General features: G+C 46.8%; 3 protein-coding genes across 3 annotated transcripts; 1 reads left to right on the top strand and 2 right to left on the bottom strand.

The window, feature by feature from the left end:
- The first annotated feature begins 33650 nt into the window (after positions 1 to 33650).
- On the top strand, positions 33651 to 48028 carry LOC119432555 (uncharacterized). The gene is made up of 7 exons (XM_037699719.2): positions 33651 to 33819; positions 36001 to 36203; positions 37328 to 37404; positions 40677 to 40764; positions 42481 to 42639; positions 46134 to 46241; positions 47628 to 48028. Exons 1-7 carry the CDS (start codon positions 33651 to 33653, stop codon positions 47862 to 47864), a joined length of 1041 nt encoding a protein of 346 aa, XP_037555647.2. The 3' UTR covers positions 47865 to 48028.
- A 6019-nt stretch (positions 48029 to 54047) lies between these two features.
- Positions 54048 to 66885, bottom strand: LOC119432554 (uncharacterized). The gene is made up of 6 exons (XM_049658294.1): positions 66593 to 66885; positions 65333 to 65535; positions 61438 to 61744; positions 59470 to 59705; positions 57314 to 57865; positions 54048 to 54096 (listed from the first exon to the last, which is right to left on the bottom strand). Exons 3-6 carry the CDS (start codon positions 61636 to 61638, stop codon positions 54048 to 54050), a joined length of 1038 nt encoding a protein of 345 aa, XP_049514251.1. The 5' UTR covers positions 61639 to 61744; positions 65333 to 65535; positions 66593 to 66885.
- Positions 66886 to 69138: 2253 nt separating this feature from the next.
- On the bottom strand, positions 69139 to 100084 carry LOC119432386 (vitellogenin-2-like). Its single transcript, XM_037699552.2, has 27 exons — positions 99942 to 100084; positions 98003 to 98038; positions 97148 to 97311; positions 95654 to 95794; positions 94912 to 95079; positions 94257 to 94520; positions 93179 to 93318; positions 92164 to 92550; positions 91312 to 91480; positions 89994 to 90281; positions 88206 to 88442; positions 86966 to 87183; positions 85786 to 85877; positions 84734 to 84858; positions 83903 to 84073; positions 82844 to 82964; positions 82138 to 82375; positions 80584 to 81082; positions 79180 to 79623; positions 77821 to 77967; positions 76701 to 76754; positions 75432 to 75755; positions 74255 to 74555; positions 73664 to 73821; positions 72416 to 72676; positions 71035 to 71425; positions 69139 to 69522 (listed from the first exon to the last, which is right to left on the bottom strand). The coding sequence occupies exons 1-27, from the start codon at positions 99982 to 99984 to the stop codon at positions 69227 to 69229; spliced, it is 5877 nt and encodes a 1958-aa protein (XP_037555480.2). The 5' UTR covers positions 99985 to 100084; the 3' UTR covers positions 69139 to 69226.
- Between the last annotated feature and the right edge of the window lie 44095 nt (positions 100085 to 144179).

Genomic DNA, 144179 nt, shown 5'->3' with positions numbered 1-144179 from the left:
ACGTCGAGGGAACACTGCGGTATTACCTCCCGATTCTGCGCAAAATGTCTCCCACAGGCAAGAGAAAACTTGAGGCAGCATGGAACAACTGCCTTCGAGTATGTCTTGGCCATCCGAAGGGGTCATCCCGCTCAGGAACTGTAGCAGAAGCTGGATGCCTGCCTCTTGAAGCGCTATCTTCGCAGGAAACACCGGATTCACCTCAAACACGTCATTCATTGGAAGACCCACTTTTTAAAGGATATTTCTAGAACCCGTGCTACATCTAGCTTTGGGCAGGCCGTCGGAAGCATATCTACTTCGATTCCGGCTCAGCCGTCAAATTATGCCACGAAACATTTCACTATTGACACTGTCACCACTGGAAATCGTGCCATATATCCCTGGAATCAGTGCGACAAAGAAAATGCCTCAAGCAGCGACTTATGAGACAGCTTTGGAATATATGCACAAAGAATACCCAGCCGCAACGCACATTTACACTTCGACAGCAGCCGCCGAAAGACATGCGTCATTTTCACGGATTCAAAAGCAGCCCTACAAGGTATGCGGAACAGGCCCAAGCGATGTTATAACCAACCTACAGCATTTGACATTGCTTATCTTCACCACATGGCTAAGAATGCTGGGCATTGCATCAAGTTCCAGTGGATCCCCGGCCAGGCAGGTATTTCGGGAATTGAAAAAGCGCATGAAGCTGCCCGAAATGGACTCCAATACCGAAATTTCAGAATACATTTTTTTTTTACCGAAGCCGACGCTTCAAACATGGCAAAAAATATGCCTGTCAGGAAAAAGACCGCCTCTTGGATCTGCCGCTTCACCAAGACAACTTTCTGCGTTATATTGACCCAAAAGTGAGATCGAAAATTTCACGACCGCTTCCTCGACACTTACTGACATTGTGCCATCGTCTTCGACTGAACGTGGCATACACGAACAATTATCTGTACCTCATATGGCGTACCACTAACCCCTACTGTGATAACTGTAGCAGCTTAGAGACAATGGAGCACATACTGCTATAATGCCCCGCTTACCGCGAGGAGATAATTTTTTCAGCAACAAATCGACATGATTTGCCACTATCCGTTAGCGTTACCCAGCATCTTAGGGCCAATGCCCGGCCCCTCAAAGCAGCGGCGCGTTTTGATTGATTGAGTTATTTTTATTAGAAATACCTTATAGGCTCAAATGAGGCATTGAGTAAGGGAGGTAGTACATAGAAAACAAACAGAAAAGTACATAGCATATATGACATACATAAAACAGTAGCAATTTACATAACACAACCGGACCCACAACCGAGGTACTAACGCGACATAGTGAGATAACGGTTCAAATACCTATCAGAAATTGGTCTAATCGAAAGCTTTAACGATTCGCCATTTCATATAGAAAAGCGTAAATTTACCCGCCGTCTCACTTGTAAATATTAGTATCAGGTCCACTTGCGCATTTCATATTTGTTTTTATTCTCTTTTTTTCCCACTCTCCTCTAGAATCCTTTAATTCCATCCTCATCCCCATAGAGAGTAGCATGCAAGCAGTTGAATACGTGCCAGCAAAAATCTGTTTTTCTAATGAAGAACCTCTCTCTCTCTCTCTCTCTCTCTGGTATATGAAATTAAAACAGATAAATTACAAATACAGGACTCTGCGCCAGAAACAGATATCGCAGTTCTATAAACTGGATCTCTTAGAGCATGTTATGTGGACTAAAAGGTTATACAACTTTACGGCTTACTTGAAACTCTACAGAGGAGATGGTTAGACCAAGACTAAACATTTAGCCAGCAACAAAATGCAAGCAGCCCTAATACTGACACTCACGTGTGCGTTTGAAATTGCTCTCGCAATTATATAGGAACGAAACCCAGACGATTACGCGTAACCGACTTCACGAAGCGAAAGCGGGTTTAAGGTATATCTGTGCTCACTTGCGATGAATGTCAAACGGGCACCGTTAATACAGCGAAAAAATGCCTCTAGAAACCCCTTTTTAAAAAAAATTGCTATCATTTTGTTTTTTCTATTGACCTGTCGGCACTTCTCCTCAATGAAGAAGAGCTCCTTGGGAATTCTAATGTGTCATCTTGGCTTATATGCAGGCAAGACCTTTGCACAAGTCCTGTTACCAGTTCAGTGATATATATTACAGTTTTACAATATACAATTTTAGTTGGCTTTCTTTTTCTCGAAAGATAAAGTTTATAGAAGTGTGATATCGTTTTTATTGCCGAGTTGCAGAGTTGGACACGGGATAGCTCAAATTTCTTAATTTTTTTATTTACAAAAACCTAACTTCAAATGATGCTTACCTAGATTCAAAAACCTAGGTGGCAATGTCATAAATCTTAGTTTTGTTAGCAAATGCAAGAAACCTAATGAAATTCAGTACAATACATGGCGATCAAAATAATTTTTTTGCGTATTTAATGGGAGCGGCTGAACGATGGATTCCTCTTATCAAAAGCATTGCACGAACGGCTGACGAAGTAATAAGATAGTGCAAAGAACGGGTATTCTACTTGGCAACGTGGGAAATCAAAGCACTGGCGGCGCATTAATCTCTAAGTTTGACTGTTAACGAGACCCATTCAAGTTGGAGCACTTACCTGACTGCCCAAAGCCACCATTTGGACGGATTGCGCCACCTGCACAAAGAACAACAATAAAACTCAATGAAAGTTGTTGTCGAGGCTCCTTGTGAAGCGCCTCCTTCGTTAGCGGTCACCTGTCCACCGAAGGCCTTTGCTGCAACGCCTGACCAAAGTTTAAAATTACCAAACTCATTAGCAAACTTCTTAACAAACCGACCGCTTACGTACACAACGTCAAGAAAAGACTATTTGCATACCTTGTATAGAGCTTTATTTCTAGCCTGGTGAAGCCTAATGTTGCTCATTCCGATCTGATAATAAAGCTAAGTGCTAGAGGTCAACCGGGCTAAGCACGCTGTCGTATTCTTTGACTTAGAAATCAGGGTACTTGCCGAGTCTCTCATGACATCTTATATTCAGTTGCAATCATACAAGGAAGTATTCCCCAAGATCTAATACTCTGTTATTCGGGTACAAGCATTCACAAGCATTTCTTTTATAATTAAGCTACACGTTGTACCATCCCTATTGAAAAATCCATATGCCCCATAACTCTCATATCCAATAATCCGATATGAAACATATAGTATCCCATACAAAAACCCGTTTTTCCTATATGCCATATGATGCTACTGGATATAGGAGTTCTGGGGAATACGAGGTTCTTTCAGTAGGGATGTTTCCGTAAAAAATGTAAGCTGTTTAGGTGGTATTCGTGTAGAGAAGCTGTCGTGTAGCACAGGCTTAGCAAGGCTTTGTTCAGCACAGCGGTTGCCTTCGTGATGCTGAATACTTTCGACACCTTAGCTGAAAAATGTACTGCCGGGATAAGTCCCATTGGAAACAAGTCAGAAGCAACTAGGCGTCATTGTTTAGTTTCCAGCTTCCGCTACATTAGTAAAAGGGGCCTAATTCAGAGATGCAAACTTCGCATATAGGACCACACCAAGGCTAAAGACATTCTATACAGAACAATTGCACGTAGCAATTCGTTGTGGTTACAACAGACACTTGTTCCGATAATAATTACCCTGTTCGAGATTCAAATTACGACGATGCTACTCTATTACGCGAATTTCAAAGAGGGCAAACAGTAATTTCTGCGATTTTTATGCCAGAACTTCACCTGTCGTGGTTACTCAGTGGCTGTGGCGTCGTGTTTTCGAGCACCAGGTCAAGGGTTCGAATCCCACCCTCGGCGGCCGCAATTACATGCGGTCGAAATGCACAGAAAAAAAATTTCGTGTACCGTTAAATATGGTGCAGGTTAAAGACACAATGTGGTCGAAATTTGGAGCACTCCCTATACATGACCTCCATCGTTATCCACTGTGCAGTTGTGTGCTGTAAAATCCGCAAAATAAATGTTATGCTAGAATCTCACTTACTACAGTTCACTGCGCAGTTTTAGTGTTGAAAAATCTGTTTCATGGAACGTTCCTTTTTTTCATTCTTTTCGACTCGAGAACGAGAAAAACACGTCCTTGTTTCAAGAGAAATTTGGCATGCCCTTTTACAATGTTTTATAGTGGCGCACCACATGTTTTCGTTTAGAGGTGTTAGGAATGACTATCCTACCCTCACAGTAAGGGCCTGACAGAATCCTTATTTAGGAATCCTTACGTGTAGTGTACAGAAGCAAGGCTCAAATATTTGTTCACCCGCTACACATAGTTAATGGATTAGTATGGCGCGATAAAGAAAACTCACGCATGATGCGGGAGAGGACGGCAAAACCAGCTCGATGGACAGCTTCTTCTTCTTCGTCTGCTACTTTCGTGTGTTATTTTCTTGGCGAACGCTTCTCTTACTTGCAACAGCAGAACTTATCACTGCAGCCAGGTTTCGAAGGTATATTAATTTGAAGGCAAAATCTGATCTGACATTCTTATCAGAATACCAAAGACTTACTGTGCCTTCAGTGTAGAAAATACCGTAAAACTCGACCGATGGAGGTGACGCTCAAGATGCGCTGTCGTGGTTCCACAATTTTTTATGCGTACAGGTCAAGGGCCACATAGCGTGAAACTATTTCATTTTCATTTTATTCCCATCTCCGGACGTCAAACTTACGTAACCGCTGACGAAAGCATCAGGCGGCGATCCGAAGCGTTGTTTGAACAGCCCAACCAAACGCTCCCCTCGTTTATAGGTAGTCAAAAGGATTGGTCAAAAAATATTTGACCAATCGTAAAGAGCTAGTGGCAGAAATAGAATAGAAATAGATTAGAATAGTTTTACGTCATAGCGCCCCTGTTTTGTGCTCTATTACTTGTGTCCGTTTTGTAACGAAAAAGAAACAATTGATCACTTGTTAGAGACTTCTCGGTGCCTTTCTTTCTTGGCGAGAACAGACAGACAATGAACTTTAGTCAGGTCCTGAGGAGCAACTCCGAGACCGCCTCACCGCGGAGGGTCCGCCAAGGGCCACTCCCACGTCAGGACGAGCAGACCGTACCTGACCGCTACGCCACTTTTGCACTTGCTTTGAATGTGTTTTCGTGTCTGCGTTCGGAATAGAAACAACAGGTAACATGTACAGGAATTTATGCAATGTCGTATGAAATCAATTTTTTGTCGGCCGCCGGCTAAATTGTTAACGCTATTGCTTTATTTGCTTTCGCCTCTGTCTCATTTTAGTACATTAGTTTATTCTTTCTTGCACCTTCTAAATACTACACAGAAATTACTGGAGGGCAGTCATATACGCCTTAATTGCTGCTCTTCTTCGATTCATTAATTTACCTTTGAACGTTTGCTCAGATGGTGCATTTTAGCCGGCGAGGCTCGATTCGTGGCCAATCCCTTTTAGTGGGTATGCGCCATGGTTTGAGGTCATCACCATCAAGAAGACGAGTCTTCCAGCTGTTCGAACACATTTGCAGCACTCTTTCAGACGTCGTTTCAGACACAATTTGTCTTGGTGTTCCCAAGAATCAAGGTGACACTTTGTGCTTCATTGCATTAGTGAAGGGTGATTGTTGTAACTTCCGAAAGCATTCCAGCATTTTGGTGCGTACTAACCCGCCGTTGCCATTCACCTTTGGGCACAAGAAAGCGTATCGTACCACGATTTTCAAGGACAGGAAGCAGCATAAATGCTATGTTTTCTTATCATTATTCTTTAATATTTGCGCAATAGACTTTACGTCATCGAAATTGCTGGTGATGTTACCCTGCTTATCATTCCGTGAATACATCTTGCCTTGTCCAATGCCAAGTTTTCTTCGGAGTGATTTCATGCTGCGTGCATATTTTACTGCTTCCTCATTACTTTCCACGTTATAATTTCAAATCCCTTACTTTGTTCTTGTTGATCAGTTTTGACAGTTCAGCGAATCCTATCTGGTGTCTCGAGTTTGGCACTTTGCTGTTTTGTCGTTTCTTTATTAGGTCCTTGTTACTTAGGAGAGCTTACCTACTGTTCCCTTGGTGCCTTACCTCCCACTTCAATTGCTGCTTCTGAGATCAGCCTAGTTACGGCTTCATTCATTACCTCTGTGTTGTCTTCATCTTCTGGTTCTAAAGCTGCATATTTGTTTGAGAGCACCAGCCTGAATTGGTGTGCTTCTACCCGTACTGCGTCTAGGTTGGCCTGTTTCTTCATGACTAATTTTACTCTTTCTCTCTTCAAATTGAGAGAAATACTAGACCTCACTAACCTATGGTCACTGCACTTTAGCCCTACCTAACACTTCTACATCCTGCACTATGCTGAGATCGGCAGAGAGTATGAAATGTATTTCATTTCTTGATTCTTCATTGGGGCTTTTCCAGGTCCACTTCCTGTTATTATTCCTTTCCGCGAATTCTACCATCATCTCACCTCTAGTGTTCCTAGAGTCAATGGCGTAGTTTCCAATTACTTGCTCACCAGCCAGTTTCTTTTTTCGCACTTTTGCATTGAAGTCGCCCATGACAACCGTATACTGAGTTTGCACCTTTCTCATCGCTAATTCAACATCTTCATAAAACTGTTACATTTCTTCATCAACGTGACTGGAGGTTGGGGCGTAGGCTTGTACTACCTTCATTCTATACCTCCTATTCAGCTTGATTACGACGACTGCTACCCTCTCATTAATGCCATAGAATTCATCAATGTTCCCCGCTATGCCCTTATGGATGGGAAATCCTACCCCGTATTCTCTCTTGCAAGCCCAAGTTGAAATCAGCGAGCGCAAGGCAGGAGTAATTGGAGATCGCAGGGAAAGGCCTTCGTCCTGCAGTTGGCATAATTATAGGCTGAATGGTGATGATGATGAATAGACTTTATATGCGTTGATCAGACGTCATGGGGGCGTAGTAACTATGAAAAGCTTGTGCGTGTTGGTGACGAAATAATGTAACGCGTGTCCACCAACTAGCTTCCTGATGACTGCAGTCTTGTTAAACGTTAAGCACTTTTTGTTACAACTTGTTGCTTGATTGGCTACAAGAATATCAATGATCCTGTGATTCCATCTTCCCCTTATAATACATTAAATTTCAGGGCGATACCAGTGTCAGGCAAAATGTCACCGTTTATGCGTGGTCACGTGTATTTGGTGTGATGTAATGTGAAATAGAAGAACCCGACAGGTGGACTTGGAGTCACTAGAAAAAGTTTTTTCTTTCTTCTGTTGACTTACGCTGGACATCCTCGCTCAGTGCCATTTGCTTTTACTCCCTGGAAAAAAATTCAGATAATTCTCAAATAAATTTTGCAAACATTAACATTTCGTTTACTACATAAATTTTGTTTTAAATTTTATCCTAAGTTCACTTGCCACCTATCTGGAAACCCGTGACATAAAGGCACGCCTGCTATTTGCTGGGCTGTCATACTGCTTATGTCCATGACATGAGCACCATGACAGAATGGAGAGAAAAAGGCGCCACAGCACAGCACTAGCCTCCGACACCCCCTTGTCCATGTGCCTGTTTTCGACGCCCCTTTGTCATTCCGGCCACGGAAGCGCACTAGAAGAAAAGTTACTATCCCAATTGAAATCCGACCTCGACACGCTTCCCTTCACTACCAAGGGCATTAAGAAGCTACGCACCGTCACCAACTGTCATTTCTTCGGAAGGAACTGAGTGGCTTCTAAACGCCAGGTTTTATAAATGTAAAATTTTGTAGGAGACCTTGATAGCGTCCTAATTTATTGGGCCAACCAGACAGGTGCTTCTGTCTGTATTTTTTAGCTTCCAATCTATTGCTTTGCTTGCAATTTGATGTCCATGGAAGACGCGGGGCGAATGGTTCCTGCTTATTGCTGCTGATGTCTTCGTGTACTAAGTGAGCTCATGTTAATGCGGCTTACTTTAAGGGCGCTTTCTCACAGGTGGTCCGGGCGGCTTGCAGCGCGGGTCTTGGCGCTGAGTGTACCGCTCACTTTCGAGAGGAAAGAGCACATGCCGAAGGAGAGGAAGAGAGAGTTCGGCGGGAGAGATAGGTGCGTGGAGTAGGGTTGAACATAAGTTTCCTAGAAAAATTACCCGAGTGAACTCTGGTACTTGTGTGAACGGGAGCTGCAGATACTGTTCCAAAAGCTGCAAATATGCCTCTAAAAATTGTTACTGCTCGGGGAGACCTTAACTTCGTCCTTGTGGCTTCAAACTGCTATGGTAATTTGCACATCAGCTATTCTCAAGGAAATACCGTGTTGTAAGCGCAAAAAAAAAAAAATTCGCAGTAGTTATGCGTGTGCGCCGAAACCAATCGTTTTCATAAGTATAAACAAATTTCATGGAAATTTATAAAGATAGAGCGATTCAAGTAACGACACACGAGAGTCTCGCGACACGCACGAAGATAAGACAAATTCGCATTCTATCAAGCGTTCCCATGGTAACCAAACGGTCGCAGAACCACAGTTGCATCTATTAACTTTTGTAGGAGACTCCATGGGCGGCGTCAGGTAGGAGCTTGGCGGTGACTAAGACGTAGAACGGCGCTAAATCTTTAGATAGCGCCCCAACTGTAGGTAGGCCCTCCGGCGGCAGCCTCGCTTCAGCGTCAGCATACCGGCTACAACAGATGCGTATTCGCAAGGGAATGTGGCGCCCAGGCAACCGATGACAACCAGAGAGAATCAGTGCCTCTCTTAATGCACGGAGCACGTCTGGTATGTGGTAACGTGATCGCCTTGCGGTCGTCTTCCGTGACTGCAAAGCTACCTGCAGATCTAGCCTTGAATTGGTTCAAAAGATCAACCGCACTTAATCAGCGCCTCCTAGATAGCATGCCTGTGCACTGCTATATGGAATCATGCCAATTGGACAGATATTTCCATTGCCCAGCCCGGCGTGACGAAAGCGGCGACATCAACATGACCGTGACTTGCTCGGGAGCGTCCCCAGTAACTTGTATGACAGTCGTGCAAGGTAGCATCACGTAATGAATGGAAGTGCAACGGCATTGTGCTATCTAGGAGGCGTTCGCTTAATACGCCACAGGTGTAGCCGATGTCTTTTGTACTGTCGATTTTTACATGGCCTCCGAATCTGTTTCGGCTAATCAAAAGGGATTGCATTTGCTTATACACACTTCCTTCAGACAAATAATAATTACAAGCATGTAATTTTACATGGAAGAAATGCAGCGCGCACTCAACGTGCAGACAGCTTACGGACAAAGCTTGATGACGCGTTGCTGGCATCTTGAACATTGGCATGTTTGATTCAGGCACCACGAGAGACACGGATGTCGTTCCAATCAGTGGTGGCTGTCAGAGTAACAGCGATATGAGAGGAAGTGTTTCGGCCGTTTGTATGCTTCCGATGGGTATAGGGAAGCAGCAATGAATAACAGGCTAATAATATGTAGCTATGCATTATGAAACTGCAGCGCACACACAAGAAACCAGGACACAAGGCAAAAATAACACACATGCGCTGACCGTGTTTCGACTGAGTTGCGAGTGAGCGCCTGTCTGTTACCTTTGCCTTGTGTCCTCGTTCCTTGTGTGTGCGCGGCACTTTCATAATGAAAGGCTACTGATATTCGAAGAAAATAATGGTAGTCTTGTGAGCAGAGGTGCCGCAGATGTGCGCAAGTAATCAAGGGCAGCAATAGTGAATTAGCACTTTATCTCCATTTCTTCCACATGCATATCACCTCGAATATATACTGTCTTTTTTGTATATAAACATTCATGCTCAAGTTTTTCTTAAGCATGAACGAAGTGATGAAGTTAGGAAATTCGCAGGCGCATGTTGGAATCAGCTAGCGCAAGACAGGGGTAATTGGAGATCGCAGGGAGAGGCCTTCCTCCTGCAGTGGACATAAATATAGGCTGGTTATGACTCTGTCTTCAGGAAGCTGTACACTTACACGGCAGTACTAGCAGCATGCTGTGAATAGTTACAGTAAGGGCATCCGTGTGGACTTGTAAAATCCTATTTGAAAAGATTGTCTGACCTTGCATTGATTGATTCATTGACAGCGGCCGTGGTTAACACTATGTCATTATTCTGTATGTGTTTTCACCTCACAGCTCACTCGATCTGGCGTATGTACAAAGCCATGAAATCAACAGCGACAATGTCAGAGGTGCCTATGATACGCTCGGAAATGACGAGGTCCAGTATGGGGTCGGGAATATCCAGGATCGCCATTCAGCAACCACCGTAAGTATTGTGAACAGGACCCCCATAGGGTGACTGAGGGTTACCCTACTTTATCGTGTCGTACCTAGCTTGAACAACTAGTTTCAACATATTTCTACACATAACTACTGCTGTTTGCGTTTATTTATTTTTTTATTTATATACAGTACCTACAGCGCCCTCTAGGGCATTATTGTAAGGGGGAACATCAGAAATAAATAACAAGACATATACTATAAGTTAGGCAAATGATGCAACATATAAAGCATCTAAATACCTATGCACTATTTCAGTAAAAAGCAAAAACAAGAACTAATATACAGTAAATACTACTATACAATACTAATATTCTCTATTTCTCTAAACAAACGATTGTCAAAAGTGGCCTTACTCTCTTTAAGCATGTGCTAAATAAACTAATATAAACTTTCGTGCACTTAAATAGGAGCAAAATGACGCACCAGGCCTAGAATTGTAGTTATAGTCCTTTAAAACATGAATTGGCGGTAATTGCAGAACTGCAAAGTTTTGAAGATTACTACGAGTGTCTAACTATGCAATAAGAGAGAATATTGTAGTTTTATAAACTGTGTCTGACAATGCTGTTAAAATCTACGTAGTGCGCGCATGATCCATTTTACTTTAAATTGTTATAGTTGTCTACGTGAGTTCTCCAAGGACCTGATAAATAAAAGCTGCTCTACGACGTAGCATCATGTATAGCACGTCAGTTCTTTCCGCATCCAACGCATGGCAGATGTACCTGTAGTACTCTAACACTCGTGGTTCTTTAGCCATTCAACCTACACATATATCTAAGTACACGAGCTATTTTACATTTTGTTGCCACCACACGGCTGGCTATCGAACCCGAAACCTCGTTTTCAGCAGAAGAATGTCACTGACACTGAGCAACCGGCTTTGAGCTTTCGGTCGAAGGCAAGTCCCGTCATCGGCACGTGACCTCAGCGCTGACGCTTTGCTTGTTCACTCACCCTTGAATTTCTAATAAAATATTTACCTTCCTGCTATCGGTTTGTCTTGCCTGGACGTGCATACGCGATAATATGCGGCGTAGTAACGATATTTTATTTTTATTTATTTATTCCGGAACCCACATCGCCCATTAGGGCATTATTGTCGGAACGCATCCTACATTTCTCTAATATATTCTTTCAGTGAGCGGTTAATCTCTACATAAATTTTATTAACGCAATTGCATCAATCAGCGCAGGTGGTAGGGTAGGGTGGTGGCATCTACGGATCTGCAAAGGTATTCATTGGGCTACTTTCGATTTGTTTGAACATTTCATTGCTTGAACATTGATTTTCATTGCAGTACATTGAAATATTTGCAACCTTGAATTGAAGTAAGCAGTATTCCCTCATGTTGCCATCTCCTATGGGCGAACTGTCACACACGGGCTAACTCCAACCGTCTTCATTTTGCAACGGCAATGCAACATTTTGCAACAGCGTTTACTTTTCACAACCCTCTTGAAATGTTACCACGGCGGGAGGCTTTCGGGTTGGCGCATGCACGCGGTATTTTGCTGGACCAAGAACGAAGCGTTGCTTTTGATCGGCAAGTGACACTTAACCGCTGCTTTCAGGTCCACCGGAAACATCGCCACGCAATACTGCGTCCTGCTGCTCATCGTCTTCTCCACGATGGTCGTCGTTGGCATCGGAGTCTACATGGCGTTCTTGAAGAAGAGTGAGTGACTCGCGTTTTCACATTTCACACCTACCCACTACTAAGCGAATCCAGAAGGCTATAGGGCCGCGTGTAAGCAAAAATCGTGTTTTGTGAAGAGTGAAAAGTGTGTGCGGATCCCCATATTCGTTTTGTTTTATTTCTTGTTAGTCACAACCACATGAAGCTGAGCGACAACGAAACCAAATAAATGATAGTGGGAGTGAATTGTTGCGTTAAACTGAAATAATAAAAAAAGAAATAAGAAAACGGGAAATGAAACTGAGACCCACATCTTTCGCATCACGTGTTCGGTGCTTTTGCTAATGAAGCCACCGTGGTGGCCGTCCTTCCTGCCACTTTTTTATGAGGATTCATGTATGTGCATAAATTAGACCCGGGAATGATAGCCATGGCGGCGATGGATCCTTATAGCCACCCGCAGGTGTCACGTATATAGCACGTGAATTTAGGACCAGGCCGCGACGTAATAAACGCTTTGTATGCTATCTCATGGAATCACGGCTACCAGCGTGTACCACATGGTGTGGGCATGGCCCTCTAACCCCACTTATCCCCCTTTCGCCTCATCCACCCGAGAGAGCTGGGAGGCGGCCCTGCTCGGCTGCTATACCTTAGAGAGCCAAAGAGCTCTCGTGGTTAGGGCCCGAGCTGCCGCGGAAGCCACAGGGGTCCCGGGCTACGGACCCCTCCTAGAAATTGTAAGGGGCTGGCCCTTAAGGCCAGTTTCCACTCTCTCCTGTAAGTTGCTTTCAATAAATGTTTGACACCACCAGACAAACAAAATGACACAAAGCAACGCATTAACAGCCTAGTATAGCACAGTTTACTCATTTGTTTGGTTTAAAACGTTTTTTTTTCTCATTTATAACTCAGCCTAAATCAAAAACAATAAGTCGAGCGAAGCACTCGCTATGATATAAGCGAGAGTAATAAGGCAAAGCGAGTGCTTGATTTTTTTACTTGGTTACAACTATATGAAGAAAACAGTGATGCGCTCGGACGCATGATGTAGGAAATATATCAATCAATCTGTCAATCAATCTCTATTTATCCAGAAAATCTGGATGGTCTTCAGGACTAAAAGCTCAGGAAATGACTAGCTGCAATGTACCATAGGTGCATAGGTTAAGTAACAATTTCCACTTCGTTTCTATAATGTACGCGAGACAAAACAGTTTTCGAAGCCCATAACTTGTGGAAAAGTGGATTTCCTGAAGGCTTCGGCACTGATCCTAGATTTCGTGCACTGTTTCATTCTGGTGCGGATTGCGTTATGTACGACGAACTAAACTTCTTTTTTTTTTCGTGTATTCCGTGTTTCGAAAGCTTTTGCGGTCAAGTGCCACTAGAAAATATAGCGAATACGCAAACGAGACAAGTAGTTGCTGTCGAACGCTTCTCCGCGTTTTCTTAGCTTTGGCTTCGTTTCTCATCACTTTTTAGCAAAAATGAGGTGTCATGGAAGTGTAGAACGTAACAAAACCTAAGTAACTATGCCTGTTGACGATACGAGTATACGTAGTGATGGACTTCGTAAGTGGAGTAATGCGCAACTAGGAGAGAGGAGGCGTCGTGGCGCCACCTCCTCTCCATTGGCTGCGCCATCACGTGGCCAATGACGCACGCACTAGGCCACACCTTTAGTCAGCCAGATTGACGGAGCCGCCCTGGCGTCGGTGAATCGTGCGCGTGTCGCACCCCGGAGGCCCGGGTTCAGTTCCCACACAGACCCGAATGTAACTAATTTTCTTTTCGAAGCCATTTATTTACTTCGTTTACAGGCACCTCCCTGAGTATTTTTGACGTGTTTTTACTCTTTGCGCCGTCGGCGATTTTCGGTAGCATCGCTTGATCACGCCGGATCTTCTGCCTCATTGGACATACTGGTATAATGCTTTCGCGTTAAAACACCCCGCAAACACCGCGCTTTATTTTATGGCTGACAAATATACAGCTTTATATTTACGAGTTCAGAGGAAGCGACAGCTCATTTCAGCAGTTGCGAGAGATTAACAACAGCGAGAGCATAGCCAGCAACGCTACTTCTTAGCGCACGTAAGCATACGTATGTTAGGCTACCGAAATAAGCGTTAACGTAGCCTATGTGAACCTGCAGGAACATAATACCGCACGGAGCATGCGCAGTGAGGGCAATGGTTTTTCTTTGCATGCGCAGAGCTTTTACGTTTGGTTACAAACGCTATCTTAAAGCTCTCTGTTGGTATCACAATAGCACGTGCTATAGACACTCACCAGTGAAACAAAACTGTTTGTGACATTAAGTGTTGCAGACTATGCTCGGTGATAACTTAGCAGTTCATTACAAGCCCCACCTGCAAAAGCGCAGCGCACCGGCCTTTTACCTCTGAAAGGCTGCCTGGGCAGATGGCGTACGCTCACGGCCAAACTTCTGTTAGCCCTGCTAATGTAAATGTTAGCTTAGTTCGTAAGTACATTCTCGCTGTTTATACGTTGCTGTGAACTATTACCTTTGACTGAGTACTGATATCAGAATCTCCTATAAAATTTCCTATGTAGATTTCATCCTAAAGCCAGCGATACAATCAACCGTATGGGGAAATTAGCCATCTTAAACACGCAAAAACGCAAATGTCATGAAACAAAACACCGACAGCACATGCCTTTTATGTTAAATCTTGTCAGACTGAAATATTCGAACTGCGAAGCAATACCAGAAACCTGAAAATGATGTAATTTTTTGGCGTGGCTGTTCACTACCTCCGGGATCGGCCCACGCAAGATGCCGTGTTTCTACCAGAAAGCTCGCCTTCGTGCATAGCGTTCGCCACCGGCGTTTCCTGTTAAACATTACTGTAACTTAAGCTGCAGTTGCCGGGAAGCGTCAGAAGCAGTCAGGGATATTTGAATGCTCTCGCGTTCCACTCTTAACCCTTTATTGACCAGTGTTGCCTAGAGGCAACATACCAGGAAAAAAATGCTTCTTGGCGAGTTTCAGTATTGAGTGCGAAGTTCCGGCTAAATGTCTTAAGCCCAACATGCAATTACAGGCATCAAGCGTCATTTGTTGGTTGAGAGCAGGAACACGAAGGGGGAAGTAGCAGTTTGGCACGCGACTCACTGTTTTTGGAAGCAACATCAGAGGAGACGGGCCGATGCAAGATATCCAGCTGCAGTGGTGTCAAACGTGTGATGTCAAGCAAATGAAATGTTTACCTATTTGGTTCACGTATGATGAGAGCTGTCTTTACAAATTAAAAACGAAGCCTTAGGTGGCTTGCGGTGAAGCCCACTTCGTTTCCTGCCGGGGTTTCCCCCCCTACTGCTGAAGAAATTTCCGCAAGATATTTTTTCTTTTGTTGATTATGCTTATTCTTGATGTGTTTTGCAGGTTTAGATTGTGCCACTTTCTTGCGGCTAGGATCCCTTTTCCACCGTCCTGTTTGCGCTCTCCGAAGCCTTCACCTCTCGCGAAAACTTTCTCCTCCCTTTTGCAGTTATCACAGTCGAAAACTCTTGCAGCGCCATTTATGTCACGAATTGGCTCTCTTCCCAGCCACCTTATTGCGCGGTCAATGTATAGGTCGGCTTGACGATATTGATTCCGCATACTCTACTCACCTCCCTGACGACATGGTAAGTCTTCTCATCGACAGCATTACTCCTGTTACCCCCGCTACTTCGTCCTCCTTTGAGGCTTTCTTTCCGTCGATTGAATCCAAACTCCCGCCTGCCCAGCGTACCCAACTCATATAGCTGCTCAATCGCTTTCGGATGTCGTTCAATCATAAGCAATCTTCCTTGGGCCGCACATCCACCATCGTTCACCACATTCACACCGGCACCCAAGCAGCCATGCGCCAGCGTCCATACCGAGTTTCTCACGCTGAACGCCGTGTTATTGACGAACAAGTCAACGACATGCTTGATCGTGGCGTAATACAGCCCTCACACAACCCTTTGGCCTCCCCAGTTGTGCTGGTGGCGAAAAAGGATGGTAGCATCAGATTTTGCGTTGATTACAGGCGCCTCAGCAAGATCACACGAAAAGATGTTTATCCGCTGCCCAGAATCGACGACGCTCTCGACTGCTTGCAAGGAGCAGAGTTCTCTCCCTCTTTAGACCTTCGATCTGGGTACTGGCAGGTCCTTATGAGTGAAACTGACCGTCCCAAGACTGTCGTTTGTAACCCCAGACGGGTTATATGAGCTTAACGTGATGCCGTTCGGCCTTTGTAATGCCCCCACCACCTTCGAACGCCTCATGGACAACATTCTCAGAGGCCTCAAACGGCACACCTGTCTTAGCTACCTGGACGACGTCGTAGTCATTTCGACAGGCTTTGACTCCCATCTGAACCGCCTCGCAAGCGTCCTGACTTGCCTTTCAGACGCTGGACTGCAGCTTAATTTGAAGAAGTGCCACATTGCAGCCCACCGGCTTACTATCTTCGCCCGCAAGGTCCATCTAAATAGGTCGCGAAGCTTGGAACAAAAAGCGTACCGAATCGTATCACCAGAGATATCAGTTAGTGGTGCACGATTGAAGCGCGACTAGGTGAGGGGGGATAAACACTGAAACTAGAAAACCTATGCCATGTTGTCAGCAAGGACGGTGTGCTTCCCGACCCTGCTAAGCTTCGCGCCGTCGCCACGTTCCCCAGGCCGTCTACGCTGCAAGTACTCCGTTGCTTTAGTAGGGCTGTGTTCGTACATTCTCCCATTCGTGCGTAATTTAACGTCCATAATCGCCCCCTTCGCGCACCTGCTTGCCAATAGCCAAGGTATCTCTGCATGGTCTACAGCTTGCGAAGACGCGTTCGCCACATTACGCCATCTTTTGATATCCCAGTGCCTCCACCAATTGATGGTACGCGTTTCAGGATAGATGGACTCGGCCATACCTATAACTCGGCATTTACATGTATGCACAGAAACAGGCAACAGCCAAGCGGAGCGAGTGCGAACATCCACAACAACCGTATTCTTCGTCTTCTGCTGGCGCCCGTATTCGTCACTACAATCCATTTTTCTGGGTTTTTAACAGCGAAGCTGTTCTAGCTAACCGTAAAAAATTACACCATCTACCCGTAGGGGAACCCTCAGTAGTATGCGAAGCAGCCATGGAGTCGACTCAAGGTAGTTTTATCAGCTGTATAAACTTGTACATGCAGCAGCCCCAGCAACGCGCAGAACTGTTGTCGACGTCGTCGGCGTTTTGCCCGCGTTCGCACCGAACGCGCGCGGCGTTGGTGACTATGGCCGGTGCCTCTGGGGCGCTTACCGTCGTGCCTCTAACCTAAGCTTCTTCGCATTATCGCGCGCGGAGACGCAGGTGTTGTCATTCGTTGCGCAATCCGGAGAGGAGGAATGCTGAGAGGCGAGGAGATGAGACAAGGAGAGGAGGGGGAGGAGGATGCGCATGCGCAGTAGGGTGCGGACAACGCACGGCGGAGGGAGGGAGGGAGTGAGATAGCCCCGACCATAAGATGCTTCGCATCTAAAGGCCTCCACCATGCTCCTGATGGCAGAGGCCTGCTGCGTCGCCTCCAGTCCCGGCCTTCCTCAAGGATGGGTCAGCTGTGCCGCCTCTACGAGGAGGTGGTTGGCAACCCACCGCCGAATGCGGTACAGCTGCCCCCACCGCAGAGGCCTCCTGTCCCCATCGCCACGGAGCTGCCCGGGATTTCGAAGAGGCGCTCACCCGCTTGCGCCCTGCAGCAGACGGCCGCCTGCCTCCTGGACGAGACCCTCGGAGACCACCTCCTGGTGTACGTCGACGGTTCGGTGGTACCGGACACCGGCTCTGCCACGGCGGCCTGCACGGCACCAGCCCTGCAGAAGAGCAGGCAGTGTCGACTGCCCAGACACGCCAGCTCGACTGCAGCGGAGGTGGCAGGCCTCCACCTGGCCGTCGACCTACTCTCTGAGGAGCTTCCTGGGGTACCAGCGGCCATCCTCTGCGACTCTAGGGCAGCCCTCCTCGGCCTGCAGAGGCCAGAAAGCGCCAGCCTTGGAGTCGCACTGCTGTCTACCCGGCTGACAGCGCTGCAGGACGCAGGCCACCCGGTGTCCCTGCACTGGATCCCCGCCCACGTAGGGATCCCGGGCAACGAGGCAGCCGACACCCTGGCGAAGGACGCCCACCACACCACTGTGCCCCTCAGTCGGGCCGTGACGGAGGGCGACTTCACAGGACTGAGGCTGCGGCGACACCTGGCGACCCACCACCCAGACAAACGGGTGGCACTGGGATGCCCCCCACGACCACTCCCCCAGCGAGGCCTGGCTCGCAGGGAGACCTCGCTCCTTCTCCGGCTCCGCATCGGCTGCAGCTGGACGGCAGCACGCAGCTACCGACTGGGACGAGCGACGTCCCCGGCCTGCAGCTCCTGCGGGGAGCCGGAGACGATCGAACATCTCCTGCTGGCCTGCCCGGCGTACCTCCAGCAGCGGGGCCCACTCCTGCAGGAGTTCCGCCGCCTGGGCCTCCCCTGTGGCAAGGAGGAAGATCTCCTCTTCCCCGGCCGACACCACCTTTCTGCACTTCGAGGCGTCGTGGAGTTCCTTGACTCGTCAGGGCAAGTGCCGCATGCCACAAAATCTCGCCGAGCTATGAAGTGACTGCGTTGCCCAGCAACCATCTCGCGCAGAGGCGTGTGCCTGCCTCCTCTCCGTGCCGTGCACATGTTGCCTTGACATGGGCCGTTAAGGATAAGGAAGGAGCGCCGCGCGCAATGCTGGGGAGAGGAAAAGAGAAAATGAAAGCGAGATAGAAAGAGAAAGAAATTGTAGCAGAACCTACGAGGCAATGCGCAGAGCTGCTGCCGACGCCGCCCGCGTTTCCCAGTTTCCCGTGGAAACGTGGGCGGCGTCGGCAGCATCTCGGCATGTTTTGACCAGCCACGCCCCGGCAAGTGTGAAGGCGCAGCTTGGCCATGACGTCACCGGGGAGATAAAGCTCGGAGCCGCCGCGACGGCGGCACAACTCTCATTGACTCTGTGGCGAGTACATGTAGCCTTGACATGGGATGACCAAAGAAGATCCGGACACCCGAAGAAGAAGCCGCTCATGTTGAAGCGCGCCGCGCGGCCAAGCGAAAATCTGCGCGTCGGCGGCGAGCTGATTCCGAATACCGTGCCTAGAAGCGCTTAGAATTTCCTAGCAAAACTTAGCCAAACCTAATAAAACCTGCAATAACATAGGTCGATCACCAGCTCCGCTGTTTACTCCAGCCTTGCACCACTAGTGCAAGCTGCCCACTTCTTTAACAGCGAAGCTGTTTAAGCCAGCCGTAATTTGTGGTGCATTCCCAGAAACTGCCGCGCCGTAGCCATGGTAACCCGGAAGAGGAGGAGCAGACCGCGTGCATGCATGCGCACGCGGTCCCCTGCTTGCCAGCTCCCTGCCTTCCCGACCCCCGCCTCTCTTCTCTCCGCGGCGCGCTGAGCCTGGAGAAAAAAAATTACTCCATCTCCCGCTAAAGGGAACGATGTGTGGATGCGAAGCAGCGGGGAGATGGTTAGCTTGAGCGGGAGATGGTTTCGCGGCAGCGGCCCGAGCGCTCATCGCGGCGCTGCACAGGAGAGAGAATGAGGCACGCGCGCTCCGTCATTTTCATACCACGGAACTACCGTGGCGCCCCTAGCGGAGTATGCAGCTGTCGCACCACCTGTAGTGCGCGCTGCTCCGGATTCCTAGAGGAGAGAAAGGGGGAGCGTAGGAGAGGAGAGAGGGGGAGGGGACGCGCATGCGCTGTGGGGGTGTGGGACGCCGCGGGACGGAGGGACGGACAAAGCCCCCGCCATAAGCTGCATCGCATCTAAAAAAGCGAAAGCTTGCACTAAGCCGCGCAAAGCTGAAGACACAGCGAAGCCTCCGACGCGTTCGGCATCGGCAAGCAGCAGCGTTCTTGGCACTGTGCCAACCTTGGTTAGCCTGCCTGCGTTTGTGGCATGCCAGGAACGCTGTCGCAAGTAGGCGCCGACGCGTCTAGCACTAGTCACGCGAAATGTCAACAACGCGTTCGGTGTGGGCAAGCGACAGCGTTCTTGGGACTGTACCAAGCTTGGTTAGCCTGCCTGTATTTGTGGCATGCCAGGAGCGCTGTCGCTCGTAGGTGCCGACGCGTCCAGCGCTAGTCACGCGAAATGTCGCGAAAGGGAAGGTACCTCCTGATCGCTCGAGAATGCTTTCCCAGATGCGTAGTTAAGTTAAACCAAGTTAATACCTAGCAGCGACCAAGATAATACCTAGCAGTATCAGCCAGTAAGTTTCGCTGTGCCTCAGCTTTGCGTGACCGAGTGCAAACTTGCCCGTTTTTTTATATGTCTCGTCATTAAAGGGTTAAAGGCGAAGCTTAAGCGTCCTCCGAATTTTCTTAGGTTGCCGCCGACTATCATTGCCAGCTTTATCAGAACAAGAAAACAGAAAAAGGGTTCTTGCTCATATGCAAAGCGGAGACCCGGAAATGGTGTCCCGCGGAACTCCGTCTCAACTGTTCATGTTCCTAATGTCAAGAGGTAAATTTAAGGAATTGTGTTGTACATGAATAACAATATCAAAACTTCAGAACGCGCAGCTTTGTGTGCAAATAAAGCGAATACTTGTTTGAATGTTTTATGAAAAACTTGCGCCATTCATGTGGCCTACTCGAAAAAGGCCCGCGTAGAAGCAGTATTACAAATTGGCGCCAAGACCACTGCGTACGGTGCTGTATTTTGCAAAAAAAATATACTATCTGGAGTGCTAGTCTGACCTGACGCGCGGCGAAAGCCGCAGCGTTCCTGGCTTTACATTGTATTTTCCAAATTCTCTTCGCCTGCTTACTTGATGAACTCGGAGCTAAGCGTTGATATCTTTTAAATGCGAAGCACTTGGCGAACATTGGCCACTTTGAGAATATCTATCTCGCCGCCTACGTCTTGGTGCTCTCGTGGTGGTTTCGTTAACTTTGTATGCACCAAAATTGGCGTAATATGACAAGAGTGTATGACGAACATAAATGATAGGTCATGATATGAATATCATTACATGTGTGTCATGTAGGTCATGAAACAGCCGCCTACGTCTTGGTGCTCTCATGGTCGTTTCGTTAACTTGGTATGCACCAAAATTGGCATAGTATGACAAGAGTGTATGCCGAACATAAATGATAGGTCACGACAACAATGTCATGACATGCGTGTCATGTAGGTCATGAAACAGCGGCCTATGTCTTGGTGTTCTCGTGGTCGTTTCGTTAATTAGGTAGACTCCCCTCACACTGCTTCGCATAACGTTGATTCCCACAGAGCGTGGGATCTGCCGGCTTTTTTTCAGGAGTTGGCACACACGTTTTTGTTTTCGTTACGCGAGCAGAAAAAGATCACACAGAAACTCCTCTGGTAGTTGTCTAAGTGTGCGTATTCATTATGCCACTTGCTCATCTCCACGCAGCCCGCTCTCATTATCAATGTTATTAAACTTAATCCGACCAGTATGAACAGTTTGAACCCTTATCGGACTAGATCCGACCCCTTTCGGTTGTTATCAATCTTATTGTACTCGACCCGAACCTTATCAACCCTTATCGGTCGGTATCAACCTTTTCGCAATCCATCTGATCCTTGTCAAATCTTATCTGTGCTTAACCTTATCGAATTTGATCAAACCTTTATGAACTCTTACCGGTCCCTAACAACACTATTGGACTTGATCCGACCCTTATCAGTACTAATCATTGCTTAATAATCTTATTAGATTTTCTACGACCATTATAATCCGTTATTGCTCTGTAGCACCTTATATTCTGGTTAACCTCCCGGCCTTCTGCTTTTTTCTTTCCTCCTCCTCCTCCTATCCATCCGCGTCCAACCATTATCAACCGGGATGGGACCCATCTAAATCTCCATCACGCCTTATCATCCTTCTGAACTCAGTAACTGCTTATCAATCTCTGTTAAGCAACGTGAGGCCGCATGAGCCCTAGAAATGGGTTGTAGTTCAGTCGGTGAAGGAACGTCCCAACAGAAGGCCCATCCCACGATCACCGAAACGCATCGGGGATGCGGCACGTTTGGCACTACATTTTCGCAAAATCAGAATTTTCATGATGGCTACAATGCTCCAAGTCGGCCTACATGTGGTCCTAGAGGTGGCTTTAATCCCACTAACATCAAAGTTTTCAACAAAGCCTTCATAGAAACTGTTCTCCTTTGACATTTGCTTTGTACTGCCGGTAGAACACATTCATATGGTGCAGATATACATTCACTTTTGCAAGCGTGGATGGTTAATCCTGTCAAAACCACTTCTTTTTAAACTGCATACTAATACGCTAGAAGTAAAGACATATATGGAAGAAAATGGAATGTTCGTGCCTTGGGGCACTCACCGTTTCATATGTAGGAAACCACAGACAATTGAACACGTTTTTCTAGATTGTTCCGGAGGTTACTTCTTTTGGGACATACTTCAAAGAACTTTAAAAAAAGACTTACCTATAGATAGCTACGGCATTAAATTTTTACCGGTCAATAACGACGAAGGCATCCCATTCGACATGATAATGCTCCTGGGCCTATATAGTATTTGGTTGTCAAGAATGGCCTATCGTCATGCAGATATTCACGCGCGGCCAATAAGGAGTTACTTTCGCGAATCTGTTAGCAGAATGGTTCAAGTGTATAAACTTCATGAACCCGAACCCGACTGGCTTCCTAGGTTAGAAGGGCTGATGTACATGCCCGAGTTTTGATTGGTCCCCTTTTCAGCCCTTGATGGGCCGATATGATTGTACGCCGTATTTCTGTGTGAATTGAATAAAGGTAATAAAGAAAGAAAAGAGTGGATGGTTAATCCTGTATGAAAGACACTCGGCTTCTGCGCGTGGAGTCGCAGGTTCGAAACTCACCACCGCCAAAGTTGTTTTTCTTTTTTTTTTTACAGTGAAGCTGTTTCCGCGGATTTTAACGCGGAAGCGTTAAGAGCCCCGTGTCGCAAAAAACCCGGCGTTGGCGCCGACCGTCGCTCGGCGAAAAATCATTCCGAACCACCACCACGCAGGCCCTCCGTAGACACTAAATAATTCATTTACCACTAAACTTGCTCACACATTGTCTTATGTTCTTTACAAAGTTATTCCTCGGAATTTTGAGAATGACAGCCCACCAAAAAATGCGACAAAACACCGACAGCGCATGCATCTTATGTTAGTGTGAAACAATAACAGAAGATCGGCCCCACGCAAGAAGCCGCGTTCGTGCCAGAAAGCGCGCCTTCGTGCATGCGTTCACCGCCAGTGTTTCCCAGTAAACATTACGGTTACATAAGCTGCAGTTGCCGGGCAGCGTCCCGGGCTGAGCGATCATCATCACGAGGAAAAGGCACGAGATCGATTATGTCCTCAATATATGCGGTAGAAGTTTCATTAGGTTCCTGTGCCCGTGTGCGCAGCCCTTGTTCGGCGCGTAACTTCCGCATGGCAGGGCGACCGAAAACGGCAGATATTGCCTCCCTGAAAGCGGACCAGTTCTCAATTTCAGACTCGTGATTCGTATACCACAGCTTCGCCACGCCAGCCAGGTAAAAGTTCGCGGTACTCAACTTAGCAGCGTCATCCCACTTGTTGGGTCCACTAACTTTTTCGTAGGACGACAGCCAGTCCTTGAGGTCCTGGTCTTCAGTACCCGAAAATACCGGGGGGTCTCGCTGGCGAACCGGGCCGGGGCAAACGGTGGCCTGGAGAGGTGGCAGCGGTTGGGTAGCGTCAGCGGGCATGGTCGAGTGCAACGTGTGGGATCGGAGTTCCAGGGTGCCGCACCTCCACCAGATGTAAAGAGGTTTATTGGGCGAGTACAACAACAGGCGGTAGCTCGGAACAGTACGCAGGGAGAACAAGATGGTGGTGTTCGAGCGCCGATCTCGTGCCTTTTCCTCGTGATGATGATCGCTCAACCCGGGATGTCATTCTCTTCATTATAAGTGTAATATCATCAGAAATGTCGATGACATAGTACAAGCAGCGGAAGAATTCTATACATACATGTACAGTCCCCAGAGCAGCCAAGGTATTTTCATTCCAAGTAGTGATGAACAGGATACAGAGGCTCCTTCTATAACTAGCGATAAAGTTGGAAGGGGCTTGCAAAGCATTACCAGGGGGGGAAACTGCTGGAGACGATCAAATAACAGTAGATTTAATCAAAGATGGAGGAGATATCATGCTTGAAAACCTTGCGGGCCTTTATACGCAATGCCTCACGAGTTCAAGTGTACCAGAGAGCTGGAAAAACACCAACATTATACAAATCCATAAGAAGGGAGACATTAAAGAAGTGAAGAATTATACACCCATTAGCTTGCTTTCAGTATTGTATAATATTTTCACCAAGATAATTTCCAATAGAAGCAGAGCAACACGACTTCAGCCAACCAAGAGAACAGGCTGGCTTCAAGAAGAGATATTCTACGATGGATCATATCCATGTCATCAATCAGGTGATCAATAAATCTGCGGAGTACAATCTGCCTCTATATATGGCTTTCGTAGATTATGAAAATGCATTTGATTCAGTAGAGATACCAGCAGTCATAGAGACATCGCGTAATCAAGGAGTACAGAAGGCATACATGAATATCTTTGCAAATATCTACAAGTATTCCACAGCTACCTTGGTTCTCCACAAAAAACAAAGTAGAATGTTACCTATCAAGAAATGGGTCAGGCAAGGAGACACAATCTCTCCAATGCTGTTCACTGCGTGCTTAGAAGAAGTATTCAATCTCTTAGACTGGGCAGGCTTAGGAGTGTGGATCAACGGCGAATATCTCAGGAACCTTCCGTTTGCAGATGACATTGTCCTATTCAGCAACAATGGAGAGGAATTAGAACAAATGATTGAGGACCTTAATCGAGAAAGTGTAAGAATTGGGTTGAAGATGAATATGTCAGAAGACAAAGATAATGTTCAATAGCCTGGCAAGGGAACACGAATTCAGGATCGCCAGTCAGCCTCTAGAGTCTGCAAAGTAGTACGTTTATCTAGGTCAATTACTCACAGGGGACCCTGGTCATCAGAAATAAATTTACAGAAGAATAAAATTGGTTTGGAATATATACGGCACGCATTACCAAATCCTGACTGGGAGCTTACCACTGTCTATGAAAAAAAAAGTGTAAAATCATTGCCTTCTACCGGGGCTAACAAATGGAACAGAAACTTGGAGGCGGACAAAGAAGCTCGAGAACAAGCTAAGGACCGCACAAAGAGCGATGGAACGAAAAATGTTAGGCCTAACGTTAAAGGGCAGAAAGATAGTGGTGTGGATCAGAGAACAAACGGGGATAGCCGATATTGTTGACATTAAGAGGAAGAAATGGAGCTGGGCAGGCCATGTAATGCGTAGGATGGATAACCGGTGGACCATTAGGGTTGCAGAGTGGATACCAAGGGAAGGGAAGCGCAGTCGAGGATGGCTGAAAATTAGGTGGGGATGATGAAGTTAGGAAATTTGCCGGAGCAAATTGGCAATCAGCTAGAGCAAAACAGGGGTAATTGGAGATCTCTTGGAGAGGTCTTCATCCTGCAGTGGACATAAATATAGGCTGATGATGATGATGTTACATGAATTTCTTTATAACTATTCGTCTTATGTGACGGACGAACGGGTTTCGTTGTTGGTTAGACTGCAATATAAATGCCTAGGCGAATAAAAATTGAGGTTTTGACAGTGCCGTATTGGGGAACATTATACAAGCAGCGTTGTTTCCTTGCCGCTTTCCTGCATTTTTTTTTCAGAAATGGGGAAATTTGTTTTATTATGTCTTAGTAAGCTATGCAGCTTGCAGCATACATATGTAGAGCCTTTGGAAGAGGTGCATTTTTCAGTGCTGAATTTGCGTGTGGCGTTTGTATAAGATCTACCGACCCATTCAGTGTGTAAGGTGCATCTAGCAGCGGAGTGTTTTCCTTAAATTATCTTCCTTTTTCTGGTGCAGAAATGTCGGCTACAAAGATCATGTCGTCCCGTAAAGTCTGGCTTTTAAGTCTTTGGATGGGATGTGCAGGGGATAAAGTTGGCAATCTTATCCGAAGGGCCATGCATTCATACCGATAGGAGGTTAAGGGATTCGTGTTTGAACTCCTTGGACGCTTTTCTAGCTATACGTGCGTGCGTCATATTGGCCCGACGGAGCACGGGGGGAATGCAAAGCACCCGGGTCCCGTGCATTGGGTTCATGGTAAGAACCCCTGGCGGTCAAAAATAATCCGGAGTCCCCCACTATACGACGTGTCTCATAATCATATCGTGGTTTTGGCACATAAAACTCCTAAATTTAGTAAAAGGTTGTTGAATCAGTGCTCTTCTTCTTGCTGTTACTGTGTAATTTCATTGACGCAGTTTACTAAACAGGCCGAAGCATGCGAAAATCTGTGGTTCGAATTTCTACAAAAATTACGTACTTCCGGAAGAAGCCGACTATCGTCTGCTCACACTCGGTCTGCTCACGCCCGCCTGCGCAGAATTTGGTCACACTGGTTTTTGTTGTCCTATCTGTCGGGTCTAGCTAATTTCTATTAGTTTTTAACGCTCAACTAGTCTCGAACCACGTGAAACTTAAGGTCATACCACACATACGCTTGCCAACGCGCGCTCAGTACTGGCACCTCCTGTCTAGAGGCGCTGCTTGCTGGGTCGGTTGGCTCGCACTGTAACTTGAGAAAGCCAGCGAAAAAAAAATTGAGACGCAAACACGAAGGAAACAAAACGCTGGTGTCTGGAGACAGCAGCGTTGTGGTGTCTTTTTTCTTTTTCCCTTCGTGTTTGCGTCTCAATTTTTCTTTTTTTTTTTCGCTGGCTTTCTCAAGTTACCGTCTAGACGACTTGGAAGACGTCGCTTCGTATTGAGCTATTGACAGCGCTTCAAATTGCGCAATTTGGATGTGGCTAATAGTAATGTGCAAGGTTCTTCTCCCTCCACTCTCGAGGGTACGGATGCTGCTTCCCCACTTGGGCGTCCGAGACGCACCGCCAGAGACGGTCTACGCAAGTAGAGGATACTGCCGCTAACGATAGCAGTGACGGGTTCGCTGGATGCTTCTGGTAGATTGAAGTAAACACAGATGACGATTGAAAAACACTTTCTATTTACAACTATTTACATGGAATTACACCTACAAATAAACGATGGGACTGGAACGCATAGGGCGACCCTATATCGGCAGAGCCGATGGTGCATGGCTCCACAAGTTGCTTCCGTAAAGCGGTGGAAAGACTCTCCGTCGTCTTTCGACAGCTGCCTGCCATGCGGATGCGATTGCGACCAACCATGCCCCTGAAACGTGCGGCTGGTACTCGCGGTGCCTTCCTCACCACGTGATAGTTTTGGGCTCATACCTGAAACCATCTTGTCGTTGCTCGCGTCGGTGCTCGCCCGGATTGTCGCATCCGCACTCCGGTCTCAAATCACGTACAGGACGCCATCGCAAGACTGTTTCCCCTCCGAGTCCGAAAGGTGAGCTTTGTCTGCCTCTTGCGGCAGTATTGTGCGATCGCCGTCAGCAGGCTGTAAGCACGGAGCTGTACAACGTGACCCGGGTGCGCGACAGACATCGTCATCCTGGTTGCGCGACTTATGTTCAAATGTCGGTCACGATGATGACAAGTGATGCAGGTGCTGATGCGGCTGTCGTCAGCTCAGAGCCGCAACAACCATCACCGGCCGGGTCAGCGTTTGCAACTACCAGCTGGGCCTGTGAATCGTGCTCATCTTTTACTGAAGCACTTTCGCGCTGAAAGCTTTCCTCAGCCTTGCAACCAGCATCCGCCACCTGATAACCCTGAACGGCCTGTGTTGCGTCGAGCGCAACTAGTGCCTCAACCTCCGACACTAACAAAACTGCGCCCTCACGCCCTGTCTCGCACACGCCAACCAACGCCGCTGGTGCCTCCTCCGAAACCATCTCAGCGGAAGCGTGCGAGTCCTGCTGAAGGTTCCTGCTCCGGAACGGCGGCTTACTTCCTATATCATCCTGATCCAGTGCGATCCTGAAACCGGGAAGATTACGGCCCTCAAATGCCTGAGGTCTACCCTTTAGTTCTGACGGCACTTCCTCAATTCCCTGGCCCTGCTGTAAAGCTCTCGCTTGCTTTAATTTAGCTAACTCTAGCTTACGTTCCAGCTGCTGGCTGTACTCCTGCGCCTTTTCCAAAGTGCGCTGCATTTCTAGCTCCGAGAGCTTGCCTGTCCCCACGCAGCTCTGGCTCATCCATTCTGGCCACGCGTACCTCTGAAACGTCCGTGACCTACCTAGCGACATTTCCCCTGGCTCGAACAGGAAAACAGGAACGAGATAAAATGAGACCAAAGCAACTCACCCCATTCGCCCGCCTGTCTCCGTTGTCGGCAGCTCCACCATGTGTGGTGAAAGGTGGTTCCGCTGTCCACTGGTGGTCAGTCGTCGAGGGCTGCCTTAAACCAGCCGCGCCTCGTTGTCTTCAGAGAAGGCACTGAAATCTGCGGCCTCCAGCCACTACAGCATCCTGCTGCAAAGTCCGTCTAGACGGTGTCGACTGGAGATCAAACAACGTCTTCCGTTGTAAATTCCTTCTTCGCCCGAGGTGATGTCTTGCTTGCCTTCAGCACCGCCTTGCTTTACCCCGCGAACCAGTCCTTGCCAACTGCGCCAGTAATGTCCAAGGTTCTTCTCCTTCGCTCTCGAGGGTACGGATGTTGCTTCCCCACTTGGGCGTCCGAGACGCACCGCCAGAGACATTCTACGCAAGTGGGGGATACTGCCGCTAAGGATAGCGGCGACGGTTAAAGTTTCTATTTACAACTATTTACATAGAATTACAAATACACATACAAGTACATGACGGGACTGCAACGCATAGGGTCGCCCTATGCGTTCCAGTCCCGTCTTGTATTTGTATGTGCAATTCCATGTAAGTAAGTTGTAAATACAAAGTGTTTTTCAGTCGTCATCTGTGCTTACTTCAATCTACCAGAAGCACCCAGCGAGCCCGTCGCCGCTATCGTTAGCGGCAGTATCCCCCGCTTGCGTAGACCATCTCTGGCGGTGCGTCTCGGACGCCCAAGTGGGGAAGCAACATCCGTACCCTCGAGAGCGAGGGAGAAGAACCTTGGACATTACTCTAATAGTATCCGTCGGCAAAGCTGGTACAGGACAAAGCCGGTCCACACCACGTAGCACGGTCAGACTGGTGCGCGTGAGCGCAAGCGCGCACTCCAGCCCTGTCGTGCACGTAGTCATTGTTAACCACTACAGTTGCATCTAGCTGGCGTCTGCTACGTAACGTAGATACTGCGGCTGCCTCAGGGGGACGCGACGAGCCCGCTCGCTGAGTTCACTGCGGCTCGGTGAGAACAAGCGCGTGCTCTGAGTGGTCTGTGGGGGCAACGTAGTTACAGCCGCGGGGTGGGCCTGCCCGAGCGCCAGCATCCGACTCGAGGCCATCTGTTTCCCGAGTTGCACACCTTCGAGACGTGTGTGTCGGTATCGTGGTTGAAGCTCGTTACGAGCGAAAATAAAGACGACGTTTCGTTCGAGCCCTCGGAAATAGTGTGATTGCCGTAGAGATAATTGCGAAAGGAAACGCGCGACTTGCGACTCGGTGCGAGAAAGCACAGCATCACATAGCTAGCTAGTACACTGCAGCACAGCAAAGGGACGGGACACCGTGAGCTCAACCGTAAGCTGAAGGACATCCTCCGAGTTTGGCGCGTCGTAGGTGCCAAAATCGAAGGTAGTCGCGTCTACGTGAACATCCTAAATCAAATTTGAACTGCGTGCCACGGTGACGTTCAATAGCTAGGCGGAGTGCTGTGGCCACGCCCCACTCCGCCGTAGCCTTCGCAGTGAAACGCATTGAAGAAGTAGCAGTAATACCACAGAGGAGATCAAAGGCGATCTTCGATTATGAATAACTCCGCTTCTGCTGAACGCATTCAAGTGCTTCTTTCTGCCGAAATGCAGCAACACCCGTGTCCCATTCATTAGGGGCATGTTAAAGATACCTAGGGGTCCAAATTAATCCAGCGTCCCCCACTACGGCGTGCCTCATAATCAGATCGTGATTTTGGCGCGATCTGATTATCCCAGAATTTAATTTTAACTTCTGGCTGCAAAGTATTTCTCAATTCGTCTATTTTAACTTCTAGTGCATTTCTCGACTTAGATAAAAAGTATTTCAGAGCGCCTATAAGCGTATAGGAAAAGCGTGACTAAGTTTTCTTTTGCGAAGACGCCTATCCCGTTGAGTTTTTGAAACTTTCTGCTCAGTCGCCAGTTTGGTTGGACAGCAGTGTAGCCTGCATCGTTTTCGACTTCGGTGCTTTCTTCACGAAGTTGTATTCTTTGCACGGCTTCGTCAGAACTGCATGGAACCAAACTTTAGATGGCTGCTATCCGCTTAGCTGTCTACTTTGACGTCTACTTTGACGTCTACTTTGCTGTCTACACCGAGTATTGGACTGCAGTCTTGCTGCTGTATTTACAAACATGCTCGTGTCACTCACACATGCACAATGGCTAGCCCTACACAAACACATTGTTCCTCTAGTAATGATTGGCAAACCCCAAACGATCATGAATGGGCCAGATATACATGCAAAATGTTTGTCATGTATTATCCATTCCTACAGTGCGTGGGATCTGTGATTTTCTTTGTTTTCTCAATGTTTGGTCCTTTGCGATAAATTTCAGCTTCATGGACGCAGAGGTAAGGATAAACTGACACGGGATGAAAGAAAGACACAGTACGACGGACAATGCGCTCACTTTCAACTCACGGATTTTATTAGGAATACGTTCATATGTGCGTCATGCCAACCCCGCGCTGTCATATTCAGGAAAGGGGGTAAAACGAAAAATATAACTGAGCTCCGTGCAATGCAACTGTCGCGAAGCGAGAAAACTCACGAAAAAAAAAAACGTCTAAATGTGTGTTGATGAAATTATTTTCTGCGTGTGTGTGAATTCGTCTCCTTATTGCTCTCTGGTTTTTTGCACAGATCCCATGGAACAACTTGAAGGTATGCGCTTCAAGTCATTCTTCAGTTTCAGCCGCTCGTGCATTCAGACCGCTTTCAATAATGAAGTCGTGCAACTTACATTTCTTCTGCATTTTTCCTCAGAGCGCATCACGCCACAGAGATGTAAGTACGACAGTCTTTGTCTTTCTTTCTTTCTTCATATTTTTTCTTTTTAGGTCTTTACGGTTTCTTTGACGTCGCGAATTGTTATGAAGATACCAGAATAAAGAAGTGATACTTTCTTGCTCGTCAACATTTGTAGCAATGTTGCAGGCCCCCGTAATTTGTGGAATAACCAACAAATATGCCACCTGTTTTCTTGTGCTTATTTATTTCAACATATTACAAAAAAAGAACGTCTGACAGAGAGAACTCTTCCACCTTGTACACGTGGATTATTTCTTTTTTGCTTATTTATTTAAACATATTAAAAAAGAACATCTTACAGAGAGAACTCTTCTACCTTGTACACGTGGTTTATTTAGGAGACGATAATTACCCGTGTGAGAAATCACCGTGTCCGGATAGCTGGATGAAACATTCACTAATTGACTTGGGGATTATTTTCCAATTAGCACAATGGAAGTCAAGAAGTCACGAGGTGCTGTCCTGTTTTGCACAAACAGTGTGACTAGCACAATTTTAGAAATGTCCGTTTCCGGAATCGTTTTTTTTTAATTATCGGGTTTTACGTGCCAGAACCACCGTCTCAATATGAAGCACGCCATAGTGGGGGACTCCGGATTAATGTGGACCACCTGGGGTTCCCCTGAACCACCCCTCGGGCTTTGTGAAATAACAGAGTCCGCGGGTAGCATACGCTGCTGTGAACATCTCAGCCAAGTTTTGCTGTCGTACGCGGTGCGTGGAACCCGCAAGCGGAGCGCGAAGTCACCTTTCCCTCAAATGCTCTCGTTTCAACAGGATCCATGATCCTCAATCTCTTCCCATACGTGGCTGCTAATGGCCGCTGCGGTCGGTTACGCCGCGGCCTCCGCGGGGTGCCGCCACTTAGTCCACTGGCTAAGCGCACTGCGGCTCTCTGAGGACAGCCGCGTTTGGCTTACGTTTAGTGCGGCGTAGGCACCAAAATCGGAATTCGTGGCGTCTGCGTTAGCATGCTGGTTTTTTAATCAGAACTGGTTTTGGCACGTAAAACCCCAGAAAAAAGAAGATAGGTTCACATCCAAAATGAGATTTGAACTGCGCGCCACGGTGATGTTTCGAAGGCGGAGCGTTGTGGCCCCGCCCCACTGCGCCGTAGCCTTCGCAGTGCAAGGCATTGACGAAGGAAGGGGAGCACAGCGGAGGCAGTGTTTGATTGCCAATAACTCCGCTTCTGCGGAACGCATTGAAGTACTTTTTGCCGCAAAGTATTTCTGAAATAGCCCATTTTTACCTCGAATGTCTTTCTCCACTTCGATAAAAAGTGGGTCAGGGCCCAATTTAACGTGCATCTAAACCTAAGTACACGGGTGTTTTTCTGCATTTCAGCCCCATCGAAATGCGGCCACCGTGGCTGGGATTTGATCCCGCGACGTCGTGCTTAGCAGCCCAACACCATAACCACTAAGCAACCACGGCGGGTCGAAATCGGCTGACTAAGCAGCTTGGTGTACCAGTGGAGGACGTGACGAACTTGTATAAACATGAAGTGCTTTTTAGAGTGCTAACTCGAAAAGCAATGAATTTGGCAGCCCATTTTAACCATGTAATGCCCACACGTCGTTCTACGTCGGGGAAGATTTTAACATATTCTTGGCATTTATTTCTGGCCGTCCAGTGTACACAAGTCGAAAACAAAATTAAGAAATGTTTTTCAGTTATAACCTAATTACTGTACTTATAATTCATTATGTGTGTTAAACTATCAGCAGCTGAAACTTCACTCTAGTATATTAAAAATAGAACTATGGGCTTTGCACTATGTTTCCAGCGCTTCAATCAGCATTTTGAGGCATCAAACTAAGCGTAGTATATATGATACATTGCGCATTACAGGGGCAAAGGATGGATATCTCGCAAGTGCACGGTGCATATCTCGGTGGTAATTTTTTAACGACGTTGCTCTCAATCAATTATTCGTGGCAGTGCGGAATCGCTCATCGCCTTCAGTTAGCACTGTCCCTGGCATCGGATGGCTTGCCGGGAAAACAACCTACAAATAAAAAAAAAAGAACAGAGAGAGATAAGAAATCTGTGTAATTATATTTCCATAACATCCACAGCGTAACGAGCGGGCGACTGAATAGCACTGCAATAATTGTATCCGCTGGAAAAGAAGCTGAGTTAAGTTTTAATTTCTGAATATTTTCGCAGGCAACGAAGTTACCTTCACGCGTAAGTATTTTATTTTGCCAGTCTTCCGGCTTTTAACTTTTACTTATACCGTTCCCTGTGCAGTCAGTGTTGTCTGATTGGCTTTCGGTGCAATATCAAAGCAGAATTTCGAAAGTACCGACCCCAAATTTTTATTCGCCCTGCTCATCGATTGAATTTCGCTCTGCGTTCTGGTTTATCTTTACTTTATAGCAGTAGAATAGTCATTGTAATAAAGCATAGTCCAGCTAATTTTAACCTTAACTCCTGTTATCTAACGATTCGTCATATCAGTATTCATTATAGTGATGTTTGAGTGAAATGTCGCGACAGTTAAGGACGTGTCCGATATTATGAAAAAGCATCATCGAAAGGAGAATTTCGTAGTGACGGATGACGCCATTCTTTCTTTCCTCATCAGCCAACAAGGAGTACCCTCCCTTGTTGTGTTCCGTGAACGGCAAGGTTGAGTTGCAGTACCTGAAGCTCCTGTGCACACACTTCATCTTCCTCTCAGCCACCGTGGACACAATCAAGCTAGTGGCGCAGCCGATCGCAGGCAGTAAGCATCTGTGTGTGCGAATGTCCGACTATTGGTACAGCGCGAGGAAGACAAGAGGGGGGGGGGAGTAGACGCACTTAGGGCTACTCCCGTATGGCTTGTATTGCTCGCGATATAGCTGTACCGTGTGTCCCAGATAACGTTAGCCGAGCTGTTCGACGAAAAACAAAAAAGAAAACATCTAAAACACGGTCCAAGATACAATAACAAGACCTGCAATGTTCAGTCGTCCGACCTCTGATGACCGACATGTCTTAAAGTCGTATTACAACATTTGTTTATAAATATTTTTATTGATCAGCTTGGCTAAAGTTTGCTGGGACACCTTATATAGTCATGACCCACCGATGTCCAACATTCTGCCCTGGTGTATGATCGCGTCGTACAATTAAGTGGCTGGTAATATCTGCATCAATTAATGTCTAGTGTATCGTACCCGGCCATGTAATGTTTCAAGAAACTTTATCACAATTTATGAATAATGGGCAAACAAAGAAAGCCCTCAGCCTTTGAGGCTCCCTGCAACGACCTCCAGGGTCCAACGTAGTAAGCAAGTGACGCCGAACGATAGTTTTTGTAGATGGACCTCCTACTTTACAGACGATAAGAAGTAACGCTGCGCGTGCTATGTGAAAAACATGTAAAAGGGATCGTAAACTGGCTCAGCAAGTCCGTAAGGTAACGGCGACAGGAACCTTGAAATCATTCCTCCATGCTTGACATCGGGTGCTTCGTCGGGTATCGCCTGCGACTTATGTTCAGTGGGCATGCTAGCTTTAGGCTTGTTTGGATCGGGCCAACCTATGCATCAGACTTCCCATCAGAACGTTTGCCACAGTGGGCGCACACATAAACGCATAATCAGCGATCTATTTCTTTACCAAGAAAAGAAGGTGTTTTTTTTGACGACTTTAGTTATAATTTTTCTACTGTATTAGCGTGGCTTTATTAAAATGTTTTATATCAAACCAAACCTAAAAAAGTGCCTTCCAAATATATAAAACATGTCACGTCATAATATATCCTATAATTTGTGAAGTATGAGATTTACTGAAACTTACAGGAAATGCTTACGATGTTACACTGATGACAGAGAAACAAAAGAGAAAAAAAGTCACTTTGAAATATACAAAATATCTTCATTTGGATTGCCTACAGCACATTAAATTTTTAGTGTTCTAGCTCGTTTAGGACATGCGCGACAAGAAAACATTTTTTTTTTTTTGTCTGTGGAAGCTGCTTTTCGTTGGTAGCTTCCAGAAACAGTGGGCAAAATAAAACGCTCTCCTGCACTTGCGGTACTAAATCTTCACCATACGCTGTAGATACATTGTAACTAAAACCTCTCATTGTGACAACATCACTACGACATCACAGTAGGTTCGAGAAATTAGTCACTCTTCGACAGCCAGAAAAGGAATCTTCCCCGCCAGCAACTCACGACATTACGGGATGGTTTTTGTGGGACTTCGTCGTCCAAAACAACCTTCCATGATCTGACATCAACCTCAGTCTCATGGCTACTACATGCGAACAATCATTTAATGACGCTGCAGAATCGCGAGGCCAACGTCCTTCTTGAGAGACCTCAGCGATCAGCTACCGGAGTGACTGCTGTATTAGCCATAACCACGGAGGCCATAACCAAGAGCACGCTCCGGCGCGCTGACTAAAACTCGCCTCCCATATGGGGAGGCAAATGAATATAAAAAAGAAGGGACTACTCAGAAAACGAAACCCCTTACACTGCATTGTAAACGCCGCGGCAAATTTCTTGCCTTAGGAAACCTTGAAACCAATCGCTGCACTCGTGGGTTCCTCAAGGCCCCTGCTCAATGGCCTTGGTAAGGAAAGTAAAGTTAACACAGTGCAAACAGGGACACGAACAGAAATGAACGAAGCAACGAGACGTGTGCTGGAGTTCACCGTCGTGGCAATTTTGTCCCGTTAGTATGCCATAGTAAAAGTTTTACTTTACGCGCATCCTATCTGTGTGTGTGTGTGCGCTGTGTACAGTGCTCATCGACCCAAACGAGCTGATTATCGTGTTTCAATCGCTGAGCACTGCGGAGACTGGCCCCTTTGAGAGACAATTCTTCACCTGACAATGACTACCGCAGTTCTTGGAGTTCTGAGCATTTAGGATGGTCACTAAACGTAACGAGTGAACTTTCTCCTTAGGCGAGGAGGCCTTCGCAGAGTTCAAGAAGATGAAGAGAGAGTTTGGAAACATCACTAAGCTCGTGTCCTTCCCGGTGCACGAGATCGGCGCGATAGACATGGCGGACATCGACAAGGCGTTCGCGTCGATCCGAGGCGGTTTGCTGGACGGCATCGACATCCGCTACATACAGGGCACGGAAAGGTCGATCCACAAACTGAAGGTATGCCAGTCGGGGTCGCCAGTTCCACGTAATAAAGGATATCGCGTAATCCAGCTTTCTTATCATGTCATGTCCCTCAGTGTCATGGCCGCGCTGCCCGTCTCGAAGACCGTGCTCATGCACTTGTTTTCTTATAGCTGCCATCAGGTGGCGCGAGGAGTTGAAAGTCCGCCTCTTGCTTTGATTTGTCTCCTTCCTACTCTAAGCACGAAAATGCCTGGAGTTCACCGACGCCCTATGGACACGTGTTCTTATTTAGCCTTTTTCGGGGAACTGCATTTCACCCGCTAACGAATTAAAGTTATCGATCAGCGCAAGACGTGCGTGCATGACTTGGAACTGACCCGAACGTTATCGTTGTATCTATCTGTTGTGTATGTTCTCGCCAGGCTTAATTTTTATAATCAGATTGTATGCGCGACGCCAATAGTGTTCTATTTTCTGGAAGGTATGCGATCACCAATGATTACGCTGGCACCTGCCGCACGACACATGTATAGAAGACGACTCGCTTGACCCGCAAATGAGATTTCGACAATCGCCGACAGTGTTCGCAGCTATCGCTGTGCTTCAAGTGGCACTTGCTTTCGTGGGCACAGGTTCACCCAATAAAAAGCTGTTTCGTAATTCAGAGTTATCCTACTTTGTTGTTCACCGTCATTACAACGAGACAATATACGGTAGTGCGCTAATACTCTTCCCTCTCGTTAGAAGAAAAGGGAGAAGTGCAGCCACTTGGAATTTCGATGGCTTCAGCGAGATTAGAAATGCTGGAAGCGTGGAAACGTGTACTAGACTAGAGTAGTAAAGCAGAGGACAGCATAACAGGCGTCGAGGACAACCGCTTGTCCTCGTAGTTGTCCTTGTCACTTGTTAGCTTGCCTTGCATTCTGCTGTCGCGCTGTTACCCTGGTAGGATGAAACAGTACGACTGGGAAAACCTGTATCGACAGAGAGCATGATAAAAGCTGCTTACGTATTGCTTTATAATAGCTGCGGGTGCGGTATCGTCCTCACTACATTTTTAGTGGTGAATATCGAAGCTTTTTGAAGGTGGTCAACGAGTTGCCTCTCTCGCATAGATCTCACAATTTTACACGACTTTTCTTTATGCTTTCCTCCAGGAGCTGCGAAGTCTGGCCGACCAGAAAAAGTACCTTATCCACGGGGTTTTCGAGAAGGTTAACATAAACGTGATGAGGTAAGAAGCCATTTCTGTTCGGCAAGAATGTATCGCCATCCAGTAAACGACCTCCCATAACAAACACTACAATAGTGAACTTACCATTCCAAGCATTATGTCTCCACTTCCTGCGCCTTTAGCTAGAATAAATGTTATTTTTAAGAACCTTTCGAGTGGCGCCGTGTTTTGCGGTTTGATCAAGACGCTATGTAGGATAGTACCGTGAAAGTAGTTTCTGAAATGCCACCGTGATATTTTTACTGGCATAACGGATAAGACTTTTTCATACTTTCCTTAAATCTTCATGACGTGGCTCGCCCGGGAAACAAATCCACCATAGGTTTCCTTGGTGTCCCTTGATGTCCGACTAATTTCAAACTCGAGAAAAAAATGCAAACGTTGTGATTTATTTGGCTTTTGCCGTTACATTAAAAAGAAAACTGCACCAGAACACTTCATTGCACTGCTGTATTCTTCAAATTTGGCATGACGCGAATTCGCGACGCTGGGCGTTTGGTCCATCTTAGACCATTGGTGAAAATTTATAGAGGTAGGTTTTATTTGCCTAGTTTTTGTCTTTTGGGGTGCTTTTTATATTAAGGAAACATAAATTCGGTCTTGGTGACTCAAGTGGGGAGGAACACTGAATAAAGAGTTCTCACCTTAACTGACGAAGAGAAGGGCATTGCAATTGGAACACTTGAAAACCATCTGTTCTGTAGAGTTAGGTTACTTGCGCCTTTGCCGTGTGTCTCTTATGAGTGGCCCGTGCCCCGCGCTCTTGTCCTGACGCTCGAAGTTGGAACTGGCTCCACGAGACCCTTCCTCGTAACGACTGAGAATGATGTTTTCATGAATGATGACACTCTGCCGCTACGCTTTTGGGATAGCGTTGTCTTCCTGTTACACAGCATGGTCCTTCGTAGGAAAATTCTCAAAACTTCAACCGGCGTCTTCATTCTCTCACTCTCAGGTGCATCCTTGCCACTGTGGTATATCACATTTCTCGGGGCAGAATATCTTCGTCCACGACATAATTGTTTTTATTCATTTGCTAATTGCGTTTGGAGCGACTATACAGTTTTCGTCTTCCTCCTCTTCGCTGGTCGTGTCGATAATTGGAGACGTCCTGTCTTGAAGTATGCATGCATGGTCTTCGTCATCTTTGTCGCTGAAACTCCTGTCAAGACTGTCGCCTTCTGGTGGAAGACGTGTTTTTCATGCGGACTTGATTCATCGTAAGAATGCACAAGCATTAAATAAACCGAGTACACTACCCTTTTAATTATTTCCATCCGTTATCCAAGCCATGTGCCCGCGCCCAAAAAATAAACAAACCACGCGATCATCGTACGCAGCTACACAATGAGTATTGCATTGCGGCAGATACCCGCGAAAATGAGGATTCGAAGCGCCACCAGTGTAACGACAACACGTCTTAACGGTCTGCCTGCTCACGTCATTTCACTAGTGCTGCTATATCAGGTTCTTATTCGATTCGGTTGTTGATCGCGCGCTGCATTCCCACCTAACCGCGGGAGTACGAAACAAAAAGGCGCAAATGTCTGGTGTCGACATAGAGAAAATCCAGTCATTGCGCGGCTAAATTTGCATTCTGGAGGGTTTATAGCGGTAATAATAAATGTCGAGGTGCATAAAAATAAAAACAAACTTTACTTTCCGACCAGTCTCACATCGTATATGAGTAGAACAACGTTGAAAAACGCTTCAAATTACACGTGCTCGACTACAACATAGTTGTCTCGGTGCGCTCTTGCTTCTCATTCAGATTATTGCCCGGAAATGGCGATCGAAAATTTTTACCGTAGAAGCCGTCAATAGAGAACACACGGGGACCAATACTAACCCGTAATTTGTGTCCGTTAATGCGGAGTCGATGGTTATTTCGTATGTATCAAATTCGCGACAATCGGCAGTAAGGGGTTCAAAAGAAAAAGTAGGGGTTCAGTCCTGTGCGTACCTTGCTGAACAGGGATGGCAATAGTATAACGACCCTTACGCTTTGATGCTCATCCACTGAGGGAACTGTCAGTCAGCTTCTCACAAATCACTTGATTGGTCCCCCCAGGCTCATTATATATAGCGCACGTACATAAGGGACTGTGTGCTTACATCCACTCGTCTTTTAATGAACATAGCTTTTTATCTGCATTCTCAGCTTTGTATTAGCATCTTAACATGAGAATTTTGACTTGTTAGCAGACAAATTTCACGATGAGTTTTAAAGTGAGGCCGCTTGCACAAAGCGGGCATGTAATATATACTACTCCTAAGCGGGCTAACGAGAACTGTGCTAGGAACCGTGTTGTGTTTGTACCGTGGCTATCCCCCTTACCACTCGAGATCAAAAATCTGGAAGGTGAGAACAAAAATATTCTACAGTAGTGGGTGCGTTTGATTTAATAGCGCGAGCAAGACGGCCACTTAAGAAAAACTGACAACACAAGGGCTAACCTCAAACTAAAGTTTATTCCCGACGAAAAGTTTTTTTCAACTGCCGTCACACAAAAAAACACAGGAGTAAAAACAAATCATCGAGCGTGCGCCCTCAAAACATAATAAGATCGTCCAACCTGGGCTATTCAATAAAATATGCATGGTCATGAAGGCGCGCAAATCCCAGTTATTGTGAAACAGGAGTGACGTTAAGGGGATACATGCCCCAACTTCCCTCATTTACTGGAAAGAATTCACTAACGTAAGACCCTCGGCACCACCCCATAATGTTGCCTTCCACCCAAGTATAGCTGGACATCCTGCGGTAGATTAGTGGCTTGTCATTGCGCTGCTGACCTCGATGTCGCCTGTTCGGTCCCGGCTGCGGCAGCCACATTTCGATGGGGGCGAAATGCAAAATCGATCGTGTATTTAGGTTTACATGGATGTTAAATACCTCCAGGGGGTCAGCATTATTCCGGAGTTCACCACTACGGCATGCCTAATAATCTGATTCCGGTTTAAGCACGTAAAACTCGCAGATATTTTTTTAGGTACTGCGGGTAAGTGCCGTGGACTACTACTGTCTTTACGGTGCCAACAAGTTCGCTGCGCATGCGCTTTGAATGTGGCAAAATCTGTTTGTTGATTCTCTTTAAATTCGAACGCCTAACTGAACCACCATAGATGAAAAAGATTCACTCATTGGCATGTACGTATTTCCAAGAAATTCACTGCTTAAGATTTTGTAAGCACTGGCAACACTGTGTAGGATTTTGCAAGCAGGTTAACATATCTGGATGACCTTACGCGTATTTTTCTTTCGCAAACAGGCACTTCCACCTGGCGTCCCTTCGCGCGTACGCTGCACTGTCGCAGGGTCCTTACAAGGCTGCACCCGTTCAGCCCTCGATGAATGTTGTAAGTGCTCCCCCATATGTGCATGCAGATACAATCGCTATTTACTTCGCGTTCTGTGCAACTTAAGTTGGCCCTTGACAGTTCTTCCTTCATTGCGCGCAAATTCAAACTGTAAAGTAAATAAACGCTCTGTGATCAGTATGAATGATACACTTCGTTGAACGGACAGAATTGAGAAGGTGCCTTCTCGCGGCAGCTTATTATTATTCTTTTACTGTTGCAGCTGTTATGGACTCGAGTGCACTGTGCAGTTTCGAGACGCTGAACCCAATAGTTTAATTTATCGACTTAGTGCGGCATACGAAAATCTCATCTCATGAAGACAATATGAGAGCACAAAACCTGGAATTGGAACCTATATTTGCTGTGTTATAGCTGCCCGAATGCGCCAACATTGAAGTCAAGGTGGTTCTTCTTCCCGTTTCCACAGAGTAACAGTGCATAAACGCGTATTGATTGCGTGAGTTAATTGACGACAACGTTATCAATGTTTTGACTGAATACAGGTCAAAATATTGGCTGCTCTATAACTGTTCCTATTTTGGAACTAATTTAAACCAGTCACCGTTGAGTGTTCATGCTCTCGAAAATCGTCACGCATTAACGCCTAAAGAGTCGACCTTTGCCATATGCTATGCATGCCCAGAAGCGCAGCCACTTGATAAGGCACAACCATCCTCATTATCGCACAAGACTGGGTCTTTCAAATTACTCCGTGTTAAACTCTTTTTTACCTCTATCGTTTGCTATGAGGCCACACCACTCGAACGCATTCGGTATAGTGTTCAGATCAAAATTGTTTTACGTTCGTTTCATCATCCAGCACAGCCGCCGCCTACTCGGGTGGTTCGACCTGGTATTTTATAGACTTCTCTGGAATAAATCAGGTGTTTCATTAAAATTAGGAATATTATCACTAAAATAGTGAACAGAACAAGCCAGCGCTTAAGTTTAGAGAAATTCCCGTAAGGGTTCATCGTCGTTGTCGTCCTTGGGTCAGTTAACTCTTTTCTGAGCTGAACATTGTAGGTACAGGGCCAGAGATTGCCCACAGAAAATGTATGGATGTAAGAACATCTTGGGGCTCTATACTGTAGGATATCTATTGATTTTATGCGCAAATACATGTTGGTTTGTATAAAGCTGTGCCCTTTATAAATGACAGACCACAGAAAACATATACTACCCAAGACGCGTTGCTTGACGTTCCGGGCCTTGCACTTAGAGCAACACGTCTAAGGCTCATTCACACTGGCGATTGACAGAGGTCGTGCGACCAAGTTGGTCGCTACGCGAGAAGTCTCAAATGGTCACTTCTCTCGAAAAGTGACCATTTTAGTTCATTCGCTTGCCACTCGATTTTTCATTTCCGCCGCCGCAGTCGCAAAACTGCTGAACCAAACAGATGCGCAGAAATAGGACGTCTGTGTCTGCTGATACTTACTTACGTGAGCAGATAGTGACTGGCAGGTCGCATTTGCCAGTGTGAGCATCGGTCGCCTTCAGTCGCTTTTCGACCGCCAATCGTGAATGGTCGGGTGACCTCCATAAGTTGCCGTTGTGAATGAGGCATAAGGTATACAGTGTTTTCATGCGTCGGCATGGTGTGCTTGCGCGAAGAGTTCTAAAAAGCACAGTTTGCTAGAATCAGCATGTTCTAGCGGATGGCCATGTCTTCAAGAGATCTCTCGTAACACACATGGGAACTTCTTGCAGCAGACCACCGTCACCGCCTACGCAGCGGCAGTGATTGATGCCAAACTCGAGAGTTACGGCAACCACTGCATAGCGTTCACTCTGGCCCCGGTGGGGTTTCTGGGTGCTCGCCAACTCGACGATCACGCGTATGGTGTGAAGAAGTACGAGTACTGCACGGTGCGTACGTTCCCCATCGTTTTCTCCCAAATCTACGATCAAGTAGTCGCCTAATGTGCAACTCCGAGCGAGTTCTTTCAACCGTAGTTTCTTACAGAAATTACTAGATGGAACTATGGCGCTATAGTGCATACGGAAGCCGCAAGTACGGTTGTTCAGCCAACATGCAAATAAAGGTTATAGTACATGGACTTGCCTAAACTTTGTCCTTCTGGCTTCAAACGGCTTTCAGATTCGCCAGTTAGTCGTTTGCAACAATATATTGCGTTATAAATGTAGCGATTCGCTGTGATTGTGCGTGTGTGCAGTTTAATTCACTTATGTGTTCAGAAAAAAAACATTTATTTGAAATTGAGGTAATACAGACAGAAAAGAAAGGTAGCCACCAAAGCCACGAGAAGGCCTGAAGTCACAAGCATGAAGATCACAGAGATACATGCACTAACTATCATCCCCAGGACCTGAATGTGATTTCAGCGCCCGAATTTCTACTAGAATTTCTGGGAAAACGTCGTCTATGCTGTAAACGCCTCTTAAATAACTGCAAGCCTTCGCTGTTACTTCTAGTACCCTAATTTTATTTAAACTTTTCATGATCTAATGTTGACTTCCTGGCCACTTTTTCCTGACTTAGTATTCTGAAGCCTACGCTTCGTCAAGGTGGGAAATTTTTTTGTTTGTTTTTCTAGAATTAGACATGCTTTATTTGGTCGCGCCACTCTAGTACCTATATTTAAGGATTCACTTGAAGTGGCCCACGGAGGGCCTTTAGAAGCAACGCTTTGTAAAACAATGGGGTCACATCACAATAAGCATGACCGCAATCCCAAGCCGTGGCCTCCGATATCCCGACGACGTGCCTTTGCGTGACATTGTGACCTCAGAAGCCATGGTTAGGTTGTTTGGCCACAGTTATCGCGATGTGACACCTTTGTTTTACAAAGGTTGATTCTAACACTCTTGCTGCCCGGGAGCGTGACGTCACTTCTCAAAACGTTGGTAATCATTGAAGCACTGTTTGATGTGGCATGAATGAGGCTATAGTCAGATTTGCTTGTTAAGCTGATTTCAAAAAGTCCGCATTCTTATTTGAAGCGACCACCAGCTTACAGAGATCGTTAAATCTGCACAGACAGCAACTCTGAAAGAAAAGTGTGTAAGCGTTCAGGTGTTTTCATTATCTGGCTTCAAGATAGCTCTTCTTGAGGCGATCACAGACATACAATAGCCAGACCTCACAAGTGCTAAATCTGTGACCACATTATGTAATGAAGGGTTTTGTGTCATTTATGATTTTGGCCTGGGTGTATTAGTAAGGCCACAGTGTAAAAACGAAGATGACGTCTTTGATAGGTAGGACGAAAATGACATTACATAACGGGGGCTCGGGTCCCTTAATCTCACATAATGGTACACATATAGTAGCACCAATGTTTATATTTCTTTGTCACGTGTTGTGCCGTTGTACCGCATTCCTCGTGTTGTTGGGCGCCTGGCACGTAAATAACTGCTCATTGCCCTAGTCTACCAAGAGTGCGTCAAGCTTTTTTAGAGAACGAGTCTCGTGCTCTTCCCTGTGCATGATTTTGACGAACATTTAATATTTTCAGGAGCTAATGTTCACTTCTTACTAATGTTGACTTCTTGCATCTGGTAGATGCAAGGACTCACTTCAATTTCCGCAAACAGCTCTCTTCTGTTCGTTTGGACTATATTAAGCTATATCCCTGTTGAGAACTTATGGCTTCAGCAAAATTTGTCTAAAGCTTACCATTGCCTGTCATGTTGACTTCATAAAAATGTTCACTCTGAGCATTTTACACAAGTTTTACTGATAGTCCCACATGATGAGCCAATCTTCCCACCCTATCACATTTTACAACAGTTATATGGCATTCATAACGCTAAAGTTACAGATTTCTAAGCTAAAACCTTCTCCCAGTCATACTTAAAGCGCGCAGCAGTAGAGTCTATCTTCCCGCGCAAATCGCTGCTTTTCAAAACCTTAATAACGTTTTGTAATCAGCCCCTCTTGTCATTCAGTTTTTATTACATGCCCTGTGGCTGGTAGCAACACTCTCTTCTGTAGCGTTTGTCAGATTCTAGAAATTTTGTCACTCACCAAGGGGGCAATCGCAATTTAAAGGATTGTGTTTTTTGGGTAAGTTCAGTGTGGCGAAAACAATATTGACTTTTTCTTTCTTTCGTTTTGTTAACCGAAAATATGGAACGTCCTTCCAAATAAATGACGAGGGTTGTCGATTTTATACTCATATACAATGTTAAAAGTGGCATATTTTTTTGGTTAGGGGACGCATAATAAAAAAAACTGTCAGCCCTTCCACTGGGGTGGAGATGGAAGACCAGCGAAGCTGTACTATGGTGGGAATTGTGTATTTCCAATTATAACTATTAAGATGTGATGGTGTAATTAGTTATTTGAACTATTAAAGAATGAGAAATATATATGATACTGTGGTTTTCATTTATTTAGAGACCACAGTGACCATGGCCTTATGGTCGCTACGGTACACCGCCATAGAGTGTACGGCCAAAGGTTGGCACGTTCTTCATAAACACGTCCCCAGCGCCGCGCACTTTCGGTGCGAACGCGGGCAAAACGTCGCCGCCGTCGACAACAGTTCTGCGCGTTGTTTGTGTGACCGCACACAACCGCTGTCAAAACGCTGGCGTGAGCAAGCGCGCCTGCAGCAGCTAGCGAAGGTTCATGCGGTCTATCGCTTCAACGGAAACTGAGCGGCGAAAGCACAGCGCATACAAAGGTAGGAGCCGTGTTGCAGATCGCTTTCAAGAGACGGTGCCCGCGACTGCACGGCGGCGCGCAAAGTACAAGTTGCTCGCAGAGCAGAAGCCGCAACCCCTCCCTCCCGCACTGCCTTCCCGCTGTCCTCCTTTCGCGTGGGACATTGAGTCGCCAGTTGGCTTCCCCTTGCGCCCGGTCGCAAGATACGCATTTGGTGCCGCAGCTAAACGTCGCCTCCCCTCCCTCCTGTCCCTCCACGGCCTTTGGCGCGACGGAAGAAGTGGCGTTTGCTCTCCGCTGTGCGTTCACTGCCCGTGAAAGCACGCGTCCCTCGCGCGCTTTCACTCGCACATACAGTATACGGCCAATGAGTTTTTTTTTTCTACATCCGTACGCGACCATCGAAGACTGAGCCCTTAACAGCTTCGCTGTAAAAAACATCAGTTGTTTTTATAAGTGCAGTATAGCATAGATTGTAAGATAAAATAAAGGTTCAAAGGGGAAGCCGTCTGGTATCGCAAGATGATAGTAATATGAACAGTGCTGACCAAGGTAAACAGACAGACATTTCCGCTCCCCCGCAGGAACAGCGTTCACCATCACAGTACTTCTTTTAATAAATCTCACCGTGGTCGGTGCTGTGTCTATGAAGTACTCGACTGTAAATATGTGGACAGACGCCGAATGCGCGGCACGAATTTTCCAGAGCCGCGTATTTTCGTTCTTTCAGGATTACAACCAAGCGGATGCTAAGAGGGACGCTGTGGACCTGTCGTATCATGTTCGCACCAACACAGCGTTGGTTGTGTTCGATAAAGCAGAAGATTTTGCAAACAAGGTGGGTTGCTCAGTGTGCCGGTGTTTCACAAGCTCGGGAAATGATGCCTGTTATAGAGTACATGTTTACCAGCCCTGTTCTAAACCACACTAGATCTAGCTAACGAAAAGGAATCCTCAGTATCAATGAGCATTTTCAAGTACTCTATTCTCACTGCTTCCTCGGCAATTCACGTAAACGTAGCCAGCTGATATCTAGACTGGAAATACCCTATTCCTCGCCTGCTTGTCCTCACAAGGCTGTTTACAGGAGTAATTAGATTACGCTTTTTGCTCGCCTCCTCATTTAATCTTGCGCTTTCGAAGGTACTTCGAGGTATGTCAGTGTCGATGTTAGTATATTAACAGCGCAAGGGGGCAGCACGAACAGAAGGAAACGAACTAAGCGCGGATTATCTCATTTATTGCACGCGCAGCAATATATGAACGTGCGGAAGACGAAGAGGACCGGAGACGGTCAGACAACCAAGTAGACTTCGAAACAATAAAGATAGCATGAAAGTATAAATAAAAACCAAAATCATAAATTGGAAGCCGTCAGTGACGTTAAACGAACGAGATTACTCTAGAGGAAAGCGACACCGACAGCGCAATCACGCACGTTTTCGCCTTTTCTGGCTTTGCAGAAACCCTCAAACCCCACGTGCGCCCCGGACCAGATAACGCCTTAGTATTTTTCACTGGTTAACTAAGACTTGATAACCGATCGGGAGTTTCAGCCACTGCCATGTGGCGGCCTACACTTCGTTTCATTAAATTGACATGTTCGCGAAGCGGCCGTTGACACGCCAGCCAGTTTGCCGGCCAAATGGTTTTAACTACAGCATGTACCAATCAGCCCAAGTTTACATTTCATGGCGGTGTTGCAAGACAGTTTTCGCGTTCGTAGTCGAACTCGGAAGCACCGGAGATGCTTATGCACTAAGAGCAGTTCTGTATAGCATGTAATTCGGCATAGCAAACTGGCTTATAACGAACATTTCTGATGCATTCGTTAGATATGTATTTGTTATTTCCAATGGGGAATAGAAGCCGGGAAGGAATCTGAAACTGCCGGCAGCTTTCGCAAGGCTGGGCCAGCCTGCAGGAAGCAACGCTACACCTTCTCCTCTTCCTAACTAATCATCTTGTTTTCTATGAGCATCAGGTCGAAAAGTGAGGGGGAAGGTAAAAGAGTGAAAGGGGGGGGGGGGATGGCGGGGATGTTTCCTTACACATTGATACGAGTTGTGTCTTGTTCAACTAGGTGGTTTCCCAGCCGTTACGATTAAGCGCAGTCTGGAGCTTCCTCCTATTTATTTTGGCCCTCAATGTGCCAGAATATCATTTGCGGGAGGCCGCCATTCACTTAGCTGTGGGTACCTGTTTTTTGGCATCGCCTTCTCAGGTCGAGAAGATAGGCGCTCTTCCCAATGCTTGTGTTCTGCTGGACGACGTCAACTACGACAACCACAATTGCAGCTGCGACAACAAGAACTTCAAGCTACTACGCGCCGCACGCCGTGTCCTGTGGCAGACCCTCAGGGATAAACCAGCCGCGCTGGAGTCAGCCTCCCTGTATAGGCGAGAGCCATCATTTGGGACTACCTCGATGATTCCCACGATGCCTCCAAACTTAGACTGATAGCCTACTGATTATCCCTCCGCAAATGACTCCCTCGCGTATTCCTGTAAAGGTGCTTAATCATTGCATGCTTGCATCAGAAGTCCCCAATGGGAATGATCCAGCAATGCCTTACGACTTACTTGAGTGATGGGCTACTTATTATGCCTGTATAACCTGTATATTCGCTCATGACAATTGTCTCTCTGTATAGGTGTTTAAGCATTCAAGATATCTGTGAAATGTTCATAAATGTTCCCACCGGTAGTGAATACAAGGCAACGTTTTCTTTTTCTTGATCTCTATTTATTCATGGACATGCTGGCATGCCTTCGTCGATATTGCGTGAGCTTACAGGTTCGAAACAACATATGCGCGTTGTGCCGCATGTTGATCGTCATTTCTGGTTGAATAAGAATGTCCAATGGGGTCAAAGTTTTGGCATTCACAGCCCTGAGGATGTGGCTATGGCGCTAATCAAGAGCAAAGTGGTGAACCTTTGAACACTCCGAAGGGCACCACGCCGAATAGTGTTGCTTCTATTACCTTCCTCACTCTTCGCGTATGTTTTCTGTAGAGCCAGAAAGGCACCGCACATCACGCATGGCCTTTTGCAAAGGACGAGTCAGGCGAACAACTTCATCCAATTTTTTTTTTTTTTTTTGAGGCGCACACCTATAAACCCATATAAGATGGTTAGTCGGGCTGATCACAAACCCTGTTGGCGGCGGCACTTACGCGTCACTCAAGTAGATTACTCACGCTGCGTTTCGTAGTTGCACTGCGTAGTAGGAAAGTAACTTTAAATAAAGTTCCGTAAGGAAGACCTTAAATTTACTCTGCAAAAATTAAATTTGGCGGAACCAATCTCCCGATGACTGTCGACGGAAGACGGGATTTGAACCTCCGGCTCCCCAGCAGATCATCCCATGCTTTAACCCATTGCTTAGATCTTCGTGGACTTAGAGCATCGTGGACAACAAGCCATTTCAGATCTCCGCGTGCTGATTATGATGATTGCCATACTATGGCACATACCCAAAATGGGCGATTGGGCAAGGAGCGGCCGCCACATTTAAAATAAATAAGAAGAAATGGGAAAATGCACAAAACAAAGAGGCGGGCAAATTTGCACTCGGTCGTGCAAAGCTTAGGAACAGCTAAATTGTCAAACGTCGTCTTACGGGCTGCTTCTGCTAGGTATTAACTTGGTTGCTGCTTGGTCTTAACTACCGTTGGACGCGTCGGCGCCTACGAGCGACATTGTTTCTGGCATGCCACAAACGTAGGCAGGCAGGCAGGCAGGAGCCGTGTCTGTGTCGGGCGAACCGAGCACGCCCCTGCGCCAGCGGTTACTAGGCAGCGCGAGGTGACGTCATCGATACTGCTTCGGCGCATGCGGGGCTCGGCAACGCGGGCGGCGTCGGCAGCAGCTCTGCGCGTTGCCTCGTTGGGGCTGCTACAATTTGTTTCTCTCTCTATCTCGCTCTCATTTTCTCTTTCCCTCCCCTTGAGCATTGAGCATTGCGCGCGCCGTGCGCAATGCTCTCCTTCCCTCTCCTTAACGTCCCATGTCAATGCAACATGTGCACGGCACGGAGAGGAGGCGAAACACACGCCGCTCCTCGAGGTGGTTGCTAGGCAACGCAGTGACGTCATAGCTGGGCGAGGTGTTGCGTCAGCAGGCGCCACTTTTTACGGTTAGCGAGAGCAGCTTCGCTGTTAAAAAGGACACATTGAATTCTGGTGTCTCACGTGCCACAACCACTATTTCATTATGAGGCACGCGATAGTGGGGCGCTCCGGGTTAATTCTGACCACCCGGGGTTCTTTAAACTGTACGCGATGCATGGCAGGAGCGTCCCTTCTGCATTTCACCCCCATCGAAATGAGGTCGCCGTGGCCCGGATTCGATCCCGCGCCCTCGGATTTAGTACCACAGAACCATAGCCACTACGCCGCCACCGCAGGTCGGAGAAATGCAAACCATTATAAGAGTTTTCATCGCGGGATCGAATCCCGGCCACGGCGACCTCATTTCGATGGAGGTGAAATGCGAAAACACCCGCGTGCTTATATTTAGGCACGCGTTAACGAACCCCAGGTGGTGCAAAATTATTCCGGAGTGCTCCAACTACGGCGTGCCTCATAATCAGATCGTGGTTTTGGCGCGTAAAACCCGATAATTAAATTTTTTTATGTTTTTGAGAGTTTTCACTTTGTGCAGCACGGGTGTGCGCGTACACATGCGCGCGCGCCAGTTTCTTTTACGCCACAAACCAATTCTTCATAATACTAATTATGCTCGCATAATGTTTTTCGGTAATACTTAGATATTTATCATTCATATCCGTAACAATAGACACTTTGATAACCATTTACAAGATACTTATTTCGTTTCACCTTACTTTTCTCAAAAAGAAAGAATAACAGTGTTGTTTTTTTCACCACCCGATTCATCCGATCCCCCAGAATGGGTTGCGCCGTTTCACTATAGCTAGGAAACAAGAAAAAGAACAAGAATTTTAGCATTTCATCAACCACTTCACGAAAGTTTCGCTTCACGTGTATTCCAAAATTTGCGTTCGATATGCATTTTTTTTTTCATCTCTTATAAAAATTGAACACACGCATGATCTTGCGCTCGGCGGACTCGGCCCAGGGTGATTGGTAGGTTTAAATATGAACGCCCCAAGCATGAACGCCCCATCATGAATTACGTTAAAAGTGTAATACATGAACGCCAACATGACTTCAGCCATGAGTAATACATGACTTCAGTCAACCAAGAGAACAGGCTGGCTTCAGGAAAGGATATTCTACGATGGATTATATCCATGTCATCACTCAGGTAATAGAGAAATCTGCGGAGTACAATCAAACTCTCTATATGGCTTTCATAGATTATGGAAAAGCATTTGATTCAGTAGAGATGCCAGCAGTCACAGAGGCATTGCGTAATCAAGAAGTACAGGGAAAAAATTAAATTGTGGGGTTTTACGTGCCAAAACCAGTTCTGATTATGAGGCACGCCGTAGTAGGGGACTCCGGAAATTTGGACCACCTGGGGTTCTTTAAGGTGCCCCTAAATCTAAATACACGGGTGTTTTCGCATTTCGCCCCCATCGAAATGCGGCCGCCGTGGCCGGGATTCGATCCCGTGACCTCGTGCTCAGCAGTCCAACACAATAGCCACTGAGCAACCACGGCGGGTGTGAAGTACGGAAGGCATTCGTGAATATCTTGGCAAATATCTACAAGGATTGCACAGCAACCTTGGTTCTCCACAAGAAAAGTAGAAAGATACCTATCAAGAAAGGGGGTCAGGCAAGAAATCGTCACAATCTCAGCAGTGTTATTCACGGCATGCTTAGAAGAAATAGTATTCAAGCTCTTAGACTCGGAAGGCTTAGGAGTGAGGATCAACGGCGAATATTTCGAGAATCTTTGGTTTGCAGATGACATTGTCCTATTCAGCAACAATGGGGATGAATTACAGCAAATGATTGAGGACATTAACCGAGAAAGTGTAAGCGTGAGGTTGAAGGTTAATGTGCAGAAGACAAACAGTGTTCAATAGCCTGCCAAGGGAACAAGAATTCGGGATCGCCAGTCAGCCTCTAGAGTCTGTAAAGGAGTACGTTTATCTTGGTCAATTACTCACAGGGGACCCTGATCATTAGAAAGAAATTTACAGAAGAATAAAATTCCGTTGTAGTGCATGCGGCAGGCATTGCCAAATCCTGACTTGGAGTTTACCACTGTTGTTGAAAAAAATGTGGTTGATCCCTCTTATATAGGAATCGGTATAGAACACGAAAGTGAAACGTGTCTTCACAGAAGTAGTGTAATGTTTATTGCACATTGATATATAATGTCTATTGGTGTTTTGTGGCTAAAGCGCCCTTAGGCGTTGATGCACCCACGCTGACGCCTGGTGGCACGTCTCCTCCATCACGACTACCAACGTCGATGACCATGAGCAACCGTCGTGCATATGGAAGCTGCACTACGCTGCACACGCTAGCACAACGCGAAAGACGAAGCACGTAACTGACACACTAATACAACGCGCAAGACAAAGCACGTAACTGAATCGTCACCGAGTCAAATCAGCGCGTACAGCGCGTCGTAATTGCAGCCTCCGCGATCAACTTCAGAAACATTTTCAGAGCTAATTGCGGAGGCCGCGCTCCGCTGTGCTGAGTACGGTGAACGCCACTACCAACGCCACCTAGGTGGCGTTGGTAGTGCTTCTTGATGCCAGCGTCCCTTCGAATGCTGGCATCGAGGCGTCGTAGAGCTGAGACCACCGAAGCGTTCACTGTCGGTGCGCGTTAGTGTCATAATGCAGTACTTCTCTTTTCTGCTCGTAGGCGGCGGCACCGCCCCGAGCAAGAGCGCGGGTACACGGAGGAGAGTTAGATATATAAGGCGCGTCTGTGTAGCTCTCTGCAAATGCGTTTGTGGCGCAATGGGTTAAACGCTCGGCGATCTATCGTCGCGGACCGAGAGGTCGTGGGTTCGATTCCCAAATTTTGCATGTTTGTGGAACTTTTTCTTCTGGTTTCTTTCTTTGTATTATGTTCTATGACGTATTTCCGTGACGGAAATACGTCAGTGAAGTCTTGGTGGACCCCGGCATAAAACACTTTCGTGTTAAAAAAAGTGTATAATCATTGTATTCTACCGGTGCTAACATACTGGGCACAAATTGGAGGTTAACAAAGAAGCTCGGGAACAAGTTAAGGACCGCACAAAGAGCGATGGACTGAAACATGTTAGGCCTAACGTTAAGAGACAGGAAGAGAGCGGTGGGGATCAGAGAACAAACGGGGATAGCCGATATTCTAGTCGACATTAAGCGGAAAAAAGGAGCTGGGCAGGCTATGCAATGCGTAGGATCGATAACCGATGGACCACTAGAGTTACAGAATGGATACCAACAGTAGGGAAGCGCAGTCGAGGACGGCAGAAAACTAGGTGGGGTGATGAAGTCAGGAAATTTGCAGGCGCAAGTTGGAATCAGCTAGCGCAAGATAGGGGTAATTGGAGATCACAGGGAAAAGCCTTCGCCCTGCAGTGGACATAAATATAGGCTTATGATTATGATGATGATGATAACATGATCGCTACTTTAAAACCTATGGAATTTGATCCCTTACACTTCAGTAAGCTTGGCAACCGGGAAACTGCAGCCACTTTTACGTCCGACGTCAGCACCTTCGGAGCACACTCAGTCGACTGGACGGTCGACCCTTTACAGAGACAAAGATTCCGTGTGCTTGCCATCGTTACTTCACCAACCCAGTAGGCTACGCAGGATTTCATCGCATTTTTTAATCAACGGACTTGAAAAGTCGCTAGTAGACAACCTACGCCTACTACGGTGCAAGCATACTAACCCTCTTCGCCTTCTCATTTCTTCTTTTATTCCTTTATCTCCTCTCCCCTGGGCAGGGTAGCAAACCGGACGTTCGTCTCTTTAACCTACCAGCCTTTTTTTGTTTCTCTTTCTCTCTATTGGCGACCGTGTGTTAAATCTTAAGCACAACTATTTTCGCACACGCGAATCGCTGAAGCACTCCTTGGCGCCTAGATTTCGATCAGGAAAAAGGCACTCCTTAATGCAAAAGAATGAAATGGGTTCATACCCAGTTACATTTTCATTTCGGACGATGTACTAAAAGCGCTAAAGAAAGCAATAAATTGCAAGCAAACTGCTGTGTTAAATGACGCATCTATAAAATAAGAATAAAACAGATACAAAGCTGAGATGCCGCTCCAATCATGACACACTTCCAGGTATTCACAATACACGGAAATCGCACTGCACGAGTATGGGCTGTTTCACATGCTGCGACTGGAGCGACAAAAATTGGTGTAGTCGCGTGCGTCGCAATGCGATTGTTTAGAGGGCTCATTTCACACGATTGCGATTTCAACAATGCGGCTGGTGTGACGCCCAGGGTTGCTTGCCACCAAATTTTGTGGCATCCGCCGCATAATTTTTTTTTATTTAATAGAAAACCCTGTGTGTTACAAAATCATTGACCAGTCTTTAGCAGGAGCAACTAATAAGCGTGTTTTCTGACCTAAAAACGCTTGAAAGCTTAATTTGTTTTGGAGTGTGCAACAGCGGTTTCTGATGTTCAGTCCGAGGAGACATGGCGCGGACGTGAACAGCTGTTCGCAGCTGGCCGTTCAGCGCTGTGTGCTGTCTCGCGTGTCTTCAATGTCCGTGTCGTTCTGCCTGCGCTACAACAAATTACAACAGAACCTGTCAACAAGCCCATTTGGCTGCCCTCATCGCATATGCAGTATTCGGTATTCGACTACAGCGAAGTCGTCATGTCAACGCAGAGAGACCCTCGCGCCACCCGTGCTTAACGTCAGCTTCTGAAGAAAGGATGTGTGTATATTAATGGTGGTTCCTGCTGCAAGCCCTACACTTGCACCAAACTTAGCAGCAAGCACCAACCCGAAAGCTCAAGCCTGCCCTGAAGGAAGCCGCAAATTATCTTTGTGTAATTACTGAACGTGCAATGGAACTTGTGTTGTGCACTTTAATCTTAGCGCCAGCCTGCTTCGTCCATCGCGGCGTGTTTGCTGTAATTATGTATACAAGTCCTCTCTGAATATTTCGAAAGCTGTAAAAGCCGACACCGGAATTTTTTAGGAGCTGCAGTCACTTGTCTACGTAGCATCATAGCATTCTAGCTAGTAATGTGCTTAACGTGTATTAGAGAAATCTTAGAGCATGGTAATAGGAGCCAGTTTAAACTAGATTATTAGACCAAAATAAGAACGTACAAGAAAAGCGTCCAGGTACAATTTAATCTGGTATTCCCGAGCGGATTGTATTATCAAAACTTTATGCCTCCCTGAATTGCCTGCATTAACCCAATGCTGAAAGCAGGGGAAGATGATTCCCTTTCTTGCTGTTGAAAAGCGGCGTGAATGTCAATAGCATCCTACATATGTTCTGGGGGAAAGTGAGGGGCATTGACAATATCTCTACGTTTTTATATGACCTTTCTCCATGAACAAGTTTGGAATAAAACTGTTTAGTTTTGCAAGTCTCAGAATCCAAGCATAGTGAAATTTTTGAGGAGAGCACATTAAATTTTTGAAATATAGACAATAAAAAGTGCGCCTAAGTACAAGTGCAGACTGAACACATTTGAGTGGTTCAGTGGCCGGCTCTGGAATACAACACCGTCCATAGCTGCTACCACGAGGTAACTACTAGGTTCCACGTGTTTCTCCTACAGCCCATGTACACCTGGCAAGGGGCATGATTATGCGTGGTTTCATTGCAGTGTTGGCCTGTGCTTTTTTTTTTTTTTTTTTTTTGCAATAGATAGCGGCCACCTGATTCCGTCTGTACATATACTTAGCATTCGTGTGCATCTTATATTCCGAATGTGTTTGTATCATGTTCTGATTGTTGTACTTGCAGTGATGCAAGCATCTTTTAATAGCGGAGCTGTTTAATTAAGCCGACTGTTAGTCGTGCAGAGGGAACAGAAAATGTGGGCCGATCCTGGCGGTTGTGCGGAAAAGGTTCAAGCGCAATGGCACATACCCCTGTGAACTAGCGAAGGTGTTTAAGCCTATAGCTCCAATACGTGGCCAATACCTTGCGATAGCCAATCGATAGCCAAGCAATAGCTAATCGATAATCGATCAATAAACAATAAATTCCAGAAAATGCTGAGATGTCTTGGTAGTGCTTAGCCTAGCCCAAATGCGTGGCCAATACCTTGCGATGGCCAATAGATAGCCAATCAATAGGTAATCAATAATCGATCAATAATAATTAAATTCCAGGAAAATGCTCGGTATTACTTGGTTGTGCTAGGTACCGTCCCGCTGTTTCTTTAGCCTTGCCGCCACTAGTGCAAGCTACGCAAATTTTTCCTAATATATTGCACTACAGTCATTTATTCAACTTTGTGTTGAAATGTACAATATGTGGCCGCCGAGTAATGGCCAAGATAGCCAACAGCATCGGCAGAAACTATGATGCAGATTCAATGCACTTGTTGGGATTCACATAATGTGAAGCTTTCATGCAAAGGTCGATTAGATTCTATAAAACAAACTGCAATGTGTACAGTTGTCTTTATTTCATCCGATGCAACATGGACTCGTATGCAATGTTTGCTAATGCCCCGCACAGGTCACAACTTTAATGTATACATAGCTCGATGAACTCACTCAAACGTCAGCTCACTAAGACTAACGGTGAGGCTGAGTTCCTGTTAGCCTGGCGGAGCAGAATTTTGGCGAATGAGTCGGAGCAAGCTCGGCTGAGTATAACATTAGTGAATATGAGTCCGAGCAAGCTCAGCTGAGTATAATTTTGGTGAATATAATTCAGAGCAAGCTCGGTAGAGTATAATGTTGGTGAATATGAGTCAGAGTAAGCTCAGCTGAGTATAATTTTGGTGAATATGAGTCAGAGCAAGCTCGGCTGAGTAATGATGGTATATGGTTATACGAGTTTATGCAGTAATCCATGTAACTGCAAACTCATTGCCAACATTGCCTCCTTCTTGTTGGGCACGGCCTATGCCTCGTGATGCGTTTGCACACTTTATGAGCTGTGGACGTGCAAGAACCATCCCCACTTGAAAAGATGCCATCATTCACAGGAAGAGATGCAACCGGCTGACTTCACTGCACAATTGTGATCTAATTTTCTTTAATGTGGTATCTACTGCTTATAAAAACAAGGTGTTTGCCTGCTTTTCACATTGTTGCATATGTTTTACAGGAAGTATAGACAGAGAAGCAAGAAAAGGCAAGGATGTTTAGTTTCTTAAATGCTGCGATATGTTACGACCAGCATAAACAAAAGAAATTCAACGCACCGGAGTAAGTGCAATATGCAATTACATTTTAACGTGAGTGTTAATACAGTTGCAGTAAGGATACAAAGTCTGCAACGCATTTAAGGTTTATCGGTTTATGCGCAGGAGAAAAATGATACATCAGAAAAATTAGATAAATATTTAAATAATGCTTATCGCGCAATAATGCTTCGAAACCAAATTGACGATGCCGTTAAATCCCAGTCAAAGCGGTTAAATATGCTTTTCTAGAAAATTAATTACGAATATAGTTTGCACGTTCGCTTTGCGAGCTGCGACTGCGATTTCCCTCGCATGAGGCGGAAATCTCACTTTTGGCGCGTTGTAAGTCGAATCACGTGAAACAGGCTTATCACATTGAAAACTGAGTTTATGCATCACTTGCCGGTCGCTTACGCTGAAAATTAAGCATTCCGGTTGTCTTGTGAATTCCAGAGCACAACTGCTTTATCGCACGCAAATCCGCCGCTCGTGCTTCGGAAAGGCAGAAGGACACCGTTGATACCAAGCAAAGCAACCAAATAGTACCTTTAAACATTTATTTCTTCGCGTTGTACTAAAAGCGAAATACGAAAACAAGACATCGAAGACCGCGATAATAAATTACGAAAAAAATACAATGAAAAATCGCTCGTCTCCCTGGGGACGGGGCACCCGAAACGCTCGGTTCGTGAGACAGTTTGCTTGCTGTATGTTTTCTTCCCCGTCCAATCAGCTTGCGCCAGAGGTCGTGGGCGAGCGCGACCGCGAAGCAGAGCATCACTTGAACCAGCGGGCGCTACCGCGTCGTCGTCCTCGCGCAGGCCTCGGCGCAGTCGGCGAGCGAGGCGAACCGGTTGTCGCCGGCCAAGCACCTGTGGCCGACGTCCAGGACGGCCGAAGTGCGCAGACACCGCATCCGACCCTCGGCCACCGAGAAGTGAGCGAAGAACGGGAACCGCAGCTGGTTCCGGCCGCAGGCCGTCGGCCGCGGGACGCCGCACGGGGGGAACCCGTGGCGCGAGCCGCCCGCGCAGCGGCTGGCGCACTTCGGCGGCCGTCGAGAAGACGGCGCTGTCGTTGGAGGGGCAGGCGCCCGCGGGGAAGCCCCACAGGTGGCAGCGGCCGCCCTCGAAGTACCACGCGGTCTCGCTCACGTCTTGCCTGCACCAACGAAGACGCGGCAACGACGTGCTACAGTCGAGAACAAGAAGCCTATAGACCACGGCATCAACAACAAAAAAAAAAAACGAACATTGATTTCGTCTAGAACAGCCGTTCAAGGTGAAATTGTCTTGACGGTGGTCAAACAGGGGCACGAGGCAGTACCACTTGATTTCAGCCTGTATGCCTAGGATGCGAAGAAGAAAAAAAAAATTACCGGTACTTCTGCTCCCCGGACTTTTGCTCTTGATCGTGCGTTTGTGTAGAAAGAATTGGGCGCAGCGTAAGTCGAAACCAAGAAAAAAAAAGCCAAGACGAGACAAGAACAGCGATTGCATTCGCGCGTTTTTTTTTTTTTTCTTGCTGCCTAGACGTTCTCTCGTCAATTGATTATTATCTATTGCTCGTTTTCTTTTTCCTTCCTTCCTCCCAGCAAATACTAAATTTATTTATTTATTTATTTATTTATTTATTTATTTATTTATTTATTTATTTATTTATTTACAAATACTGCTATTTCGCACAGAAAGACATAGGAAGAGTGAACGCAGATTGTAGGCAAACATAAAAGCAGGGAAAACAGTTGGGGGGCAATCTTTGTGACAAATAGGCAGAGAAATAAGCAATCATACAATAACATTTGTTAAACGCTCTACGAAATCACCAAGAAAGTCACGCACAAGGCCTTCTTAATTATGTCACTGCTCAACAGTGTTCAGGATGAAGGAGAATTCAGAAGAGTGTAAGCATGACCTAGGAGTGAAAATAGTGGAGTGGGTGCGTCGATTGCGTGGTGCAGAATGATTCACAAAATAAAAGGGAGCTTTTAGAGATGTATTTCCATGAATGTTCTAATCAGGCGGAAATATTCATTCAGATTTACGTCTGCTCTGCACTGGCAGAGGCTAACAGGTTGAATCGCTCGATAGCGCCAACGGCGTACAAAATATCGTCGTAATGTCGTTTACTTGACCAGGGAACTTTACTTGACCAGGGAATTGTATAAATTCAGGTACACATTTTTGCAAAGACTACACCAGGGGAGGTATTCTGTAAGAGTCCACCTAGTGGACATGTCCATTTCGTCTGCTGTTGAAGTTCAAATTGGCTGGGCTGGGGTGCGCTTTAGCAGGAGCCACGCGCCACAGCCAATCAGCACTTCAGTCGCAGACGAAATGGACATGTCCACTAGGTGGACTCTCACGAATACCTCCCCAGGTAACCACAAGTCCTATATTTCCTACATTCCTATCAATATGGCGGTTTCAGAAGTCACGAAAGTGGACTGCGGCTTTCGACCATATACTTTATACGATAGTTTGGCTATTCCGAATCAGTTACAAGGCCCTCCCTATCTGAACTTAGTTTACCCCTTTTGAAAAACCTTGCAAGTAGCACTCAGTCGCCCCGGGAACAGCTCAGGCTTAGTTGTATGGTCTAATGCGTTGTCGTGTTGTAAGTACCTGTTCTTCTTCTTCCTGTGGTTTTACGTGCCAAAACCAGTTCTGATTATGAGGCACGCCGTAGTGGAGGGCTCCGGATTAATTTTGACCACCTGGGGTTCTTTAACGTGCACTACAACGCAAGCACACGGGCGTTTTTACCTGTCGCAGCCAGAAAACAGCGGCGTGTCGAAGCAGGCGTCCTTGGGCCTGTAGCCAAAGACGCAGCTGTGCTCGCAGTTGGCAGCGCGAGGTGAACCTGTTGAACCCGCGAGCACACAGCTGCACCACGGGGTCAAGCGCGGTGGCCAGCAGGCGTTCACCGACGCCCGGTAGTGGAATTCACGTCGGGCCACCGGGCAGTACGTGTACACGACGGCCTGGCAGTCGGGCTTGTTCTGCGACGCGACAAACGAAAAACGATACATGAGTCGCATCATGCAGACTAGACAGATATCCTGAGGCTAGGTAATACCGCGGAATCTTCCGTGCGGACCAAGTAGGCTTTCGGTTTTATTTTAAAACTTGCTTGGTACGGACACAAGGACCAGCGCAGATGACGTACGTGGCAATAAAAGCCATGGCACGACCGCTGTCTTGCGACCAGACAGAAGCTTGGCGTGCCAACAGATGCGCCGTAATCGACAGCCTAGTGGGCGGGGGATTACAGTTTTTAGTCGCACATGCTTTAAGTTTACGTCACCAAACTCGCTGTTTTTGTTCTAGGTACAAGTGTCCAGCATCTGGTCTCACTGGGCACTGACGTGCTAGAAAGATAGAAGGAGCGCGTGTGCTCTTAGGAATGCGCATGCCCAGAGACTGGGCACGTCAGGCTTAAGGAAAGAGAGAATAAAATTGCAAAAATAACTTCTCCAGGTTTTCTGCTTCTTCAGTCAGCCAGGTTGAGCTTTCTGATGAGCTCGATCAAGAGTTATTATTTTAGGCGAGTAGGTTCGATTCGTAGATTCGAAAAACACAATGGGTGGTCCACAAAATGGTTCAGAATTTCACCTAGTAACAATCCGTGCAACTACTAACGGAAACTTGTTACTACAAAAATTTCCGGCACATGTTAGATTTGGCTTTTTTTCAATGGCTTTGTCTCCAAGGAGGCGACTGGTAAAAACGACACTAATTTGCCGTCCACCCTGAGGCCCGTTCAGGCTGTCATTGGCCAGAACTCCCCAACACAAAGAATGGTAAATCCTCAGCTACTCAAATATGCTCAAATATGTTCAAAGTTTGTCAAACGCCAACACGGAGATGCTTGGTGTGTTTGACACAGTCCTCATTTGATCGGAAGTGAAGTACTCGATAGGAAACCAGGACATGGTGCGAAAACCGCGGTGTGGCACTGCGCTTTACGCCTTGCTTTGAAGTGTATCACACAGAAAGCCTCTTAGAGCGGTAGAAGACAAGTTATACGGGCATTCATAAAAGGGACAGTATCGCTGTATTTTAGTGCAAAGAACACGCATTCTCAGCTAACCTTATAATTTTGAAGCTCGGCAGTGAAACCTTTATTAGTGCTGGAGTTAAGCAAACTTTCAATGTTTTTAAGTATTTTCTTAACTTTCTTCGAAGCCTTCCTCTGAAATAACTAACTTCACTAGTATGTTTATTTGCTCTTTCCTTGCGTATATGTTTGTTTGGGCGAATAAAAACAAGCTGTACGTTTGGTTCGTTTTTGCATGGGGTGCGCTAGCGAGACGTTTAAACTTGTTAAAACGAAAACGTTGGTCCGAGTATGTAGATACATTTAAGGAAAATTATTTGAATTCAGGGCTCCCGTAGAGTTTCCTTGACCGATTAGTAGTGCTCTTCTGGCGAATTTGTAAATTTCAATATGTGCCATAAGGTAACCAGTTAAACACTTAGTGCATTTTTGTTTATTTGTCGATTATGCATTTCAATTCTTTGTGCAAGTATTGTCCGCCTCTTCGAGTACACCAACTCACGGACTAGAATTTTGCTGTCCGCCACGGGCAATATCTTTAACTTACTGAAAGTGTGTGCCGAAGAACCCTGTATGTACCATCTACCCACTACGGCCGTGGTAGTACAACGATCGCAGAACCAGAGCTCCATCTAATAATTTTCCCGGCAAACGCTACGGACTCTCTCTCTCACCGTCCTCCGGTACGATCGGCCCGGTGTTTCCTCGGCCGTCCGCCCCACGTCGCCACTGTCGCCCAAATCGAAGGTACTGGCGTCCGGAATTCTCGAGCGGGTGATGCCTGGTGCGCCCGTGCCTTCACCAGCAGCAGTGTAGGCATCTGCGTTCGACTGCTCCGGGTCGCTAGCGATCACAGTGGGGACCTGCGTCGTCATCTCGTGGCTCGCCCGGCCGCACGACGTCACCGTGTGCCGAACCCGGCAGTAGACTGACTGGAAGCCCGGGCTCAGTGGCCGAAGGCTTCCGGTTAACAAGTTTCGCCTGTGGTTGAACAAGAGTGCCGTACGAGTTATGAGCCCGACCATGTTTTCAACGTTAAAGTAGTCGGCAAGCACGCATAGCCTCACCCTTGAAAGCCGCCCAGGAGGTAGCTGACCAAGGACATCGCTGAAGTGCAATGCACTATCGTTTATTATTACGGTAGAAGCAGTGGCGTAGCCAGTAATTTTGTTCGGGGGGGGGGGGGGGGGGGGGGGGGCTCACGTTGCAGCGTGGCCTCCTCGTTATACAATTTGTCGAGGGATCAAATACATGAATAATAACTGCATTGCGATTGTCAATGCCATTGTATATTAGACACTGCAAACGAATTGTGGAACGCGACGCACTGTCCAGTAAAATATGTATTTTTTCATAAAAGAATATATTCGCATGTCCCAGAAATTGTGGCAGAAATAAGTCGATATCAATGCTTCCTGCGTTTTTTTTTCTTTGTTTGTGCATTTAATATGTAAAGAAAATATCACACGAACTTTATAACTATGTCAGTTCGAAACCAGCAAAGCAGTGCATGCAGCCGTTATGAAAAACGTAAAGGGATGAAATCAACAAGTTGAGGACAAACATTTTGATGAATCTTTGTCATTCAATACCTTGTTTACATTTTTGTACCTATCCGATGGCCAGGGATAAAACTCACTGACGCTGTCCTTCGCTGCAATAGATTGCGCAGGAGCAGCTGTTACTGATCGTGTATTGTAATTATACCGATATTATAGTCGCAATAGTGAGTACACATAAAAAGCAGCAGATCTGCAAGATATAAATTAGAAATGTAAAGATAGAAGGGAATATCCAAATGCGAAGATACAACTTGATAAAGGGCAAGAAAGGGTCGCTGGAAACAAAGTTCATTGCTTGTATACACAAAACCTCGCAACAAGATATTTAAATATGCGTATAAGTCTCCAATAAATTTACGTATTTAAGCAAACGTCAGTGTATGTAATGCGTCAAACAAGACAAATAAACATGTTGTGCAGTCACAGATAGTAAACTTTACGCATAGAAAGACAGACGATCTAGGCAAGAACAAAACTATGATCGCCGAAATCGTGATATGTACTTGGGCCATGCGGTGGTCGCGACAGCACCATATGGGTAGAATAATAGAGGAATAATGCAGAAATCAGTACGAAAATGTGTAATTTAACTGCCTACAGAGCGGAAACAAATATTCTGCACCCAAAATTAAAGAAGGGTATTGCTTCGGTTCAAAACAGAAGGAAGAGCAGGTAGCTAAAAAGCCACAGATGATGTGGCAAGTTGAACTACCCAATATCCGAGTGTGTTTGTTCGGAAACGCCACGTGGGCCGGGCTTTGAATCAGCAAGGTTGGCCAAAATTGGTTATTGATGTCCTCGTAATCTTCGTATTCGCATGATAATTTTGATCATGATCTTAACTGTTAGAATAAACGGCGAAAATTTCTGCGGTTTTAAAACTAATGAACAGCCATGCGTTTTCATAATTACGCGTTTATGGACCTGAAGGAACAGAGTTTTTTTCATTTGCATTGATGTTTGCTGCTTCACTATCTAGAGGTCCAACTTCAATTGGCGGGGAAGTTTAGCGAAGCGGTCAATGATTTTGCTCACATTGATGCCGACGACTCTGTGGGCGTATAGAATGGCCAGCCTAACCATGCGTTCCTCAGACATTGTAGAGCGCAAGCAGTTTTTTAGTAATCTCATGTTAAAGATAATCTCTCTGCGCTGGCAGTGGTCATTGGAAGGGTGACTAGAATCTGCAGCAGTTTGTACACATTTACATGGAACCTACAGTCGCAATGAGAGAAGGTACCGATCCCGGTGCTAAAACCTAAAAACACTCCTTCGATATCGTTGGCATCCTTGTTTAGGTAGCTTGCACAAACAGTATAAGCTGTTCGATTCCAGCAATATCCGTCACTTCGTCAGCAAGTATGGAGAAGCAGCCTCCAGCGTTTAATTTTGCATCTGGGATTTCTTTGATAATTTCACCACAAATTTCTATAATTTGGTTTTTTACTTCTTGGCTTAAATACGAGGCATTACTGGGACAACTTTCCAAATGGTTCTTCAGATACGTACCTCCACAATCAGCTCACATGCGAAAGAGCGCTCTGAAAATACCAGTATTTTTAGCGGATCCATTGCTTAAATTCATAGGACCACTGTCCCTATGGCCACGGAGAGCCGAACCCTGTCGCCCGCAAAAAATAACTGCCTCAAAATAGGCCGTCAACTTTCTTATGTTTTTTCTTATTTTACTTTGCCTGCCCTGGTCCAGCTGATCGAACACATTGGGTGGGCTTTCTGAAAGTGTTTGGAGAAAATTATCAGCTGTCAGCTGACAGTCACGGTGATATTTAGTATTTTTCGCGTGTGTGGAAGATTGCGAGCGCGTGCTTCCATTTCTGGAACGGCTTGGAAAATGAGGGCTCCAGTGCGCGCATGTTGGCCCAAGTTTATAAGAACATTACACCCATAAAGTTCCAGAATTGAAAATCTAAAGCGCGCCTTTGGAAATATCAGTGCACGTTTCTCGTCAAAAGTTTCCGAGAACGTTATACCCATAAAGTTTCGGAATTGAAATTCATGCGCTCCGTAGATTCCGCGGCCGCTGCGAAATGCAGCAGCGCGCCCGCTCGCTATCGAAAAGCCCTTGAAAATTTGTGCTCGGATTGAGCTCGATCCTTGCGTCATGTGACTCCAGGTGCAAGGGCGTTGCCACGAAATCCAGCCCGAGTTCGCAATGTTCGTGCCGAAATGTATTTTCGAGCGGGAAAAAGACATTGTACACAAAATTCACAATGATTCCCGACGCCGGTGGTTATGGTCGGCGGTGAATGCCAGCACGAAAAAATTTCGGTAGGGGCTGAAGCCCCATCAGCCGACCCCCCCTGGCTACGCCCCCGGGCAGAACCCGTCTCAAGTTGACTGTCGGAGGTAAATACGGTTAGCATTCAAGCAGTGTAGCAACACACCGCATTGCTGAAGTCAAGTTTATTAAAATTGCGTTGGCCATTCTCAGGCTTCCACAGCATGACTATATTCAATGTTCACTTTGGCATGGCAATCGCTTACCGAGGTCGCCCATGACCAGAAGGAATGGCGTCGATGGAACGACAAAGGTGGTACAACTACGGCGGCATGATGACATTGAGATTAAAATGGGATAACCACGACAGAGTGACCACGACGCAACGAGGACAATGGGACAGCGACGAGTGTATATGACGACAACCAAGTGACCAAGCTGGAATGACAATTACGTCACGTGCGCGACGGCATCGCGCCATGGCGGCGGATGCTTGACAGCGACTGTCTGACGATTATGAAATGACGGTGACGGCAGATTCCCCTATAATACCTATATTAGGACATTAGATACGACAGATAGAGGGGCCTGCGGGCGCTTCTAAATAGCACAGTCACTAATTTAGAGAGCGCAATTAGGTGGAGTCTGAATGAACGAACGCGTAAAACATGAAGGGATTCCGTGCTTCACACCCCCACGCCCCTGCGCGTGTTCGGCGTTTGTTAAAGCCACCCCAATTACACGGCGGCCAATAGGGGGTATACATACCTGTCGCGTTTCGTCGGGCGACTCCGTGTCCAGAGAAGCGAGGACGATGCGGTTGACCTTCGCGTTTGTGGCCACCACGGCGCACACGAGCAGAGCCGCCAGTGCCGTCAGTGCCACGAGCCGGAGGTTCGAGGGCGCGCCAGCCGGGCTCGGCGCCCTGCCCTCCGCGGAGAATGTGTGGGTGTCGAAGGACGGCGTTGAATCTATAGACGGGGATGCGCGCAGTTTGGAATGCAGTGATTGCTCACCGAGTCGCGAGCAACTTCGTAAGCAATTCGCGTCTTCGTTCGCTCCATATTTATTTTTCAGAACAGTAGGGAACTGGATGTACACCTGTCGAGAAAGCTGTCGTTTCAGTTTCACAATGGCCCAGGCTCCATTAGCAGCAGTGCTTGTAATATATGACACACGGTAGCGACTTGTAGAGTGAATAGGTGTAACAAAGAGAAAACAAACAAGTGACTTCTATCTAAACAAGAAAAGTAATCAGTTACAACCAACTCCATTTTATAAATTACGCTTATCATTATTGGAAATAACACACACCTTGTTATTTAATAAACGAGGTGATTATTTTTAGGTTTTCATTAATTATTAGAATTCGCCTGTTGCAGATAACAATATTGTAGTCCTTGAAGTGGATTTTAAGATAGGCGGATGTTAATTGCCGGAGAATGTAAAACACATATTGAACTAATTAAAAATCACAAATTGACTTAATTACATTATGTCACATATTGCAATTACGAATTGTAGCCGGTGAGCTTGCAAGGCGTATTAACTTGGAATGATTTTTTTTAGAATTACATCAGTTTGGAGATGTCTGCCATCAGACTTTCCGTAAAAATTCGCTGTTCTTCCACTTACTTTTTTTTAGGATAGCGCTCTTGTATACATTGAAGCACAAGAGTTCACTGGAACGCCCATGTATTTTGTCCCACACTTTGCAAAATATTATCAGTTACCACACCTGCGGCGTCGCACGTGAGAATTTGCAATCGAAATCGCCAAGGTTATGTGATGTTAACTTGGCCGGTATAGTGTAGCGATTCCTTTCGCTATATTCTATTCCTTTTTTTATCGTCCGCCGCTCAGGACCGGCTGATCCTGGCGATAAGTGGATGGTCGCTAGGATCACTGGAAAAACGGCTAAAGGAGAAAAATTATTCAAGGAGAAAATATTCATTGCATTATCCCCGCCCTTGCAGTGGCACGATCAGTCGCTGACTGCAAAGAACAAAGGACCGGGCGGATACTCACCGGAGTCAGCGTCGTGCCTCGAGTAGTGGCGGCAGGCGGACGCCGAGCTGCCCGAGGATGCAGTGTCCTCCTCCGCAGTCGGACCGTCGCTCGATAGCCACGTTTCCCACACGGGGGCGACGTGAGGCGCTCGACCGCGGCCTGAGAACACTTCGGAGTCCCAGGAAGGCACTTGGACTTGCTCATGGAATGGCGCAGCGCCTTCCCGCGCAGCTGCTGCGTCCGACCACCGGTGCTGACTCCGCCAGCGAGATCGAGCGTCCTCCGTCGCGCTCGTCATGGCGAACGGTTCCGTCTCCTGTAGGATCGCGGATCCATTCCTCGCACCGGGCTTCCAATGCGCGTCGGTTCAGCTGCCGGCTAGGCGTCGCGCTACGAGCTGTATACTTTGTGCAACAAAGGGCGACCGCCTCTTTCGCCGACCGCCGATTTCGAACCTTCTCACTAAAACAAAAATGGGTGCGTGAAGGCGCCACGCGACAAGTAACGCTTCTTTTTCTTCAGCGAAGCCTAAGCGAAACTGCTGAAGGAAACACACTATTTCTAGACAACGTACAATCAAGGATAAGGTCGCCCATCCAGTCTAGGTAACTGCATGAAAACGATAGCGACAGGTGACAAAATTACGCCTGTGCGTAATTTCCATTCATTCACTATTTTATTGCGAACGAATGAAAATAAGTGCGGAGGCGTAAAGCAAGCGTATATCAGAGCGAACTTAATTGCCACGTGGCTACGACTATGGCTTCTTTTCTCGCTGGAATCTGCTTTGATAGGGCATGAAATACGGATGTCCAAGACTAGTCTGATGCAATTTTGCGCAGAAAGAGGGAGATGAAATTTGCTTCAGCAAAAGGCGTAAAGATCCATGCTCTAAGAAACATGCAGCGCTATACACGCGTTGCACTTGAAATCTTGTCTATATGAAATCCCCTAATCTGCAAACCTCTATATAATTGAGCAGACGGGGGCGTTGTTACAATGACAGGGGTGAGAGTACAACTGGACCGTAAATAACAATGCAGGAGGTCATTTGGCCGCACATTGTAAACGTCGCAAATGCCGTCCGAACCTTTATCACACCAAGTTTCTGGCACAATCCGGAGATAGACAAGAAAGGGAGATACTTGAAGCTTTTTACATTGCGAGGGTCGAGGGCATGTGCATTAGCTGCACGTCAGTATCACTTGCCGACAGAGAGATTGCCTTTCTGATGCGATAGAGAGTCAATGACGTCACGGTGATGCAATAATTATTCATGTATATAAACCTTGCTTCTTCAAATAAAATTTAGTTGGAAGTTAAGCGCCCGTCCGTTGTACCAGTCTTCTTTTCGTCCTCGTCTCTTTTGCGCTGTTTTTTTTCTTCAATCTCAAAGATTAGTTTGGCATGGCGCGCTCTAGCCGGCTACAGTCCACGGGGATTTGGGGAAGGGGGATAAGAGAGGGATGCACAGCTCTAGATCGAGGCCTCACAAATTCAGAAATTCTAAAAAATGGCACCCGAAAATATCGCCTAAAAACTCGCCGTGTTTCGTGTTTTGGTTGAAGCGACTGACACACTCTAGAAGGGTGTCATGAAGACAACAGCTAGGAGACAAGTACGGATATGGCCAGCCGCAATAAACGAAACTCATCCGTTCTCCCTGATGAAACAAATGCATTCTTTAATAAGTGCGACTCGCATCGTTTGCGTCCTAACGGATAGAACGTGACACAAGCTTTTATCGGAGCATGTCATTATCCTTGTTACATAACCTTGTTGACTAATAGATATTTCTTGACGTGCTTATGATTTGGTGCCTATTTTCGGATACTGTGGGCACCGCAATTTAGAGACAGAGGCATTTCCTACCGCTGACGCCTGTTCACCAATGGATGTGGTTGTAGAGTGGCGGCTTTGAATTGTTCGGTCCGCGCTCGACTCTTTACCATACAGCAGCATGCGCGTCTTTATGCCGTGTGTTATACTGCCGTTTAGGTGAGGTAAATTCCATCACATTTCTTTTTTTTTTTTTTGCCACGCGGATCCGCGGCTGGACCTGCCCATTGCTACAAGAACGGCGACGAAGTGTTTGTTGTTGTTTTTGTTGTCGTTTTCGTTGTTGTTGTCGTTGTCATCACTATTGTTGTTGTTGAGCGTGAGGTCCTGGGCTTTTTAATATTTTGCTCGGTTTAGCTATAGACCAGAATGTTCAGTGCTCGTACGTGGCAGCCATCTTTTACTGCAGATTGCTGGAACAGGCCAACCAACGGCCGCGATAGCTCTCAGCCTGTTCTGGTCGCATGCTTGCAGCCTGTATTCGCTCGCCATAAGCTGTCACGTCATCAATCCCGCAGGCTGTGCGCGAGGCGCGCCGAGAGATGGTGGCTATAGGGCCAAGTTTTCGTACCCGCAAATCGACTGTAGTAATGTACATTAATGTACAGTAAGATCGAAAACAGCAGCGTTAACAGCCCAAGATGGCGGCACCTAAACGCTTCCGTAAAATAGTCTATAGCGGGACACTGGAAGTGAATCCCGCGTGCTGAAGACAACAATGAGGCGAAGGTACTTCAAGAAAAACAAAAATTATCGTTTATTTTCTACAACGCGAGAAATCAGGCGGTCGCGCGGCGGGCCTGGCGACTTCCTCTACTTGGTGACGCAGTCGACGGGCACGTCGACGGTCTTGGTGATGGTCGGGATGTCGGTCAGCGACATGGGCAGCTCGCGCTTGCTCTGGATGTCCTTGAGCATCTTCTTCAGCTTCGAGTTCTCCTTGTCCAGGCAGGTGAACTCGAGCTCTCGCGGCTCAGTCTTGCTGGGCTTGCATCCGCGCTTGCAGGCGGTCACCTTGTTCAGACTTATGCAGACCTTGCCCCCCTCGTAGACGACCTTGCGACGCTCCGTCATACACTCGGGGTTGGTCACCTGGGCGACAACTTCGTCTACGCGGACCGAAGAAGGCGGGAAAAAAGAAAAAATCGTGTAAGATTAGAGCGGCAAGTTGAGCGACAAGACGCTGGAAATATGTAATGGATCGAATGAAATAATTCCACACGAGGTATTTATTATTTTCCTCATGCTTAAGGAGATGTCTTATGGTATTATCTATCAGTAATCTTTGTTTTTGCGTAGTTGCATGTTGATCCCTTAGCACATTTTTTTTCCTTTCTACTCAATATGAGAGTTACCATTACAGTGATTTCACTTGGAGCCTCTTTCTGTACATAGTTTGTAAGATGTATTGCTTTACGACATATAACTCACAGGTATCACTTCACTGTAATATTCTATTTACATATGCTCGTTAGGGCGCTTGTAGTCGGTGACAATCTAAGAATTACAAACATGTTCCCCGCACAAAAATGCATTGCACCTACTCTTAATTGCTGAAAGAAAGCCGAGCCTGCTGGAGTCTGCTCACGGCTTAAGGACTTCGCTGTGCTAATGAAAATGCTAGGTTAATTGAAAAGTAGAACTAGTTATCTTAACCTAAATTGTTAGCTGGGGCTGAGCAGTGACCTCAAGGTCACGCATAAAATTTGCCCTAGACGTTCAGATTTCATCCTGAAACCACTGACACAAAGACAGATTTGTACGGGGAAAACAGTCGTTTTAACACGCGAAACCGCTTGACGTCAGGTGGATAAGCGAACCTGATTGGCTGGCGCATCTGTGGGAATTAGTGTTCGAGTTAGACATCGTACATATAATCTTGTAATTCTTAGGTTCGAACGTTTTCCTACATCGCAGGTGCGCTTCTCCGCATTGCACACTTGCCTAATTATCGGCGACACCAACCATGCTTTCATTGAAATGGACTGCCAGTTGCACATGCCAAAGCATACCTCTCGCGCACGGTTCTATCACGAGATCCATGTCTACCTTGTCATAACGCAAGCAAGTCATGTCAAGTATGTCATGTATGTCGCAAGTATGTCATAACGCAAGCAAGCTGCGCGCTTTACACGGCCATTGCAAAAATGGGCCCTTGCGAAAATGAGGCGGTTTGCCATTAGTTTGGCAAATTGCCTGAGGGAAAATAGCTTTACAATTACGAAATGGTTCTATTGCATTTAAGTCCTGATTGCAGCACAGCAGGCGCTCGCAAAGCTTTCGTTGGCACAATAGTAAAGGTGCTTATTCTTCAACCTCCCTGCATTATTACGACAATTATTTGCTGCCCCAAGTAATGCGCAGCGATATTGAGCACATGCGTCAAGCCCGACAAGTGCTTGTTTTCAATGCCCTCAATGTGCTACTTGCAAGGTACGCAAACAACCATTCGAGTCCTTTGTTATAGTGAAAGACCACTGATTTCTAGAATTCTACGAATCTTCGAGGCTTATGTTTCAGCTGTATGCGCACTAACGACGCAATTCTCAACCTTGCCCGTGTACTGGTGCCTCAGAACCGCACTCCAACCCGACCGATGCATCTCGAGGTGGCCCACGTACCGTAGACATCGTCGTCCTTGTACACCTTTTGTCCGCGGATCTTGCTGATCTTGCTGATTTTGCTGATCTTCGTGCTGTTGTACCTGGTGTTGTTGTACCTGGTGCTGTTGTACCTGGTGTGGTTGTACCGGGTGCTGTTGTACCAGGTGCTGTTGTAGCTGGTGCTGTTGTACCTGCCGCCGTACACGGGAGTGCCGAACTTGGGGGTGACGCCGGCCGGGCAGAAGATGTGACCCTTGAGCACGGTCTCGGGCTCCAGGGAATAGGAGTTCAGGAAGTCTTCCACCTCGGTAACAACGCACTTCTCGGGGGTGACGTACTCGTACTGGGACTCCTTGTTGTTGTCGCCGCAGAGACCAACCAGGGTACCCGTGTACTTAGGTTTCTTCACCTGAATTGGAGAAATAAAGTGACCCAGAAAGTGTGAGACAAAGCAGCGAAGTGCACTGAAATATCCAGCGTACGCGGTAATCGAAATGGAGGAACTGGACGCGCGTCGCTCAGTTGTTCACGAAATCGGAAGAGTGCACAGATAGAGACGCGTTACAGCATTTTAGGCAATCCAGAGCTTTGTTGACGTTTACGCTAATATTGCTTGTTAAACTGGCAAACAACACTGTCGTGGTCACGTTTATTTATGCGGAGCCTGAGCGGTAGTGCTGGCTAAAGCTCCCAGGAACCGATCTCGTGCACACGCCCACACACAAATGGCACCGTTGCTCATCAGGTGTAGCATCGCACGCGTACGACGCGAGATGCGGATTCGGCAGCCGCCAGCGGCAGATTGTTTTTTCGTTCACTCTCATTTACCTTTTTCTTTAATATTTATGCATTAAATTGAAAATCCAAGTTTATTTCCCCCATTCCACCCGTGGCTTCATTGTCTGTTGGAGTCGTGAATATGGTGGTGAAAAACAAAGATCAAGCCCCTCGGTTCCCCTTATGCCTGCTCACTGAAAGTCTTCTCGTCCCACAAGCCGTAGTATCTACCCAATTACTGCCAAATTTTTCTGAGACTCTAGACTGAGGCTCGGCATCGTCTCCGCCCCCCCCCCCCCCCCCGATCACCTCACTTACACACCTCGAATAATAACAACAAATATGAGTCAAATAAAGAGTAAGACAGCTACAGTTACACGCACCAGGCGCAAACCCGACTGTGCCAAGCGTGTCATTATCAGAGCGTTCGTGCAATGTCAGAGCGTTTGTGTAAAAGGCCCTGCAACAGTAACTCTCCAGTTTTCAATAAAGAGCCCGGAAGCTGTTTCACGAGGCAGAGAGCACGCTTTGAATGTTCAGGTAAAGCCCGGATGACTTAACGATTTAATGTACTTAAACCCAATTGAGATCGCCCTTTTTTTTTTTTCATTGGTGCACTCACCGAGACGATAACGCTGCTTCCGTTGTAAGCCAGGAGGAGGCCAGAGTCGCGGACCTTGAGCCACAGGGTCGGGGCCACCTCGTGGTGGACGGTGACGTAGAGAAGCACCTGCGAGCTGTAGTTGTGGTAGTACTGCAGCACGTGCGACTGGAGTGGGTCCACGGTGAGCAGAGTGCCGTTGACCTCGACCTCGTACGTGGTCTGGTCCTTGGGCGGCGTCAGCTTCACCAGGGTCTGGTTCTTCAGCACGACCTGCAGGGCCTGCAAGTCGGCGGTGCCATTCGTGAGACAGGGCAGTCAGTCACTGATGACGCGGCGCTGGGCAAACACCGCATGTGTGCCGTTTCTCGCGTGATCGTATTTCGACTGTTAGCCCTGCACTTTATTTGTGTGCCTTAGCTGTTCGAGGGAAATCCCGTGGTTCTTAGCAAAAACGTGTCGTCGTACCGCCCAATACGTGTGTTGAGCTCTACGGGGATAGTGCCGAGCTATATTCGTACGTGTGGAAGCCCCGTTCTGTCGGGGTACAGAAGCCATGTCTAATCTTAGTTTCTGTACACTTAGTCAGGAAAACTCGCGGAGGACGAGCGCAAAGATAACAAGCATAATTGAATTTCTTGAATTTCAGCATATTGTCGTCTTAGGCTTTCACCTTTACGCAGACTTTCTGCATTGTCCATCCGAAGCGATAAGCAACGTTTTTATGGTGCTCCGACCTTAATGCTTGTGACGCTTAATCACCCCTTAGTGAGCATTTGCTTAACTCATTAAAGCTACACTAAAGAGACAAATTATTTCAGCTGAGTTAGTATTTACCCTTCTATAACGACACTAAAGCCACTCTTGCCATGAGAATAGGAGGGGTAAGCCATAAAAGATGCACAAGCGAAATACGAGTCACGGCACTACGAGATTGATTACACCGACTTCTAAAATATAGAAAGACTGAGCGTAGCGAGCTTAAAGAGCATTTAGTCGCCCACAAAGGCTCAAATACGAGAAGGTGCTTTGAAATCCATGATGTCACAGTGACGTAGCGGTGCTTGGCTTTTGGAGTGAAATTCAAGATACGAAACTTGTCGCCTACATTTTCTCTTCTATAGCAATCAACGTAATAACGCCAATTTAACCCAATTATCGTTTTGAAAAAAAAATAGAGCGCTTTATCAGTATAACCGGATTTAGTGTCGATCTTTAGTGTCCCTTTAAGCACCACGATGGCTGACTCGTTTGCTCTTGGCTCCTCACCGTAGCATCCTCGCTCTTCTGTTCCAGGACGACGTAGAACTCGGGGTCATCGACAGCGTGGCGAAGCAGCACGTGAGGAACCTGCTTCTTCAGGGTCTCCAGGGGCAGGGTGACGTTGTCGAAGGTCTTCAGGTAGTAGGGGCTGACCATACAAGTCGCTGGACGAAAGGAAACAAGCCATGTTGAATTTCAATGCTCACTTTGACTCTTTTGGCTACAGGTGTTCGTACACTTGGAAAGCTAAGATATACAAACACGTATGCTTAAATACCTTAAGGAACTACGTGGAAGCGACCCATGGATACAGCTGGTAGGCGTCTGCAATTGCATTTCATTTTTTTGAATAGTTTCTTCAAATCCGAGTGCTTCACCCAGCACTACCCGGCAAGGCGCTTCCAATGTGACTTATTTACAAGCACTCTATATAAGGTACGGTACACTTTAGTCACAGGTGAAATTTACTACGCTCCTCTGCTTCGAGTGATGGTATGCCCCTTCGACCGTGCTTGTTGCTATAGCAACCGGATCGAGCACAAGAAGGATCAGCGCGCCGCAACGAAGGCGTTGTTGATTGTCTTGCGAGGCACTCACGGAACGGGTATCCCTTCCTGGCGACGGCCAGCAGCTGCGTGGTCAAGTCGTAAGCGACGGTGGGCCTGAGGAGCTTGAGCCAAGGCATGCGCGTGAAGGTGACCTTCTCGAAGTGGGGCGTGTGCACGGTCACGTTGGCCGTGGTCACTCCGGTGTACAGGTCCTCGAGCACAGCTTCCACGAGGAACTGGCCCTCGGTCACGGCGGGACTCTCAACGTACTCGGTCGTGGACTTGTCGTAGAAGAGAACCTTGGCCGTCTGGAACAGCTTGTGGGTGACGTTCAGCGCCAGGCTCGGGTACTGCGACGGCAGACAAGCAGAACGACCGCTTGTCAAGGCGTGTGCGAGAGGTGCAGTGGCAGCGGAAGGGGCTCTTGGCACCCAAATGCGACAACAAATTGCGTTCGTCAAAACTCAACAAAACACCTTCCTTTTGAGCCTGCCTTGGCTGATTCAAAGTAAGGTCTTCTTTCAACCATGAATTGTCACAAGCCCGGTTTAGTTCCATTAGCGTTCAAGCAACTGTGACAGGGATCACGGCCTTGAAATATTTTCTGCCGTGTAACTTGAAGTTCTACTGTTATTCTACTTGTGATATCACGACTTCTAGTTTTGTGTATGTTTATTTTTTTCTGTGCGCTTTTTACTTCCGCGCAAATTTGGCTCTCTAAGAGACGCACTGTTTCTTAAAACTTTTAATAAGTGAAACGCTTAAACAGTGCGAAAATAAAAACGAAGTTGCCTTTTCTCATTCACAAGTTACCTTACTTTCCACACACTTCTGGCAGACTGAGCCTGCTATTAGCCGCTTTCGCAGTGAGAGAGGTATGTCGCTGCAAAACATCTCATTATGGTAACCAATCACTGAATACCGATGATACGCGGAACAAGAAGCCTTTTGTAACAAAAATTGTCATTAGGCAATGTTCATTGATTGATTGTTGATTGATTGATTAATTGATTGATCACTGTTTTAACACGATCCACCAGCGTTGAAATGAATTTACCCAAAGGTGCTTCTGCCTTGAGATCTACCCTGGCAGGCGCATGAAGGTGATCCGCTTTTGTAGCGTATCTTACTCGTTTGCATAAACGCAGTGCGGTAGAAATATGACGCGACGCGCTACTTTTGAATCCACGCAAAGGTTGCCGGTGATTGAACGAACGAGTCCTCACCTGGGTGGGCAGGGTGACCTTAAGGACGAACTTGTCGAGGCGGTGCTCGTGCAAGTGGACCTTCTTGCATGCGTAGCTGACGAGTTCCTTGCCGAGCTCGATGTCCTCCTGGCACTTGGTGTAGTACCAAGGCAGCTCGCTGACGGGTACGCTGTACGCGCCGATGTTCTCCATCACCCCCGCGTAAGGCTTGGACTCTTCGTACTCTTCGTACCTGGGGTTTTTGCGTCTGTAGCTGTAGTCAACATCTTCGGGCTCCCTCTCCCAGAGGCTGCTCTGAATCATTCTGGGACGCTTGGTTTGGAGCTTCTTCATGACGCCATCCTGTGTCGAATAATTATAACGAGTTGCGTTACGCCCGCGTTTCCAGTTCTTAGTTCGAAAAGCTCAAAAGTGTTCTTCCACCAACAGCATGTCTCGAAGTTTTGTGCCCTTCACAAGACATGCTTTTTTTACATTATTGTTGTGATGAAATACATTTACGATAAATCAGTTCTTATTTCTGTTGCTACTGCATATGGTCATCCTGTTAGTTACTGTACGTGACTACGGTATCTCGTGCAATAGTGATAACTTCACGCTTTGCACCCTGCCATTTGTGAACCATGTCTGAAGTAAGGGAGTAATTTTGATTTGATTGATGGCGCTTAACGGCCCATTAGCACAAGAGCGTTTTTTTTTTTTTATTTGGCTCTCGTCGAAATGCAACCGCGACGGGAATCGAACCCACGACATCGTGCTAAGCAGCGAATGTCATAGCCATTAGACTACCGCGGCGCGTGTGATACTTTCGCGCCACCCCTTAAGCGTTAAATCGAAAATTTCCTTCGCCGCTGCGGGATCTCTACCAAAGTGTACACTCCTCTTACCTGAATGTTAACTATTTACCGTATACAAACATCGATATTACCAGTAAGAGTAAACGTGCCAACCGTAGCCGTTCGATAAGGCTGGCCAACGGGCGCACACTTCCTTACTATAACTGATTGCTTGGCACTTTTATAAACACGTACGTTCTGGCATTGTGACCCGTGTGCAGCGGGTATGGAAGGGAACAGAACGCAATTAGGTCACTCTGGCAGACTGGCGCGTCACGTAACACGTCACGTGGTGAGAATGAGGAGGCATATCGGGCTTCGAAATTCGAAACACGGTGCTTTCGAACAGCCTTATTCCCGTCGCGTGCTATGTCCATAGCACACTCTTGTTTGCCACCTAGCGCACCAACCCCAAAAACAGCATGGGTGTACTTAAGCATGCTATACTTACAACAATCATAAGCGGATACGTCTCGAGCTGCTCGGCACTCGGGGTGGCTTCCAGCTGCAAGATGATGAGGAACATAGTTTAGGGCACTATTCATTTCGTGTCGTGAATAAATTGATATTTATTCATACTGCATCAGCTCAGCCTCTGAGCTGTACTCAGTAGGTAAGCCTAAGAGCTGTAACCCCGAAATTGTGGCGTAATTCTAGGCTTGTTACAATGCTGGCCTAGAATCAGGCTGTCCTAGAAGAGAACTTGAGGGTACTTCATTTCTGACAATCTAAATTTAGAATCGGGTCGGATTCTTTATGTATCTCAAGTTTTGCCTTCGCTTTTAAGCGTTATGCATTCTATTGCCTATCAGGCGACGCCGCCCTGGTGCATGCTAATATTTGTTTAATACAATGGCAACACCTTCTGAAAAATATCTAGTGCCTATAGTAGCTCATTGTGACGAAAGGAAACTAAGAAACTGCAATTTTCATTGCGAATTGTCATGTCCAGAATTTTCGGGGTGTTTCTTAGCTTTTGAAAAGAGTTCTGCAATTTCATGAACGAGTTGAAGCTGTAAAAGCTCGCGCGTTAGATTTCACTTACGTAGTTCTTACGGGAGTGTAAATATTCGAAACTTTCTAATAACAAATCTATAGTTTCCTATTCGATTCGGTTTTTTAATCGAATAGTCAGTATTTTTACCCGAATATATTTCGAAGGCCTGCATTTGTGAATTTAGTAAGCAGCGCACCATAACGCGCCATGTAATAACAGAATCTTACTAACACTTACTAACGTTTCATGTTAACTCGTGAAAATGGCTGTCCATCACTCGAAAACTATTCGAAAAGTATTCTGTATTCGATTCCCTTCTGGCAGTGCTGGATTCGTATTCGATTACGTCTCAAAACATCCTATGCGCACTCCCCTAGTAGTTCGCAACCAATAAAACCTAGGTGCCCGTTCTCAATCGTTAAGATTTCCAGACGCCTGGGCAGCTGAGTAAGTGGGCACCAGCACATTACGACATGCAGAATATTTTCCCAGTGAAATCACTTGAGCCGCTGCATCCCCGCCGGTGCTCAGTGAGACAAGCCGTTCTCGGCGGATCGGCCACTTGCTGCCGTACCTCAACGCTGTACTTGAGGGGTCCGTAGCGTGTGGAGAAGAGTTCAGCGGTGCTGGTACCGTACAGGTACTGGGCCTCCTTCTTCGTGGCGAAAGTCGTGAATGGGCTGGGCCTGGGCGACTTCAGAAGGACCGAGTTCACCACAGCCTGCGCGTGAAAAAAACGTACATGCAGAGTGAACATCGCTATTGCGTGGCTTCGTTCAATTTCTACGTAAATGGAAAGACCTGACACTTGACCGTTTTTGCCGTAGACACGCTTCGTTGTCTAGTGTAACACCCTTGAAGACCTGCAACACGTATTGTTCTGTCCTGCTGCTGCCGCTACGCGTCAGAGAGACTGTCTTTGAAGGTGGCACTACACCTGCAACGATACTCGAGCTTGGAACTGCGGCACATTCTCGGCCCATGGCAAAGCACCACCTGCGCGTTACGCGCCACGAGAGCGCTGCTGACGGTCTTGCGGGATAAGAGCTTTATCGAAAGTGTAAATGTATCTATAGGGTATATAGGGGGTGTGTGTGTGTGACTGTACGTGTTGTGAAGTGTTCATCACTCTATATATCATAATCATCACCCTGCAGCTAGAGTAGCTTGCCAGGCGAATATTCAGGCTAACATATCCAGCATATCATTAAGCTTGTATATATATATATATATATATATACTTAAAACCTATGCTGGCTGAATTTCTAGGAAAACTCACAAAATAGGGTTTGTCTACTTAGTCAGCTGTTGTTAGGAGTTGTTAACTGTTGTTGCGAGGCCCCAAAACAAGTTACCCATCATTTTAGAAAGAACGTTTGCCGCAGTATTATAGCGCTGTTATCGTATAAATATATCTGACTCTCGTTTCCACTCTGTATAATACCTTACTACTAGAATCTGTGCTTCCTCTCACATGGGATCAGCTGCCCTGGCACTTTTTTTTTTATGCCGTCATTATGTATAGTGCACTGAAGCTCCTTCTTCAGTTTAGTAAGCCCAGTTTAGTAAGCCAACGAGGTCACACTGAGCAACAGTACATCGCGAAATATATTATGCAGCAGTGATGCAATATAGTGCACTTGAAAGTAATTTAGGCTAGCACGGTGGACTCTCAAAGCAATTTGTGATCAAAAGCTGTTTGCAAGAACCAGCCAGGAGAATCGTGAGTGTTAGCGCGATGTTAGAGAAAGCATTAGTCACACATAGCGACGGTCTTTGCGAGTGAAAAGACCTGCGAACCGAACTCCTGGATCCGATGGTGGATTGAACTCTTGCATAGTCATTTACCATTTGTTCCCTCGCATTCGTAGGGCTGTTACTTTTCGAACTGGGCAAACAGTGAGCGATTACTTCACTAGGAAGGCAGCCATACCTCGTAGTCGCTCTCGACCTTGTTGGCGTACAGCTGGTACAGCTTGAGGGTCTTGTCGAAGCTGGTTCCGTACACGAAGTGACCGTACACGGCCTTGGGCACCATGGGTCCGAGGGCAGAGACGACGAACTCGACTCCATAAGCGTAGGTGGTGTTGGTCACGTTCTGGAGCAGGGGCTTGACGTTGTCGGCCTTGGGGTACGACGCGACCTTCGAGGCTTCCACGACCTTGTGCAGGACCTCGTAGTGGTCGAGATCGGGCGGCAGGAATCCGGTGGCCTTCACGAAGAGCTCCTCGTAGACGGGCGTCTTCAGGTCCTCGGGGTAGGTGTGGCGAACGGACGGGTAGTGCGCCTGGGTGCGGTACAGGGGCTTGACTTCCTTGACGTAGTCGGCGGGGTCGGTGCCGTTCAGCGTGGTGCTCAGGCGAAGGACGACCTTGTACTGCGGGCGTGTGGGAAAAGAAGGTTTTTAGCTAGGTCCTCGTACTGTTCTATTAAAAACAGTGCTTGTTTTATTGGTAGCTCTTGGACGCGAGCGATACCCACGTAATCTAGTGTCACGCGTTAATACGCCTACAAAATGAATCAATCTGAAGTGCGTTAATCTATACGTTTACACTGTCGAAAACCGCCCTGAATATATATTGTAAAAATAGCACAGAGAGCGAAGAAGGCGAACCAGGAAGATCACTTTTTGTTAACAATCTTATAAAGCCAACAGACAAAGAAGCTTTTCCTTAGCTTCATCGTGCTGGCTTTATATGATCATTATTAAAAGAAATCAAGTTATTCAGTGCCGCAAGACGGCATCAAGTTCTTTTGCTTAAGTATTCTCGGAAAAAAATTGCATCGTGCCATTTTTCTCGATAAACAGAAATATTTTTTTGCGAACCATAGTACCGCTCACCCATTGGTGCTGATGGAATTAGGTTCTCAATATTTATTTTACACTGCTTTTTTACCGCTGCTCTTGCCCAAGAGAAGTATCATTAACTATATTACAGTCAATTTTTTTTACCTCTGCGTTATAACTCATCAAAGGACTGTTCGTTGTAATCACTTGATTTTTTCCACCCTAATACTACTACGCCTTATTCTCGGCAATACCTCCTTTAGTCTGGAGCAAGAAAAGTAAAACGCTGCAGAACTGCGCTTAACGTGAACCGAACGGCTTCATTGCAACTCACGATGGACTAAAAGCTTAGTCACGAGGACGTTCCCTTTCCTACACGTAGAAGTGCGGTTTTTATTAAGCAAAAAAACCTAGCATGCCTGAGTTGCAACAGCATTCACGGGAGAAACACTGCCACAACGCGAACAGTTTCATTGTTAAAACAGCCCGCTTTGAAAGAGCGACTAGAACCAACAAACCGCAATCGTATTTTGCTTTTCGGGTCCTTACCTCGTCAACGGGGGTCTGAGGGTTGCGGACGAGGCGGGCCTCCCACTTCCTGGAGACGGCCCACGGGTTGAGGACGACCTCGAGCAGGGACTTCACGAGCTCCTTGCGCTTGGCGAGCAGGAGCAGCGGGGTCTTCGTGGGCTCGGCGGTGAGACCGGTGACCTCGAGGCCGACGCCGACGTACTTGTGGCCGAGGACCTTCTTGTACTCGAACGGCTTGGACTGGGTGGCCAGCACGGACATGGTGGCCAGCACCGATCGCTGCGGGGCGGTGAAGAAGAACGCCGGGGTCGTGTAGGTCATGGTCTTGGTCTCGTGGGTGAACAGCTTGGTGAAACGCGGTCTGAAGGTGAACGCCAGGGTGTGGTTTACGCCGGAGAACTGCAGGGCGAGGTCATGCGGCTGCGTGAAGCGGGTCTTCTCGATGACGCGGACAGCGGCCACCAGCTTGGTGAAGGGAGTCACGGTCACGGTGGACGTCACGGCGGTTGAGTACACGCTGCGGAAAGCAGGAGGTGGTAATTACGTGGGCGCAGGCAAAGTTAATACGGCACAGAAAAGAAAGTGAACAAGACCTAGATCGAATACACGCACCGCCCATGCTCGAAAAGAGCTAAAGCCTGTATTGGTCACATTCCCTTTTTTATGTTTGCAAGCAGCGGGAGCAGACGGCTTCCTTGGCCAGTGTTTACAACGTTGCCTCTTCAGAGATTACATCAACCTGTACAGGATGATACAGGTTTATGTGGTCTCTGTGGCGTTACTCGGTTGGCTTGTAATACGTGGACACGAATCACGCAAATATTAGCTGCTCTGGTTTCATCCTCTTTCACCAGCACAGTGTGAATGACCATGGCCAATTGACTCATGTCAGCCTTTCTGAATTTAGTTTGTGTACCCATGAGTCCCTATCTTATTGCTTGAACAAGTCCACATACGTTTTTTACCTTCGGTTCTCAAGTATTTCTATCAACGAAAGGAAATGTTAGAGCATGACTCATACAGGGCGCGAACGCCCCCTAAGCTCGTTAACTTGTCATTTTCTTGGTAGCCGTCTTAGGGCAACTCCTTTTCTACCTTGAACAGCTACTACGAATATTTTAACCGCCTTCGTCAAAATTTACTTTCGGTTCCAATTGTGACCATAGGAGGTTCTGGGCTGTCTCTGGCTACTTTTCTGACACTTCTGGGCAGCCCTAAATGCTAAAGTTAAAAGCTATTTCACTTCTGGAACACTTTTAGCTACTGTAAAGCAATACCGGCCCCGCTATACGTTTCAGAGCTAGCTACTGTCAAAGCAGACGTGGCCTTCATATAAATGGCATAGAAGGTAAAGTGTACAAATATTCATATAGCACGCTCTTTTTCCGCCGTTGTATAGTAACGGCTTCCTGGAAGGCTTCATTCAACAGGGACCCTGATTTAATCCGAATCATGGATTCGCTTTCCACGGAATACATGTGCGAAAATATGACAGGGCGCTTTTCTTGACACCGTAGTGCGCGCTACTGAGGGGCGACTGACGAAGACCTGCCTAATTTGCAGGACACTCACGTGGGCTGCACCAAAGCAGACACGGCGAAGATGGAAGGCACGAGGGTCTTGGGGTTCGGCTGGTAGCGGACCTTCAAGTCCTTGAGTGACAGGGACACGATGGTCGGGTAGCGGGTGGTCATGGCGACCGGGTATCCCACCACGGTGGGGACAACCTTGCGGTAAGTGTAGGGCACGCGCAGCTGCACGTAGCGGAAGTTCACCGGGTGCACCCACTTCTCCTTGACGTACTCGGCGCCTGCACAATGCATGTAGTCGGTTACCTAACTGGTGAGTTTCTTCTGTTGCTTCCGAACAAAGCAATCTTTGGAGAGAATGTTCAAAACAGATTGTTTTGCACACGGCCAATTACAGTTGGACCACCAGAATACTTGTGTCGTGCACAGTTAAGCGATGCACTATTCCTTTATATTTTTCCACTGCATTTTTTCTGATGTTGAGGCAGTTGTAAAGCATTGTTAGTGATACGAAAGTTACTCTGACGGCCATGGCTTATTCAGATTGAAGCTGCAGCAAGTGGTTTGCTGGTGGCTTGAAGATTCCTTATTTTGAAGAAATACGCTTAACGGATTGCTCCGGAATGCCCCAAAATTGCAGCATAGATTTCTTTCTTGCTCGAGGTGAGCCCCAGGAGGCTCAACAAAAGTTCCTTACTGCGAAATATCGAGAAGGAAACTTGCTTGCGAGTAAACCTCGTGAGCCTTACCCTTCGTGAGAAGCTCCTTGACGAAGTACTTGTCGAGGGGCAGGAACAGGTCGGTTCCCAGGAACTTGGTGTCCAACACCAGCTTGGGCTCCTCGACAACGGTCTCGGTGTCGAAGTTGAACTGTGGGAATAGCAGACGGGGGCCGAGAATAAATCTTGAGACGGTACTTGTGGAACTCTTTTAGGCCCGTTCGATTTGCCCCCCTACACATCTCATTTAGATGCTTCTATAGTTTCGCTGCAATCTATGTGAAAATGTGTATTACGGGTTCGTAAATATAGGCGTATCCGTGAACACGACGTTTATGCTCAGTATAAGCTTGCTGAGAAGCGTATTCGTACTTGTCCTGCTGGACAGTTAGCTTGTGCTTGCTTGTTTACGACGTCTCTCTCGTCTTAGCGCTAATTTCTCTCGGTCGAAGTGACATTCGTTCAGTAGGTAAGGTCAATACTATAGTTGTTGTTGCTGTTGTTCTTTATTTGGCCTAATAGGTAACCTCCCTGCGTTTTCCTTCCTCCATTTTCGTTCTCTCTTTCATTTGACGGTGCATGTTGGCCAATCTTTCTGTCACCCCGTTTCCTTTCCAATGGCCTTTTCATGATTTTAGGGTTGTTAATTCCTGTATTGCAGAACGACGTTGCCTTTCTGCGTGACAGGGCTTGACGATTCATTTCGTTTTCGTTGTTGTTGTTTTTATAGAACCGAAGCGAGTAGTTTGTTCGGTTGCCAGCTGTACTGCACCTCTTTGTGTTTTCGTTCTTTCTCCGTACTTGATATCCTGCTATATCGAGACACATTCTTTGTTCCGCTCCATCCTTACTTCATCGCTAATCTTCACCTACCTGCCGAAATGCAACTACAGTTGGCCGAACGCGTCAACTTACGATACATTTCGTTTATTCGTGATAGTGTGAGGTTGAATGCTAAGAGTTACTTTGATTTTAGTGACAGATCGTTTATATTTCCAGCCATGATAATTCACAATCTGCTCACTTCATTTGTCCAAATCGTTTTCGCGTAGCTGTGTTGCCAGCTCAGAATGTTCAGTCACTACTTACGTGCTGGTCGAGGACGTCGAGAAGCACAGTCAGAGGCGTGTAGGTGTCGGCAAGGTTCATGCGGAGGCCACGGCGGACCCTCTGGAAGGCGCTGGCAAGCAGAGACAGTGGGCCATCCTCACCGAGCAGCAGCTTGTGCACGTTCTGGAGACCCTTGCTCACAACCGTGACCTGTTGAATGACGCAAGAAAAGCAGAGATTATTGCAAAGCGAGTTGCGGCTGTTCACGTTAAAACTTGTGGGCCATAACCAATGGGTAAATACTCCTGTCTATGCCGTGAAATTACATCATGAGGCAGCTACTTAGAAATGATAACAACCGCAATGTCACCGTTCTCACTTTCGACGTATTCGCCGCAGAATCCAAGTTTAGAGGCAGTGCACCAGCGCAATTACCGGCAACTTGACAAACGATGCATTAAGTCATGAGTGCGCGCAGATAATTTGTGGTGTACTTAAAGTAAATGTTTAATGGATGCCTATTTGGATGCCTGCAGTGAGTGCCAAGCGCTTCCCCGTCGCCAGCTTCAGTGGCAATTTTCATCCTTTGGTACGATTAGGTTTGGCATTCTTTTTGAGTAGCTGTCGTCTACTCTTCCAGTGTTTTATCTTCATCATTGACTATGTGTGTTTTGTCTCCCTTAGAACCTACTAATTGAAAACGTCCGTCGATCAGTAACTGTAGCCTTGTCTTCTGTAGACACTTTCATACCGGCAAAGGGCATGGACATTCACTTTAGCGTTGATATCCCCCGCGAAGCACTTCCAATAGTGCTACAGTCTCTGCAGTGCGATCAATACCCGCGTTAGCGTAAAATCTATCACACGTACGTCCAAGAGAGGAGAGCTGTACGGGCCCTTGGTGAAGTCAAGGCCATAGAAGACGCTACGAGGCAAGAAGGAGTTGTTGCCCTTGACGACTCCGAGGTAGCCCTGAAGACCAACGCCGGATTCAACTGCAAAACATAAAAGACACTGATATTCAGATTCCACAACTTACAAACAATGTAAATGGACACGTACATGCAAGTGACGTCACGAGACAGATTTCCGGGCGTCTCGACCTAAGTACCAACGCAATAGAAGCGGGATCGTTGAAGCACTTCAATGCCCAAGGCAATGACGAGTATTTACAAGGTTTTGTTTTGTAATAAAATATACATCACACGAAGTTAAACTACGCAGCAGGCATGAAGCAAACTTCTATGAAACAAGCAAATGTGTAGAAAGTCGGGCTAGTACCTTACTCCTCTGCAAATGCAGCAAGTAGATTACGGCAATCATCACTTCCTTGACAAAGGGATACTTAATAGTTTTACTCTGTGTGATAGATACCCGTAATTACTCAAATCGCACAAAAAATATTCCCGTTTTACAGATTTGCCCGTAATTGCTCAAATCGCACAGAAACTATTCTGTTTTATAAATTTGCTCATAAGGAGTCCAGCAAGCACATTACTGAACATATTACGCCGCACTTATCTTTAGAAAGACACTGGCTCTACGTAATTTTTCATTACGTTTAATCGCCGCCTTGACGCATGGGATGTTCAGCTTGAGATCTGACACCCCAGTGTTAGTTCGACAGATCAATATAGCGAACAAAAAATTGTTTCGTTTAATGTCTCGTGCATATTTTGTAGCGTTATTTTTTTACATGTCTGAGGGTACAAGACAGTCGGAACTGAACACCAACGCAGAGCACCAAGTTGATACCGCCAACCTTTTTCTACAACAACTGTGTCGTCACAGAAGTCATCGACAAATTTTATCGTACTACCTTCCAGCTTTGCAGGCTCAGTTACACTTCCGGAAACCATTGTCAAGTACTACACCCGCGCAATAAGTCACTGATTTTGGGACTTCATTCTCGGAAAACTTACCGGTGTAGCCGGTGACGTAGTTAAACGTAGAGTACTGGAAGCCATACTTGTGGTGGGTAAGAGCGGGAAGAAGCTTCTTGAGGTGGTGCACACTGCAAGAAGAATTCACACATCGTAAGACGGAACGAACGCATAAAAGCAAATTTAACGTGGTTTCACACCCACAGTCGTGCCTCAAAACAATCACGCGGCCAACGCGACGTCAGGTCCTGTTCGAAACCGTGGCACTCCTTATGCAAGACGTCCCGCTATATATCAATCGGGTCTTCTTTAGCAGTCTCATTATATATCATACAGCCGCTTTCCTAACAATCGTAATGCCGCGAATTTTGTGTGTGTGTGTGTGTGTGTGTGTGTGTGTGTGTGTGTGTGTGTGTGTGTGTGTGTGTGTGTGTGTGTGTGTGTGTGTGTGTGTGTGTGTGTGTGTGTGTGTGTGTGTGTGTGTGTGTGTGTGTGTGTGTGTGTGTGTGTGTGTGTGTGTGTGTGTGTGTGAACGCGCGCGCGCTTAGGTTAATCTTTACCTTGGGGAATATTTCTGTATTGTCCGCTCCAATTGATCCTCCCGAACATGGGAGTTGCGAATTATATCGGAAAAGCTCGTTATAGCACATTTCATCTTTTGCTTTGAATTCTCTCCCACCTCTGACACTACGCCATTACTGGGCACCTCGAGCATATGTGTAAATACGCCTGGGTAGGTAATTAGCTCTGCCTGTATTGTTTATGATATTATACCAGCCGTCCTTTAGAAGTCGTATACAGCAAAAGTAGCAAGCGTAAGCATTTAGCATCAGGAGCTTTTGAGACGGTAGATGTTGCCTAGCCTTAGATGTAAACGTAGTTCAAACACGCACAATCGTGCAACTTCATCTCGCAGAGCTTCGTCGTGATGTCTTTAGCGCGTAATCATTTGGTCGCGTCCAATGTAAAGCGTGGCGGGTGCATGGAGAGAAACGCGATGGACGGGACGGGCTAGTTTGTTGAACACTGGGGAGGGCGTAAAAAAAAATATCTGACAAATGCAAAGTCGTGCGATCTTACGGCGGGAGGTTAAATGCAGAAAGCTGAAGTTGTGTGTTAATTTTTTTTCAGAACCAATTCTTTCATTTTATAACTGAAGTTCTCGTTATCGACGAGTTCAGTGTTTTGGCGCGTTCGTTCGCACACTGTGCGTACTCACGTGGGCTTGTAGCACGGCAGGGTGTGGTTGGAGAAGGCCAGAAGGGCGTGGTAGGTGTAGGAGGCGACCTGCAGGCTCTTCTCGCGGGGCAGCTCGAGCACGACGCGGGCCAGCACGGGCTCCGGAGGGTGCGTGAGCAGCAGCAGCGACAGCGCCACGGCACGAAGCTCGTAGTCCTCGTCCTTGTCGAAGTAGACGGTCTGAAGCACGGGCTGCACCTGTCGACAAGAGAAGGCAGGTCGTCGGCGAGCGTTGAAGGCATGTCCACTGTCGTCCGAAACGACGCCCGTTCCCGGACACCCCAGCACTTCGCGTACACCATATGTGCAAAGGGTGTTCCGGTGTTGTCCAGGCGTTCTCGGTCCGTTTTGGTTGCGCGCCTTTACAATGAATTTGCACCAACTAGTCCAGCTCTCTACTCTCTTGGGGTTCTGGCGACCTTAGTATCCGTAGGGTGACTTCAATTCCGAGTACTTTCTCCTGCCCCCTTTAGAATACTTTCTGTGTTCTCGGGCACGAGCAGAGCGTTTTATTCGGTGAGTGTACTCAGGTCCCTCGGAACGGCCCTAATATTGACAATTTTTTTTTTCTTTTTCTATCTCAAGCGATATTTCATCTCATGCGTCTAAACCACAGCAGCAAATGTGCGGTTCAGCATGGGCAGTACAATAACCGTATCGCTGAGTGACCCTTCGCTGTGGCAACCGCAACGTGATGTGGTTGCGATGCCGGCTGCAATTGTGCATGATAGCATGTTCTTTCTTTCATAAAGACTAGTTCAGTTTGTTAGGCCAATCCGCATGCGCTGAGCGCGATATCGTATAATCGATATAATCCTTGTGAGCCAAGTTTGCAAAACGCAAGAAACGTACCGCCAACAGAAAACCCACATCGCTGTTCTGTTTTCTCTTCCTTCTTGGCCCCCTTGTGTTCGTCTTTTGTGCTGATACACGACAACGAAACTAGAATCACGTTTGCGTACTTTGTTATTTCCCATAGATCGTTGGTACTTTAATTTTCGTCCGAGCATTCAAGTGAGCTATCTACAACAACATGAAATTGTTTTAGCTATCCCCTGAACGTACTTTCCAAGACAGCACAGGGAAATGAGACAAATGACGATCAAGGACAGAAAGACCGGCATAGTGTCCTTCTGTCTTTAAAAACGTGCTTTTCGCTCCAGTTCTCCATGTGCTACAACTACGTACAACACGATCAAGAGTGCAACCGAAGGACTCACGAGGGCGGCCTGGGTGACGGCGCTGTGCTTGAGCGCGTGGAGAGTGACCAGACGCAGGTACTGGCAGGCCTCGGACTCGTCCTCGGTGCCGAGGGTGACCTTGCAGAGCGGGTGCTTGCCGAGCACGAACGGAACGACAGCCTTCAGGGCGAGCGGGTGCTCCAACTTGGCGAGCGTGTGCAGCAGGACGGCGACGACGTGGAACTCCTTGGACTGCTCCAGCTTGCTGACGACGGCCTGCGGTAAAGCGGAACGAGGCAGTGTGAGAATGCGTAGGGAGCGCCACGGCAGCGGTGCAAAGTATGCTGAGGGTTCTTGCAACATCCCTACGCCGTGAAGCTGCGTTGTGAACAAAACGTTTATTTTTGATAGCCCTCTTCGGGAATGTTGAGAATGGGCAGAGGGGAACCACGAGAGGAAAAGAGTGGAAAAGTAGTAGTGGCACTGGAGTACAGTGCAAGTGGTGGAAATTGCTTCACAGGAGTTACAACTTAGGTATTTGCTGGTCCGTGGCAAAAACAATTAAAGTTTTACTTTACTGCCCTTCGAGTAAAAGGCTTTTCGACCGTCCTAGTTCTCTGGAAAAGCGACAATAACCAAAAGGCCGAGGGCGACATACAGCTGCAAGCGTGATCCTGCAGACGTAAACAAAAACTGAGCAAAAGGCAGCTACGTTTGGTCAAAATTTCTGTGCGTAATGCCATATACCGAAGACCTTTCCTCGGTACTCTTTCTTCTTAGGGTACAGCGAAAACATTTATGCCCGAATGTGAGCACACCCTTTGCTCTTAGTGAGCCATCGGCATTCAAGACGACATTAAGAAGTCCAGCATCAGAGACATGCTTATTAACATAAAGGGACGTTGGTATGAGTACGAAAGTCGCCACGTCATGTGAAAGCGGGACTGTGTTTCCACCTATTAGAGCGTGTTTGTGGCTAGCATGACTTTATATTAACTTCCAAAAGTTCTGTTATTTAACATTGAACGTTAAGACGTCAAGTTATTCGACCTAAATACTTATTTTATTTATCGTCCCAACTTCCTGCGCACTGCATTTCATTCTCATTTTGTGCAACATGTGCCTCGAGCCAAAGATGGTCATATTTGAGTAAATCGGTAATTATTTATTTCTTTTGTGTCATTACCATGAGCTGGACCTTTTTTCTTTCATTTGCGAGCGTTTTGTATTTGATTTCAATAACTCAATGCCCACTGCTTAGTTTCCTAGGGCTACTAACAAAAGTTTTCGAGCGAAGTAAAATCATTCTACAAAAATGTACATTCTGTAACTGAAAACAGCTCTTAAGCAAGATAAACGTGGGAAGTTTCTTAAGGCTTATCTCCAAGGTGAGATGAATAAAGTAAAACAACAGTAGCTTGCATCCTAATATTTGTTTTACACGTCTAACATTTTACGCATTATGACCATTTAAACCAAAATTCAGAGAGGTGAAATATCGCGAGGAAAAGCAGGTGGATGCTTGTTTTAATTCTTAAGCAGCAAAAGGTGCATGAAAAAATTAGACAAGAAGGCGTTGGTATCTTAGCGCCTTTCACGGGAAATCGCTTTTCAAACGATAGTTGCGGACACCCTTACACACTGGTTCACAATGCCGTTCCTCCGCAAAGAGCAGCAGCCAGTGAAGAACTGCCAGTCAACTGTGTCCTAGCCAAAGCACTGGCCAACGCCATGCATTCACCACAGATTAAAAGCTCTGTGAGTCAGTGCCCTGCAGAACATGGCCTGGACTCGGCCGTAAATCAAAAGACGAAGCGACATTCTTACCTGGACGTACTTCTCGTAGTCTTGCAGAGAGCACGACACACTGGTGTCGTACTGGGGCAGCTCCTTGTACTCGGGGGTCACCTCATCGTCGAACTCCTCCGAGGAACTGTGGTGCTTGGAGCGGATCTTCATGATGTTCCTCATCATGGCCTTCTGCTTGAGGTTGGTGTAGGTCGACACCGGGTAGTCGTGGTGAGTGCAGTGCTTCCTCACGGCCTTGGCGAGGGCCAGGCAAGAGGTCGAGAACAGCAGGCGTTCCTCGGTGAACTTGTCGCTGACACACAGGTCCTGCGAAAAATCCGTGCGTGTTGATGCGTGTGAGTTCGAAGATATGTAAGATCGCAGATGGAGACAAAATATGCCAGATAAGATATGCTCGACAAAAGACCTTAAGCTCGGGGTACGCCCTGTGCTTCCTAGCGTGTCACGGTATGATCTCTTTTGTGTGTACGTTTGCTCCAGCGAAGCACTTATTCATGGGGGCCGCCACAAGTAAAAAGCATCAAATTTATCAGGAACTCGAGGGCTATTAGAGTGCACCAAAATTTATCTCTGTATGTCCTTTTGCATTTCGCTCTCTTCATCTCACAGGGATGGGTGCAGGTTCGGAGTGGAGGTCGCTGATTACCTCTCAGGAAAAAAAAACAGCACGTTCAATACATGCAAAAGAAAAGTCACGCGCGGTGACGCGATCTTTCGCATTACAGATGTTCGTGTTTGCATAATGAACGTTTATCTGCGAACAGTGTGTTATCTCCTTAACATTTTTTCCGTGTACTCGGAGTGAGATAGCACCACAACTTTTTCATTGCGCTCAAAACCCAAACCAATCATAACCCGCTCCCGGCTAATAACTCATCCAACGTAAAACTATTTCTCAGATTATGCGGTCTATGCCTATACTTTGCTGTGAAGCAAATTTTCACTTCGTCCCATGGCCACAGTGCGATAGCATCTAGTCTTATTCAGGCAAGTATGATATCAATAAAACTAAGGCCAATTTTTTTCTTCTGTTCGAACATGTGCACTTGAGCAGAATTCACAGGGTAGTGTGCGGATAGTATATGGTCAGCTTTTAAAACTTTTACTTTCGAAATTAACATCCAAGGAAATGCAACTCAACTCTTGGGACCTTTTCGCTTTCACACTTAACGTGCACGAAAGCTTCTTGTGTTGAATAAGCAACTCTATACGAATAGCGTCTGCTATAATGTTCATCAATATGCGAAATCGTCTTCTACTGTCCTGAAAAGTAGGCTTTCCATTTTCTTGCAACTCACAACGCTACAAAGCAATCTGGTAAACAACGTTCACTCACGAGAAGCTCGTCAAGGACTTCGGTAGAGGGCTTGGCCAGGGAGGTCTGCAGAGCGGTCAGCACGTGCACGGACTCCACGAGGGTCAGCTTTTCTTCCTTGAGCAGCGTGAGGACAGTCTTGGCCGTAGCGTCGGTGCCACCAAGGCTCAGGGCGTCGAGAAGAAGTTTCCTGAAGACATAAGAAAGAGTTAGTAGGGTGTCTGACTGGACTAGCTTATGGTTATACATCGGGGATCTGGATCCCTTATGTACTATGGAGTAGCGCTCTCGGTTCATGACTGTTCCTTAGCTTGCGATCTACTAAGGGACACTTTAGCTTTTTCGGGATGCATAGTATTAACTGGTAAACCTCAAGTTAAACGACAAATTTCGACGGATCTTGAATTTTGTTTACAGTCTGCATGCACATACAAATTCCGCTCCGATATTTCAAGGATGAACGAGTCCTCGCCTTCGTTCACGCCAGTCATCCAAAGAAAATGTTTTATTGGTATGGCTATTAGGTACGTCTCTATCAAAGTTATATTTGCACTTTTTCCTAGACGCAATATTTTTACATTTTCTAACACAATAACGTGCTTTGATTAAAGAAGAATCAAATAGAAGACATGGTTCTTTAAACTCTGCGAGCAGAACGTGGCCGCTTTAGAACAAAACTACCATGTGGAATACGCTTGAAATGAAACACTCGTAGTATGCTCAACATGACGCGAGCGATGCTAGTTCCTCCCGTCACTATGATGCAACCGCCTTCCAGGATATAAGTCGATGTGTCTAGACAGTTAAACACTGCGTTAGCTCTCGCTAGCGGTGGACCCCCCTCCATCTCCTAACAACAGGCCTGCAACTTACCTTTCGATGTATTCCTTCTCGCTGACTTCGTTAACCTTCTCGATGGATACAACGGTCTTCAGGAGGAGCTCAAGGTCTTCCTGGGGCAGGGCGTTGACCACGGTCAGCAGCTGCACGATCAGATCGGCGTAGTCGTCCTTGACCTCGAGGTCGTCGAGAGCGACCAGCTCGGCCAGCCTGGAGACGAGGGCGCGGACAGCCACCATGGCCTCCTTGCGGTCGATCGGTCCCCACAGGCTGAGGTGCTCCAGCTCGAGGGCGGGTCCATGGGACACGTAGTGCTGCTCGGGGTAGGCGTAGGTCAGGTTGCTGTAGGTCCTAGCGTGCACCGTGGTCTCATCAAAGACGCTGATGGCAGACTTCTTGTACAAGAGCTCAAGGGCCAGGCTGTTCGCGTGGGAAAAGAGAGCAGAGAACGCGCACATTCAGCGTGCCTTAATCGGCGAGGTCAAACGCACGGCGATACAGTTGAGTGAGTGCGCCTCATTTTGTATTAAAAACCGCGTGTGGCGGAGACTCCGATAAATATCAATGTTGGGCCTTTATATTCATAGTTTGAAAAGGCCGAATTAGTGTCCTTACCAACATGCTCTGCTATCTGTCGAACCAAGTTTCAAGTCCTTGTATGTTGCCCGTGATGCAAGAGGCCCTTTAATTTCATGTCATCGCGCGTACTCTGTTTAACAGCTGCATTCCCTTTATTCCTTGTTTTTTTTTTTTTTTTTTTTTTTTTTTTTTTGCTCGAAGTGCTAGTATGTGATAGGTAGTTTGCACGGTTTCACTTAAACATTGCGCCAGTGTCCTTGTATAGTTTGAGAGTAAATTCTCGTCAGCTCCGGTACGCTGTTTCAAACATCAAATGCTTTTCCTTATTTGCTTCACATGACTGTGGCCAGTGAATCGTTCGTTTAGAAAATTGCTTGTTCAAACTGTACAAACCAAGGAAGGAGTGACTAACTAACACGCGCGATTTATAGGGTAAAAAAATGGCGTAGTTAAATGCTGTTGCACTCACACGGAGGTGGCAACGAGCTGCTGCTTTCCGCTGACGAGAACCTTCTTGTCGACGGCCTTGACAGTCTCCAGGAGACCGTACTCTCCCAGAACGCTGACGTTGTACTTGACGGTCAGGAAAGAATCACCAAGGTCGTTCTTCTGCAGTACACAAGAGTGAGAGAACGCGTTGTGAGCTCGCAGGCTGAGCTATAATCTGCCATAACTCCTATGGTGCGCTGCAAACACTGCATTTTCGCATTGTTCTTGCATTTTTTGCCTTGGCACGATACATCTTGTTTTCTAACGCAACTTTCACATAATTTGATTATTAAGTGGAACGTGCTCTGATGTTTTATTCTCGATGTTCACTTGTTTATTTATTTAGAAAAAATGAGAAGTAAGCGTCCATATAAAGAAATTACGTGAAGTGGGCTAAACAGAATTCCACGAACTTCACACAGCCCTTCATTCCCCGTAAACAACGAACTCCTAAATCTTTTACGAAGCGGTGCCTCCAGAGGCCTTTGTGCCTCAAATGTCGTTTCGCGACGTGACGTTATGTGCACGATTCTTTGATCAAGTGCTTCGGTAAATCCGATTGAGATCGTGGCCGTTGTGCTCGGCGAATGCTCGATATACGGCAAACCTCTCTGTTGTTTCCTGGGCACTCACTCAAAAAGAGCGTGGTTGTGTGAGCTATTGCGCAGTACGCCAAGGTCACTAATGTATGTTTCTAACTGTTTTTTTTATTTGCACCATCATCACAAAGCTGTTAGGAGTGGAATAATTGAAGGTTTACCTGTTTTGTACGCTAGGCGCTACAGTGACGCATCGAGCAGTAACGAATGACATGCAAGATTTATTGGCCGAAACTTTCAGTCTTGACTAACGGAAAGTCATGATTTTTTCCGCAAGTGCGATTAATCAGGTAAATATTGGGGTCTGCTCTAGCGCCCAACATAGATTTACCTCACAATGCCAATGCTAAGAAACAGCTAGGAGCGAGCCGAGCGCTTTGGTTCAAGCATTTTGCCATCACGCTTCACTCAGTATCGTGATCTGTCGCGATCCCTTGCTATCCATCCATTGAAACTCACATCGTAGAACTCCTTGACGCATCCGGCTCCATAGGGGTCGTTGTACTGAGTGAATTCAGGCTCGACGCCCTCGAAGACAGTCACGGGCTTGTGCACCTGGCACGTCTGCGGGCATCCCTGGTACTCGTAGTCGGCGTGGTGGAACACAGACGTGTGGCCCAAGCACTTGTGGTAGTTCTTGCTCTTGGTGAGGTTCAGCACACTGAAGTCGTGCACGTCGGACAGGACGTGGTAGGTCGTCTCGCAGTTACCCACAAGGTCGTGCTGTGAATGAATAAACGAACGACACTGAGGCAACTGTCGAGTAGTTTGCGGTTTTTTTTTCATTCGGACGTACATTGATCTTCCCCTTTTTTCGGCGTTGTTTATGAAGAGCAATTCATAAAAGAAACTCAGCAGTGACCCTCATTCGCGATGGACTGCTTTACGGATGCCCTAAATTAGCCAGCATATCGAATCGTTCCCAACAAATATTAGACGGGCCTATCACTTCTGCTTTTACGACATGGCCAGGAACATTGTATTGCAGTAACCTGCATAAATAAACGCTTTCGTCAACTTAATCTGACGTCAGCCTATCTGACTTTTCTATCCAGAAGCCCCTTCCATTGTATCATGTAATGTTACAACAGATGTGACATTACACGTGACTCACCTCGAAGACCTTGTACACGACCACCTCGTCGTCAGGGCTGACGGGCGTCACCTTGCTGAAGGGAACAGCGTGGGTGAGCGGCTCGCTGAAGGTCAGCACAGAGGCGAGGCCACGGTACAGGTTCACCACAGGCTCGGGCAGATCCTCGGGAGCCTCAATGGCGGTTACCTACGGCAATGGTTCAAATTGTTACATTGTATATTTCTCTTCATTTGGAAAATGTTTCTCTGCAACCGCTGGCAGCCTTGTCCGCCTATGCAGTTGGCACTATACAACTTACGAAAGCAGCCTATTGTGTCCACAACGTCTCCTTGAATCGTACCTTGTTAATCTAACGTTATTCATTAGACTTCGAGCAGGATACAAGTGCAACCCTTCGGGAGACGCACGTCAAGCATATTTAACACATATTTGTAACGTTTTCTCTGTAAGCTTTACCAAGGTGAAGCTTTCTACAGGAGCGCATTGCGCTTGCTTGCCGATTGCGAGTTTTATTTACAGGCTCAAAGTTTAACCTACGTTCCTTGGGAGGTGTTATACAGTGGTAAAGTCCAACTTATGTATAATAGTCTAATGTTTCTACAAAACAGTGACTGCGTATGCGCTCGTCATACAACCGCACTCTCATACTTCTTTTTGCGTTTGTTTTAAAGCCTGGACACTTTTTATTAATTACCGCAGCTTATATCCCATTATTTGCGGCACAATCAGCGAGAAAACGGCAACTATAGGCTTCGCTTACCTTGAGCTGCTCGACCGTGAAGACGACCGGCTTCTCAAAGAGATGCAGGTACTGCTCCAGGGGCGTGTGGTACAGGCCCGGCACTGCCTCAGTGTGGTCGTGCACTTCCTTGTCGAACACCGAAGTGGTGACGTTGAGGAGCTGCACGCAAGCAAGATGCAGTCAGAGGTGTAGTTCAACTAGTGCACCATTCGAAGACGCAATACTTGGGGCAACGTCGGGCTGTCTAAAATATTCGGAGCTTGCACCAGGTCACACTCCAAAGTCTTGAATATTCAATGTGTGTCTCGTTTATCAAAGTAATCCTCAAATATAGTCTAACTCAATCTAAGTGCAACAGCTATCGGGTTCTCTCGTCTTGGCTGCTTCGTCGGCTCAAATTGCAGACCTTGGAAGATGGAGTCTCAAAGCCGAAAATGAAATGAGAATGGAAAAACGTGTTTGATTCCTGGTTACAAAATCGTTACTGCGCATTAAGCAATAGATAAGAGTCAGTGACAAGGTTCTGACAAAATTTGCTTTCGTTGCGTTTGTTTATTAGTTGTTAGAGTATTTGCTTAAATAAGTGGCGAGTTTTTTTTTTTTTTTCTGCAGCCTTCGCTTTCTTTCTGCCGCTATTTCTTCAGTTCTGTCGTCCGCGATGACGTGGTGCGCTGTTTTTCTCCGAAGAGGTTTTTTTAGGTACCGTCACTCAACGTTTTCTCATCCTCCTCAGCTTTTTTTCCAACTTGACCTTTTTAGGCAAATCATAGTAGATTTTTCCTAGCTACTTCTTCCCAAATAGCTCCCATTTGTAGCCTTCTTTTACCTTTATGAACGCATTGCGTTCTCGTAGTAAAATGCATCCTATAAATGTTGTTTTAGTAAGGCAAATTACATTCAGCATGCACGATAACCAACAGGGCCCTACGAGTCTACACTTTCGAAGCTGCAAGAAATATAAAGATAGGCGATTTGCGTTTCTTTCATCTGAAGACAGCGCCGCTTATGGACACCTGATCTGTACAGCTACGTTTTACGAAAAGAAAGTTAACCTGGATTTTGCTTCAGAAACAATATTATTAGGGGAAGAATTGCGGATTTGTACCTTGAGCTGACATGGCTCATAAAAATTAACCTACGCACTCGGGGCCATAGCCGTAATTTAAACAAGAATATCTCTCGGATTACGTTTCAGCTTCTGCGAAACGTGCGCTCTCAAAGCACTTATTTAGGTGCCCAAGGAAGTTTTCTTAAAATTTTGCGCCTGACATTGTGTCTATATTATATTCAGTATTCTCCAGTACTGATCACAATGTGCAGTGCAATTGCTGGAGATTAATACTGAAAACTTCACCGTATACAGTATAGGCGCTGAAAACGTCCATCTTTGTAGCTTTAATGTGTCGTCGAGTAACTGCACGATCTTTTGGATGACTATGATCGAAAGGTATTTTTTAACTTATCAGCGCGCCTTGTTCGCACGTGTGAGAGAGTTCACGCGAGCCGCCTCACCTGCACGAACAGCCTGGCCGTCTTGGCGACGGGGTCGGCGGCGGTGACGCTGATCTTCAAGTATCCATAGACTTCCTCGCCAGTAGCGTGCGACGCCTTCTGAGGGACACTCAGGGCGACGGTCGTACGGTACTTGTACAGGTACTCCTGCCTGGGCTCGAACACTGCAATGAGATGACCGTGGGTACTGTCTAAGCAAGCACTCTTCTTCTGCAAGTGCGTTTAGATCTTACTACAGTCATGTCACTTTCCGTACTGTACTAAAATAAACGGTTCTAAACGAAAACATTTGGAAATTATACGCTGTGTTGCCTGCGGTACGAGTAAGCATGTGCAGACCCCGGTGCTTCGGTTAGTTTACAGCATGGTCCACTGTTTAAAAAAAGCACGCACTGAGTATTCTGCCCACGATTATCCCCGAGGTATAGTACAAAGGCCCACAGACCTATTATGTATGCCCAAATGCGTGTCCTATTGGGTGTATCGGCCGTTTATTTCGAATTATTTTCGCCTGCTCCTGTCCTAGTCGCTTTATAACTGGTAATGTGTTTCCTTTAACAGTGGCCCATACTCCACTTGCACCTGATAATTACTTCTTTATTGGCCGCTTGCTTCTACGGGCGAACATAATTTTATTCGCTGCCTTATTTCACTTTTACCTCAGTTGATCGAGTTGTCGATCGAATGTCGATCGAGTTGCGACTCATCTTTCTTAGCAAAAATTTAAATACTTCCTCCTAGCCTCTTTTGCTTTTCATGGAAGTTAGTATGCACATTTATCGTTTGGTGAATTGCAGAATTTAGTTGCTTTAACTTCATCGCTTGCGATCATAGACAACGAGAAAAAGTACTCACCGAGCTTCGGCACGGAGTAGGGGACCTCCAAGGCAGCTGCAACAAGAGACAACGTACAGCATTAGAATCAATGTTGAAATATCTGCTAGTATCAAATGGCCAAATCTTTAAAATACGCCAGGTCAATCGCAATTTTACAGTTAAGAAACGTCACACCTCTTCGTCTATATTTTTTTCTTCAGTCATTCAAATAATTTCTCATTGCAGAATAACTATATATATATACTTGTCATGCCAACTAGAGACCTAATCCGCATCAATTTCACACCCTCTGCTTCTGGGTAATTTTTTTTTCGCTTGTATCCGGCCCTTCACCTTTACCGTGAGTAACTGAGGAACTCCGGAAATAGAAAACAAAGCACTAAAATTTAATCGCACAATTCTCTAGCGTACCTGAACGCATCTGATGTATTTTCAAGTAGACAGTAAACATACACAATTATTTAAATAACCTCCGTCAATGAGCCGAGCCATGTTGTCTTGAGAGACAAAAGCCTCAAAACATACATCCCGTGAATTCTTCTCTTCCAGCATCGCCATCATTTTGTTTAAGTATACAAGGACGAAGGCCTCTCCTTCTCAATGACCTACAGTTACCCCGGACTCTTATCAGTGGGCTCTATCCCGAGAATGCAAATCGCCTAATCGCGTCATTCGATGTCTGCAACCCTCCCCTGCATTTTCCTTCTCTTGGCACCCAATTTGATAATCTAACAGACCACTGGATATCTATTTCTGCAGGTTACAAAACTTGTCTACCTACACCTCCTAATGTCATCACCTACCCCGCCGCGGTTTCCTGACTCATCAGCCACCTTTTTATCTATCGGTGCTACGTAGTAATCACCGACCATGGAGCCAACTTTATGGAACATGCAGGTTATAGGGCGGCTTACTTCATTATTGCCCTGAAAAATGTGCGTGTCGAATGTGACAAGCTGACTGGGGGCCCGATCTGATGCAAACCAAACACTTAAACACGCTGCATTTTTGACAGCACAATATGAAGTTGTTCACGTGGCTAGTACTCGGTGCTGGCTTTCTAACCTCTTCATCTTGTATCCGCTGACGACTATCGCAGCTGACTTAGCGTTTTTCGCCGCATCGTCTTAAATAGGTGACAGGTTCTTTGCTGCTGTCGTGCCGCTAGAGCACTTCACTCCTTGTGAACATTTTGGATTCTCTTTGTGGAAATAGTTTTGGCTAGGAACACTCCGTTATCATTTTATCGGCACGATAAAGTGGTCGTTCAGTCACTGCTTTGGAAACCTGAGAAGCCTAATTGAATGTTCGGTGCCTAGACACGATGTTTATCGCCAAGTTAAGAGATATGTGTTTATTTACTAACCCGGTCTGGCAACCAATAAGCAGCCTAAATAACCTGGTTAACTTCCCCGCCGTAACTTCGAGTTCATACGCTTAGTTCAGACAGCGATACTGCTCCATTTCTGCGCAGTGGTATTGTGAGCCAGTAGGTTTTCGCTTTCTCAAATTATCGCTCAACAATTATTTACACGCGCACCATACTCAGGCGTCAACAAAGGCATCGCGTTTCTGCACGGTAATTGTACTCGCAGTATTCGGTACCAATTGCAGATCTGTAACTGACTTTGCTATACTCTGGGCCTACTCACGACCTTCTCATTCCGCCAAACTCAGTCGCTTCTCAGATAGTCTCAAGGTTCTTGATGCGCCTAACCTACGTCTTTTTCTCGGCTAACCGATTTTGCCTTCTCCTTCGGCGCTGCCTCTACGCTCCCATACTCGCGAGGAGATCCGTGCAGGCTTGGTACCCCCGTGGGCGCTTCGAGCATCGCTCTCGGCCCTGCGACTAAGCTACCATCCACACTCGGCTGAGGCAATATGCAATCCCGGTTCCGTCGGTAAGTCCTGGGCGACGTGCCCGCGCCTCGGAGTCCTGATCCCGGCCAGCACTCACCGACAGCTGCGACGAGCAAAGCGAGGGCAGCGAGGACCCTCATGGTGGCGAGTCCGGTGGCGCACAGACTTCCTGTGGTCGGTGCGTGTGTGTGGGGCCTGCCGAAGAACGGAGCCCGACTGTCCTGTCGTAGCAGCGGGTCCCTGGCCCTTATATTGGGTTCGCCCCGGGAGTGCCCAGCCAGCGCTGGCTAAGCATCGCGCGTCGCTGGCCCTTGCAGAAACTCTAGGTGTGGGAGGAGAGGGGAAGAGGGGCGAGTGAACAAAAAAAAAAAAAGACAGATCGCACCGACCTCGGGGGCAGGTCGCGGTGCGAAAAAAGGAGAGAGCGCTCGAAGCAGCGGCAGCAGCACAGGCCAGCAGTCTTGGCCAGTGGATAATCATCGCCAACGCGAGCGACCGCTTGAGAAGTTGCCTTACTGCTGCGAGCCGGAACGATAAGCAGGTTTGCGGCCGGCGTGCACTAAGCGTTCGGTTGCGGACGAAGCTCAGGGCAGCCTACCTGAAAACAAGCAACCCGACCACGGTCCTCGCTCATGTCCACAAGTCTTGAAGAAGGCGTTGGTCTCAACTGCATTTTTGTTCGAGTCATGTCGGCCGCCCATGAACCGTATTGTCTTTGGCGTTCAACTGCCATCATCGAAGATGCCATCAAGGGTTCGATTTCGAGTCGCTAAACCTGCGTGTTGACGTGGCCCACACGCAGGGCCCTTTGTGCAACAGGAAGGTTATGCGTGTTCCAATTTGCCGACTCCGCCGAAGTACAGTATTGAGTTGTCCGGGTTTAAGGCATCGCTTAGGCCTTGCTACTGTCTAGATCGTGGCACGAAGCTTTCTCTAACTGGCGAAAGTAAACACTTCAGTGAGCCTACATTCTACTGGAACATTCTTTTTGACACTAGAAGTCAATGTAACGTTGAAAAAGAAGAAGTTGTGACGTTGACAAGTCAAGTATCGCTGAAAAACTTTGGCATATTTGTTAGCAGAAACCAAGGTGGGGGAGTGCAAATATTCTTCTTTCTATGGAAACAGGCTAGCTTTTCCAAATATATGTCGTTAACTACCAAGCCAAGTGTGTCATGGCCATAGATCCTAGCTAAATAAACGAAATTCACCCAAACTCGGTGGCAAAACATGTCCGCGTCGTACATATGTGTCTCGTCCCTTTTCGTGCGCTAAAAAGTATAAGGCAAAACATATTTTAACGCGTGAGCGTTAAGGCCCCGTGTCGCAGAAAATCCGGCTACGGCGTAGGCGCCGCGTCGTTGGCGGAAATAATCATGCCAAACCACATCATCCCGAACCACACCGACCGGGCAGGCCCTTCGCGTGGCGCAATGCGTTAGTGAACAAAATTTGAATTTCTCAAAGTAAAATCCGTCAGAAAAATCGTAAAGTACGCCTTAACCACAACGTGCAGACGTGAAAGCGTCGGATTGTAATTTGAATATACGAGAAAAAAGCCTGACAAGCAGCCGGGGTTCTTTGAATGCTATCGCGTTCCACTCTTAAAGGCGAAGCTTAAGCGTCCTCCAATTTTTCTTTTTTTTTTTTTTTTGCTTAGGACTTACTAGGACTCAGACTCGTCAAAATTTTACTCAGCTAGGTTCACTCAGGCTCACACTCACGGGTCAGTCCGTAAGTGAATCTGCTCATGAGTGAGTCCGTATCCCACATGCGACTTCATGGCTCGCGATACTAGATGTCAAGCTGAATCTCGGTGAACACAATCAATCTGGGTACGTCTGTTTACGAGCGGGCTCCGTTCAATCTAGGTAAGCTTGAGTGAAGACGTGTGAACAAAGGCCGTACGCAATTTGTATCAAAGTTTGAAGACGTAAGCTTTAAGGCGGTCAGTTGTGTAGCCGAGTTCATGCGAAACGGATTTGAGTCACTGAACTGATGTATACTGCGCGCGCTCCCTGTTCCTACGATGTGCAAGTCTTTATAAGCACACTTCTCCAGCACGCGCCACTCACGCTCTTTCACTTGCGCATGCTTTGCGCCGATGTGTTCTTTGTTTGAAAAGGTAAAGTAAAAGAGAAAAAAAAACGAAAGGAAGCACTCACGGCCAACGCGATTGCCAACAGTCTCCTTCCCTCTTAAACACCCACCAACAAGAATCTATACCCAAACATCCCCAATATACTACAGAAAGTCTGAGAACTCTCTAATAATGCGTAAGCATTCCTTAGCTCGGCTGTTAGTTCGGTTTTGCTACTTATGTTGTTGGCTTATGCATGTCTACCCATCGCTTTTTCGGGAGCCAAAGAATGATTACACATTAGTAGACAATTCTCAGAATTTCAGTACCACTTTTTTTATCGAGCGTCGCCCTATAACGTCTCCGATCCGCTTCTGAGCACCTCCTTTCCTCTTGCTGTTGATTATCTCCTAGTTCCTGTCGCTGTTCTCGTTGTTACTTCTGCCGACTACGATATTTCGTTGTCGTTCAGCGTTCCTACGCCGCTCCTTCGTTTCACCAAGTTTCTCTTTGTGGCCATTGCGAGAACTCATCTCGGCACATTCAACACCTTCAAGGTGATCGCATAAACTGAGATTAACCGCTACCACAACGGGTTGGTTTTTTGCCAAACCAGATCTATACCAATCAGTTATTATCATTTTATACTTTTTATTGCATCCAATGACTATATTGAGGCGACGGCGATGCGACCAGTGTTTTTATCGATTCCAAAGCTAGCAATCATCTACAGTTACACTGCTATAACGACTAGATGTATGTACTTGAGCATTTAGGCACTTATTTCCCAGTTACAAGTAATTGTAAACCTTTCTTTCTCTAGTGTAAAAATTCTTTCTCTAGTACCCCGGTTTCTCCGGGGTACTAGAGAAAGAATGATTAAGCATTGATGTGTCACGCTTAGCGTATATTATACTTTCTAATTGGTTACATTTGCTGTTTTCTCTCTCGCGAGCCTCCTGCTGTCATTTAAAGGGTGTCGAACCGAAAAAAGTACCTGTTCAGTTCTGCTTCAACGTACTTTAGCTTTGTTCCGGTTCAGTCTCAGTTTGAAGCAGTGCGGTTTGCCCTCAGTCTCCCACACTGCTGGATTAGGTCGGCAAAACAAACGGGGCTCACTTAGACTCACTCAGCAAATATATTTTTGCTTAGGGCTCACCCGGACTCCGACTCACAAAATTTTACTCAGTTGGTTTCACTGTGACTTGGATTCACCAGAATTCTATTCAGCCGGGCTCACTGAGACTGACACTCACGGTCGATCTGAGGCTGAGTCAGTCCGAGTCAGTAGACTCGGAGTTCACCAAGTGAAAGTGTGTTTGCTGACCTTGTTAGTGAGTTTGCTGACCTATGGTCATGGCTAACGGAATCACTCTAAGCAGGTTACCACTTTCCTCTGGACATCGATATTTCAGGCTGCACTAAACCTGCCCAGTGACGTTCAGGGGCAGACCGGGTTCAGCAGCGTCTATGAGAATGAGCTCATTAGCTCAGCTTGAACCTTGCCCATGTATTCCCAATCACTAGTAATTTCCCGCTCTGGGAAACCAAATTCAATGCTCGCTGATCCTACGAGCTTTGCGAAACGAAGGTAATATGCTATTTCAAGAAAGAAAGATGCCTGCATTCCTGCTCGAATATCGAAACTGTATGGTAGGCAGATTTTGCTAGCAGCACCTAGATACCACAATGCTAACGATGAAATCTTCAAGCGTGGCGAAGAAAGCACGACGGCTCTGAAAACACATAGGTGTGCTCAAGCAGTTGTCTACGAGGAAGATCAAGTTTTGCTTGCATTATTCTCAAGTAGGTTGTCCATGTCATCGCCATTTTTCTTCAGTGATAGCATTTGTGAATACCAAACTGAGTATTGTCAGTTTCCGAGATTGGTGTGCAACATGTCAAGAGCCATCGATAATGTATTTGGAATGTTCCTCTTTACATACTTATGCGCATCTGGTGGGGGCAATCACGATATGTTGTAGGCACGTTATCTGGTTGTAAAGGACACTCACGATCGTTGACACAGCACATATGGCACGAAAAGATGTGGTAGTCATTACGATTGGAGCCTGCTTTACGACAAAAAAAGATATTAATACAACCCTGGGCATATTGGAAAAGTCCGATGCCAGATACAACCGGCATACATCAACTGTTGAAGCATAAAATTGTTTCGCAGTTTAGTAAATATTGTTGGGCACCAGCCATCGTCTAGTAAACGATATGGTAGCACGGGCGCCGGACATATGAAACACACTTCATAAAACGTGTCTGAATCATGCCCTCAAACACAACAGTTTTTCCAGCAGCCAAGACGTAACATTACATAACGATTCTTCAGATGGCTGAATCTCAGTCTTCGACTGCCACTGCCTCCTTCCCCGTGATGGTGATTGAGGGCGCATTCACCGTAAAGTGAATACTAAAAGAATGTGTCATTTCAAGAATAATTTGAATACTCAAGTTTGCAGGGTATGTTGTTATGCTGTTAAAAACATGTGTGCGTGTTTTTGTGTGCGTGCGTGCGTATGTTATTATGTGTGCAAGTGTGCGCGTGTGTATTTACATTGGGACTACACAACACACCGTGAACATTGTCAGGGACCTGAACGCGTGTGCACAGACATTTTTTTTTTTTTATTTTTGTGCCCTTTCTACATGTCTCTTACTCCGTCTCCCTCAGTACAAGATCCTCAACATAACATCTATTCTGGTAAATTATTCATTGTTCTCCCATTTTACTTGCACATTGGAGTTGAGTAACATGCGAGTTTTCAATATGGTTTTCTTGGAAGAACATCCGCTCTCAATAAAGATAAACAAATAAAGATAAAGATAAAATAAAGATAAAGAGCCGGAAAATTAAACAGCAAGCAATAGGATTGCTGTTTGTACGAATAAGCAGAGTGAATGATGTTAAAGGCAGTGTGAAATATCAACGGGAACAATTACTGACCGGCCCGATGGCGATAAAGTAGGCTGGGCAACATCAACGCAAAGTAAAGAGCAATTCAGTGTATATTTTTTCACACAATTTGAAGCAGGTGAGTACGAGTAACACAGTGTATAAAATCTCACCTTTTCTATGAGCAAGTGAAATTAACCATCAAGAAGTGTTGCCGTTAGGGTGAACTTGAAGGCATTGCGGGCTTTATTTAGACGTTCGACTCGGCTACAGTGGTTGAAGGTCATCTGTTTCTTTCTCCTTTAGTAACCATACCGGTGGGAGTTCACTACGGCTGACACTTTATCAGTGTTGCAAATAAATTCTGTATCAATTAATAGAACATATTGCTGTAAATAAATAGCTATTCAATAACCAATTTTGGGCATACTACAATTTAATTTAAAAAATAATTCTGGGGTTTTACGTGCCGAAATCACCCTGCGGATTAATTTTGACCCCTGGGGTTCTTTAACGTGTACCCCGTGCATGGTACACGGGCGTTTCTGCATTTCACTTCCATCCAAATGTGGCCGCCGCTGCCGGGATTCGATCCCTCGCCCTCGGGATTAGCAGCGCAACGCAAAAGCAAAAGCGCTCCACCAGGGTGGGTTGCAACGCCTTTAGAGCTTAACTGTCTAACACAGCTTCAGTTGTACTACGCTATGTGAACTTAGTGACTGCGAAACAATTTCAAAGTATTGTGTTTCAGAGTCTCTCACTCCTCTGTATATTATTGCTCGTCAAGGTCGAAATTTCAGTGATGCAACCACGAAACCTTTGTGAACGCTTTTTAAACAGATTTTAACGCGGTCTGGACAGTTTATTTGGGCGTTTCCGGTGGGACCAAGGCTGGCCAGGCCATTTGGCATGATCGACGATGGGCTGCTGTGAGCTACTCTCCCAGCATTTATATCGATCACAAACACCTGAAGCACATTTAAAAACACATGAAGGATGTGCCACCCACGGGTTTACTAAAATGAAGGCTCTCACAAGTTCATTTACCTTCATGAAACATTACAGCGGGCAATGACCGAGGGAGATACCAAGTAGAAAAAAAATGAGAACAAGACATCCTATCTCAAATCAGTCCTGATCTAGTGACACGGGAATCGCCCTAGTGCTGTTTGAATGTTCGTCGCACCGGCAACTCGTCGGATCTTGAAGTGAGAAGTTATCTGGCTGTCAACACGCAGTGCGCAAGATAGTTAATCTCATCGAAGTTGCGCTGAAATCGTCTTCAATGGCTCCAGAAGGGCGAATAAAGCGGCAACGTGTGTCATCTTAGGAGGCAGCCTCACCGTGAGCTGAACCCTGCCTCGATAAGAAACCGCAATGCACGGGGCTGGACCACTCGGAGAGATATCTGCGCCGGTCTTCGTTGCACGCCTTTGTAACAAACACACGCCGCTGATACGCAAGACGTGGGGAAAAAATGGTATCGACAGCGCTTCCGCGGCAGGAACTCTCCATCTTTATGGGCGCTTTTTTGGGGGGTCATCTGAATGGGAAGCACAATCGCAGATTTTTATGATTTCATTCATTCATTCATTCATTCATTCATTCATTCATTCATTCATTCATTCCTTCATTCATTCATTTTTCTTCATTGAAAAGGAAGAGACGGTACTAAAAGCCACAGAAGCTACTTGACGAAGGTTCATTCTCATTTCTCTCTATTACAGAGCAGTTCAGCAATTGTGGAGTATAAACACCCACTCATAGACAAAAAAAATACTTGGAGCTCTTATCACGTTAAATACCCATACAACCATGTAGTTTTACACTGCATAGACAAAAATAAAGCGCAGGAACAATGAGCATGCGAATAACACAGTGAAAAAAATGCACTTCAATTTGGGGCAGTCTGGATTCACAAAGAACACGTAACGAATTTAGTAGAAGCAGAGAGAAGATCGAAATCATCTTCTAATTGTTTATTTGATACTACAGTCATTTTGTAGCGTAATCAATGACGTAATATCGTAATGAGTTTGCGCAATTCGATTTTATTTCCCATCTTATGACCATATCCCTTTCACGCACTGCGTGCGCAATTCTGCACGCGAAGATGGCGCCTCAAAAGCAAGAGCCCTAATAAAAATAATTATGCTTATAACGTGCCTCACACATCTTCGAACACTGATAATTGATGTCGAGGCTCGTGTCTTTGTCTTCAAAGCCGCCAACGGCGGTTTCGTTCGCCCCCACTTTCCAATCACGATGCTTTTCTTGAGAAGCACCACATCCTGACCTTGGATGGAGCTTCTAGGGCCAAGAAACCCTAAAAGCTTCTTGTCTCACAATCAAGTCCGAAAAAAAAAAGATTCAAATCCGCAGACATCACCGGTTCCTCCACCTCTATGCTCGGTTACTACGACAGCATAGCAAGCACTCACTGCGCCACTGCGGACACCACCCCCTCTTGAAGAACCAACTTCTTTGCGATGCACACTGCGTCGAGTTTTGGTCGTTGCAGTATCGTCTTCTGTAGCTCCTAATGAATACGAACAGACGTCACCACTCGTAGAGTTCTGTGTGGCGCGAGCCACGTCGCGCAAATTACTGAGCGGCAAAGCTGGACGAAAGGAAATAGTTATTGCTGTTTGTGTTCTTTAAGGGAGGTTTCAAAAATGTTAGTTATTTAGCTCAAGTCGCAAGGCGTTGATCAGGGCTACTATTGGTGCATGGCAGAATATACCGAATTCCAAGTGGAACCCGTCAATGGACTAGACTGGACGAACTTTATTTGGGTCCTGCAGGACGCGCTTAGGGCGTAGCGGGCGTCTCCCACGTATAGGGGCCGACAGGGAATACCTGGCGGCCGCTTCGTGGGCCTGCTGGACTGTATGGTGTTATGGGGCGTGCTTAGACCATGTGTCTCCATAATTTCTTTAGGTTTCATTCTCAAGGCTGAGGGATTCTTTGTTCCCTAAAGCACACACCCAAAAACCAAGGCCGGAGTCTATGGATCATTGCTTGAGTGATGCTGGAAGGCAGCACATATTTTAGTATTCTAGAGCGGTCGTTGTCCGACCTGCGATTTAAAACGCGATTGGTTTGAAAAGGCAGTCGCTTCGATGAATGACAAGATGACCGTCATTTCTTTAAGCATTGCAGCTGTGCTGTTTTCATTAAAGCATCGCGCCGTCTGACTGACGTACATTTTACCACAACTCAGTTGGATCTGATAGATCGCGGCTTTCTTGCATTGAACGTACTTGAATTTCTGTTTCGCTATGCATTCTGAAGGCAACTTATACGGATCTGTCATCTTGGAAAGACGAGCAAGCTTCATACGTGCTTAAAAGACCGCTTACGCTCTTGAACGCTGCCCGACCTTTGAATTGTGTGATATACCCAATGAATATAAGGTTACGCTACCACCCTTTGCCTTTCTGTGTTTATTGGAGGTATTTTGTTATGGTTGCAGGTTTTGCTTTCACTGATGTCACAGTAGGAAAAAAGCACGTGCTGTTTGCCAAGAAGCAAAACATTTAGTGCCGCTTCACCCGTTTTTTAAGTCTAGCTATATGTGCGACAAACTCTGTTCGCAGAAGTTCACTTATACCTCGATCATAACTATTTGGATGTTGTTCGACGCTATAGCAGCGGGGGGAAACGACGCTGACACGTGTTGAAATACTCGAAACGCGCCTATGCGAGCCTAGTGTGCAGGGCCAACTACCGGAGTTGTCGTCCTGTGTGAAACTTGCCTGCGCCGGCGTGCTAAGTTACCCCTGTTGACGGCTGAAAACGCAGTTTTGTGATGCGCTTGCGGTGGTGCATCGATAAGGCCTCCCGACTGCTCTGCCAAGGCCCTTCCGAGTTCGCTGTCCGCGGAGACAACTTCAAGCGGAAGAAAAATATTCGGTGGTCGCCTTCCGACGCGACACACTCGGGGATTTGTCATTCAGCGATCAGCGTGCCGACGTTGTCGTTATGGTGATTCCTGCCGTGTTGTCTTCGTGCGTTTCGCCATGCATATATCACGTTGTCCTCGCTTCAAGGTGTACTCGCGCGACATTATCGACAAGTGTAACAGTGCCCTAAATGAGTTACTCTAACACTCGTTCCTGCGAACCAGGGCCCGTGTTGACAAACTACATCGTTTGGAAGTTCTTCGTCATAAGTTATCCACCTTGGCTAATGATATGTCGGACGTCAGGATTGGCGATGCAATTTTCTCTTTACGAGTAATTCTAGCGTAAGAGATTTTTGGGAATACGGGTCCAGATCTTGTTTCGTCACCCAAGAAGTCGTTGCGTCATGACGTCATGTTATATTAGCTCGCTGCGTATCTGCGATTGCTGCAACTGTTACAGACGAGCGCAGACCAACTAAACAGACGCAACACTCTTGTTTATTTCTTATAAGCAACATCATCATACCTAGCCTCATTAGTACACGACGTCAAAAGATTAGCTCTGTATAATGATGTCATGATAGCGTCAATGACGCTGACTGTGGCATACGCCAACATTAGCATCAAATTAAAATATGTGTTTATCAACTTGCATGTTTGCCATTTGCCATCTTTTTCATATAAACGAGAAGAGTGTAGTGGAGTTCCTTCAACTTCAGAAATATGTTCCAATACTGTATTAATATCCTTTTTGCCCGCTTTGAATCCCTTGAGCAATACTCACCACGCCTTCTATTTTGTCCGGTACTGCATTACAGTCTAGAACGTTCAATGGTAAACTGGATGCTGAAGACCTACACTAAATCAGCTGTACTAGTGAAGTATTGTGTCAGAACTCCGTCGGTCATTGATTTCGCTGGCAAGCGTTGATTATTATAATAGAAAATGAAGTCCAAACTTAGAATTTTTAAGGTTTGCGCTGAAACCTGGGTGGCCAGTGCATCAAAAAGACTTCACGGATTTCAATGTACCTACACTTTGTTAGAAATGCACCCAGACTTATTTTTCGTTGTTTTTCCATGATGTTCAAAGTCAACGGGTGTTAATTAGTCACTTTGCATGTGCTTAGAGGTGGCGTAGCATTTGAAGGGTTTCCATGTAAACTCACTAGGCGGGAGAGCTGTGTTTAACAGCTCCTTCGCAAGTTTAATTGGACGTTACAAGAGGGACGGGACGGACACAAAATTTAAGCAGATAGTTAACATTAATGTCGGAGTTATACTTCGGAATACACCTAGTGTGAAATGCAAAATGATTCACCAAGTACATGGTAACGAAGTATTTCGACAAGTCATGTCCTTGAAAGGCGAAAGATTTCGGGAGGGCAGAGATTCAGCGTAAGAGGAACTCCAGCGTCGACTACCCGTCAACGTCACATACCACTGCAAATGTAGAATGTTTCAACCATTCGTTGCATATTACTCGCCGCGTTATTGTCCTCATTATATCAGAAGATGTGAAATTGAACAGGGATACGTCACTAGATATTGTGCGGCGATTTAAGGAAATGGAAACCGAATGCAAAGGCTGTCCCGCACGCATTGATCTACGAACAGAAAGAAACACGGACAATTACTGCTGAACCTGCGGACAGAAGTGGTTCCACATTTGAGTTTAGCATCATTGCCAATGGTGAACTTGCTGCTCCCAGCAAGACCCTCAAGTAATGCGGCAAAGCAACAAGCGCTGAGGTGTCGACTCACTTTTTCTTAGAAAACTGAAGCCTTAACCATCAAAAATAAACGCAAAGTTAATTAGAATGTTTTGGTGCTACAGGCTTGGTGCACCACGAAATCCTGTCTGAAGGACAAACAATAAACGAAAACTTCGACGTTGAGGCGCACAAATGTTTGGGCCAAACGATCCGGCGGCACCATCCTGATATGCCGTCCTCTGAACAGTGGTTTTGGTGGCTGGTCAACGCGAGGCCCACACTTCTGTATCAGTCCTGGTGGAAACAGCCATATACCTGCTCAATGGCATTCCCTTTATTCACCCGACCTGTTGCCACGTGGCTTCTTTTTGTGTCCCGGTGTGAAATGTGCCGCTTAAAGGGAGCGTCATGAAGCACAGCAACATAAACTGCTGTGACTAATGTGTTGAATAGAAATCGCAATTGAAGCTTTCTTCTGCTTGCGTCCATGACCTCCAGAAAATGTCGCAGCTGTGCGTAGAAATCCGAATGGTGTACTTTATCACGTCCTGGAGTCAATAGTTTGTAAGTTGAGTAAATGCGTTTTTGCAAACTCAACTTTGTAACTTTTTTGGCGATGGTTGCGTATGGTACAATTAGTCACTGCTGCATGGAAGCAAACGCAAAAGTTTCTTTGTTAGGTATATTATATATAGAGCCATAAGGGCTTCATGACTGTTTAATCAGTCATTTTAAAGCGAACTTTTATTTGCCGCTTACCCTCACTTTTTTCGTGCTAGCTGCTAGCTGCTGTCTGCTGTCTTGCTTGATTGGTCGGTACTGGATCTTCTGCAAACAAGCACCGGACATAGTTCCAACCGAGGCGGCCCAGGGTGGCAGGTGATGCGTGTATACGCGGACGTGAGCTCCAACACGAACATGCCACCGTCGCCATGCAATCGTCCCCATCTCATCGCCTTTATTACATTGCAATCATTCTTTTGTTGTGATGCCGTCGCCATCGTTCCGCCTTCTTCCCCGCGTCGTCATCACAGCGTTGTCATTTTATTCGTCATCATGACACAGTTGTCGCGCCGTCACCGTCATTCCGTCATCTCAATTTTCGTCGCAATCTTTCACTCGTCGTCACTCCACTGTTAATACGCCGTCGCCGTCACGCTGTTGACATCTCCCGCTGAAAGCGTGTCCAACTTGATTGTGTGCTCTAAATTGCCGATGACCGCTAAAAAATAAATACCCCCCCCCCCCCACCTCTCACACCCCCAGCATTTTCAAAAAAAGAACCGTACAGAGCTTCTCTTCAAACGAGTCCCACAGCGCGTGGAATCCGCATATTATTTTTATTGGCCATTTATGCATTTAGATTCCTAGTACATATAATGTCCGTCACTACGAGTCCTCCAGCTCAAGAAACAGGATTTGTACTAGCTGCCAAAGACGCATCTCTTTAAAAGAACTGTTAATTTTACAAAGACTTAAATAACACAAGCACATGGTGTTAAGGACTGAGTATTATTCACTTCTGAACGTTCCCCACAGTAAGCCCACCCTTCTGGAAGCGCTAGCCGCGCCTTCAGGCTGCGTCCGCGTGGCCCTTGCGCGCCCCGGCTTTCTTGGTCGGCCCGTGCTATCTCGGGAGCATCCAATAGTGCTGAGCCAGGGGAAAGCTCGCTGCATCGGCTTACCGATTTGGCTTATCGCCCGCTGCCCCGGCCGAGTCACTCACCCCTCGCAAGGCTGTCGCACTCGCCACGGTAGCTGCTTTTCCTTTCCTTCACTTTTGAACCTTTAACTGGTAAGATGAGGAAAACAAATGTGCGAATAACTTTTCTTCACTGGCTCCGCTTTAAATTGTTTGTAGGAGCGGCGAAGCTAGTTTAATACCAATCGAAAGCCATATAATTTAAATATAGAACACCCAGAGCTAATCTCTAAAGAGCGGGATATTGAGAAATTCACGCTCTCTGCACCTTTGAACAGTAAAGAGCAGAGGCATCTTACATTGAAAATTCGATAAACACGTGACAGTGAGAAAACGGATAGTTTCTGGAGAATATTGTCATGAAGTATTTTCCCTGTCTTGCCTACAGATTTGGCGAACGCTGGAAAAAAAGGTACGCCTGCGCGTGTCCAGCGTGTGCCCGTCATTATGCGCTGACTGTGAAGCGTTCAAGCCACTTAAATGTAAAGCACACGTTCAAGAGAAACTAAATCATGAGGTACGGCCGGCTTTTTTTTTTTCGTGGACGTGTTTTTTGTGGACATCCTCAAATGAAAGGTTTACTTAAGCTAAAGACCTCCTTTTGAAAAAAAAAACTAATCGAATGATATAGGCAGCAGCCATTACAATTTATCAGTGTGGGTCTTCTTCTCGGTGCAAATTTTTGCGAGAAACACTGACAACACTAGCCGAAGAAGCAAGCCGATTGCCTCCCGATTGTGTGGCCAAATTTGATGTAGAGGTCTATTTCGGAAAACGTCGACATTAACCCTCATCATGATGCGGGCGACGTATTTTTTATATCTGTTACTTTCTTAATAATCCGGCAGTAAGATAAAGTGTTTGACATGGTTTAGCATACCATTAGTTAGGGGCACTGATATCATTAGTTATTCAAGGTAGGAAATTCGGAAAAGAGCGATAATCTGAGCTCTAAAATTCCCGGTAGTCGCGGACTAAGCGAATGGGATAGTCGCCACTTAGCGATTTATTTGAATGTCATACCAAACCGAACCGGAACTGAACCAATAACTAGAGCTTAAATGTTACTTTCAGCTGAACTGGATCCGAACCGATATTCTAAGGCAATTAGCATTCTTAGGGTATGTGACGTAGTGATGACGTTGTGCACAGTCACACACAAGCATAGCGTTGTACGCCCCCTTGCACGGTGGATATATAACCTTGGGCCTCCTGGAATAAAGCGTCCTTTTCCACACCCGCACCCGTCTCGTGCATGTTACATGGTGGTAGCGGCAGGCATGACCGACAGCAGCTTCGACGAACTTTCGGCATGCCGGGCACGGACCCAGCGCCTCCCCGTCAGCAAGGTGCCCCGGTCACCACGCTACTGCCGCATCCGAGGGCTCTGGACACCAGAGGGGACGTTTGGCAGAGCTGGAGAACATGGAGGCAAAAATTCGACATGTACGCCATGGCTACCTACCTCAGTCAACAGCCAAAAGAGGTACAAGCCGCAACTTTTGGTTATTGGAGAGGATGCGCGCAGGACTTCCAACACCTTCGTCTTCGATGAAGGGGAAGAAAAGCAGGATATGTCAGTCCGATATGGCAAGTCTGATATGGCAAAGTATGATATGGCAGAAGTTCGAAACCTTCTACAAACCGTCGTTGAACCAAGCGTACCATGAGTTCCGTTTTGACTCACGTAACCAGAACGAAGGGGAAAGCTTTAACGAATGGTTAACCGAACTGCGAATATTGGCGAACAGCTGCGAGTTTGGTGAATGGAAGAGCGCATGCTGAGGAGCAGACTTATCCTCGGCACAAAGGATAAAAAGCTTCCAGAAAGGCTTATTTCGCTTCTTTCGCCGAAACAGTAGAACTGTACCACGCTCGAGAGCACGGAAAAGAACAGTGTGAAGAAATCCAAGCGGGCAAGAAAAACGAAGCTGACATCTGCACAGGAGATTTTGGCGCTGTGAAAAGTGCCATCAGGCTAGTAAATGCCCAGCTAAGGACGCACATGTAAAAAGTGCGGCAAAAGAAATCATTTTGCTGTAGCATGCCGAACGAAGAGTGAAACGCCGCACAAAGCCAAACAAAGCGTCGCAACGGTAGACGCCCACGATGAAAACTTCTGGATCGAAGCTCTATCTCAGAACAGCAAGAAAGAGCAGCGCTGATGAGCAGCTATAAGGATAGAAGGGACGCCCGGTCTTTGTAAGCTTGACACAGGCGCAAATTGCTTGGTGATAGCACGAAGCAAACTGCGTGAGATAACAATAAAAGAAGACAAAATCTGTGACGTGTCTTGAACAGCTTTCTTGGTCATCAGAGAGGAGTTACAGGCCGCATCCGTCTTCGGGTTGATGGAACTGATCCTTCCTTTGAAACAGATTTTTTTGGTGTCCATAGATGACATCCCACTGACTGAGTGGATCAGTCGCTGAACAACTGGGTTTACTGCGCAGAATTTCCTAGAGAGCTCTATGAGAGTAGAGAGCTCTATGAATAGAGAGCTCTATGAAGCCGCGAAACCTTATGAAGATGTTTTCGACGGCCTGGGTAGGCTGAAAGGTATAGTCTACCATATGAAGCTTAAGCCACTTTCCCAGGGAGTGACTAGGCTGGCAAGAAGCATTCCACTAGCACTTAAAGAAAAGGTTCAAGAACTGTTATGGTTATGGAACTGTTATGGTTATGGAAGCCGAGCAGGTGTTTCAGAAATTGACGGAGCCAGCAGAATGGGCCAGCTACGTGGTCGTCATGACAAAGAATGGGAAAGTATGCATCTATCTTGACTCCATGGAGTTGAATGAAGCGCTACTAAGGGAATACTTCCCTATGCCAACCTTAGAAGACGTTGCACCCTATCTAGCGGGAGCCCAGTACTTCTCAACGCTAGATGCTGCAGATGACATTGTCCTATTCGGCAACAATGGGGACGAATAACAGCAAATGATTGAGGATCTTAACCGACAAAGTGTAAGAGTGGGGTTGAAGATCAATATGGCAGAAGATAACGATAATGTTCAATAGCCTGGCAAGGTAACAAGGATTCAGGATCGCCAGTCAGCCTCTAGAGTCCGTAAAGGAGTACGTTTATCTAGGTCAATTACTGACAGGGGACCTGATCATGAAAAGAAATTTATAGAAGAATAAAATTGGGCTGGAGTGCATACGGCAGGCATTACAAAATCCTGACTGGGAGATTACCACTGTCGTTGAAAAGAAAAGTGTACAATCATTGCATTCCATCGGTGCTAACCTATGGGGCAGAAACTTGGAGGTTAGCAAAGAAGCTCGAGAACAAGTGGAGGACTTAATGAGAGCACCATTCCGGGCAAGTTGGTAGTCCATTACTAAAGTATTATTGCGCAACAAAAGGACATGGACGGCAGAGAAGAATACACACACCAAGCGCGAACTTTCAACTAAATTTATTGTGCCACTGAATCAGATTATATGTGTGAAGCAGTATAGACTGCGCATGCGCTTACATGAACTAAAAGGATTGCGTATTCGTGTAACATAGTTACGAGTCAAGTGATGCCGCCTCCAAAAAACTTAGTTCTTTTTCTGAGAGCCAGTGAAGGTAAACTAACACACTTATCACCCAATTTTGCAATCATCTGCGCTTCAGTTATTTCACGGATAAGCTACGTCCTACCACGGGACACAATCGTGCACTCGTCCTCGATAGGTTTGCAGCCGTGATCGCGACAATGAATCGCCAAGAACCCATCGGTGCCATTTTTTACATTATTGCAGTGTTCGCGGAGCCGATCATTGAGGCAACGCCCAGTTTTCCCGATGTATTGCTTCCCACATGAAAGTGGGAGATTGTACACCACGCGGTGAACACACTCGACGAACTTTTTTCGGTGATGCTTAGTGCACTTATCGGGGGGGACGGCATTTGGATCCGTCAACTTGCAAAGCTTGCCGAGCTTGTTGGGAGCAGAAAAAACCACTCTTACATTCGCCCTTTGGGCCATCTTTTTCAAGTTATGGGATATCCCGTGCATGTAGGGTACAACACATACTTTGGGCCGTTTGCCGGGCGAGACATCGGCAGCAGGTTTCGGCGTGCTGGGTCGCGCTTCTCATAAAATTCGTTCCGCGACAGACACCTGCATCAGCTTGGGATATCCAGCCAAGGACAAACGTCGAGTTTGCTTCTCAAAACTTGCGTCCACTACATGGCAGCAAGATTTGCTAAGGGCATTCTTGAAGCACAAACTGATAATAGCCCGCTTAACAAGCTTAGAATGTGCGGACGTATATGGCAGAAGTGGCTTGTTTGCTCGCGGCTCATACGACCAACACGTGTGGCTATCCTGAAGCTCAGGCGAAGATCAAGAAAGCGAATAGACCTCTCCACGGGCAACTCATGAGTAGTTTGAAGGGGAACTAAGTACTTTTGAAACGTTTCTAACGCTTTCTTTGTTTCCAGAATGAAGGCATCAGAAGAGCAGTCAATAAAAATAAGAAAGTCATCAACATATCTAAATATCTTAAAAACTACAGTGCCTTGCACTTGTAATGAAATGTCACGGTCTAAAAAGGATAAAAACAGGTCACTAAGAATGGGAGCAATGCAGGAGCCGATACAAACTCCGCTCTTCTGCAAAAAACATTCGTTATCCCAAGTGATGAAAGTGGAATTAAGATAAAGCTGTAAAAGTTCTAAAAACTGACTACACGAAATACCGGCCTCGTTCTGGAAGGACACAACACCATACTCATCAATACATTGCTGAACACAGGACAGTACACTACTATGCGGCAAAGAATAATAGAGGTCCTTCACATCAATAGAGAACGCCTGAAGGCCACGGTCAGAATTTAACTTCAAAAAATCACTCACAATGTCTGAGCTCTTAACAAGGAAAGGGTCGCTGACAGGAAGGAGGCCCAATTTATCTTGTAAAAACACGGCCAAAGGCTTTCGCCAAGTATCAATTTTTGATACAATCACCCGTAACGGGACATCCAGTGAAGGACCACACAAATAGCGATGGAACGAAAAAATGTTAGGCCTAACGTTAAGAGGCAGGAAGAGAGTGGTGTGGATAAGAGAGCAAACGGGGATAGCCGATATTCTAGTTGACATTAAGCGAAAAAAATGGAGCTGGGCCGGCCATGTAATGCGTACGATGGATAACCGGTGGACCATTAGAGTTACAGAATGGATACCAAGAAAAGGGAAGCGCAGTCGAGGACGGCAGAAAACTAGGTGGGGTGATGATGTTAGGAATTTTGCAGGCGCAAGTTGGAATCAGCTAGTGCAAGACAGGGGTAATTGGAGATCACAGGGAGAGGCCTTCGTCGTGCAGTGGACATAAATATAGGCTGATGATGATATTCACGCACACATGCAGACACACACCCACACACTCGTATAGGAGGGTGCTACATGACATGTTCATGGACTCTAACCAAGATATATCGGTGAGCTGGAGCTTCGGGCGCTATCATGACATTTTCCCAAACTCCGCGCCCCGGAGACGACATCCTCTGTCGTTGAAATGATGAACAGCTCAGGCACGGCTCTTGCCGTGTATTTTAAATGCGAAGCATTTCTTGGCGAATATTTGGCACTTTGACAGTATCTATCTAGCCGCCTACGCCTTGGTGCTCTCATGTTCCTGTCGTTAACTTGGTATTTTCCTAAATTGGCATACTATGAAAAGAGTGCATGACGAACATAAATGATAGGTCATGACACGACTATCATGACATGTGTGTCATGTAGGTCATGAAACAGCTCCATACGTCTTGGTGCTCTCATGGTCGTTTCGTTAACTTGGTATGTACCAAAATTGGCGTAGTATGACAACAGTGTATGACGAACATAAATGATAGGAGATGACATGAATATCATGACATGCGTATCATGTAGGTCATAAAACAGCCGCCTAAAATGACATTGACCCAGCGAAAAAACATTAATACTCTAAAACCACTGAAATGGGTTCGGACGTGGGTACTAAGTGAAGGCAACACTAAAGTATGGTGGTAGAAGTCATAGTCATGAGCATGACTCAGCAAAAATGAAAATGACTCAGCGAAAAAAGATTACCACTCAAGAAACACTCAAATGGGTTCTGACGTGGTTAGTAAGTGAAGGAAACATTAAAGGATGGTGGTAGAAGTCATAGTCATGAACATGACTCAGCAAAAATGACAATGACTCAGCGAAAAAAGATTAACACTCAACAACCAATGGAATGGGTTCGGATGTGGCACTAAGTGAAGGAAAAGGCTAAAGGTCAGTGGTTGAAGTCATAGTCATGAGCATGGCTAAGGATTTCGCCGTAAGTTCTCCTAGACGCTCATAAAGGCACTCTGAGGACTCATGACGTGAACGTCATGACATGCGTGTCAATGTAGATCATGAAAAAGGAGCCTACGTCTGGGTGCTCTCATGGTCGTTTCGTTAACTTGGTAGGCTCCCCGCACACTGCTTCGCATAACATCGATTCCCACAGGGCGTGGGATCTGCCGGCTTTTTTTACTAGAAGCGAGAGCTGTTCGCATGTAACCATGCCTCTCACATTCCACCTGCCCGTGGCTACGTTGGCACCCCGAGGACACGCTTCAGGGAAGCTGCGGTCAGGTCACATTATCGCCTAGGGGCCGGGACAGTGTCATCGAAGTGATGGATATTCTACCTCTGGCAGTCCAGCCGACAAGAGATGCTGATTGGGGGAAATCGACTGCATTTTTAAAGGGGCCTGATGCGGAGTCGCGTATTAAAATAAATAACCTTGTATACCCTTCATAGAGACCGCATTCCGACACACTATTTCGAAAGCAGATTGATGGCAGATACAGCGAGATTTCGAACTTGTCAGAACACAGCGAATCGCAGTTACAATGCGAGAGGCGAAATCACAGGCAAACACCTCTGGCGTCTATAGGAAACATTCGCTGGAAGCCCGGAACAGCAGTGCTCGGTCTGTTCACCGCCCGTCTAGCGACGGAAACGGTGGTCTCCGCCGCACGGGCTGTAAGAAAGCGGCGTCATGGCGCTAAGGATTCAGGCACACTGATATGTCTTCGACGGAGACTGCGAAGCTGTTGTGACGCAACAGTGGCATTTGCTTACGCCCCAAAAGCTGTTATTGAATCTTTTCGGAAGTTGAAGGCAAGATAATTGCTTTTTGTTCCTGGAATGCCTGACATTAGGTCGTGAGTTATGTTGCATCTTGAAACTGCAGCGCGCACTCAAGAAACGAGGACAATGAGGCAAAGGTAAAAGGCAGGTGCTTACCTTTGCCTTATTGTCCTCGTTTCTAGTGTGCGCGCTGCAGTTTCAAGATGAATAGCTACCAACTCGCCCATCTTTCAGTACTTTTACAGTTATGTTGCAGTTCAAGCGGACCCATAAGGCCTAACTGCAGTTGAGCTTGTGGGGACCAGGCATACTTCAGACGAGCAGTTTCGTCGGCAGTAAACCCGTGGAAACAGTCCCGTCAGCCTTCTTCCTCGAAATTTTTGTCGAACATGCCCAACTGCGCTGTAAAAGAACTCGTAACCGACCCAGGGCAGCGTCACTTGATCGTGCGGTTACATTTTAAAAATGTATTTTAACACGAAAGTGTTTTATGCCGGGGTCCACCAAGACTTCACTGACGTATTTCCGTCACGGAAATACGTCACACGAACATACACGAACATAATACAAAGAAAGAAACCAGAAGAAAAAGTTCCACAAACATGCAAAATTTGGAAATCGAACCCACGACCTCTCGGTCCGCGACGATAGATCGCCGAGCGTTTAACCCATTGCGCCACAAACGCATTTGCAGAGAGCTACACAGACGCACCTTATATATCTAACACTCCTCCGTGTACCCGCGCTCTTGCTCGGGGCGGTGCCGCCGCCCACGAGCAGAAAAGAGAAGTACTGCATTATGACACTAACGCGCACCGACAGTGAACGCTTCGGTGGTCTCAGCACTACGACGCCTCGATGCCAGCATTCGAAGGGACGCTGGCATCAAGAAGCACTACCAACGCTACCTAGGTGGCGTTCACCGTACTCAGCACAGCGGAGCGTGGCCTCCGCTTTTTCTTTTAATTAGTTATTCCACTGCTCAATAAATCAGAACGCTCAGGTAATAAAAAAAACGGAACGCTTTTTAAGGAGGATTGGAGATCACGTCCTTATACCTTTATTAACCAGAGTTATTTTAAAAGAATGGCCTTTAAAAGTATTTTAAAATATTTGCATTTATGGCGCATGAATTACACATGGTTCAGCGAACTTCTCAAATTATAAAAATTTCCGGGGTTTTACTTGCCAAAACTACAATATGATTAAGAGGCACGCCGCAGTGGCGGACTCCGGATTAACTTTGAGCACCTGGGGTCCTAGCATTCGTCCCCCATCGAAATGGGGGCCGAAATGGGGGTCGTGGCCGGGGATCGATCCCGTGTCCACGAGCCTAGCAGTGCTACTTTTCATATGTAATGGCGCTTGGCAAACCTCAAGGATAATCTCAAAAGATAGCACAAGCAAAAAAGCCAATAGCCAGCGGATTTTATTACGCTCAATTTAACGTGTCCACTGGTGTAAATTCTAGGATTACAGGTGTTCTGGGCTGTTCACCATGTTTGTGATACTTCCCCCCAAAACTGCTTTGGTAGCAAAGTGAAATAAAATGTCCAAAATGTCCCAATTGACTAGTTTCTTCAGGGCTGGGAAAACAAAGCACCAGAGAGATATCTCCTCATCCTAAACTCATCGCGGCCCCGCTTCCTCTCGTCACTTGACACTCGCACTCCCAGTTTCGGCGCTTGCTCGGGAGGAGTGAAGCCGCTTACCATAGAGTTACGCGAGTTGAGACATTAAATAAGCTCTGCGGTTTGCGCATGGGTTTTCGCCGTGGATAAGGTTGCATACGTCCACTCGTTGGTTTCCGAGGACCTTTCAGGTCTCTGTTATGATTTTGGCGTTGATTATATTTTATATTGTGTAATACTTTACAAACAATGCGAGAGCGCTGTTGACTTGCGTGAAGCAGGTGAGTTTAGTGCATTTCAGCAGAATATCTGCGCGTTTTTTCATCTTTTTTTTTTTTCTTGTCGCAATGTGCTTGCTGTCTGCTGCAACTCGGGAGTGTTTTGTAAGTCAGGTCGCTTCAAAACAGCCCTGTCAAATTTGCGCGTACTACATTGCTGTAGTTTATAGCTCTGTCGTGTTCTCGGCATTTATTGTGCGAATGGCTTTTCCGCAGAATCCTTCTCGTTGTTAGGCGGGACAAGGGTGGGAAAATATTTTCTCTCCTGCTAGCGACAACAGCGCGGTTGATATGCGCTCAAGCAGGCGAACAGAAGTCGCGTAGCGTTTGTTCTTTATTTTATGAATACTGCCGACCTCGAGATCGTTGCAGGGAGGCCATACATATAAATACAAAAGAAGCACAATCAAGTAATTTACACATGGAAAGCACTAAAACACTAGCAGAATTAATACACGAAATTATTGGTAGCAATAAGCGTGGCATGATGAAAAAAATATATATAAATCACGAAAATGACAGGATGCGCAATGATGCGATCAGATTATTCAACAAAAAATCCCGATACAGGTTTAAAATAAGATTGTTCACTGAAACTGCTCAGCATCTCCATTCATTTCCACCATAGCTAATGTTACACTGCGCTTCTGTGGCAACCGTTAGCGCGAGCGAAAAAGCGCGGACGTCAAAATCAGGCATCCGAACACGTTTGCAGACTGCGCCAAAAAGGCCGTGATGCGAACTTGCGAAGGCTCGTCGGCTTTTAGGGAGGCGCCGACGACCCGGCGAGACACGACCGTTGGAAGTTGTGTGTGCGCGTGCGTGCGTGCGTTGTACCAACTAGAGAGACTAGTACCAACCGGCGCCTACTCTTCCTTCGGCCGCTCACCCCTCCTCCCCCTCTGCGGGCTCGACAAGTTGGCGCCGGGTGCTTGCAGGAGCGCGTATGAGACTCCGTACAGTCGAGTCTATGGTCGAGTTGGCGAATGCTCTGGCGTCATCTGCCGCAGCGACGCGAGAGTATTGGGAAGGTGGCTCCGCAGCTCGGCCGGCACGATGTCTATTCTTTCCCGCGCGCTACACTTCGTCTCGGCCACGGTTGAAGCCGTTTTGCTTTGTTCGCCGGCCTCCCTCACTGTTTTGGATACGTCTTGCGACGGTGCAATGGAATGCGCTTCATCTGCAAGCGTCGAAAGTGACGAAGGTGAAAAAAAGGCAAGTGGAACTGGCGATACTGCTGTCTAAAGGACTGTCACAACCACGAAGGCCAGCCCGGGATAAAGTTGTACAGGTTTCTTCCTGGCAAGTCGTACGAAGTGAACGGCGAAAGAAATGGATCGCAGCTGTGAGGAGAGTAAAGTAAGTCAGCTTCTTTCATATTTGTGAGAAGGGTTTGTTTTGTAAACCGTGCTACTCATGCGCGTTTCACAGCTCGTTGTGCGATGAATCTTGATGAATTTTTTCATGGTTCATTATCACTTATAAAGCTGCCAATTATTTAATTTACAATATTATAATGATTAAATATCTTCGCAAATTACGCATTTCTGCTGAGCTACTCGCCAAAGAATGTTTACGCATTAAAAAGACCGGATAAATAAGGGCTCGTTTGTCTCACTTGCCGCGCAAAGCGACTCGTAGTTGCGCGGATTACGTCGGCATGTAAGTCCCGGTTCTGTGTTCAGCAGTGAGCCATATGACAGACCGCTTACAACTGCTTTAAAACCGCAAAAAGTTTTTGTTTGGCGGCGTGCCAGACGACGACGAAGTACACAACTTAGAGCACCGCGGAGTCACACAGTCAATGTCAATCAAGATCGCGCCCGATCCGGATCACATTTCTCAATTTCGATCAAGCATGGTCACTGCCACACGGTCCAACAATCCGAATCGAGTTAATTTAGCTCACTCGATATGACTGTGCTGACGACAGCCTACGAGAGAGCGTGTAGCTACACGCGGTCCAGATCGAGCTGTATGGCAATCTAAAGTAACAATGTGACAGGTGCATCAAACGATAGGCCGCGGCGTACAACGCGCCGGAGCGAAATGAGGCATGCGTTGCCAACAGTGAGGCAGTCGATCAAAAATCGGTCAACTACAACGTTTTCAGAGTGCCAGTTTAGTGACTTCAATTTTAGTGTAACAGTAGGCTTTACTCACGTGAAGAATGATTTCGTGTAGTAGTTGCTTTCCCAGCTGCGAACGGCACTTCGCGTGAACGTCCACGCCGCCCGCTTCTTTCACAGAGGTAACATGCGAAGCAGTGTAGAGCTTGTCTCCGCTGGTTAACGCTGCACCATGAAAGTACTCGTCTATTCCTTTAATAGGCCTGAACCCCGCAAAAACTATTTGTGACATCACAGAGGCCACGCTTGCACTTTCACGTACACACACGCACAAAAAAAAAAAAAGAGACGGCGGATCGCGTATGCATAGCTTGCACGTGACGTCACATCCGCGGGCTCGCTGCCGCGGCCGCCATGCTTGCGAACCGCTTGTCGCTAGTCTGCAGCGCGCGCGCTGCGAGAATCCGTCGAGCAGTTGTTTTCTCTGTGTCGTGACAGGCTTCTATTCGTCTTTTCCTTGGACATGCCAGCATTTCCAACTGCACAGCCCTTTTGCGAGGACTACTTCGCACAGTTGATTGGATCTGCGCGTGTACGGTACAAAGAAAAGATTCAACTGTGCGAGACGTCGATCCCTACACACTGCGCCTGGGAATGGACACAAGTGCCGAATGGACATAAGCGCAGAGTTTTTTTTTTTTTCGCTTTCAAGGTTACTCTACTGGTGGTACATAGTTTAAGTTACGGCCCGTACAGGCGGGCGATACTGTATAGAAATGGCGGCGCACGTGGTTGTTTACGTCGTCATGGCACCGGAAACAGAAGCCGCGCGGCGCCTCCTCTCTATAGCACTCTCTTTTTTTTCTGTATGTGTTTATTGCACCGACTTGACCGCTACCCGCTCCGCCCCTCCTCCTGTCGCGCGCACAGGTTAGAACACTGCACGGGCCTGATTTTTTGGCCCGAGCCCGGCCCGGGCCCGGGTGTACATGACCGAGACCAGCCCGGGCCCGGGTGTACATGACCGAGACCAGCCCGGGCCCGACCCAGGTCCGTTTTACAGAGCCCGGGCCCAGCCCCGGCGTTCATTACTAAGCTTAGCTAGGACCCGCGTGTGCATGACCAGGCCCGGCCTGTAAGAAAATAATTCTTTTTTTACTTACAGATTGTACCGTATCTGTCAGCCTCACCTTCTCGAGGTTTAATCAGCTGCACTATATAAGCAATTAAAGGCCGAAATCCTTGTTTCTCCCACGGGAACTTCAGTAATCGGGCCCATTGCCTGGGCTGCTATTTTTCCGCTGGTGCGCATGTACTTACCTCGATTTGTACGATATGGTTCTATGATGTCATTTAGCATGCAAATATACAGGGTGTTTGATTTTAGCTGAACCAATTTTTTAAAGATTGCCTGTGGCAGATAGCACAATTATAATCCTTGATCCAAACTACACGATGAGGCGGCCATTACTTCCACGAGAAATCAAAACGCCTAATTGAATGAACATAATTACGCTAATTAAGTTTCTAATTAATTATTTTACGGCACATCTTTCAATCTGCGAATTATAGCCGCCGAGTTCGCAAGGCGTATCCACTTGGAACGAATTCTCAGGACTAAACCAGTTTCGAGATAATAATTTTCAAAGTGTCCGACGAAATCAATCAAATCAATTTATTGTCCAGTTTACATGCTGGACGGTCATTTTGGACTAAAAGCTACATATGTAGCTTGACGTGACCCAAAAGACCAGGCAAGGCAATAGTACAGTAAACAGTGTGCGCACATGCACAATAATTCACATATATTTCCAGCTGTCGCTGGAATTCCTCATAGACGAAATAGCTATGAACGGAAAGACAAAGAATATTTCCGTCACGGTGAGTTCACAGAATTGTAAAAAGTTGTCACAGAATGCATTTTAAACAACGCAACACCAGCTATACAACATAGCATGAGACTGAAGTTAACAAGATATAACATTTTCTAAGAAAACGAAACAGGATTTACATTATATACTCAGAACCATACACAAAGGCAGAATAATAATCACATCAGATACATTACAAGCGACCAAAGTGTCAGCTGAGTTCTTTCTTACTGAAATTACCGACATTTTTGTATTTGTTCAAAGTGAATAGTAGGTTATGTATTAACGACTGATGCTTATAGACTGTTCTGAAGTATGGAATTGACCATATCTCAGGATTTCTTGTGTTCGCATTAATGCGACGACGCTCTAAGGAGGCTAATTGTTTTATGTAGTTCCAAGCTAATTCTGACATGGATGGCCTAATGGATGGTGAAAACGCCTAATTGAATATTTAACATAATTACGCGAATTAACTTTTTAATTAATTATTTTACGGCACATCTTTCAATCTACGAATTATAGCCGCTGAGTTCGCAAGGCGTATTCACTTGGAACGAATTCTCAGGACTGAACCAGTTTCGAGATATTAGTTTTCAAAGTGTCCGATGAAATGCATGGGCGTTTCAGTTAACTTTTTGATGAAACGCTGTTTATGCATTGAAGCACAAAAGTAACTGGCCTTAGCGCTAAAATAATGCAACAGTATCGACACTGGTAATAGTGCAATCGCAAAAGCGGTAACATGGAAATGGTTTGAGGAGTGGTTCTTTGTATAATTTATTTTTCCTTACGCGGAAACAATGTTCGTTTTTACGGAAAAAAAAAAAAATTTGCATAGCTTGCACTGGCGGCGCAATGCTAAAAAGAGACAGCGGAGCTGGTGGGAACTTAGCTAGTCCTGGCTTTTCGGCTAAGCTAAGCACTACCAAGTCATCTCCAGCATTTCCCGGAATGTATTTATTATTGATTGATTATCGATTAGCTATTGTCTATTGATTGTCTATCGCAAGATATTGGCCACGTATTTGGGCTAGGCTAAGCAGTGCCAAAATCCTACTAAGTATCATGTTAAGCACTGCCAAGTTATCCGAATTTATTGATTACTGATCGATTAGCTATTGATTGGCTGTCGATTGGCTATCGTAAGGTATTGGCCTCGTATTTGGGCTAGGCTAAGCACTAGCAAGTCATATCCCCAGCATTTTCGGGAATTTATTAATTATTGATCGATTATCGATTAGCTATTGATTGACTATCAATTGCCTATCGATTACTATGTTTAAGTAGTCCCCACCATTCTTAGCTAGACTTATCCAGGCTCAGCTTCGCTAGTTCACAGGTGTATGTGCCATTGCGCTTGGACCCTTTCTGCACTGCTGCCAGGATCGGCCCACAGTTTTGGATGCAGCAGACACATTACGCCCGGCTGAAACAGCTCCGCTGTTAAAAATGAGAACTTAATCTGTTTTACTATTTTCTTTGATAAGATATACAGTCATCTGATAGGATATACAGTCAAGAGAGCGGTGTGGATCAGAGAACAAACGGGGATAACCGATATTCTAGTTGACATTAAGCGGGAAAAAATGGATCTGGGCAGGCTATGTAATGCGTAGGATGGATAACCGATGGACCATTAGAGCTACAGAATGGATACCAAGAGAAGGGAAGTGCAGTCGAGGAGGGCAGAAAACTAGGTGGGGTGATGAAGTTAGGAAATTCGCAGGCGCAAATTGGAATCAGATACCGCAAGACAGGGTTAATTGGAGATCGCAGGGAGAGTTCTTTGTCCTGCAGTGGACAAAGGCCTCTCTGTAGCACTGAGCTGAGCCGTTCCGAGCCGCTTTGCCCATCTATACAACACAGGGTCCATCACAGGTTCCACTCATAAAGGCGAAGCATAAGCATCCTCCAATTTTTGTCTTTCTTTCTTTTTTTTCTATTGAGATTTTCGCTGTTCCTTACAAGATTGTCTTCAGCGCGTATACCTGTTTCCTTCCCATCATGAAAGTAGATAATGTGAACAATTTATTTGCGCATGCTCACCAGTTCGCGCATGTAAATAGACCTGTTTGCAAATTAAAGTTACAGGAGACCATTTACTACAACGTGTTACGTCACATTTTCGTGTTTTACCGTCACCATAAAGGTAATAGCTGTACTGATATCTGTTCTTGATTGACAGATGGAAATGAAGTGTTTTGAATTGCTGGTATTACACGAGATCTGCCGCTTTTCTAAGATAGCCAATAGCAGCCTAATTCGGCTTATGTTAGTGTTTATTTTTAATTTTTTTTGCGCTCTTTCTCGTTGAGCACTGTATGGGGCTTCTGCGTTGCCCAGGGGGCGCTGCAAAAATGGTGCTAAAAAGCGCCCTCAATCCGAAACTGGGTAGTACCAAGCTCGGTCGTCTGCTTCGGAAAGCACGTTTACAATATGGACCCGCCACTTTCGGTTGTGTTGTAACACGGCTTGCAGCGAATATCGGGCGCCGAAGATTTTTTTCAGGGGTGGCACGCTACGTAAAGGCAAGAAATCATGCAACGCCGAAAACGTGTACGCCGTTCAAGAAATAAGCGGCGAAGTTTTAGCGCGGTGTCAATGAAGCGAGTCACGTACGAAGTTGAACTTCAGGTAAGGTTTGCACACTGCTAGATTCAGGCGCACAAACGCGAGAAAATGCTTGCTATAAATGAATTCACAGCAGCGATAAGCAGACATCATGTGGCTGAACTGTTCGAGCGCACGACGGTACGCGCCGCGACGGCAGCGGTCTTTCAGCTTGCCGCGATGTACGAACTGCTCGAGCGCACGATCGTACGCGCCGCGACGGCACCGCTCCTTCAGTATGACGCGAATGAACTCGCAGTAACGTACTACGTGCGAGTCGCGCTGCAGCGCGAGATCGTGCGCTGCTCGCTTGATGCAGCTTTTAATGACAGCGCTCGAACATCGATGTGCTGTAATCAATACTGCCTTCCTGCGCTGCCTCAACGTGCTGGCTTGAGGTGAAGTATGAGCACATTTAGCTATCAAACCTGTGCTGCTCATAGTGGGGTAATGAAGTTATCGAGCGCGCCCGACGCTCCGCTTCGTGAGGCCTTGAAAGAAAACGGTGGAATCTGATGTTGGGATTCAGGCCTTCTTGCTCGTGGCAGCTCACGACGCAGCAGTAATGACGGTGACGCTTTTTCGCGGCTGAGCTACGTCTCTCCGAATCGGCGTCGCCGATTCCTTCTGCTTCCAGCATTACGTCCCACGGCACACGGAGAGTCCGTTTTCGTTAAACTAGGCTGTGGCCAGCTCGCAGCGTCGTCGGCGTGGTCTGTGAGAAGTGACGAGGCTTTTCGCACTCGCAGCAGGGCCGAAAAAAGTGCGAATCGATGTAAAACTCGGGCTAGAAACGTGCTTCGCCATAGCAAGGGTTCAATACTACCCAAGCTGGTACTACCCAGATAGTAGCGCCGCTACTATTGACCCTTTTCGCGGAGCAGTTTGTTTTAGAGAAATGAGATGGCGCTCACGGTGGCGCGCTATACGTCTCCTCAGTGACCGCGCACGAATACGAAACCATTACCGCTTCTGCCTTGCTGCTGTGCGATCAGCTGTCGGAAATGCAACTGACTTTTCGCTAATACACTGTGCTCCGATCATGCTAGATTGAATCATGTGGATTGAAGACGTGTGCAGTAGTTGGCTGCAAAAATAGTGACTGGCATGTTAAGGGATAGAATGAATCTGTGTGGCCAAGTTCGCGGACCGCTGCTGCAACTGTCCGAACGTGTTACCGGCACTTCGAGATGTACTACGGCTTTCGTCGAGGATACAGAAATTTGCTCATCCGCCAGCCTTGTATCGCTAACCTTCAAAGAAAGGAAAGGGCTTCATCCCGAGAACGTCGGCGAGAGTGAGTACTACTCCGTAAACAATGGCAAAGGGAGTAGCACCGCTTCCTGTAACAGTAAGTTGCGCGCACGTTATCTATACACATCTGTCCCAAATGGCAGGAAAACGTACGCCCACTCTATCGCCGACGTATCATGAATAAGTGAATGGGTGCACACTTGAATATATGCGCACTGTATATGCACAATAAATGACGGACTACACCGATGGCGCACGAATGGTCGAAGCTGAATGTTTCGTGACGGTCCACAAGAGTAAGCGAGTTACTAGCTGTAATATATATTTGCTACAAAGTATTACAATGTAACAGCTACGTTTCAAGCTTTGTGCGCAGCAAGAACAAATCTATCGGAACTGAGCACACCCGCGAGTGATTAGGCAGAAAATAATCAGCTAGTGGGCGCACCGAGGAACTTGACTGAGTAAGAAACTGACAAGCCACTGCTTCAAAATATTTGCCAAAGAAAGAACAAAGAGGAAAACACACTAATCCTGACTGAATTCATGAGCGGAATGTTTGGATAGCTTGGAATACATATTTAGACCCGCTTTTAGAACAAGCACCACATACGCTGCTTGCGCTGTTTGGGCATAGCTTAAGCAGCTCCGAAATCGCTTTTGCATGTTCTCTGAGTTCTCTGAAGCTGTGATCTAAGCTTCGTGTCGTCCACCTAGTCACCGTCTATGATATCTCCGAAAACAGAGGTTTTCTAAGCAGCGCCGGCGTCATACACTTCCAGTGTAAACAAGGAGGCAACGGAGGCAGTTGAGGCAAGCGATGGACGCGTCACCACGTGATCAAACATGGCAGCGCCCACGGCTGCGCCGCGAAAAGGGTCAATACCTCAAACTCCAGCGCAAGACGCCCATAGCACTTGAGCGAGACCGCGCATGCTGCTGTTTAACACATGGTTCTTGCACTATCTTGTGGCCCTAGCATTAACACAGCCTGCAAAATATGTGTAAGTACGATGTCTTGTTGCACCTATAGGGATAAATACCCTTCAAGTGGCTTAAGTAGCAACTGACAGCGACAAATTACAACGCATAGCAGACGCCTGCCGCTTTCTGCTTGCTAAGCGAGCTCAGGCCGCCCACGGTTTCGCTACAGCAGCGCCGCTGCACGGCTGTTCACCGCGAATGCCTCATGCTGACGCTGTCGCTTTGCCCACTCTATCGACGACACTCTATCTAGGGCTCTGCGTTGAAAGAGGTTCTTTGCAAAGAGTTCCGTGCGGACAGAGAAACCCATGGGTGCTTTTTGCTGGATAATCTTGCTTCTAAATGTGGTTTACCTAATCTAGGGACCTTTTTCTGGGTAATCTTGCTTCTAAATTTGCCTTTGTCTAGTGCCTTATACGCCGCCCAGCCATGAACAAGAACTGGTGTTATAACCTGCAGATTAATATATTACACTAAATCAAATTCGCAGTAACAACGTGTCTTAGTCGTTGTTCTGCAGCCGCTAAAGTGGCATCTACCGCAAGAGCGATAGCCACCCTTTCAGCAGGGCACAAACAACGCCATCTAGAATATTTTGCAATGCCCCCGCACGCCACCGTGACGTCACGCCGGTTTGATGGGCTGCGGAGGTCCGCCCGCCTGCGCCTCGCCCTTTCTGCTTCTCAACGTAAGAAGGCCGCGAACGCTATCGGCTACAATTTATTATTATTATTATTATTATTATTATTATTATTATTATTATTATTATTATTATTATTATTATTATTATCATTCATTCAACGCACGGAAAAAACATAGGCTTCTTTCGCCGGCAGGACATCCATTACTTCATCCAGACATGCGTGTACTATCAAGGTACACGCACGAAAATTATTTTCGCAGTTATGGTGTAAAAAGCTGAATTTAAAGAAAAGTTTAATGAGACCTAAAATAGTGCAATGAAATAAACTAGTTAAAGTACGTTCGCTAAACTCAACACGATTTTATTTATTCAGTTACATGCCATGGAGTTTGTGAAAGGCTATTTTTTTTTTAAACAGAATCACTGAATGAACCCGTACAAACTGAGTGTTCAAGCAAATAATTCATTGCAACCCACGAGACACGAACAAGTACGGCAACAGCAAAAAATAAATAAAGCTCCAGCAATGACAGAAAAAGTTGTCGCAGTTTCACCTGAAAGGCGAAGCATCAATTGCGATAGCAAATTTGTAGAGAGCTATACGGAGTAATGATATTAGCTTTATAAGCTGTATAACTTGGACATGCAGCAGCACCGGCAACACGTCGGCGTTTATCCCGCGTTCGCTCAAAATGCGTGCGGCGTTGGTGACTGTTGCCGGAGCCTCTGATATAAATAGGCACTTGGTGCCGCAGCTAAACGTCGCCTCCCTTCCCCCCCCCCTCCCCCACGGCCTCTCGCGCGTCGGAAGAAGGCGCGTTTGCTCTACATATATGGTTATTGTAAAGGAGGAAACAGACGCCTACTTCTGCAGCCCTTAAGGGGGGACGTGGCTTTGAAAATCAACTTCCTGATTTCTCCATGGATTTTGATGAAAATTGGCACAAATGTGTAGAATGTCTCCCTGATACTTCCATAAAAGTTTCAGAGTGATACCTTGAGAACATTTTATTGAGCAGAATTTTTCTCTGTTAAACTTTCTGGAGGGCCTGGGGAGCTTAAAAAACCTGATGGAAGGCTCGTTGAGTATTGACTGCATAGCTCAATGCGTGCTGAAGGTCGTGACAGTCCTACTTTTCTTTTTTCGCAACACAAATTTTTTAGATAGTCATTTTTCAAGTTACCTTCGCACCAAGCACACTTTCGGGGTGAACGAATAGCCATGTCATAAATTTATAAAAAGTCAAGATAAAAATGCGAGACTGTCTCGACTTGCACTGTAGTCCAAGGAACGTGACAAAAAAAAAAAAAAAAAAAAAAACAGAATCAAAATAGGCTAAACAGTAACGAAGAAATCAGCTCCAGAAACTGAGCAGAAAGGTGAAAAAACAGTTTTGAGAAAACGGCTCTCAAAGTTGCACCTTCTCTTCAGTTCTCTAAAACGCACCAAAGTTGTAATCTATGGTGTGTGTTGTGACATGGGGCTTCTTGGACATGTGGCCTCTGGTCTGCTGAGCCTTCGTTCTGCCTTTTTCATGTTTGTATGGCATTCTTTACTGCTGCTCTACAAAGAGCATGGTGCCTGGGTTTCAAACCAAGTGAGGTGCATAACTATATGGGCACAAATATACAGTAGTTCTAGCATTGTATCTGCAGACTGCCTCATTGATAGCAGCCTCTAGTACAGTCAGTGAGGCGTTGTTTTCTTTTGGTAGAATCGACCATGCATTACTGAATGAAGGCTCTCAGCAGCCTTCTGAATCGTCTTCCATTGACATTGGCTATGGAGGTTAGGAGAGCCACTGATAGATAGGCAGCAATGCAGCTGCTAGGTGCTTTCCAGCCTGTACTTCTGTATCATGCCTCACTTCTGCTGCCAGGTGTCTGTGCCAGCCCAAGTGGCCTAGTGAACAGAGCTCATGATGAGGTTCTCTTTATGAATTAAAGGGGTGGTATGATAGGTATCGTTACGAGATACCGTGGCATTACGACAATAGAGTCGGCGCGCGATGTGCCAAGTCGCGGGTTCGAGGTGCCGATGTGCGAATGCCTCGTCGCGGGTCCGCGGAATAGACGCTCGACGAGCTTAGTCGCGCAGTCCGAGGTGCCGATGCGCGAAATGCCTGGTCGCGGGTCCAAACGCTCGGTAAGCTCAATCGCGCAGTCCGAGGTGCCGACGCGCGAAATGCCTAGCCGCGGGTCCGAGGAATAGACGCTCGAGGTGTCGACACTCCATGAGCGATGTGCCGACGCGCGAAGTGCCTAGCCGCGGGTCCGAGGAGTCGACACTCGATGAGCGATGTGCCGACGCGCGAAATGCGTAGCCGCGGGCTCGAGGAGTCGACGCTCGATTTGCTTAGTCGCGCAGTCGGAGGCGCCAATGCACGAAATGCTTAGGCAAGGATCCGAGAAGTCCGCGCGCGATATGCTTCATCGCCGAGTCGGAGACGCCTACGCGCGAAAGGCTTAGCCGCGTGTCCGAGCATTCCGTGCCCGAAGCTCGGTCGCGAAGTCCGCGTCACCGATACTCGGAATGCTTAGCCGCGGGTCTGAGACATCCACAAAAAGCGGAATCGGTCACGCTACTGCGATGTCCGCGTAGCGCCCGCTTTAACACTCGTCGAGATTACGGAAACTGTCCGGAGCTCGCGAGGAGACCGCAACAAGCGGAGCAGACGACGCCATCACGGAGCGAGCACCGGACCAATGGCGAACCGCGCTGGAGTCACGTGGCGGGCGCGGCCAATCGGTGGCTCCGGCACGACCTTCAATCATTTGCTTTTTGTGTGCTTGTTTCTGTATGGAGGAGATAGCTGAAGTGGCAGATTTGAAGACGGAGAAATGCGCTTTCCAACGAGACCAAGATGTCGGCGCTCGGCTGCGCCGTTCCGGAGATATCGTGGCTTGAAAAACGCCGTTTTTTCGCGATTTCCGTGCAATTTTTCAGCACCTTGGCTGATACAACATTTTTTTAGAGCACTTCTACTTGGTTTTCAGCGATGATATTTCGGAATCAGATAGAATAAGAGTTACAGAAACTGAAAATGTGATTTTCAAAAAATCGATTTTTTAGCCATTTTTCGCGATGCGAAAGCCGCGTCCCCCCTTAAGCGAGCACGGCGCAGAACGCGCGTTTGTTCTCCGCCGTGCGTTCACTCCCCGTGAAAGCGCGCGCCCCTCGCGCCCTTTCACTCGCACATACAGCGTTCGGCGCGCGGCGATGATTTCATCTCCATTGACGTCATACGGAACCTCACGGCGACGGCGACGCCGACGGCAGAAATCTGCTTTTGAGTGTCCATATAATTGCTATCGCAATAAAATTGGCCAGGTGCATACACATAGATTCAAGCATTAGAGTTCCGTTTTTTTGAGAACCCCCTGGGCGTCGGCAAGAACCAGCGCATTACTTGAGCATCATGTTTACAGAATATGTCCACATATAAAATTACGTACTCTGTTTCTGTAAAAAGTCAATGTTCGAAAGTGGTATATACAAAATTACCCATACAACTTAAGCAAACGGCGAACGGACATTCTAGGTATATTGGTATTGTAGGTATGGGCATTGTAGGTGGAGAAGACCGCCAAAAGCAAGTACGTCTGGCGGACAGCATAACGACTTTCCCAGAACAAGTTTCACTTGGCTTGGTAGCGTTTCCACAAAGCAGGTCCTGCCTCGTTTTTCATGCCCCCTTTCTGTCGTTTTTGCACCCGCCCATCTCATGAAATTTCGGTTAACAGCTCGAGAACCATACCGTAGATGATATGGTTTCATACCGCTCCATACACACACACACACAAAGACACATACACAGGACATTTGTTTAAAACACGCCAAGGCTGGAGAAACAGTATAAAACAGGAAAGTGCGAATGGCACAGCAAATGTGTTGGAGCCAAGGACATTGGCTGGAGCAACGTTGGGTTGGAGTACGCCAGTAGAATCAAGTAAGCATGCAAGTTGCGAACAGCGCTACCTATACAACGATCATCGCTGTGGCGGCCCCCGTTGCCTCCGGGTTGTCGCCCTGTCGTTTCACGGGCGGCGCAATTTTCAGTATTTTAGGAGTAGTTCATTACAGTAATTTCCGAAAGACCCCGCCTCTCCCTTCTTGTAGCCTCAATTCATGGCTTTCTGGACTTCCTTTTTCCGGAAGAAATTCACATTTACTGTGTGATTTGGTCGCATAAGACCATTTAGCAGGCAAAAATGAAAATAATACAGGCACATGGAGGTTTCATGCATGGAGAGCACCTGATCTTATAATAAAGTAGACTGTACAGAAGCTCCAGGGCACACAAGAAGCAGCGGAGCGATCAATGCTGAAACCAGGGCGGTCGTTTGGTTGAGGCCAGGCCACCAATGCAGGAGCGTGCCGGGGGAGTGTTCGCATGCACGATTGGCAGTTCGCGATAGCGGACGGCCGCTCTTACACTAACCAAAGCTGGAACCCGGACACCCAAGCTGAAAATACCCGGACACCAAAGCTGGAACTACCTATACAGCAAAGCTGGAACTACCTGTACACCAAAGCTGGAACTACCCGGACACCCAAGCTGTATAACTACTCCGACATCCAAGCTGGGACCCGGACTGGTCCGTGCGTTGGGACCATCGAGGCTTGAGCGTGCTTGGGGGTTTTACCATCACTACTTTGATACCGAAACTTGGAAAATGAAAACGCCGCCGATACTGCTCGCCGGAAATGACGTGAACCCACAACGTTGGGAACCAGTGAGGTGCCTGGGCATGGCAACCGAGGTCTGGCGGTGCGGCGAAAATCTCAGACGTCATGGTGAGAGATTTGTATCTCATCTGTAACTACCAGGTGCCTACGTACCTCGTCTGTTTATATATGCTATATAAAGGCTGGTAGTGAGATTAGACTATATATATTAGCAACATTGCACCTTTTCGAAGATTGCTTCGATTTATAAACAACTTAGCTAGAGTAAAATTTGTTGCAGTTGGCCTATTTATAAGGGCTTTATTAAAGCAACGGTTCGCAGGGCAAAGTGAGTGGCGACGGTGGAGGCGTGGCCGCCGTTGCGAATGGCGAGAGGTGTGAGAATGACGCCACAGGCACTCTTTTTACCAGTCAGTTTCGCCTTCGGCGAGTCAGCGGAGGTGAAATAATCGTCCGTTCCAGACATTCTTCCAACTGCTCAGAAATAAGTGTTGCTAGGGCTTGAGCGGGAACAGCCCAAAAGATAGCAAGACGTCAGGAAGGGACAGACAACGGCGTTGGCTAACTAAATGTTTATTCTTTAAAGCAGCATATATAGGTACCACTTCGCAAAAAAAAAAAATAATAAAGCAAGAATAAAGCACGTGAAGGGAGCATGCTGGAAATGAACTAAAATGTAATCGCTCCTATAGTAGAATGACATCTCCTTCGGAAGGACTGAAATTGAAGGAAAGCTTACACAAGCAGCTCGAGACTCTTCTGGATGTGGAAGCATTCAGAAATCAGTCGTGCGCGCTTATCGTGTTGTGTTGACAGTATGGCACAATCTTTAAAGGGAAGTTCGCAGCGACATTCAACGCAGTGAAATGACAGCAGGTGGCTACCTCGTCTTTACTTACTGATCTTATTTGAGTGTTCGCGCATGCTGTCATTCACACAACGCCCCGTTTGTCCGGCGTAGAAGCGTTCGCAGGAAACAGGAATCCGGTAAACAACGTCACAACGGCACTTAGCAAGGTGCTGTCCATGCTTTTTACCACAATGCTTTTTTTTTTTCATTGTTGGTCTCGCGAATGACTTTATATTGGCATTGAGTACAAAGCTTAGTTGGGGCAGTGAACAGCAGCCCAGGTTAACAATATTCTTCGTCAGATTGTGCGATCTGCGAGCGGCTCTCCCGTGGACGCTTTTATGCAGGACGGTCGGACAAACGGGACGTTGTGTGAATGACTGCATGCGCGAAGAGTCAAATAAGGTCCGTAAGCAAGGAAGCGATAGCCACCTGTCATAGCACTGCATTGAATGTGGCTGTGGCTAGGAGCCACTTTTAGAGCGATAGCTCTACTACTCCAGGTACAAACCCAGAAAACGCCTGGTTCCATAAATCTGACCTTGAAGCTCATCATCATCATAGTCAGCCTATTTTTATGTCCACTGCAGGACGAAGGCCTCTTCCTGTGATCTCCAATTACCCCTGTCTTGCGCTAGCTGATTCCGATTTCCACCTGCAAATTTCCTAATTCCATCACCCCACCTAGTTTCGACTGTGCTTCCCTTCTCTTGGCACCCATTCTGTGACTTTAATGGTCTACCGGTTATCTACCCTACGCATTACATGGTCTGCCCAGCTCCATTTATTTCTCCTAATGTCAACTTCAAGCTCAGCCAAAGTCAAACTGGGACTTAGCCTGCCACTACCGGCGGTTACTGCGTACGCCGCGTGGGTGCCCATATCTTGAAAAACGATCTGCGATGTGGACAAAGTGCGCGGTCGCGCGAGCCTCATCTTCAAAGCGATCTGCGATGTGTACAAAGTGCTCCGAGCGCTGGTAGCTTCGTATGCGCTGTGCTAAATTTCGACGCTTAGTTCGCGTTGAAGCGAGACGCAGCATGAAGACCAATTTGCTCGCTGCTGCTGCCGCGCCGAGCAGCGTCTGCGTGTTGTCTTGTGGTGCAATTGTAGATGCGGTAGTTGCTGGCGGCGTCGAGCTGCGTCTGTGTCCTTTCCCAAAGCAAGCAAAACTGTGCTATCGCTCCACAAACATGGTTTAACCAAGGTCGATCTAAATGGTCGCGAAGCTTCGGGCGAAAAGCGGTTCAGAACTATTCTAGTACGCTGTATCAGAATGAATTGTCACCGACATCAGCAAGGGTGGTTATGGGAGCAGCGATTGAAGCGCGACTGTGTTTGGAGGGAACAAACATCGGGAAAGAAAAAATCGTTTTTTAATTAAAGCGAGACATAGTTAGATTCATTCGACGAAAGTAAAATTCCTAATAAATTTTATGTACGCATGGCAAAAAAAAGAACAACTCTATTTTACTTGATCATTATCAATAAATACCTTTTTTCAGCGCCCACCGTAAGAGCGCCCACAGATAGTGGCGGGCGTTGACGCCGCTATCACTTGCAATGCAATGCAGCTCATGAAGTGGACAGAAAGGCGCGTTCAACTATAGTGCCTAGAATATAAGTATATCCTAGGCACTATAGTTCAACCGCGGCAACGTTTTTTTAAGGATTGCGCCATACTGTCAAAATACCACGATGATCGCGCGCGACTGCTTTCAGAGGCTTTCCACTGCCAGAAGAGTGGTGGTGTTTGTGCAACGCCTCCTAGATAGCAGGCCTGTTCACTCTGCTTTATGACGTCATGCTTCTTGGACTGAAATTTCCATTGCCAAGGACGGCGTGACAAAAGCGTTGACATCAAAATCACCGCGGCTTACTCGGAAGCATCGCCATTAGATACTATGGCTGTCGGGCAGATTATCATGACGTCATGGATCGAAGTGAATAGCCCTTGCCCTATCTAGGAGGTGTTGGTTTGTGTCAGCTTCCCTCCAATTTCACTCATTCCAAGGAGATATCATTCTTGTCGGAGTGATTACATTTTAGTTTACTTCTACGCATGCTCCCTTAAAGTGTTTTTTTTTTCTTCTTCTTTTCTTGCAAAGTGGTACATGCTGCTCGAAAGAATAAACATTCGGTTGTTAGCGCCGTTGGCTTGATCGCGTTCGAAAGTGAGCCGTACGTGTGGCAGCCGTATAATACTATTTCGCCTTTTACCTTTAATGAAAGGAAATGCTTTGTGACATCAATAGTAGGAAGTTCAATAAGCGGCGCACTGCTAATAAGGCAATAATCTCGACACCCAAGTTCGAAAATGAGGTCTACGTTGATTTATTTGGGCCAAAATAATATTTCAGTGCACGCGCGAAAAAGATAAATGCCCCGTATGAGGACAATCCCGTTGTCACGTGCAGTAATTCTGCATTTTTATGCTGCCCTAGTCAACACAAGAACCGCGTTGTGGGCATACCTGTTTCTATCAGCACGTAGTTTGTTTAATTTTTTTTTGTGTGTTTGTGGTTGGTTATATTAACTCTATGTGTGTTTGTGTGAGCGGGTTCTTTACTTTTTTTTTTTTTACTTCTTTTCGCACAATTTCTCTCTCGGATAGCACACACGCCGTGATACTTTTAACCTTTCTGTCAGTGTTTCAGTTTGAGCCTTTCGTAGAAAACGCATATGTACTACAGAAATCGATGCTTTCAATTTCATTACTCAGAAAGATTGCTAATCACGTTTCTCATGGAGGATGAATAGTAAAATTATAACGAAGTCATGTCCTCCGAGATCGCAACGTCGCACCTCACTAACGGTGCGCCGCTGTAATCTTAGAGGCCACAACGAAAGTAAATCCCCACCAGAACACACCAGTGTTGCCAGATCTCGTCTTGTACGGTTCCCTAGATTTGCGAGGCGGATATGCCCCTAGTGAAGTCACGCGCCTGCGTGCCGCGCTCGCCTTCTTATCGCTTCCCCCTCCTCGTACGTGCGTGAGCCAGATTTTTAACGTCTGTGCACGCAGGAGATGGACGTGGGCGCAAGGTCCACACTTGCAGCTTATTCTGAAGAGGAAGTTAATAAATAAATGAAACTACGTTTCATTTATTTATGAGAAATCTAAGTTAGCACGTGTTACGACGGGGTAGGTGAGCCTCATGAGGCTAGGCAACTGGCCACGGCCGTCTGGTGTTGAGCGATCGGCCAGTGACGAGACGCTCTCTCGACTCGTTCTTGACGCCTTTTATGCGCCCCCCCCCCCCCCCCCCCCCCTCATTCTTAAAATTATTTTCTGTTACGTCAGTCACTGTCGCACTCTTCAACATTCACCGGATTTTCGATCGGCGGGGCGGCGCCTAGCATTCTTATATTTGTTTCTGCGTGGACTTCGAGGCCATTCGCCTACCTGCCCTCCCACCTGTTTGTTGTGGCGGTTTCTTAGCTTCCCTGGCCCAGCACACCCGTCCTTGACATATCTTGCCGTGCGCAAATTAGCGTTCTGTAGGTCGTTCGATCTTGTCGATGCTCAACACATTTAGCAAACGTAATGCTATCGATTCCGCAAGGCAGTTGCTAAACTTCTGGTGGTGCAGTTTATTTTGCAATCAGCATGTCATCAGCACTGCATGGTTCCAGCTAGCAGGCTGACCTGAACCGATTATTGTAAAAATTTTGCACGTCTGAGAAAACTCGATCTCGGTTCCGTTTGTGCCTTTGCATATTCTGCATCTCATAGCAGCACACACTGCGCGACTTATCGATTCACAAGTTCAAATAAAGTCAGCCTGTAACCTGCGTTGACAAACGCGCTGACGATCTACAGGTACATTGCAACAGTCGCCTTACTTCTTCGACCTGTCACGCGGACTCCCCGTAGCTCTAACCGACAACAGCTCACTGGTTCAAGAAAACGGACAGATCATGTTTCTAACGCGACTTTTTGGAATCATGAGGTTAGTGGGTGCACAGATGTGAACAGATTGCGCAATTTGAGAACACAGAAAGAACCTGAAGCTTGACCGCGGAGCGAACTAAATTTCTTGTCAAATAAACACACACACACAGGTTAATGCGACTAACTGATTCCTTATCACGCACAATCGACCACTTACATACACAAAAAGGGTCAACAATCGTCGCCACCAAGACGATTCATCCAAATGACCGCACATGCCACACAAGACCATAAGGCATCCCGAAGGTGAAGCTGTTGACAGTCCTAACAATCTCCCCGTGAATTCATGGGAGCGCTCGCGAGATAACGCAATCCTGGCTAAAACAAACAAACAACAAACACAGAAAATATTATAAACAGAAAAATGCGCATAGGCGGGTCCATCATTAATCATATGGGCAGCAGCGAAAAAATTCGCACAGCGAGTTTCACTTCGCCTGTTCAACTGGTCGACTTGACTAGGGAATTTCAGGTTCCATTCTGGGTACATAAAAAAGCTAATTTTGGTGAGCAGCCCAGAGTTGCCAGCATAGTGTTTTCTATACCGCTAACCTTGGGCGATGTTGCGGTCGGTATTTAGTCTCGCGCCTTGAGCTCAAGCATAGCCTCTGAGATCATGTAGCGCCAGCGGCGCTGTCGAAATCGAGACGTTCCGCTGATACATTTAGGCGCGTTCTGCGCCGAACGATAATTTGTAACAGGGATTAACCGGTGAAAAACTGTCACCGGAAAAAGATAAGGAATCTGCGCCTGTCAATACACCATATACCTCCTTGGTCTAAATCGCACTTTCCACACCAAGCGACGGCTCACTCGAAGCAGGACAAAAATAAATCTCGAAGGCTATTTTGTTTTGTGTACTAACAGCGCCTCTAGCAGCCATAACTAAGTTTGAAAGCCATCTGTATAAGAAATTGTCACTTTCGTTCCTCTAGAATATAATAAAACATGGCGGCGATGATTCAATAAATCTTTTTCAGCCACGTTTGGCGTTTGCAGTACGCAAAAGCATGCAGATATTTTTGTTTTTGTTATTTATTGTTATTCTGTGAAAGCCGTCGCTGAGGGGCGTATTGTGGAACTCCCTGTTGATGTCTGTAGAGTCGTCGCAGTCGTAACTACATATTCTAGTACACTCTAGCCGCAACCCTCATCGGTGATCCAGTCGCAGTAAACATTTCGAAGGCCATGCTTTTTTGTACTGGAAGCGCCAGAAACGAGTTACGGCTGTGATGTACAGAAACGTGGGGTTGTTTCTCTAGTAAAATCGTAGAAAAACGATCTTGGCGCTTACCGCTGCTTTGTTCCTCACATTTAGCAGCAAGATTAGTTTTATCGTACAAATGCTGAGAAAACAAATCGTAATGTCATGCCTCACCACACTGCAGTAAGATATCTGTGAGGCCGCAGTTTTTTATTGACTCACCAATCAAGTAACAATGTCAAATGTCATATATTGAACAATTCAGACCATAAAATGCGATAAATTTGAGCAATAGCGGAGCAGCGGTAAGCGCAAAATGTTTCTTTCTGTCCAACGAAAGTAAACATTTCGGCTTGTGCGACTTGGAACGGAAACTACGCCACCTGGTTTCTATGTGTCGCACTACAGCAATGCAAGTACAGCTTCCAAGATTGTAAACCGATTTGACAAGCACGGACCTAATAGACGTATGATGCTGAAACAAGTTTACTAGCGCCCTCGTGTGAGCTTTCAGTTGTCCCTTTGTTCGCCTGCGACTCGGCTTGGCCCGGCTCGCCCGCGCCTGCGCAATCCGCTGATCGGCTCGCTTTCTCTTTCTATTTTGCCTTCCTCCTCGTCGCGAGCTTCTGCGTCGGCCGCCGCCGCCGCTCCCGCAGCAACGGACGCCTCGGTCAGCAGCAGCGAGCGGTGGACGAAAAGCTCGCCATGCGAGGTGGGATCCTGCGGGCACCGGGGCTGGCTTCGGGTGGGCTAAGCCGGCGCTGAGTCGGTGCACGCTCTGTTTTCCCACGCCGAAACGCGCGCACCGACGCCGCAAGCTTCGTCCTCCCCCCTTTGTGCGGCTCGCTTTGTCGAAGCCGCCGCCACCGCGGAGAAGCGCCCAGCAAGCAAGCAAGCCACCACTGCTGCCCGCAGCGCCACCGGCTGACAAGGGACAGCAACGCACTTTCTTTCTTTTTTTTTCCCCTTCCGCTCATAGGGGGGGTCCCAAACAAACATGGTGGACGTTTGGGATGTCCGTACTCAGCTGCTGAATTACTTCCACTCGCATCCCGGCGAAAATGTGCGCACCGTGGACCTTTGTCGCGTGATCAAGCAACCCAAGAAGACAATCAACAGTGTGCTCTACCGGCTGCAAAGGGACGGCGTGCTGCAGAAAGTGGTCGAAAGTCCGCCGACATGGAGGGAAGCTGGATCTGCTGGTAGTCGCATTGAACAGCAATACTCGATCGGCTATCCGAACGACGGAGCCGCGGTGAGTGTTTACGTCGTACGTATAGTTGGCCCGCTTTTTTTGTGTTTTCGCTCGCCGCTCTGCTCCGTTCCGCTCCCAGCTGCTCGCGAGGCTTGGAAGGCAGCACGCCGCCGGTGAAAAGTTGTGGACCGGCGGCTGGGGGACGCGGACGGCGCAAGCGGCGGTTCGCGCAGTGTCACCGAGCGCTTTTGTCTGCTCCCTTTCGCCGGACGCAGAGCACGGGAGAAAGCGCATTTCGCCGGTGGCGTCGGGACTTCGCACAAGTCGCCCACCTCGTGCCGTCTCCGATCAGACCGCGGCGAGATTTCGTCCCGTTTATTATTTTCTCTTTGTTTCTTTCCTCCCTTCCCGTCGTGTCTGACGTTCATCTGGGCGAGAGCCGTTGCCGAGCGCGCAAGCTAGGGGCAGGCAGGCGGCCCTGCTGCCTGCTCCGCTCTCCTGGCTCCAAAAATCGATGAATGGATACCCCCCTTTCTCCTGCCCGCCCGTTCCGTGCCTTAATGTTTTGGATGGAGTTTTCTCGTTGGCTCCCGCTGGCGTCCGGCGTCAAAGCAGCGACTGTGTTTTCGGGCGAGCCTGTCGTGATTTTGTCGGGAGTATTGCCTCCTCGTATTCGCCCCCTCAACTACCGTACCGATACGCTGTCGAAGCTTGTTCTCCGCCGTCGCTACATTTCGTATATAGCTCTACGAATAGCATATTCCTTTTGTTGTTCTTTTCATCACCGCCCTCCCTCCTCCGGTTAGCAGCCGCTACAGCTGGCTGTCCGTCCCAGTAGCCAGCCCTTTGTCGATCCTCTTTCCTTTGTGGCTGCGCATGCGGGATCGACCGACGAGCAAAATATAAACAATAATACCGCGACGGTAGCGCATCTCACCGACGTGCTATCGAGAAATACCCTGAACATCGCAGACCCGTAGCGCGCCTGGAGCGAGTCGATACCGGGCCGAGACGCCGCTCACGACAGAACGGCGCGCTGCCGTTTTTTTGACGGCTGGTGCCTGACGCACGGACTTGGCCTCCGCCAGCCATCCCGACGCGCTCCTCTCCAGTCGGGATCGGTGTTGCGTCCCTTGCGCGCTGCTGCTGCTTGACGCCGCTCGCATTTGACGTTCCGTCAAAATCGCGCACGTCGCGCGAGCTGGACTTCGCTAAACGCGGCGCTCCGGGCAGGCTTTTGTCTCCCCCCCTCCCATGATCGTCTGCTCCTCGCTCGCAGCGACAGACGGGAGGAGAGCGGTGTGCGTCTCACTAGGCCTATCGGTCGCGCTTCGTCTTTCGTCTCGCTGTCAGACAAGTCGCTCTGCGGTTTCGCTTTTGACTGGCCGCCGTTGTCGTCTCTCGGGCGAAGAAAGCCGAAGCTTCCGTCGTGGGATGCGCGGATGATCGTTTTTCTTTGTCGCCGCTCGCGCGATGCTCGAAGTGACAAAGGGCTTCGGCGACGTTTCGATTTTTCTGTTGCTTTTTTTATTTTTTTTTTCCCTGTTACCCTGCCGTTTCTCGTCTCCGTGATCCATTGGTTGCCGAACCTGTTACCACCCAAAAGGTTGATGCGCTCGAAGAGAGCGACGTAGCTAACGAAAGGCGCTGCACCGTCTTTTTTTTTCTTTTTTTTCTTCTTT

The sequence above is a fragment of the Dermacentor silvarum genome, chromosome 11, assembly GCF_013339745.2.
Source record: "Dermacentor silvarum isolate Dsil-2018 chromosome 11, BIME_Dsil_1.4, whole genome shotgun sequence".
In the NCBI taxonomy this organism is placed as follows: domain Eukaryota; kingdom Metazoa; phylum Arthropoda; class Arachnida; order Ixodida; family Ixodidae; genus Dermacentor; species Dermacentor silvarum.
This window is presented reverse-complemented; position numbering and strand designations above follow the sequence as displayed.

Excerpts from the sequence above, each read along its gene's own strand:
- LOC119432555 (XM_037699719.2), top strand. The coding sequence starts at position 33,651 with ATGACGCCATTCTTTCTTTCCTCATCAGCCAACAAGGAGTACCCTCCC. Across the intron at positions 33,820-36,000 it reads GGCGCAGCCGATCGCAGGCA|GCGAGGAGGCCTTCGCAGAG; the intron begins GTAAGCATCTGT and ends CTTTCTCCTTAG. Across the intron at positions 37,405-40,676 it reads GTTAACATAAACGTGATGAG|GCACTTCCACCTGGCGTCCC; the intron begins GTAAGAAGCCAT and ends TTTCGCAAACAG.
- LOC119432554 (XM_049658294.1), bottom strand. The coding sequence starts at position 61,638 with ATGACGACGCAGGTCCCCACTGTGATCGCTAGCGACCCGGAGCAGTCG. Across the intron at positions 57,866-59,469 it reads CTGTTTTCTGGCTGCGACAG|GCAAGACGTGAGCGAGACCG; the intron begins GTAAAAACGCCC and ends TCGTTGGTGCAG. Across the intron at positions 54,097-57,313 it reads TTTCGTAATTTATTATCGCG|GCAGAACGACACGGACATTG; the intron begins GTCTTCGATGTC and ends GTTGTAGCGCAG.
- LOC119432386 (XM_037699552.2), bottom strand. The coding sequence starts at position 99,984 with ATGAGGGTCCTCGCTGCCCTCGCTTTGCTCGTCGCAGCTGTCG. Across the intron at positions 85,878-86,965 it reads CTGCCGTGCTACAAGCCCAC|TGTGCACCACCTCAAGAAGC; the intron begins GTGAGTACGCAC and ends TTCTTCTTGCAG. Across the intron at positions 71,426-72,415 it reads GAAGCAGCGTTATCGTCTCG|GTGAAGAAACCTAAGTACAC; the intron begins GTGAGTGCACCA and ends TCTCCAATTCAG.